Consider the following 121,896-nt stretch of genomic DNA (forward strand, 5'->3'; position numbering starts at 1 on the left):
ACAATTCTCATAGTCGTGAGACGATAAATATATTCAGCTAAATTCAGAAATCAATTGCCGAAATTGACGTGAATATTTCAGCCTTGAAATGTTATTATGAAATGGAAAATTATATATGAACAACTAATTTTTGGTAATGTAAAATAGAAAGCAGTAAGAATATTCTAGAACCTTGTTAAGGGTGTGGGCAGTGGCCCCACACAGATATGAATATAATTACATCCGATATACATGTATGTATATATATATATATATATATATATATATATATATATATATATATATATATATATGGGGTTTTTTTCTTGTCATGTAATCTTCGCCTCAAATCATGTAAATAAGGCCAAAGACCGTGATGATTTATAGCATCACGATTTTCAAGACAAGAACTCTTACAAGAATACCGCAATAAAAAAATGGTATGAGTTAAGTTATACCTTGCATACCCAATATATTACGACGCTTTCCGTGTAATGAGATTTTCTTTGATATATTACTTTTAAAGCAAAACAATATAATGCAGACCAAAAATGTTTAACAAATGTTTATTCATTTTACAGTTTTATTTTCAGGAACTATAAATCAGAGTGCAAAACACTATGGACTCTTATAGCGATATATAAAACACATTGAAACTACTTTACAACACGTGTACATCGAATATTATTTTTCTATACAAAGACACAAGCGTGAGTTCAAAACCCTTTGATATAAAAGGACAAAATCAATATTTACATTTTACAAGTAATGTAAATAAAACAGTCGCCATTGGCGTAGTTATATATTATAAAGTACAGTGCACTTTACCTATTATGTTTCTCTTCAGACGACGGTGTGATCGTCTTTCAAGGATTAAAAAAAAACATGAAAACCATAACTAGAATATGGACGATTCACCTCATTCGATTTTATATCATCTCGTTTTAAAGAAAATATTCCACATGGCAATGTGTAGTGAGGCAAAAATATACTTACATTTTATCGTTTTATCGTTTAATAAATAATAATGCCTTCTAGTGTACCACGTATATCAATGTCTGAATAAATAAGCACATCAAAAAGTGACTCGACATGTACATACTACTTGAATATTGGTATAACTTAATTCATAAGAATAAAAGAGAAGTTTTTATGTTGGTGATAGTAGGGAGTTTTTCGCACGGGGACAGCCCTTACAAGGACATAGTAAATGTATTGTGCCGGTCATGACAAAACCAAAATGTCTTCATATCAATTTGTTTGCGCTCCTTTTTTGCAGTGCGTAGCGTGTTAAATTATTTCCCTATGGAGAATAATAGAAAAATACGCCTTTTTTGACGGATTTGCTAAGATATCTCCCAAACGCGTCAACAAGGTGATCTATCAAAACAGAATAGAATAGAGCAGATTCTCACCTTGAACATGATATGATTTTCATTTAATTTTAGTCAAATTAAGTTCTGTCACTTTTGAGGTTTTTGGAACCTTTCTTGATGATTTTGGAAATCCATTTGTACATGAGCCAATGGACAAGTGCAGGAAACGAAACGTTTGGTGCGACTTCACATTGTTGTAAAAAAATATATACGTCACAATAGACCCTATCAAAAAAAGACATTTTGCAGAAAATGCTGTAGATTGCGAATACCTAAGAATTATTTTGATTGGATAAAAAAAACCTCTGTCACTTTTCACATTTGCAAAAGCTTTTGCAATAATTGGTCACTATAGTTTGGCGGGTTCAGCCGATGGCATTGTGTGTACACAGTACAAACGCATAGCTAGGCAACGCAACGCGTGAAGAATTTTGCACGTTTTCATTATTCGTACAGCGACGACTTGAGTGTATGTTGGATAGGACCGTACCATTTTTGACCGGGGGTGTGCCAATGAATGCAAGTGATCAAGAAGAGTTACAAAACTGAAGGGAGTGAGAAAACAAGGAAAGTGAGAGGGAAATTTATGAAAACAAGTAATGCGAGGAAAAATGACAAGAAAAGGAGAGAAAGGAGAAGAAGTGAAAACACGCAGCTGAGTGCGCTCACGATATGTAAGTTGAACACCCCTGCACCGCAATGTAGCAGCCCGCCACTATACACGTAGATTGCCTGCACGATGCGAAGACAGCGGCGCGTATTAGTGACTGTGCGTTAAACGTCCCATTTCTATGCCTTATAAAAGGAGCGTTTTTTGTACACAACAAATTGATATGTGTCGAAAATCTATGAATCAAAACAATTTCGTCCTGGACTCACGGACAAACGCACTATTTGAAAATTTTTGTCAGCTCCAAAACTTCAGAAGATCAGCCTGTCTGGTTCACCAATTTTCGACAAAGACCTTTCAGATGTTCATCGTGATATGATTTGCATTTTCGATACATACACCGTGCTGCTTCGTTTGTTCTGCATGGCGATGCGAAAACACGCTAATAACTATGTTGACGTCAATACACTGTACTCTATACAGAAGAAGTACAACACGTTGTGTCCACTTGTCCGCATGCGCTATATGAGGGCTCGAGGTGGTTTAAGTAACCAATCGCTCAATAAACCAGGGCCTTTGGCTTTCAACGCCCATTGTATGTACTATTTGCAAATCAGAATTTGTTTTCAGAGTTTTCAGCGTCAGAGTTTCTATAGGGCGCCCCTTCCAGAAAAGTGGTAAAGTATATCCCTTATCTCTTAACCAATATTTACACCACTTTACAGCACCCAGCCACTAGTCTGGCCCAGCGGCGCGTTTTTAGTTGACAAGACTGAGAACCGAAACCCGATCTAACATTCAGCGCTTGTTAGGCTCTTCTTTCCACAGAACAGAGGCATTTGGAATACCGATGAGAGACAGAAATTAGCACGATTTTTCAGCAGTGTCCAAGATCAATGGAATATGTTGTCTCTGTGAACATAGTCAAATGACTCAGCACACCTCTGAAGACTAAAAACAAAACTTCCAGTAATGACACCTGAGGACCTTGAAGAGGACTGAGAGTTTACAGAGAAGACTATTGAGTAATCACTGAAAGATCATCTGGCATATTGCCAGAGATCAATTATCAGTCAAGGTCAACTAAAGACTGAGGGAGGCCACTGGAAGAACTCCGAAAGACTGACAAATACCCAAACGAACTTTGAAACACTAATATGTCTTTTCTGGCTCAACTTAGACTAATCCTTCAGTAATCTGCCCAAGGTATTTCAATTTTATTCCAATGGTCTTTCAGATATCCAGCATGTAAACGAACAATCTTTCCGCTACCTGTCTACTGATTTTTGCTACTAATTAACCAATTAATACTTATTTTACCCGACGCTTGTCGATCATTGCTCAGTTGAAGATTTCACTCTATTAAAAATTCTCACTTATTACTACGTGCTATCTTGTTTGCCTGAGGAAAGAAAAACATGTAGAAATAATTTACATTGGTGCGGCACCTACATCATGCGCTCCCCGTATCGATACAATAGAATTCCTAACACAGTGTGACCCATTGACAAAGAGAATTTTTTCAGCTTAGGCCTTTAGGGTCTACATGGTCTGTGGCACCTAGTCGAAAGTAATCTTCATTCATATGAAGGCATTATGCGTCTTTTTACAGCGGCTTTCTTGCATTCCCCAAATTCTTGTCTATGATGAATTGTGAGAATTCTTTATGACAGGCCGCTTGCGGATTCCCGCGCGAGAGACACTGTTCTGACTTTACACAAAGTGACCGACTTAATCGAGAAACGACTTCTCCTTAGTTCAAGTTATCACACGTACTTGTCACGAGTTGATGTCACATTCGAGGGTTCTTGGTTCCTCAATTACCAGGCATATGCTTGTAGAGCAATGAAGTCGGCAATCACATGTGCCAAGAACAGACGGAGATTTAAGTAAGCTGACAAGGTTACTTAGATTTGCAACCAACAAGTGCCTTCACAATTGCTCGTAGATAGGCAAGATTTTGTCGAAGATATCTGAATCGGCTATAAAGGTGCATCTTGATGGTTCATTAATGGCGAACAAGTGCCTGCACTCGCTTCTCTAATGCCATCGACACTCCCGTATCCTTTATCATGTCTAAAGTTCCCACTCGAGTCGATATCAACTCCTGAATCAAGATGAACCTCGCATTTAAGCATCTGGGGAGAAAATAAAGCATGGTGATTTGAATGAATATCAGGCTTGAATAGAACCCATGACATTTGATGTAGGTTCAGGAATTAACAGCATGCCTTCAGCGGTTAAAACTGCATTTAATCTACTGAAAACCAACTTTGAATAACCTCGTCAATTTTGGGTAAAAATCCCCACCCCTAAAAATATAATAATAATGATATTGATAACTATGGTACATTTTTTATAAGAACAAGATAGAATGTAGTGTTCAAAATCAATATAATGTTGAAAAAATAATAAATAGGATTAGAAATAATAAATAAGTGAAATACGATTCCTCGCTATAATTTACCAAACTGCCATTTGTCATTTTTTCTTTATTAATGTCTTATAATATGTGGTAAATTCCATTCGTTCAATAGTTAAATTGTGCAAAGATTTTAAAGAGGATGTTTATTCAAGTTAATATGTCTATTAGGGGGAAGTAATTTTTAAATTCGTAACTATTTACGACTTCCGTTGTAGTCAAAGTTGCCAGTAAAACAGATTAGAGCTATTAAGAGGCATCCTAATGAAGACGGTGCAACTTAAATCTTTCGTGCTTAGGGGACCCCCTGTACCATGTGTACGATGTAGGCAGAGATTTATCGAGCACGCGACCCAAATCAGTCTAGCATTCAACTTTGCAAATTTCTATCAAAAGCAAAATAAAAATCACTATCCCTACAGGGGCATCAATATTGTTAAGTAGATCTAAAGTACTAAAAAAACAAATGCCCTTATCAAGCTGTATCAATGGTGCATGTGACTCTACAGTAGAGCAAAATTGTCACGTAGGCTTCCAAAACTACATACAAACCTTACACATATCATATACATGTACAACTACAGGCTAAACACATACATTTCCTTGCAAGATTATGGTTTAAGTTCAACATAACCACAATAATACCAAATAAATTCAAATTACTCCATGTACATTTTACGCATGTGTTCATTTCAAAACACTTTGTTACCAAATACACTACATTATAGTAAACATCTCAATGTTAGTTATACCATCGTGCTTGCCACATACACGGGTGTATCCGCTAGTAAAATATATAAAAAAGAGGTCTTAATGAGAATATTGGAGGATTCACCTTTTGCCCTTCACTTTCCTTTTGTCAGATCACCATTTGAAAAGACCTGAATTAGCGATAAGCTTTTTTTTATATAAGAACTGAAGTGTTTATATATGTATATATACATGAATACATATATAAGGGTTTACTTCATAAACTTTTTTTCAAGCGGATCTTATAATGGTGAAGAGCGATTGTATTAAATACGTACCTTCTTTCCTTCAGACCCGTGCAGAGGATTGGAGTCGTCCTGCATGTTTTCATGAGCTCTTGGATCGAGGCTCGTACCACATCCTGAGTCGGTTTGATCTTCATGCTGTTTAAACCAAACCATCACTAGATCTTTGATGTTAGTAGAAGATGAATTGACACTGGGGGCGTCCTTGATGAGTTGAAGATCAATGCCTGTATCCTGCTGAGGCCGAGAGAATTGTGTTTCATTCTCTTCATGTTTTTCTGAAAGATATGAAAGGAAAACCTCATTTGAAGGGGTTACATCATGTTAAACATTCATTAAAAACGGGTAATGCAAACAGGTTCACCCAACAAAAAATCCAATGCGAAGAACACCAAATATTTCATTAATATTGGAAATGAAATGAAAAAAAAGTTATGCCATCGCCCCTCCCCTTTTCCTCAGCAGCGCCATCACACCACCGTGACGGCCAACGGTTCATCAAAAGAACATACAATCGTCTTTTCCTCTACAACAACTTCGTCCGCGAACGATTTCGAAATTTCCATCTCGCCCATTTACTACTTTTGTTTAGTTTTCAGTTACACTACAGTACCACTTTGTCAAATGATATGTTCATGAACCAGACGTTCATTCGAAAAGGTAAAATACTAAGTATATAGTTAAATTACACCCACTTAAAATTAAAGTAAATGTTAATTAGACTATACCATGGGTGTCGATCACGGGGGGGATGGGGGGATATATCCCCCCAATATTTCAAGTGGGGGGGATGGCCTGTAGTATCATCCCCCCCAATAATTTAGAGTAGAAAAATTATAATGATGAAAAAATAAAAAGTTTGATCATGATGATTATAGTATGCCATCAATCAGTTCGTTTCCCTCGCAATTTGTGTATATTGTTATTAAATAAAACATTCTTTTTCAGGACTATTAAACAGATGGGTGGAGGTTCAAGATGAAAAAGAATGAAATGTTTATGTATCTGATATTTTTTAACACATGACATAAAAGTACCCCAACGAAAATCAACTTTTGTTCATAGGGTGTTCCATCCCACCAGTGGTGAATAAATTAATTTAAATAAATCATTAATTTAAAAGGGTGGAAAAATAAACGGGAGTAAAAGGGTGGCAAGATAAATCTCTAAGGAATGACGGTAAGCCCGATGGCGCACGAGAAGCCACACAGGTTGTAATTTGTGCTAGTCTTAATTGGCCCGAATCTGCATTTTATCATCATGCATTGCCAGTCAGGTTAGATTTAAGAGAGAAGTTGTATACACAGAGGCGTCGATCCTGGGGGGGGGAAGGGGGCGATCGCCATACCAATGAAAATATTGGGGGCAAACATATCGTTTTGCCCCCCACCCAATATTTCCGCATGTGCAACTAAAAATAAAATAAGATTGTAATGCTACACTGAAATCAGCAAGCGAGATTGAGGTACCAACTCGATTTTGATTTAAAATCGTGCTCAAAATGTCTGCTTTTTAGATTGGAATATAAACATTTTCAATTCTAAACCTCAAAAGAACTTTGATTTGCAATAATCTTTTGTTGGATAAATATCTTCCATTAAAGTGTCTTTTTCCAGATCAAAATTTTCAGCTCGTGCTCGCATCTATTGTTCTTCTAGATACCCATCTTAATCAGTGGTACCAAAAATGCTTAGAATATCAAGCTTTCAGGTCAGAATATAAAGAAATTTCAGCTCGCTCTCTAGTGAGATACATGTATCGACCCTCCTCATGAGTTACTACAAACAAACCTAAACAGGTACATTTTTCCTGTTTTCATGACATATTAAAAAAAATTAGCTCGCGCTTCGCGCTCGCATTGTTGGTGAAGGTGAGATATGTGTCTCTTTCTCATGAGTTATATATATATATATATTCATATATATATATATATATATATATATATATATATATATATATATATATAGGCCTATGTGTGTGGGGGTGTGTGTGTGAGTTTGTTCGTTTTTTGTGATCGAGCGCCTTTGGAACGTTGATTCATAATTTTGCCCCCCCCCCCATCTGAAAAATTGATCGAGGCCCCTGTGTATACATCATGCTCAATAAACAGATCACTATGTACATGGTCCAGTCAATTTTGTCATTTTTTTCTCGGTATGAATTTAGAATAGGCTTACTTGTAACACAAATTGAATTTTCAAAAAAATTATACAAGTATAGTACACTTCAACAATGAAGGAATTTCCAAGAACACCATGCATATCAACCACTCCCAAATGTCCTAAATTGTGATTTTGGTGGGGGTAATGTTGAATGTTGATCCCCATCCACAAGAACATTTGTGTCAATCATCCCCCCAACCAAGAATACCGATCGACACCCATGGACTATACAGTGCGTCCCAGAAAAAAGGGAAACCGGGATTCCCATGTCATTTTTCTCCAAAGGAAAAGGAATTATATTTCATTTACATCCTCATGCAATCCAATGATTCCTTAATATATTGATACATGTACATAATATAAGACAAACTCCTCGCACATTAATGAGCAAGACGAATTTGAAAGTTTAATGGCAAAATCGGGTTGCGCAGAAAAGTTGAACAACATTGGTTCGTAATACGACGACTATGCATATTCGATGAGTGTCTCATTATCATTTCTTTTGTACTCTTTGATAAAATTCTCTCATTGATCCCTGACATGAGAGTGGATTCAAATTCACATAATCATTTTCTGCTCAAATCCTTTTTGACATGCCTGAATATTTGTTGTTTGTAATTTGCCTTGCGCGAACGATTTGCTAAGATGTTGATCTCATAAAGATACATGTAAGATTCCACTTTTACTATCAATATCAATTTTGTGATAGAGATATATTTCATAATCGTGAAATTTGTCTCAGAAAACGTGTTTCTTTTTTTGTGGGACGCACTGTATAGTGGTCATCAGCCGAAAGTTAAATGTTAGACCAAACAGAATTACACCCACTGCTTGTAGAGCAATTAAAACACAACAACTTACCTGCCATGACGAGTCTAAACCTTTCTTTGCAAGTCTCAAGTCTGGATCTACCCGGTACCTTTTGACAGCAATTATTGACGATGAAGAAAACAAGGAGAGCCAGAGCAAATCCAAGAACAGAGCCCACAATAATGGGGACCGGTACAGAGCCATTTGACTTTGGCCTTTCTGCGGAAGTAATATCAAGAAAAATTATCCATCTTCAAAAGTAAAAAAATAGTCACAGTTGTTGCTTGGTAGACTTACTGGTAAACTTGGAATGGAATAAAAAAAAATAATAATTAGTCAGTTCTTGTATAGCGCATAATACATTATGAATAACGTCTCTATGCGCTTCCAAAGGACTTGGATATTATTACCCCGGCTTTATCTGGGCTGCTTAGGCGCTCAGGCATTCAAGGAATTTCTTCCTACCGGGTATCCATTCACCTCACCTGGGTTGAGTGCAGCACAATGTGGATAAATTTTTTGCTGAAGGAAAATACGCCATGGCTGGGATTCGAACCCACGACCCTCTGTTTAAAAGCCAGAAGACTAATCCACTGGGCCAAAACGCTCCACAAAATGGGTGGAAAACTTTGTGGGGAAAAAAGCCAATTGCACTATGGCTTTATCTCTCAGATGTTTGATTCTCTATTCCACCTTGTGTTTGTGATATATAACTTCCAAGTTTAATGTTCGAGATAATAATAATTATAGTAATACCAATAACAGCTCGTTGTTTTATACATGGGCATATCAGGACCACAGGTTCTCAAAGCCGTGATGTATACACATGCAGTCTTTTACACACATAGACACCCACACACACTTTAAACACACGCACACGCACACTGACCTACATTATGTCTGGCTAGTTGCTTAAATGACTTGTAAATCATTTTTGCTACACCAACTAGCGATATGATGTGGCTTAAACTAGTCTAGGTCCTACAACATGTGAAAATTTCCTGGTCAATGAAACCCTTCTAGTCTGTAAGCTGTAGTCAGTATTAATCTTCAACAAACTAGTGCCTGAAGTCTTGTCGTAAGACAAGTCGAGTAAATGTTACAATTACCCAGGTAAGCTTAAGTACTTCTGAATCCACCACTTTTTAGGCTTCATAATCAGATCAATACATGGAAATGATATCATTAGGGTGCAAATCACAGATGTTGTATAGCCCAAAGATTATTTAGTAATGCATCAATTTGCAATTACCTTTCTCAATACGGGTGTGAAAGTTCACCTAAGAATAAATAATGATTATGATAATAATGATAATAATGATGATAACAATAATGATAATGATAATCATCATAAAAGTATATTGTTCGGAAAGCCCTCGATTAGAGGTACACAAATCGTCAAAAACTTTCCTTTGAGAAAAGCTACCACTTCCACAATCGTAACATAGCCTTCTGCAGAGGAACTCACCCTTAACAGTGCAGATGCTTCTGCACGTCTTGGTCAGGACTTCATCACGTATGAGAACAACCATCTCATGGGATCCTATGGGTACATTACTTCCAACCGGAAAACCTCCTAGTGTCATATCCAATGCTACCCGGTGCTTATCCCCGTAATATATATACCCGGGAAGAGATTTTGTGATGTTGCTTTCTCCAATATTTGGATCGAAGGTATAAGTATTCCTGCCCGGGTCGGTGATTGCTGTATCTTCTAGATGTGGACAATTGACCGGGAGCTCAGCCACTATGGCGTTACAAAGAATTAAAATACCGGACATAAACGTGAGAGAACGTGACGTTTACAATCGTTATAAACTCATCGAATCTGACGTTTACAATCATCATAGATTCATCAATGTGGTCATGGTGGTCATTCAATTTGTTGGTTTACTTTAGATTCAAACGAGTTAAATTTTAGGTTTAAATAATAAAAATCTCCAACTTTACAACAAAAGCAGCACAGTCACCTTGCATGTCGCGAATCCTGTTGCTATGATTGAAATAAGTTTTCTCTCTGAGCCTCCCCAATATTGATAGTATTTCACATGACACAATAAAATGTCAGGGGATATTTCATCTTTTTTTTCTCTCAGTGTCAAAACAGTTCTCATTGTCCGCATATCTTTTTTTGTTTCAGGTTGGAGTCCTTCCCTTACATGGCACGGTACTATTACCTTGCTGATTACCTCAAAATAACAGAATATATTCTTGTGATCTTCAATTCGGAGTCACACGCTTTTGGGATTGAAAGTATGGGAGTGATTCCCATAATTACTGTAAAAGCTAGTGAACGCTTACTGTCATTAGCAAAAATATCTACTATGAGTTACTTACAAGCATTCTTTACGTAGAAGACACAGGTGGCTGTGTTACCAAAGGTATCCTTTGCAACGAGAGTCACATGTGTTTCGCCCGGTGGGATAATAGTTCCAGTAACACCTTCCATCAGGTCCATGTCTTTGGTGAAGTTGTACGATACCCCATCTGGGTCAGGGTTGTTGTCGTCATACGTGTAGGATTCCCCTTCTACCAGGCCACTGAAGAAGTTAGGTGATTCGGATGGGAGGGTAACGTTTGAACATGTCACAACTGGAGGTTCTGTGTCTGCGCCAGGTGAAGATATGGCAATTTTTAAATGACAACTTTCTTTAGATAAACGGGTCCGAATGCCTTTTATGTCATTCCATATCTATATTCATTCAACTACTTGAATTATAGTCTTAACCAATGGCTACGACGTACTGGTAAGATGCTTAAAAGCGAAACAAAAAGTGTTTCATACCTGATCCATTTTATTTTTCACATGATTTTTTCTTCAAAAGATCTAAAAAAAAATGAACTGTTTTACCTCTTCCTCATTACATACTTGCATATTTTCTACAATGGTGCATTGCATCATAAAACTGAGTCCCTCAAAAAGTTTTTACGAGACGCTTCTGCTAGTAACGTATGCTAGCTAGTAATTAAACTTACTGGAGCTACATTACTCTTAGATCACTCGCTTTTATATTTCGAAAAGTGACGATTGCAAAAAATAGACTATAAAATTCAATGAAAAAATAAAATTGTACAAGTACTGGAGAGCGTTTCATTATCAGACGTTTTATCCGATAAGTTCTGTATCATCCGACAGTTACCATAGCTACAGTGCTTCACAGCCAATCGGAATCGAATATAAACGTCAGATCAGTCAAGTTGTCCGAAGAAAAATGTTGATGAAATTCTCCAAAGTGTTTATTGCAATATCTAAAGCAATCATAGGCAGGGGAGCGAATTTGAAACTGGAGGGGGCACCTTTCCTTTCGAAAAGGGCACTATATTACACAAAGAAAAAAAAGAGACTTATGTATAGTGTTGTAATGAGCTTAACATTTTTAGGGGGCTTGATATCATGTTTCACCCTTCTCTCTTTACTTTTCCTTTTGTTCTTGGTCGTGAGAAATCTGGCTGGGGGGGGGCTAACGACCCCACCCCCATCTGTGCGCCACTCCTCTATTCCCATTCCCATGACTTATTAAAACTTAAGGCACGTGTGATTTTTCTTACAAGTCTTTTTTTTTCTTCATACGTAGTAACATATAAGAACTAGAACATTGTTTTCTTGTTTCAAAGGGGCACTTCTTAACACATAAAATGGGTCCTTCTAAGGTAAAAGGGGCGCAGAAGACGTTCGTGAGGGGCACTTTTTGGTTAAAAAGGGGCACTTATACGAGAAAGGGTACTTATGTAAGAAGTCAAAAAAGGCACTTGCTAACGGCATAAAACGGGTCCTTCTTCTAAATGAAAGAGGCACAGACCACGTTTGTGAGGGGCACTTTTCTTGGGTAAAAAGAGGCACTGATTCGAGAAAGGGCACTTACAAGAAGGCAAGGGGCACTTGCTCACATATAAAACGGTTCTTTCTCAGGTGAAAGGGGCACACAACACGTTCGAGAGGGTGCAGTTTTGGTAGATTGGTACTGATTCGAGGAATGGCACTTGCTATCACATAGATGGGAATTTTTGGCAAAAAATGGCACTTATACGAGAAAGGGCACCTGGTAACATCTAAAACGGTTCCTCCTCAGGTGAAACCCACAGTACAGGTTGGTGAGGTTGTATTTTGTTGCGTAAAATAGGACACTTTTTAGTGCTTCAAAAAGTGGGGGGATGTGCTGCTCCCAGGATCGTCGCCCCCGTACATAGGCATATGTTGCAGTAAAGGAATTGGTCAAAGGTCCATAACTACATCTATAACTGTTTGGCAGGAGAACTTACCACTTAAAACTTTGATGTAAAAGGAACAAACGGCTCTTTCTTCTTGGTTGTATTGCCAGAATTCATACCGGACTTCAGTGGTGGTTCCCTCTTCGAAGATATCTCCAGAGTGATGTGACTGTGAGCTGTTAATGCTGGCAAGATCTTCGCAAGGGGAAATGGCAAGTGGGGCTGGCCATGTAACGCTTGTGTTACCTCGAATTTCTGTGTACCGCGTTATATTTTCTGGACATACCGTGACTTGAGGTTTCTCACCTGTGCAAAGTTGAAGAGGTGATATTAGTGTATAATTGCTCCTTATATTTTGCATTCATGACTCCTCCAAATTTTCCTTGTATCAAGGACAATGAGGATGTGGATCCACTCATCGCGCATTCAGGTATTTCCTTAAAGAGACCAATAATCTTGCTTGTTCTTTACCAGGCGCGGATCCAGGAGGGGGCCGAGCCGGCCCCGGCCCCCCCCCCCCCCCTATTTTTTGACAACCTGCAGAAACATGTGTACTCTTTACCTTGATAGAAACTTCGAAAAACAGAAAGAAAAGTAAGAAAGAGGTATTTTACCAATGATGTGTAATTTACAGCCTCGTAACGACCGGCCCGACCCCGAAAGGAAACAAAAAAGGTGAGGGGAAGAATTGGAAAATAGACTTTATATAATTTTTTTCGATCGCGCTTCGCATTGCCTGTGTAATGAATCCCATTCAAGAGGATTAAATCACACTAATATATAACCAATATATATACAACATATCCAGTTCTGATATCAATTTGCACACAATTTTTTAGCTCGCACATCAAGCTTTCATTATTTTGTTTGATTTACACAAATTGTTAATGTGTATCAAAATGTTCAGCTCGCGCTGCGCGCTCGCATTGTTTGATAAGTGAGAAACATATGCTCTTTGGAAATTCTTACCAAAATTTGTCAAAATGCTCCTTTATCATGTCAGTATATAAAAAAAATTAGCTCATGCTTCGCGCTCGCATTTAAATTGTTTGAGACACACAGCTTGTTTATTTAAATAAAAACGCGCTTAGTCTGTTCATTTTTTTCAGGTCGGAATATCAGAAATTTTGAACTCGCGCTTCGCACTCTCATTATTTAATTGGTGATACTTGTATCCTCTTCATTAATCACTAAAAACAGTCCTAATTGAGTCAATGTTCACGTTACTATATGATAAAAATTTCGGCTCGCGCTTCGCGCTCGCATTGTTTAGTGGATACTTATCTTTGTTCATGATTATAAAAACTGCTCTGAATCTTCAGTTCTAAGGACATAAAATATCAAAGATTTTTAGCTCGCGCTTTGCGCTCGCATTATATATTAAGACCACATGAGATACCTTATATTGTTTATAGCAATAAAATCTAACATATACTTAAAACTTCAGTCTTTAGTTAGGACTACCCCCTGAAAAACCAACAACAAAAATAAGCCAGATTGTAGCGGCCAATCGACAAAAATGTTGATCACAATATTTTTCGGTCCCCCGCCCCCCCTATTGGCGAAAGCTGGATCCGCCCCTGTTTACAGCAAGGTATTTTAAATTTATGAATGAACAGAATAGATTCAAACAAGCATAACGCTAAAATTTCACAAAATCTGACTCCGAAAGAAGGGGCCTTTAAGTGTTCGAATCTTGTTTAATTTCACCGGTTATATGCACATAGACTCGTTTTTGAGCGTTTGTATCTCATCATGATTATGAAATATGTCAAATTTCAACTATAAATTAGAGATAAATTTCTTTTTACTGCAGCTTGAGCTTGTGTGATTACAAAACCATATTCTGATTTTATTCAAGGAAGACCTTGATTTATTTAGGTTTTAGTTTCGAGTGTCAACTTTCTGTAAGTATTGCACCATTGGGAGTCAGAAATGGTATATTTTCTCCCTTTTTCAACTCGTTTCCAACCACAAAATAATGTGCACTGGTGACTTTTATATAGTTTTTAGGAGTTTCGATTCTGATATTTTTCATGGATTCGGTTCTCTACTTCCTTTCGGCAAAATCGAATGCTAGGGAAAATGGCACCTGTGCAGATCTTACATGTGAATTTTAGGAGAGATGCGTGTTTTATGTATTCTGACTTACAGACGAGTGTGTCAACATCTTACCAATTTGGGGAATTTCATGAGCCACTTTCGATTTCATCCGGCTGGTGACATCCAAAATTATTAAAAACAAATTATTCCAATGTCTTTTTGATTGCAATTTCAATTGGATTTCATTGTAGTCTGATGAAATATAGAGGAGCATTTATTATGTTAGTCAAGAGACCCTTGGCAAGAGATACAACATACACCATTATCAACAAAATGAACAGTTGATTCATGGTTGCCATAACTTTTCTCTTTTTTTTCTTTTTCTTTGATTACTTACTGCTAACATTAAATGATTTTTTGTAAGGTACACACGACTTGCACGTCCCCCTGGCCTGGATCTGTAAAAAACGGTGATAAAGAAACTAAAATGAAAACATGGAAACGAATGGAAGACAGTTATATACGACAATGATAATGTTTTATCAATAATAATAATGATGAAAATAAAAATGATAATAATAATAGTATTAATGATAATAATTCTAATAGTACCTGTTTACAGTAACTTCAACAATAATTATAATAACCATGATAACGATGTTATACAACATGTATAGTGCTTAATGTGTAAAATGTTCCTAAGCGTTGCATGCTGTTACCCCGACCAATATGAAATGAATAGCCAATTTTATTATTGTATTGTAAGAAATTCGTTTGCATTTTGATACTTAATAAATGATCTGGAGAAATTTTTATTTTTGTATACCTTTATGACGTATGGTCCCGGTTCCAGGCATTCAAACACAATTTCTGTCTTATCCTGATTATTCTATGAAAAGGGGAGAGAGAAACAAAAAAGGAAAGGAAAAAGAGGTTGTAAGTGATAAGACAGGAATAAACAATATAACACAATTGAAATTCGAATCTATGATAGCAAGTTTAAATAGGTTTTTCCTTTCAATTCAAGTATTCATTAATAGTATACTTTCATTTCATTTCTATATATATCAAACATCGAAACAAAATTAAATTCGAAAGAGGTCCAAAGGTGTTGACTCGGCATTTTTTGTTGGACAGTTTTTCGCAACTCAGGTGCAAATCAAGTTGACCAACGTCATTATTTTGAAACACCCCCTTTTAATTCGACTTGCCAAGAAAATTATGTTTAGCCTTTGTCTCCCCCCCCCCTCTAAGCTTTACATTGGTACGTCATTTGTCTATTATATTTGTGATTAAGTTATGATAAATCATCGCTTAATCTCGGTTTCGATTTTTTTCTGGGACGCACTGTATATGACTAACATTAAGAAAGTAATACAATTTTGTAATCATCTATGAAGACATCTAATTGTTTAACTTTAAGGTATATTTTTGTTTTATGAGGACATCAAACAATATTTTACCTCAATATTGTTTTGATTACTGCCCCATTGTATATATGCTCAAGAAAACTACAACTCCCCGATGATTAAAAAGGAGAAGTTCACCCTTACAAAAAATTTAGTGTAAAAACAATAAAAGGACGAATGTTAGAGAAATAGCCATTAAAGATTAAGGTTGTTAGAATTTAAAGTTTTTTATTTGTGACGTCATAAATGCCCCATGTGTTGTGCAATATAAAATGCACATTGAATTAGTTTTTATTGCTTCGTGATAACATAATGTTTTGTTTTTATTAGCAGCAGGAATGGAATTATTTGTGTATGGATATACGCCATCAATTTCAAGCTTAATCGATCACTATGGCGGTCTCCTGTGTTCATTAAATAGAGTTTTCTTCTTTTTTTTACAATTATTAAAAATTAAGTTTATGCTCACGTTATTTGTATACATTATGTATTATAAACATATTGTTTGTATTATGGATTATTTTGTATATTGCATATTTTTGGTAGACACATTTAATATTGCGTATTATTCAAAATGCAATAATAAAATAAACAGATAAACAAACAATATACTGAAGTTACAATAAAACATAAAACAAAATGACAATTCATTGATTTTTTTTTTTACCCTACGATAATTTTATGTAGGAAAGCTGCTCGCATAATGACGTCACAAGCCAAGTAATTTTCTGATGAATTTTCCTCCAACCTTCGCAAATATTTTTTTATCTTTTTTGGTGCTATTACAATATACAATATATACAAAATACAATATTTTTGTCAGGGTGAACTTTACCTTTGAAGGGACGGTCCGGGCTCAAAATATTTATATCTTAATAAAAGGAGTAAAATTCACGGAGCAAAATGCTGAAAATTTCTTCAAAATCGGATAACAAAGTTATTGAATTTTAAAGTTCATCAATATCTTGTGAAAACAGTTAATGCACATTGTCATGAATATTCATTAGGTAGGCTGATGATGTCACATTCCCACTTTCCTTTACATGAAATCATAGTTGTTTCATTTCTTATACATGTGTAAACAGTATATCTCTATTATGATGAAAAAAAGTTACGGCAATAAATAACTAATGCACTTAATCAGTTGTCAATCCAATTGTTATAGTTCATAGTAGAAAAATTTTGAATAGACCTAATTTCATATAGTAAAATACTAAAGAACACGTGGGGTATGACATCTTCAACCCATCTAATAAATATCCATAAAGACATGCCTAGAACTCTTTCACCGGAGTAATGCAAATATTTGAAATTCAATACAACTTCGTTATTTGTTATCCGATTTTACTCTATTTATTGAGTTGATACATATATCCAGCCTTGACCATCCCTTTAAGTACACAGCCTTTGGTGTCCTTTGAAATCCTTTCAGTTAGACTCTAGCCAGAAAGTTATTTCTCCCCTTTTCCTCGGGTACGCCACATGAAGCTTCCAACAGAATAAGGAATCTACTAAAGGACGCAGAATCTTTGTAATTATTGAAAAATATAACAAAGATAATTGCATCTTCTACCTATTTGTATGTTTAAATTTAGAATACAAAATCAGACACCATGACACTATTTATCACAAACCATGAAATAAGCGTGTAATTCCTTGTACGTTCATTTATTGGGTTTATGTCTATTTATTTAGTAAATCTATTTTGTAAAATAACCAAAGTAAAATTCGAGTGCTCACCTGTATTATTTCATAGGAGAGAGCTTGATCTGATGATGTGTGGAGGGAAACATTATATTCGTCAATATCTTTCTTGTAATCAGCATGGTTATTCAAGATCATGGTAAAGTTGGCAGCAAATGGGGTACCGTGCCATGTAAGAAAAGGACTCCAACCTGAAACAAATATAGCAACATGGATTTTGTTAAATGGCAGGATATTACACATAGCTTAGACAAAACGAAGTTTATATTAATGAATCATATTTTTTTTCAAAGCATTTCGAAGTTTATTTTCGATAACGGTATAAATGTGTCTAAAGTGGTGCTCAAGATTTAGTGGTCCCCACCAAAAATAAAATTCTGCCATGTTTTAGACATTTCATTATGGAAGTCAGGTGATAAAATGTTACATTCAATTACGTTAGTTTTGTTGTCTACATTCAATACAAGGTGTAAAGAAGTGCATTTTAGGGCGGGGTTCAAGTTTATTTTTAGCATAACTATATATACACACATATATGTGTGTGTGTGTGTGTTTATATGTGTGTGCGTGACTGAGGGTGTGGATGTGTGAGGATGTGCGTGTTTGTACGAATATGCGTGCACAAAACTAGCTCTTCCAGGTAATATTCCGGCAAACTTTCGGCCACATTGACGGCCTACCTCAGGCCGGTTGTTAAGAGCACTGCATCAAAGAGGTCAGTATGTGACCAATCCTGACAAGGCATTATAAGTTCTCAGGTGTGCACTGGTATATCATTGTAATTTAAAACAGAATATTGAATCAATAAGATGATGTCGGTAAAATACATCGGCGATTTTATGTTTAGCCGATCACAAAACCTATGAGAAAATTGGCATTGATATCAAACTCGGGTTCAATTTCGACACCCTGAGTGTACATGATCTAATCAGTGGATAATGCATAGTGTTAAACAACTTCATATGGTTTGCATTTATATTAAATGGGTCTTCGTCCAGTTTCGTTTTCAAATCTTGTTTTGTTGGTACATTAACAGGTGCTATTTGCACCAAGTTCATAGCAGGCGCGCATGACCAAAAAGTAACGTCACCTTGAAAGCTATATAGGCCTGCTCTTTCTGAGCATGAATTCACATAAAGCAGTTGTAAATATAACTGTGTATGCACAAAAGCAAAACTACGATAGAATGTATTGCAGTTCAGTATTTGTTTACCATCTTGGGGGTTCTTATTTACACTATATGGTTTGGGGAAATATTTGTCCGTTTGCTAAACACGCAGACCTGCCTACACGGCGCTGTCCAAGGATAGGGGGCTAAATTGTTATCTTACCACGAACAAGGACGGTGCATACTAGTATTTACTTTGCCAGCGGACAGCGCCATAATGCCTTATATACGCCCTCGTTTTTAATACAAAGTTGTTTGCATTAATAGAGATCAGTGTTTTATTCCTGATAAAATTCCCTTTCATATGAGATACTCGATGGAGTCTCTTTTCTTATTGGAAGTCGATGGTAACTGTGCCCTTACTGGTAAGATGTAGAACGTAGCTGGAAAATATGACGACGAAGTTTATTTCTTTTCAGTCGCGACATTTCACAACTTATTCTAATGACGTAAACGATGTCTTCTCTTTGGACGGATGAAAACAATCAAAACTATGGTGATAAAATTCTTCAATCATTTTCAACAGTGTATTGTTTGTTCCTTACCCGAGCAATATAAGAATCGTTTTGTGAATCGTTAAATCTCTAGAGCTATATAATTTATCGATTATACAATTGCTTATGGTCATTCTGTTGAAATGCAAACCTATTGTGATCCAACAATGGTATTTCAAAAACAGATGAAACAAATATATTTTATAATCTTTGATATGAAAAAAATGGTATACTCAGCAAAGACTTTAGGGGCGTATTTTGACCCAAACATGTTGAGGGGACAGACATGGCGTGTGGTCGCCAACATCATTATAATCATTCCTTAAAATTTTCAATATGATTATTAATGGTTTTCTTGTTCATTTTCTCAATGCTGTCTAATAGGCCTTGTCGGATGTTTCATTCGACAAATGCTATTCTATCCGACAGTTACCACAGGAACAGTGCCTCACATCCCATCAAATTCTAGGATAGATCATATGTCTGCATTGTTAGTTTTAAATCATGTGGTTTACCTTCTTTCCGGTGACACATAGTTCGCATGTCGGATAATACAGCACCTATTATAATCAAATATAATACTATTATATCAAATATAATATCCCCTCTCTTCTTCCTAAAACACTGCAAAAACTCCGGTGTTGATTTAACACCAGCCCGGAATCTATATGTCCACACCAGAGAAGTATTCAAACAACGCCAGTTTGGAATCAAATCGATGCTGTTTTGATACTAATTGTTGTTGTACAAACACCTATCTGGTGTTAGACCAAACCGAAACTAATGTTGTTAAACCCTTCTCTGGTGTGGACATATATAGATTCCAGGCTGGTGTTAAATTAACACCAAAATTTTTACAGTGTGTAAACTCCATCCTGCAAAGCGAATTACGCATTAGTAATTATTGCAGTAAAATATACAAAGGGTAAGATTTACTTACACGGTCGAGTTCTGAACTTCTTTTTGACCCACGTCCTTTGATCCAAATCCGCTGTTGGTAAGCCTCGTACAGCGACTTCATATTCGAATCCAGGAACGAGCCCAATAAAGCCATCGTAGTAAAACAAACGCTGAAATTAACGCAGAAATTATTTTGAAAATGATGCATCTCTGTATGACGCAGAAAATGAAAACTGTAATAGACAGGAGGTATACTGTATATTTTTTTTATTGAAAAGGCTCTTTCGTGGGAACTTTGGCTACATGTCCGCCTAACAGTCATCGCATAATGCTTGTTATTGCCATTCAGACTATTTCTCACTAGCATTTTTTTCATGCGGACTTATACCTTCCATTTCAAAAAGGGTATTCAGTGTTATAAATGACAACTCCTATAGAATGTTATATATTACCATTAGGTAGGAACATCTCTATTGAACATATGAATTTTTAAAACAAGCATTACTCTTTTATGCAGGTTCCCTCATATTTCTTTGATTCCAAATCGCTGTATAATTTGATTTCGATAAATGATGCCATGTTGGGGCCATGTTTGATTTATATATTTATTATGTTGAATCCTCTGATATTATTATTGTTTTGTACTATGTTAAGTTTGTGAAATATGTAAAATAAAGTCAAATTCAGGTGAAATTCAAGTATTGAGCGATATACATTTGAACGAAACATATCAACTCACAGAGAAAGGGGCATTGAGGCCAACCAACTGGGACATCAGTGGTCAAAAGACTGCCACAGATGAATTTCAAAAGAAATCAGAAAAGAAGACTATGGGATCTTCACTAGTAAGGAACTGCGGGACGGTTATGAAAGTGGTGATCACAGCAATCACCAGGTAATTTCTTACATTTTTTACACGTTTATAAAAAAGTGGGGTTCGAGGCCCCCTCCCCCTACCCCCACCGCCGGTTCCGCGGCACTTGCTTCTAACCTTTCACCCACAAAGAACAGAGCTCCATTTCACAGACAGGCGTCAACCCTCCCAGTAAATGGACTTTATTCACGATTTATGATTCATCTTTTTCATATGTTATTGAATATCCCAAAACAATAAGGGGAATTCTGAAACCTCGTTTAATGCCATAAAGTATGTAATTCATTACCTAATAACAAAAGGTGTCGTTCAATTAAACGATAAGAATGTTTACATTAAAACATAAATCTTAGTAATTCCCACTTGACCTCTACTAATTTGTATGATCAATAATTTCTTGGCGATATATATATTTCTGTCGCTTCCGCCTTTGCTTGATCAATATTGTTTGTTCTGGTTAACACCATTATTTTATACGACAAATATTTCATTTCGCATATAAGTGTAGCAAAACAATCCCTCTTTTCAAGTGCTTCACTTCGAGTTTTATGCAGATAGAAAATCACAACGCTATGTTTTAAATTGAATCGATCTGAGTTCAATAGGAAAACGCGGGATACCATTACTACAAGACTACCGTGAAAGTGTAAATACGGTTTTTTATGTTTATCTATAATATATCATCTCCAACAATCATGGTGTTTGTTTATATGATATATATTAAAAAACTATTATTTGTTTTTATATTGATTCACATTTGTATTGCAAATGAAAGTTATTGATACATGAATTATTCACTGTATATACATATCTCATACCCTTAGTTGAATATACCAATCTTATCGCTGTGATATACAGAAGAAGATATTTTTTATGATATCCAAACGTGACAGTCAATGTATACATTAAATTATACAAAAATAATTCAAAATTTCAAGCTATGACTGATTTATAAAACATAAAGTGTGCTCATTTGTTGACATTTTCATTATCAACAGTCTAATTTCATTGACAACTTGCATCTGTTTTTTTTTCTATCCGTTGGAGTAAACAAAAAAAATATATCTATAAAATAATAATGATAATAATAACAATAATAGCTAGATTTATATAGCGCTTTTTGCCTAAAGATACAAAGCGCTTGCTCTTATTATCCCGGCCTTAGCTCGAGCTACCATCACCGGCGCTCAGTGCATGCAAGAAATTAATCCTACCGGGTACCCATTCACCTCACCTGGGTCGAGTGCAGCACAGTGTGGATAAATTTCTTGCTGAAATAAAACACGCCATGGCAATGATGCGAACCCACGACCCTCTGAAAGACGAGAGTCAGAACCACTAGACCACGAAATACAATAGTTGTGTCGGTGCATTCTGCACTGAGAGAAGAACTTACTTCTGTTTTCATAAATCGTATATACGTAATAATAGAAAAAATCTATTTCTTAGGTTTTCTCATATAATGCCATTCTAAAATATGATGGTTTCTTTTTTTCGATTTCCTCAAAATTGCATAAAGTCTATTTTCTACTTTTTGGTTTCGAAGTGCAAAAGATTATGATATAGCTACACAATTAACTGTTAACTCTAACATTCTTGCAATTTACGATTTACCAGACTGTCATAAAGATTCGTCTCCATAATCGTGATTATCAAAATGAATACGTCAGTCATCATCCCCAATATATCACCTTAAATCCAAACAGAGTATTTGCAGAGCAATTGTATTAGGTTATAAAATTTGCAACATAACATGCAGTACTTTCCAACAGGCAGTTGTGAAGGGCTTGCATTCGTGCATTCGACTGTACATTTTACAATTAAATACTAATACTGTACATTAAATAGGGTTACTTTACCGTTAGCCTGTTTAATACAGGTAAATTTGAATAGATTTGATATCATATCACACCATACCATAGGATAACTGATAATAATCATAAGACTACAAAGAATTTTATTTAAAACAGAATCCATGTTGTAAATGGAAAACATTTTAGAGTGTCATGTATTGAAATTTTTTCAAATGTCTGATCAAAGGTCTGTGAAAATCAAAGCCAAGTAAAATGAGCTCATAAATATAACCTACTTTAGTGAAGTATGTGTCATTTTGTTGTGTCTATTTACATTATACGCTATGCAATAAAATCGCTGAGATACTACCATGTTACAAAGATTACAACTAATAATTGTATTCATCCTCTTTAATATTTGTTTTTAATCTCTGTATTGCAGTGCCTTTTTGTGCAATAAAATATGAAATTACGTAAAGTATTAAATTATTACGTATAAAGAAAACAGACATGTCTGCAAAAGAGAGATTTTGACTCTAAATAGGTTGGGAACTTGCCCAGCTTTATTAACGTAAAGAGCATTTCTGTTAGTTTTATTCCACAGGGAAGTATATTTCATGAATAAATGAGAAGTAATGACGTAATGAAAGAAAATTCCTTCTGAAAAATGATTTTAAGAATATAATTTTATTGTTATTTGTATCATATGAAAAAAGGAACTATGATCTTTAAAGCCCCGGAGTTGCTCTGTATAACAGAGAAATTAAAACATTTCAAAACAATCCTTATTTTTTTCGTAAGAGATGCGTTCAAAATCTTCCGATGACTTTTTATGGGTCTATAGCATGTTCAGGGGGAACGAAATTTATTCAAACCACAAAGCGAGTGGGGAACGTTTTCCCTTCACGTATACTTTGGATCTGTTGTCCTCCTGTCTATAGTTCAATACCAACAAGAACACCCAACTTCCATTCTGGCTATGGGGGTGAGCATGGTAAGGGGGTTGCTTTGACATTTCACAATCTTCAAGCAAAGAACATCAGAAAACTGAAAACATTTGACTTAATTCTGAATGATTTCAGGTTTTCGAAAGCATTTTTATTTTGAAATAATTGTAAACTATTTGAAATATAGAGCATCTCTTAAGTATGAAATAGAGGTAAAATTAGAAGTAGGTATTCATGGTTATATGAAGGAAAAGCTGGGTAGAAAATACCCATAAATTTATTTCTTAATGTATTCAATAAATTAAGATATAATTCACATTCAAAAAGTTTTGAGTTAAAAAAAGTGTCGATTTAGTTCAGAGAACTCTATTTGACTCAGGTGGGTTCAATGAACTTGGTAGGTTTGAAGTATATCGAATATAAAGAATAGTTTCTGCAGGCACTTAAGATTGCTGCGTAAGATCCGCCATCTTAATCCGTGGTGATTATTCAAGCGCGCGTTCAACGTAAAGAAATCACTTATTGCATGAATTATTCATTATAGTAAGATATTTTGCGCCCTTGTAGTGGTCATTGTTTGATTCCCTATGAATTAATATTCTTATGTATAATTCTCCCATTTTCATTTCACGAACTGTCATTAATTCAAAATGGTATTAAAAGTTAATGCATGACGTTGTAGAAGTACTTGGGAGTTGAGCATAACTCTTTCGTACCGAAAACCATCTGTAAACCACACAAAAAAATGTGTATAAAGATGAAAGAGCACGGACACTGAGACCAATGTCCTTCTCTTCCCCTCTCTCGCTTTTCTCTTTCTCTCTCTCTCCCTCTCTCTTCCTATCATTTATTTTACTCATTTTCTTATATATCTCTAGCACACACACACACATTTATATCCTCACATACAGTCTCTCTCTACCAATCCCCTTCACGCTGTTCACCATCTCTTCCGACTTTTCCGTTTCTCCTTAATTCCCACAAGGCTCTTTCTGTTTTATTTTATCACGAGGTTTTAGCTCTTTTTACATTTTGTGTTACCTGGTTTATGTATGTATACCACCAAACAGGCAACCACTTTATTTATCAGTGAGGCACATATCGCCAAATATGCACAATAAAACAATCAAATGTATACCCATAGAGCTGTTAATAGCTCCATGGTATACCCTTAAGCGTTCTACGTTTTAGGTAGAGTCTGGCAAGAGGAAAAGAAAGTCAAATTAATGACCCTCTGATCATGCTGGTAAGACTTAACTTTGGCTCAACTCTATCAGATCCTTTCAATCGATAAGAACTTCAGCAAAAACCGATACAACTGTATAAATCATTAATATAACAAAAAATAGTCGGAAGAAAACTCACATTTGTGGCGTCGTCGTATTGTACGTTTCCTCGCCCGTACTCGTAAAGCACGCACCATTGTTTTCTGCCATGGGAGTCTCCATCCAGTCCCCGCAGTTCAATTTCAATAGCCTCTACTTTGCTTGCAGCTACAATGACGAATGGGTTAGAACAATACACATAGGGAAATCAAATGTCAGATGACGGTAGTCAACGGAGCAATCATTCGATTTGACAATGGAGCTAAATGTTTCGACCACAACTACACACGGTCATACAAACAATCGCTGAAGTTTATACAGTATAAAGATAAGGAAATTTAAAGAAACGAGGTATTCAGGAGATTTTTTTTTCTTGAAAGCCTCATTTTCTTGATATAGTCAATCATTCGTTGACACAGATGAACTATACCTATTGACGCATGCATTAAATGCAATCACTTCGCAACGCTTCCTGAAACGTAGAGAATATTTTGTCAAAAGCCCTCTGACAAAACAGCCTTTGTCGAAATTCGGTGAATCAATACAACGGCGTCGTCCTGTGCCAACCGCACAGAAACGTTGTTAGCCTAACAGAGCGCTAACAGTAAGCTCAGTCACATCTTCCGGATTGTTAAGTCAAAACATTTATGTCATGCATTGTTGTAACATTAGGCATCGCCGCCACATTACCGGTTGTAAAAGAGTGCACTGTTAGCGCCAACAACGTTTCTGTGCGGTCAGTACTGGACTCTGAGCAAACGACATATTTGCCAATTTTCATCCGGTCCGAGCCTTCTGACGATTTACTGTCCTTTCCACCAGCTTTCGATAAAAACCAATCAGTTATTGTGAGTTGACTTGCATTTTCAAAGGAATGGGTGCGTTGTAGAAAACGTTTGCGTAATGATTGCGAAGATTCCCAAGATACTCCTCAAGTTCGTTAAGTTATCATCGCATTATATATACTTCCCTTTCTCCCCTCTCTTAAATCTTTCATTGCGCTTTGGCACTCTGCGGAGTGGATTTGGCGCTTTATGATTTTCACCTATTCTCGATTTCAGTTATTTTTCATGATGTTTAGATGACAAAGCAACTATATAGATACAAAGCGAACCCAAGATTACTGCATGCGCTTCATTGTTATTTTTTTTCGAGGGCTTCCTGCTGACCACCTTGACCTCAGTGTAGAACCAAACTTCTAATCAATTTCCCCGCATTTTGCATGTTGCTTTTTTAATTCATGTTTAGGCTTCCTACACCACATGTACAGCAACATTTGTCTCCTTAACATATGGAGATAATATTAAAGGAATTGCATTTTAAGAATGATCATTTTTTTCTTTGGAGCTGAGCAGCTGATCGTATAAAAAGTAGTCTTACTCATTTACATTTACAGTGGATACGATTTCTCAGATAAGAGCATTTACCCTATCGTTAGTAGTGGAGGAATATTGTAAGTTTATAAAGACTGTATACTATAGTTCTGATACGAAATTACAATAGAATTATGCCATCGAGGTTAGCTATTTACTCACACATTTTTATTTATTCAATTTATTTCCTTTTATCTTTTATAATAATATAATATTATGGGGTATTTATATTGCGCTCCTATATTACCCGGCTATAAAGCTAGGCGTTCATAGCGCACACAGCTTTTTAAGGAATTACTTCCTACCGGTACCCATTTACCTCACCTGGGTTGAGTGCAGGAAAGTTTTTTGTATCAAGAAAGTATTTTGTATGAAAAATATGTATGAAATCATTATTATTGCAATATTCTTATTTGGCGGCTTCTAGATATGCGTCATATATTTAGTCTAACTTGGTAAGCACACCAGCTTTCAAATTTACTTACACGTATAGTCAAGTTTGAAGGTGATGTTTATCGCAATGTATGATAATCCATTGTTGGCATTGCAGCTGGACGGACAACGATCTGACTTCTGGCCTCGCTCCTCTCGTAGGGACCGATTACACTGGGTGAGATAGTATTCGACCTTCAGGCCATGGACGTTCCCCGGTATCTCATCATTTTTCTCGGTCCAATGATTGTGAGTACAACCTTCGGAGTCACCTACAACAAGGGTGAAAATCATTGATTGTACCGAAAATAGTCCATTGTATAACCAACCAAGATAAGTCATATTTATTTTTAAAAAATAACAATCATATAGTGGTGTTGGATAGTCAGGGAGTTCAAATGTTCTGAGGCCGATGATCTCAACGGCTATTTTTTTCGCTCATGTGTTAGGTTTGTCTCAAATATTTCGCTTCTCCAAGATGTGTGAGTTGTCGTTTGGGTGTGTGTGCGTGGGTGTGAGTGATGTGTGGGCGTGCGTTGGAACGTGTGTGAGTGGATGATTGAAAAGCGGGAGCTGGTATACGCATAATAAGGGTAGGGATGAAGAGTGAGAGATGAGGTAGGGTGTCGGGTAATGATGTTTCATTCTATCAGTACTATTTATAATGGTACACGACAATTGCTCCGGCGACAATTGCTCTGGGCGTCATTTCGTCTGAGATGTAGCGTTAGGGCAGGGGTCCACCCGCTATAGCCCTAAGGACTACATGACTAATGGTCCTTCTGACCAGCGGGCATACCCCTTAGGACAAGGGCTGCGAGAGGCTCGGCTGCATTAGAGCTAGGTTTAGGATGGGGTGTGAAGTTGATCACTACGTTAATATGTGGAATTTGCTGCGGAGCAATAACCATTTATAATACCAGTGCGTAGTATTCTGACAATTAAAAAACCTAGGTTTAACACTATGGACCCACACTAGAATTTTAAACCACACTTCTATCGAAATTCAGGCTACATAATATTTCTTCCATATTTTTTGTGCCAAGTATAATGTACCAATTAATTCGTTGAAATTCATACTTATTTTTAATTTTCGTGTTCTTCCCATTTCACTACTCAATCAATTTTTGATGACTTTTTTGCAGCAGGATAAGATTTTTTTAATTATTATTGAATAAGTGTTGTCTAAGTCAACCCAGGTTTAACTTAACCTCTATCAGAATACCACCCAATTATTTCACGACCAGTCAAAAGGTACACTCTTAAAACAAATCAGTCAAATTGACTAGACCAGTAGTCAGCTGGGAGCAACTGATATGGCAATCACTGATATTCACATTTCTGACATATATTCTAGTCAGAAATAACTCTTTTCTAGTAAAATATGACTAGAAAATAGTCAAATATGACTAGAATAACAGTTGCTCCCAGCTGACCCTATTTATCAGTCATTTTTGACTGATTTGTTTTTAGAGGGTATATATTTTAAATTTTCCAGGGGGAAAAAATTCTGATATACTGGGAACTAGTGACGAAAGCAATTTTGTCTAAGAAAATGCTTAGCCTTTACACAATGGTAGATGCATCACGGGGATTTAAGGTCATAAAGCATATTTTTACTCTGAAATTTGCTTAATTTTTTACTAAATATATTCGACGATTTTTGTTTAAGGTTTGGGATGGATTTGTTTTAAATTGACTCGAATCAATAAAGACAAATCTATATAAAATAAAAAATACCAATAAAAATTCATAACCATGAGAATGTCATCAAAAAAGGATTTCTATTCAATAACAGATGGCGTCGCTCATCCAATGGTAAGGAGTGATATTCTAATAATCATTTTCAAGCGAGTTGTGATGAATTGAATGCCAAAAGAACTAATAAACATTTGCGCAACATTCTGGCTTTATATAGCTAGACAACCGACCAGAGTTCAGACCTATCCAAAATTGATTTTTTATTACAATCAAGTGTTTGATTGATCTCATAATGAACATTATAACAGATAAACACAATGAATAGCATTAAATACAATACTACAAAACAAAACATATCAATAACATGTTGATAGCAAATATAATAGTAATAGCGCCTATAATAATGATGAACCTGTGGTGGAGAGATTTAAAACTTAACATTGATACAATTTACAGTGGAGAACATTTATAAACGACACAAAAATTCACCTTTTTTTAAATGGATATGAAGTTTTTCATTCTTTTTAGCAAGATAATTCTCAATTTTCTTTTATTTCCCAATGTATGTCTATAAAGCATTGAAGGTTAAAAATTACATCGGTAGATGAAATACAGGAAAGATAACATTAAGTCAGATATTTGCTAGATGGAACTCGAAACATATTTTTCCAAAGTTATTCAAGATAAAACTGGAGTCTTCTTTCACGTAAATTATTGCAAATGCTCTTGCAACAATCTGGCTACAATTCGTATTCACAAAAAAATATTCACCGTCTCTAAATTTTCTTTAGCCTAAAATCAAGAATTTGGCGAGTTCCAGTACTCAAAACGTTTGTCTGGAGCACAAGTGTACTGAAGAATATTGTACAAATATCTAGGTATTGTTCTAGTCTTAATAAGATCATTAATGATAGTCTTCACCACATCAGGATCTTCAAAATTTGAATTCTATATCCAATCACTAGGTAGGTTTTAGTTAAGAATGTATATTTCTTTTTTCATGAGAAATATCTACGCATTAAAGAATGACATTTATTTTATTTACTCACGTCTTCTGAAATCTTTCAGAGTACAGGTCACATTCTCCTGAGGGTTAATATTTCAAAAGAAAATACAAAATAGGACAAGTTATGTATAACAAAGCAAAATAAAAAGAAATACCTACAACACACGTACACACACTCACCCACACTAACATATATATTACTGCATGAAAACTATACAGTGCGTCCCACAAAAAAAAACGTTTTCAGAGATAGATTTCACAATTATTAGATATCTTTTTACTATAAATTTGATACTCATGCCAAGAATGGAAACTCATTTCTAATTTGAAACCAACAGGTTAGCAAGTTGTTCACGCATAGCAGCTTACAAAAAAATTGATACGAGACGTAACAGAAACGATTCGCGCAGAAACTTACGGTATTCCAGGAATCAGTGAGAGAATTAGCTTAACAAAGAATACAAAAGAAATGCTAATGGGCTATCGTCGAATGAGCACGGTTGTCGTATCACGAACCCATCTTGTCCATTTTTTTCTGCGCAACTTGATTTTGACATTTAAATTTCAAACTCGTCTCGCTCATTACTACGTGAAGTATTTGAAAAATATTAGGTATAAAAATGTAGAGAAATAATTAAATTGTATCATGATGCAATTAAAATATCAAAATTAATTTGCCCTTGAAGAAAGAATACGTGGGAATCCCGGTTTCCTTTTTTTTCTGGGACGCACTGTATAAACTGAATTGGTACATGTTTTAATTGTCTTTGTTTTTTTACCCTTATACACATGGATGCTGTGAAGAATTGGCCACATGAGACAGCAAGTGCATGAGGAAATACCCATTCAAACAAAAATGAAAAGGCCATGCACACATTCAAGGCTCATTGATTCTTTGTCATTTTTGCCTCTGAAAACGCTATTGTTTAGTCGTTGAAAAGGAACAAATCACATATTTACTTTAGTCTTCGTCTTCACGCGCACTATTGCTTTCTTTCATTTTAGAAATTCTGTTGGTATGCATCCGGTTTTGTTAAAGGGGGTACTCGAGGATTGTAAGATCCTAATGAATAAAGTTATACTAATGAGAAAAACACTGAAAATTTCATCTTAATTTGACAGAAAATAACCAAGTTATGGAACTTTGAAATTAAGCAATATTCTCGAAAACAGTTATATGCATGCCATCATGTATTTGCAAAAGGTGGGCTGATGATGTCATGTTCCCACTCTCATCAATCTCATTTAACGAGTCATAATCATTTCAGGGGCCCGTTGCAGAAAGAGTTGCGTTTAAACGCAAGTCAAAAAAATCAAGCGCAAGTTCCAAATGCGCGCTGTTGATTGGTTGAAAATCAAGTTGCGCATGATTTTTAGAGTTGCGATTGATTGCAACTCTTTCTGCAACGGGACCCTGATTGTGTGCACAATGTTTAAAAGTGAAAGTTCAAAATAAAAGTTATAAGTTATAAGAAGCGGCAGTCAATCATGATTTTACGTTACTAGAAGATAAAATGTGAAAAGAATTAATTTCATATGATCCAATGCAAAATAATATGGCCTATGTGGGGAGATATCATCAGATATTGCTTATTGCAGATTTATAAATACAAAAAAAATTGAGGTATGATTTAAAATTGCGTTTGTACTTGACTAATTCGGATGAATCTTTAACTATTTTGTTCATCTGATTTCACTATTTCTTTCATTTTGTCTATCCTCTACGTTTAAACCATCAACCTGAAATCCACCCCCCCCCCCCTTTTGGTTTGTCAAGATTAATATATATAATAATATCTAATTATTGCATTTTAACATTTTCATGTACCTTTGTGCGATATTCCCTACCTGGATGTGACGTATTCTTCTTTTTCCTGTCTCCCTCTCCCCCTTTTTTATCCTTTTTATCCCTTTTCTGTTTTTTGCTCTCTTGCTTCTTTCGCCTTTTCTATAGTTTTTCCATTCATCAATGCATCAAACTCCCACTTGCTTCATTCACTTTGGACAGCGTTGTTATGTAAATCGGTAATGCAAATCATTAATATATTTTTGTATTTCACCCTTTCATTTGGTGTCTGACCAGTATCCATAATTGATGCTTACCTTTTTTGTCTACGTAATATCTTGTTAACTTGTATTACTTATGATTAGATATGTTGTCCTTTTTTCAGATTCTGACTGACCTTTCTATTTTTCTCTTTCTGTCTTTGTCCCTCCTTCTCTCTCTCTCTCTCTATATCCCCATTGTGCTCTTTGCCACTCTCTCGTCTATTATGATCGCAATCTTGTCACTTTCTTCTCTGATTTTCTTTTCTTTTGTTACACATAATTCTTATAATATTTGTAATATCTGTAATTTATTGTTTACTTGTGGGTCCTTGTTTTTCTTCTCCTTCATTCCTTTTCCCCTCTTTCCTTTCTTTTGCTACATCACCTTCTCTATTCCGACCTTTTCGGTTGTTCAAAAACTAATATTTCATCGATTTTTCCCCATTCAGTTAATGGTTAAGTGGATCCATATTTTATATATATTACATTCGAAACTTAGACGGGAACTTAGACATCATAAAGTTTTATCCCAAAAAGAGTCAAAACAAACATTTTCTGCTGTGCATTAAACGCGAACAATGAGATCAATGTGGGAACAAAGAAAAGTCGATTTCGATTCGAACACTTTGTGTACCAGTTGGTTTGTCTTTACTGTTTCGAATATATTCACCATAATCTAGGTAGTATTGAACAGTCAGGGAGGGGCAGAGCAAGAGGAGACCTACTGTTCGTGGGATTTTTTTTCTTTCCATAGCATTTATCTCATCATTTTACATACATTTTAATATTTACATATAAAACAACAATTATAGTCAAATAATACATACAGAAGACGATAAAAAGATTTACCAGTATATAGTTTTGTTCATTTCTAGCGTGCTACGCAATTCTGATTTAAATAAGATTTTGGTGTCTATTGTCTACTTCTTGTAATTACCAAACAAAATTGATCTATACAGAGTCCAAAAGCTATGTTAATGATATCATTTAGTTCTTTGTGCTCGATATTTTTTATCAAAAGATCGACATCAATAATAACGTGTTTATTAAAGACTTTTTTTATCAACCAAATTAAATATGACCCAAAACTTTGATTCAATTTACATGTGATCAAAGCATATGTTATGTCCTCTTCTACGAGAAAAGTTACATGAAATATCAAATTTGACATTTTATGAGAATGATCTTATTCGTGGTTTTATTCATGTAAAGGTTTGTTATTAAGCCCTTCGCAAGTATGTTTACATGACATATCACTTGGATAAACATTGTTAAGATATGATTTATCTCGTGATGAGTATTGACTTAGCGATTGACGTATACCTGCGACTTTACGCGTGTGAAAATTTAATCTAGCTTCCTCATGTTTTCTAGATATATTCAGTGATTTTAAGCAGATAAGCATTTATTCTATTCATGTAATTTTCAATGTTTATGTATCTGAATATTTTGAGGGGATGGTGGACGTACTCCATCTCTTCTGTATGTTTGTTTCTCTCTTGTCATTTAGATTTTCATGAATTTCAATCTCAATTAGAGACAATTTACAATGTTCTTTATTATCTTTATAATTTGATATTTTATTAATACTTCTGTGACACTTGTCTTATTGATTGTATAATTTACTTATGATATTTATATTGTCATTATATAGTTGATTCGAAAAAGAGAATTTAAACATGATACAAAATACACATGAAATAATGATTGCAAATTTCTAGTAACTGAATTATAACCCCTGTATCTCGACCCACATTTCAAACTTTTGTCATCATAAAGATATCACCAAAAGGGGTTTACTTTACGCACTGGTGGATCCAGGGAGGGCACAGACTACCCGTGCCCCCCCCCCCTTGAGAGCCATAATCAAAGTTTGTAATGTTAATGTATCGCTTTTACCCAAGTGAGATTTTTATTTTTTTTCTTGTGGGGACGCGAAATGACCTCTGATTTTAGGGGAAAACTTTTTTTTCGCTTTTCAAATTTTCCCCGGACGAAATTTCCTCCGATCTTAGATGAAAACCTTTTTTGCCCCCCCCCCCCCCTTGTCACCCCTACCAAGCCCCCCACCCCCCCCCCCCCTCCCCCTCATGTTTTCTCTCTCTCATCCCATTCCCTCCCCCCAACCTTCTCTCTCGCTCTCTCTCTCTCTCTCTATCATTTTCTCACATCCCTTCCCTTTGTCACAGTATATGGATTAAACAGACAGGAAGGTCAGTAGAAATGCCCCCAAACAATGTTAAGCCAACACGACCCGTCTTCAAGTTATGATTAATAATCCTTAAGTTCATGGCTAAACGGATACTTCTTTATCATGTTGATATAGAGGGTATATTGGGGAGGGCCGGGGAGGAAATACAATGCAGGATCATGCTTTTTTCATCATTATTATTAATGGACGCGTTAAAGCTATTTTTCCAATTATGGCTTAGCTGTATAAATGGTAGTTAATTATCTACGTACTATTGATATGAAGAAAAATTCTGATTGCCACTGAAATCTGATAAATATTTTGACTGAATATGAAATTACTTTTCCTCGCACCCTCTTATTAGAGTAAATGCCTTCAAAACCTAGATTATCTAGAGGAAAATAAGTTTAGAAATAGTGAAATAAGAAGAAAAGAATACACTGCTCAATTTGTTCAATTTATTTTTTATAATTATGCAGAAACGAAAGACTAAAACAACATACACATATTATGCATAAAGTAATTAAACACATCTTACTTAAATGAAATATAAAGAAAGTTGAATTGAAAAAGCGGAGTTCAAAAGCACACACATTCTTATTCACATCGCTTGATCTTATTATATAAGACTGCATTCAGCATCATCTTGTTCAGAAACGTTTTGAATTAATTAGAAAGAAAGTGAGAATTACTTTACCCTTAATTCTGAGTTTACACGTGTAAACGAACAGTCTGATAAAGGTCCTGAATCACCGACGCAACACGCGTTTACCGGGTCTATTGAGTTGGACATTACAAAGAAGAGCAGTACAAATGTCAGATGCAGGTGCGTTGGAGCAACAAATGCTAGCCATGGCCGACACCCCGGCCGCCCGCGCCTCTCTGCCCTCCGATCCAAACCCCACTCCCAGCACCTGAAATTGTTAGCTGAGCAGCACATATCCGATTTCATTCATAATATTCTCATAAATGTTCAATCGAGTATGGAAAATGCATGAATGAAATATCACAACGCCGACTTGCTTCGACGGATGCCAATGAATGAAGTTCTGGTTCCCATGACCAGGTCGACAGAATGAATTAAGATTGAGCTATTGTCACAAAAGACAGCATATGAAAGGTCAACTCCTCAAGACATCAAATCTGCGATATCCTCGTCGATGCAAATAGAGACATTTTCTTGTATGAGTTAGTGAACCATAAAGAATGTGTCAACTGAGGAAGATAATTATATAACACGTAGCCTGCTCTCCTAGTTTGCTTTGGTTACTCTAGAAGAAAGCAGATCATTGCCTTCAAGTAAAACTAATAAAAAACTATGTGCATTCTCCGCAACGGCATCCTCCTATAATGTCAGTTTTTAGTTTACCACCAATCATAAATAGCTTTGTAAGTATAGCTGATGTCATTGAATAAAGGGGGAGGGTATCCGTGAAACGCGTGTGTATATAGTCATCGGTCTTGAACATGCTTCAATACACACGGCTATGAAAACGTGTGCATGTATACACAAAACAAATAAAACCCAAGAAAATAAAACACATGTGAATGAAGGAAAGCCCTTGCCGCTTTCTGAACTTTGTCCAGTATCATTGTGGTGGTCTGACTTGCAGCCTTTATAGACCAATTAAAGTTTGTGTAAATGCAAAGAATAGTCATTTTTGGTTTGAATTCTTTACAAGATTTGAAATTAAGGGTACCGCTACGTGATCGGTCTGAAAAAAGTCGGACGTAGTAGGGCTATGTGAATTATTTTCATAATTTTTTCTATTGGTTTATGCATGCAAATACAAAGCAATGAAATGAAATGTAATGTTTTGTCCTCGATTATCGAAAAAGGGCGAAAGTTTTCTCAACAATAAAATAGGAAATATCAACAAGAATCAATGAATCAAGAGAAGTAAATCGAAATTGAATGTATTTCTATATATTTATCATTTAAAATATTACCCAAATATTTTTGCTCATGAAATGTTTACCAAAATTGTGGATGTTTATGATATATATTCGATTCCCGGCAGAGACATTTTTTCGGCATCACCAAATTTCCAAAGGGTAGATAGCTCTGGGGAACCTTGATTTAAGCTACGCCTACCATTGTTCTCTTCGGTTACACTTCGTATTTCCGAAGCTTCGTAATTCCGAAGGTTCTTTATTCCGAAGGTTCGTAATTCCGAAACACGTAAATTGCCTATACCTCGATGTTCGTTAATCCGAAAACGAAAAAGGGTTCGTTAATCCGAACATTTGTGGCGTAATTCCGACGATTCGTTATTCCGAAGGTTCGATAATCCGAAAACGAAATAAGGTTCGTTGTTCCGAAGGTTCGTTAATCCGAAAACGAAATAAGGTTCGTTGTTCCGAAGGTTCGTTAATCCGAAAACGAAAAAAGGTTCGTTATTCCGAAGGTTCGTTGATCCGAAAACGAAATAAGGTTCGTTTTTCCGAAGGTTCGTTAATCCGAAAACGAAATAAGGTTCGTTTTTCCGAAGGTTCGTTAATCCGAAAACGAAATAAGGTTCGTTAATCCGAAAACAAAATAAGGTTCGTTTTTCCGAAGGTTCGTTAATCCGAAAACAAAATAAGGTTCGTTTTTCCGAAGGTTCGTTAATCCGAAAACGAAATAAGGTTCGTTAATCCGAAAACAAAATAAGGTTCGTTAATCCGAAAAATGAAAACCGGGAAAGCAGAGGCAGAGGCAAGGGGAGGGGGGCGGGGGACACTGTTGCCGTTCAATTATCATATGAGGATGGGAAGGCAAGGGCGGCCGAACGAATTTTCGTTGGGGGTAAAGCCAAAAAATGAAACTCATACGTCAAAATTGGGACTGTGGTGATATTTTCACCTTAAGATTATCATCTGCTTGAAGTCATTGTCTGTTTGATAGTGATTAAGTAGAGAATAACTTTTTTGAAGTGACTTCTTATTATGGCAAAATGTATATTTAGGCTTTATTTTCGGGAGAGAGTATAATGAGCGAGCGGCTTGGTAAAACAAATTCAAAGGTGAAGTTGTATAACGTTTTTTGTGGTCAGTTATTCTTAAAATGGCATTATTGCGAGGTGTTGCGAGCGTGAATCACAAGCTAAACTTTAGGTTATTTCAATAAAAAATGAAAATTAGTTTTTAAAAATCCGAGCAGATTTCTGCTGTCATTAAACATGTTAAAAAGATGTGCATCTAACTAAAGAATTAACACGAGCGCAAAACGCGAGCTTAAACATACTGACCAGAAAAGGAACCTGTTAAAGAAAGCATTTAGTGACCTCTTTAGGATGCATATTTCACCAATCGAATGAGAGTGCGAAGCGCAAGCTGAAATTTTTCAATATTCCAGCCTGAAAATTTAACTTAACTTGTATACTTTAAAAAGAGTATTTTATTTCGAAAAAACATGAAAAACGGCATATTCATTTTTGAAAGAGGAACTTTCCCATTTTGGAAAATATTAATTCCCCTGTTTTTTATTCCATTTTTGATGCCCCCTGCCTCCCTCCCGGCGGATCCAACTTTCGTCAAATAGAGGGGGGGGGATTTTTTTTTAGCCATATTTTCCTTGATCGGCAGTTTAAAGTTGATTTTTGTTTGTTTCTTTGAAAGGGTAGTCCTAACAGTCAATAATTAGCTTTATCCTTATAAAATAAAGTAAATACGTAATAACATGATAAACCCTTTTTAAATAATGCGAGCGCGAGCTATATTTTTGTTAATATGATGGGCAATATGTTTGTGATCTTCAAAGCGAGATGCCTATGTAACTAAATTTAGATAATAACTGCTAGCAAGAAGCGCGAACAGAATTTTTAAATATATAAGCTCTGATCTGATCTAAAGGGGACATTTTAAGAACTTTTTGCAGTTAGCCATGAAGACGATGCGTGTTTTAGCCAATGGCGGCGGAACGTTTTTTTTTTTTTTGGGGGGGGGGGCAAAGTAAAAAAAAGGGGCAAATAGGGGCAATTTGGTGCAAACGGATATTTAGGTTTCGTTTCTGCGAGCGTAGAGAGCAAGCGGTTTGGGGGAAAAAGTCAAATCTGAAGATGTAAAATTCACCTTTTTGGTCAATACTGTGAAAAGGGCATCCTTGTGAGATGTTGCGAGCGAATCACGTGCTCAAACTTTTGGAAATTTCATGTGGGCCTAGAATGATGATATTGATATAGATATCATTTACCCAGGGAAGCCACTTCAGTTCTGAAAACTATTCTCCCAGCTATTATTATTTTTTTTACAAGAATGCTATAGAATGTCCAGTTTTCAGGTTGGAAAATCGGAAAAATTTGGCTCACGTTTCTCGCTCGCATCAAGTATTGTTTATTGAGGAACTCATTCTATTCCTGGTTACAAAAAAGAAGTATGAAATGTCCAGTTTTCAGGTTGGAATATCACAAATTTTAAGCTTGCGGTTCGCGCTCTCCGTGAGATATATATTCTATTCATGAGTCACTAAATGCAGTCCTTAAAAGATTACTTTCTGAAGCCTGTTGCATAAAACTTTTTACCTGAGAAAACTCTGGTAAAAACTGAAAACTAAGGTTAGTCTGATTTCCGCCAATTACTTTAGCACAGGGCAAAAACTCCTGTAAAAACAACCTGAGTTTTCTCAGGTAAAAAGTTTTATGCAACGGGCCCCAGGTCAGTATATAGACAAATTACAACTCGCCCTCGCATTAATTCTTTAGAAAGATACACATCTTTCTCACGATTACAAAAATGCTCCGAATGCTCACTTCACGTCTTGTTACATGAAATGTCTACTAGTTTCAGCTTGCGATTCGCGCTTTCAACATCTCACAAGGATCATTTCTCGTATTATTTTCATTTTTATAACCAGCAGAATTAAGCTGTTATTAAAAATGACATCCCCTCCAATACAAATCCTATTATCTAGAGGTTGCTCGCACGCTTCCAACATACTTGATCCCCTGCATCTTTAATTAAACCATTTGCTTATAGGCAGCAATTGCTCAGATAAAATCGAAATTAGCCTATGCTTGATCAGGGCGCCATTCTTAATGAAATACATGCTTTGGCCCCAACACACATCATCGATCGTTATTACTATCATTGCATAATATCGTGTAATCTTGTAATGACAACATCGTTTTTGTTACCAAAATGAATTATTTTCATTTTCGGAAATACGAACCTTATTTAATTTTCGGATTAACGAACCTTATTTCGTTTTCGGATTAACGAACCTTATTTCGTTTTCGGATTAACGAACCTTCGGAATTACGAACCTTATTTCGTTTTCGGATTAACGAACCTTCGGAATTACGAACCTTATTTTGTTTTCGGATTAACGAACCTTCGGAATTACGAACCTTATTTTGTTTTCGGATTAACGAACCTTCGGAATTACGAACCTTATTTCGTTTTCGGATTAACGAACCTTCGGAATTACGAACCTTATTTCGTTTTCGGACTGACGAACCTTCGGAATTACGAACCTTATTTCGTTTTCGGATTGACGAACCTTCGGAATTACGAACCTTCGGAAATACGAACCTTCGGAATAACCGAACCTTCGGAATTACGAAGCTTCGGAATTACGAATGTATGCGGTTCTTGTTCTCTTCATCCATTTCTTTACAATATTTAAATAAAAAAGAGTTGCCAAAAAGCTGTTGTACATGTAAAGCTTTACACATGTGTATTTGTTCTCTCATACGTGTACTGTATCAAAGCAATAGCTTTGATCCAGCTGAGGCATGGCGGCTTGTCATTGTTCAAAACACACCTTCACCCGACAAAGGAAAATATAATTGGCATAGTGTCGAAAATCTGTCTATCTGACGGTCAATCGGATCGGCTCACCCTAGCCACTAACCCGTCTCTGTGGTCTAGTGGTTAAGGCACCGGCGTTCAAAGCTGGGGGCCCGGGTTCGATTCCCGGCAGAGACATTTTTTCGGCTTCACCAATTTTTCCAAAGGGTAGATAGCTCTGGGGAACCTTGATTTAAGCTACGCCTACCATTGTTCTCTTCATCCATTTCTTTACAATATTTAAATAAAAAATAGTTGCCAAAAAGCTGTTGTACATGTAAAGCTTTACACACACACACACACACACATATATATATATATATATATATATATATATATATACATCTATACATACACACGCATATCTATATACATATAGAAAGAACTCATTTACAAAAGGAGTTCGATCCATTTTTCATCAAATTTATTTTTTGTTTGTCTCAAAGTATAGATAAGTTGACATTCCCATTAAAAAGTTAATAAAAATGCCAAAGAAAATCACTTTTTTTTCAAAAGGGGTTAGATCCATTTCAGTTTGTTTGAAAAAGGGGCTAGATCCACAATGGTAATTTTTGGAGGAAAAAATATTTGAAAAATATGAAGACAGGCAGATTTCTTTTACATGTCCGGGTTTCATGACAATATAGTTTCGCATAAGAATATTGCAATATGGAAGAATACAAAAGCTTAATTTTCGCGGAATGCTCTAAAGTGGATCTAACCCCTTTTCCATCAAACTCTTCACATATATATATATATATATATATATAAACATTAAATTGGGCAGGATCCGACGATCCTTGTGCGAAAGTACAGAGAGTTGTGGTCCTGCATGGTCGGCGGGTCCAGCTCATAAAAAATGATTAATTATGTATTAAAACTTTATGGAGAAGGGTCGAATTGGGCTCAATAATTGATTTATTCAAAATAGAAACAAATTGCACCTAAGCATCTTTATCGCGTTCTAAATCCATTAAAAATGATTAAAACCAAGAATCATCCACATGATTTTTTCATTATTTAGTCCCTAGTCTTCAGCTAGTTTGACCTTTAAAGTGTATGTGTTTTATACTGTTAAAATTGTGACATCATACGCGTATATCGTCAAACATCCAGGGGTGGTATTCTGAAAATTGTCTTAACTTTTTTTGTAAGTCAGCAAGATAACAGCTCGCTAAAATTCTCTTAAATCGGTATTCTGAAAATTGCCTCATCTCTCTAAGAACGTCTCCTATTTTATCTCTGACACGCCCAATAATTCATCATTAACCAATTATTAAACTTGTTATATGCTTAAAGTCAACCTATAGAAGCGTCTCTTCTGAAAAAAATAATGAAGCGCATTGTTGATATGAGGCGTAATTTCCTTGCGCCCCGACTCTTATGCTGCGCTTGTGCATGCGCTTCTGTGCTAAAAAAATACACGTGGCTCTTCTCAAAGACATAATTTCTCTGAAAAGATTCATTGTCTCGAACACCAATTGTTAATTGCTGGAAAGTCTACCAATCCGTTGTTATAATGTATTTTGAATGTCTCCTTTTGTAAAACATTAAGTTCTTGCGGGATGCAGCAAGAAATAATTATCGCAGATGGACAAATATTTTTGTTTTATTTATTTTATTTTTATTTTTATTTATTCATTATCCAACACATGGGCTGGATAGCCCTCTTCAGCCTAACGGCTGTTCTTCTGAGGGGTCCAGATATATCGCATGCAACAATAAGTTTTTTTTATTCTTATGTTTTTATTGAACAAATCAAAACAAATCACAAACAATCTCAAGCCATCAACAGATTTACAAAATATTGTATCATGAAAAAAAGGGAAATAAAAAGAAAATAAAAAAAAGGCAGCCTTTTTATAAATTATCAAATTTTACATCAGCTCCAATCACTTGAAAAAAAGAAATCAAACTTGAATTATCTTGGAAAGCATTTACAAAATAGGCATGATAGGGGTGATCAAAATTGGAATCTCCATTCTTTGAAGTGACAAGAAAGTTTGTTATTTTTCTTAGCAATAGAATATTCAATGTCTTTGTTGGTTTTTACATAACATTTATAACCTTCAAAGTTAGGTGGTTTGCTCTGAAATTTACAAATGTAAACATAGTACTTGAGCAAAAGAAATAAATATGTAATAAATTTATCAGAAAGTAAACCAAACATTTTCTCAAATGCAGAGACAATTAACCTCTTATTAGTTTTCTGGGTGATAACCTTCAGAGTTTCCTCCCATATACATTTAATAGTGGGGCATTCAATAAAAATGTGAATATAGGTTTCAATAGCCCCTACCTCTCATAATTTTTTTTTATTTTGCAAGGAAGTTTACAGAACGCAAAGATAAGAGAATTTTCAGAATACCTTTTATCTATTTTCTTATCTTGCGCAAAGGGATATTTATGCGCCGTTTTTAACTTTACGCATTATTCTAGCTCTGACATCTTACGCGCTCAGCGAAAGCTCCAAGAAAATTTACAAGAAAAGATAAAGAATTTTCGGAATACGGATTTTATTGTAACTCTAAAGATACAAGAATATGACTATTTTCAGAATACAGCCCCAGGATATCAGCGTGCTTGTCTCAAAACAATCATCTACGCAAATTATACCACTTACATCTTTTGAATGGAAAAAAAAACATTTTCTTTCATGAATGTCACATCATTCTTTGTACATTGCCTTAACATGCAGAAATAACTATAGTATACCAAACTATTACAAACAATATGAACACATGAAACCTGAAAGAAATGTTATCAATGAAATAAATTTTTTGGTTACATCGATATTAGTATCAATGTTAATAAAACAAGCGAATTTGGTTTTATAATAAAAAGTGGTCCCACGAAATTGCTCCTGCGACGATTGCTCCGGTCTTATCTCAAAGGGCATAGGGTTAGAATAAGGATTGTAATAGAGTATTTGGTTCGCAATAATGCAAAGAAAAGGATTAAGGTTTATTTAGTTTTGGAAGTAAGATTTTATGTTTGACTTAAAGTGCAAATTTTCCATCAGAGCAGTTGTCGTCGGAGCAGTTGTCGCAAATGTCATGGAACCTAAAATGTAATATATACACACACACACACACATATATATATATATATATATATATATATATATATATATATATATATATATATATAATCTTTGCACGTTCTTTACGTATAATATACATTTATATAATCTTTGCCCTTTGTATTTGTCACAAATCATAAAATACAAAATATGTGTTGCATTTCAATTAAACAGAACATTAATAAATGTGTGTTACATAAACAAAAATACCGTAAATAAATTATGTAGTTCTGTATTTGAAAACAAAATTAACTTGTACCCCAGCCTTGCCGGCAAGAAGATCCCTAGACCTACTAAAGTGAAAACGAGTATTTATTTACCCGCAGGTCTATGGTTGCCCTGGCGGCACCGCTGGGGTAGGGCTATAGCGCAACAAAAAAGACGTTTTCATATGTTACATTCCCGAACGTATGACATTAACAGACGATAAAACAAACTCACAAAAGGCGATAGAAAGAAAGATAAATACAAAATACTAAACTACAGTGGTTAAAATTTATGCAATGGAAATATATTTATTTGTGTTTGCCATTTTACATGGTGTTTATTAACATGATTAATTTAGTTTGTTTTTCGTCTTTGCAATAACTTACTTAGTGACTTTATACGTTTCAAACTACATGAACAATGGAGAGTCTTTTGGAATTTGCAACGTAAAATGAATTGTTTACCTAGTAAAATAAGAATATTAGATGATGAAGTGGTTTGATTTCAAAATGGTTCAAATAATCCAAAAGTTTCACATTAAAGGAAATAACTAGGATTGAAATCAGTCTCATACGCAACGCGTTTCAAAAGGATACTATTTTAGGGCATGAAAAATAAATGATCCAATGTCTTTGGTGTCGCATTGGAAAAAGAGCATAATGCATTCGTTTTCTTTCCTGTTTTTTTTTTACGCAGCGCGTTCCAAAAGGATGCTATTTTGGGGCAAGCAAAAAAAAATGTTCCAATCTCTTGGGTCTCGCATTCAATTTGCAAAGAGTGCAAAATGCACCGTTTTTTTGTAAACGATTAATTTGTAGGTATTAAAGTATTCATAATTTTATAGTGTGTGATTCGAAGTCTGGTGTAAATAGTGATTCTTGATGGAAAAGTGAACAGTATTGAATTCCTGACTTTTCATGAATTGATTTGAGATTAAATATTAGATAAAATTCTTTTAATTTTGCCTCACGGCAGCTCTAAGTGATTTTAAGTTACAGTATGTTTATCACTTTCACTGAATTAAGATAAGACGAGGCAATGTTTATAGGACATTCTTAAAATTCTCGGAACCGCCATATCTTACTCTGTTGAAGATAGAACATGCTTTATATTTTTTTTCATTCCATTCTTTTCATTAAGTTCCGTTATACAATATGCAGTATGATACGTATATTTCTCTTAATAAATATAGTACTGTTTATAGTTTATGGTTGTTTTACTATGCAAAGCAATATTTACGTATATTTACATTTACAATACACAATGAGAACAAATTACAAATTCAAGTCATTTCAATTCATTTTTTTTTCATTTTCTTTTTTTTTAAGTATATAAAATTAGATATAAATGATTAACAAACAAACGTAAAAAAAACAATAAAAATTATTGGGAAACTGCATGAATAAAACAAGAGGCCTTGTACAATTATGGACCTATTACGTAATAGGTCCATGGTACAATTAAGAACAATTCCCACGATATTGTTATCATTGTAAGGAAAGAATAACAATCAAGCACCTGACGTGTACGTATATGACACAATATGATCTTAAAGGTGTTAACAAAATATATGTTGAAAACAACAATTTTGCAAAATAGGAATGACTTCACATAATTCAGATATAGAAACTTCTATTTTTTTTAGTTTAGTTTTAGTTAGTATACATGACGAGAGGATAATTTATTCAATATTTGAAGAGTGAAAATGCTGTTTGGAGCACTTAACTGCCTGAAATTGCTGGTGGGCAGGTGGGGGCAAGGGTCCTGATTGGGGGCGATCTCCCCCCCCCCCCCCTCCCTCACTCCTTTGAGCCACAACTGTGGCATTGTTACAATTTCATATCAGTGAAGGTACTGTTTTCCCAATGTCAATGATGATATAATCACTGGAACAGCAATAAACGGGTTTCGCCCATATTTTATTAATCGAACTCAAACCTGTTACTTTTGTCCATCTCATCATGATGGCCTTTTGTAGCGAAGGCGTTCATCAGGGTTCAGTTATGGGTCCACTTTGTTTTTCAAAGTACAGGACCCCTTGGAAGATGTATTACTTGGTAAGAAGCTATGTATGAAATATTAAACAGCATTTTACTGTCTAATGTAAGCGCCGCGGCTGTGGGGATAAGGCCTAGTAAAAAAAAAAACACGTCAATGCCTGAGAGGTCTACCTTGGAGACATGACATTTGCTCCTGCGACAATCATGACAATCGCTCCGCTCTTTATTTCGTCTAAGATGTAGGGTTAGGGTTACTCTTGCTGTAGGGATAGGGTTGGGATAAGGTTATAGGGTATAGTGCTAATAACAGGGCTGAGATTGGTTATTCATGGGGGCGTGGAATATTTGCAACGGAGCAATTGTCGCGATGGAACCACTGTACTAAACTACAGTCGTGATACCGGGGAGCGTGGTCGTTGCATTCTGTGACTCGCTGGAGTAAAGCCCAGAGTCATTATTTGCAATTCGGAGCCATTCTTCTGTGTACCATTTCTTCTGGTCAGTATATTGGACTGAAGACACCTCGCTAGGTGCATTCACAAGGTAGCCAAGGCCAATTCCATCCACTGGTCCGGGCAAGGAATACATCACCCCTTGATCTTCGGTCTGTGCACTGGTGGCTTCTGTTTCCACGCGGATGTGTTTCAAAGGAAGGAATATATATAAAAAATATATATATATATGGAAATGGGAATTGAACTCAAATGCAATATATTTTCAGAAGAAAAAATATCGGACAAGCAGATGAAAAAGTTTTCAAGAATATCGGACAAACCATAAGAAACTTATGAATCGGTAAAGTTTGAATATGTTTTGAATTTAAGAATATGAGATTACTTTACATTATCATACATGTCATAAGGAGACTTCAAATTTAGCAGCATTGTGTTGTAGACAATAGAGTTTGGACTACTTTTCCACGTACTACACCATACGAAATATATAAAAATTTTCAAAAATTGTGATATCAACTTATAGTTTCTTTCATAGAGACCTAAAACCAAAATGTTGTGCATGGCATGTGTTCTACAGTGCGTCCCAGAAAAACGAAACCGAGATTTAGCGATGATTTATCATAACTTAATCACAAATACAATAGACAAACATGACAAATAACCTATCATTGTACATTCAGGCATGAGTGAACAAAAACAATTTGAAGATGGGATACCAAAAAGTTATTTGGCGGGCTGTATCTGGGTTTAGAAAACAACAACACATTTTTAAAAAGAATGAGGAATACTCTTGGTAATATCAGATGAAAGAGGAGATTCTAAGCTTTACATTGGTAGGTCATTTGTCTATTGTATTTATGATTAAGTTATGATAAATCATCGCTAAATCTCGGTTTCGTTTAATCTGGGACGCACTGTATATTCATTACTATCTCAGGGCATTAGAAAGTATGGTACGGTAAATTACAAATCCCTGATAACGAAGTACACCTTCGATGGAAAGTTGTCCACATCACTTGTCATAATTCACTTTCCTATTTGCCAATTTGAAATCCACAAAGTCTCTTAAAGCAACATTTATGTTCTCATTACTTATCCGATTTGCAGGATAAATAAGTTAGATAAGTTAAGTGGTCATGTTTGGGAGTAAAAAGATTTTTTTTTCTTCTAGATCTGTTGATTTTGGGACATTATGCATGTTACGAAAGTAATCGATTAAGTTAGTACTCAATGTGCATGATAAAATAAAATTTTCATTAAAAGGTTTCAATGTTGGAACAGTTCAGGGGAGAAACCAGGGTAATTTCCCCCTTAAAGAGGAAAAGAATGATGTAAAAACAAAAATGTCTGTTAACCTTTTACTGTCTTCTGATTGGACTGGTTATGATGGTTCCTGTAGGCAACTTTGGCAATGCAGAATAGCAATATTAGAGTTGCAGCTCCACAGACGCCACTGATCACACTAACGACCACAGTTCTGAAGTTTTTTGAAGGTGAACCTACAACCTTTTCCGTTTCTGTCCGTTGTGTTAATATTCAAAGAAGGCAAAGACTGACATTAATCTTATTATTGAACGGACGTATTTTTTTCAAATTCAAATGAATGAAATTCTATACATTTAGATTCGTGTTCATCAGATTCATGGTATTTTCCTTAGCTTGTACTGTACAATGAAAGGTCGGTAGATTATTAAACGCCTCACTGCATGTATACTATAATTCATGTAGCACAAATAATCCTTACCAAATTTGTAGGGAACTTTCTGAAAATGCAAGTAACGCACGTTACCTCTAACAGTGTTCTTTAAGCCACGAATCGAAATACCTACACAATTATATTCTTTTTGCTTTACGAGATGAAATTGAACAAGAATAACTGCTATAATTGTATTACTATTTTACAAATGTTCTTCGTACATGGACGTTGAGTATGAATGTTGGTACTGCCATCAAGTTTGATTTCCTAGAATATTCCATGCTATATTACACTAAGCATGCTAAGGAAGAACCCATTACTAACATACGCGCTCCCTTTTTTTGTAAAAAATAAAGCGCATATTATTGCATCATATGGAATTAAAGAAGTGATTTCAAGAGCGGAATGCTGTTAGAAAACACTACAAATCTAAATTCTGATTTTAAATTTCCACAATCGTTGTTGTCGGCTTCAAATCGCATCCGATTCCAGGGCTCCTACACGATTTTGAATTAAAACTAGTTACATTTATACAGGAAGTCTCAAAATATTATTTGGGTATACGATCGTTTAAGCTTTCTCCAAAAATCGGATTGCTATGACTTCAAACTTTTGAAATAAGTCTGCTGTATATGAGCACTGCATGTAAAGGGAAAGTTTTGATAATACACTCCTCCCCTCTCCCATGTTTAATGATGGGGTGGCTCATTGGAGGAGTGAAAATCTTTTGTATTTGGTACGGGGCGAGCGTCACCTCGACCCACACCATTTTTGGTCCCCTGTTAGTTTGCATACTTATCTCAACCACTGGAATATGACGCTCCCACATAGATTGTATTGTGTTATTTATCGACTTTAAAGATAAGTATAATGCTATTTCTTATTTCAGCATGCTAGTTTGAAGCTGAGAGAATGCTTTCTTAATGAAAGAGTAAAGGAGTAAAAGTCCAATACTTGTTCATTTTCTTTTTACTTTTACTTTATTTTTTAAATTAACATTCAAGGTATTCATGGTATTATTAAGATATTCACTCATTGATAGGTTAGAGAGTGATCATGGTGATACGGCCTTAAAACATTTTACATTTAATAAATTAGGTGGTTCAAGAACCGCGGGTCTGGCCTGATTTCTCGATTAATAAAATATGCAATAAATATCTTTTGATACCTGGATGATCTTGTCCTTATCATCATCAAGATTTTTTACCAAGTATAAAAAAAGCAATTGAGGCAAATTTCAGGTTGAAGAAAACTTGATCTCTATAAGACACTTGACCCCATTATCCTCAACTCCACACAAGTTGTATTACCCAAGGATTTTTTTTAACAAGATTGATACAAAAATACAGAAACGAGAGCAATTTGAACAAAAATGACATTTTGACGCTTGCAATACTTTTGACCACATAATACCAAATGATCATTTGAACTAAGTGTGATTTGATGCAGAATTTAAAGAAAAAGAACAAGTTAAACAAAAACTTGAAAAGGGGATGGACATGACCACATATCATTTGACTTTTTGACCTCTAAATGACCTTTGACCCCATCATTCTAATAAGGTTTACATATAGTATTTCCCAAGAATCATATGTCCCAAGTATGAATATAATTGATACAAAAATAAAGAAATTAGAGTAAGTTGAACATAAACTTTCACACTTTTATAACAGACCAACAGACAAAAAGGAAACGTAATTACTTGCGCATCTAGGTAAATCACTAGAGAGATCGCCGTTCTTGAGACACGTGACTGTACTGTTCCCTGTCAAGTTATATCCATTCTTACAATTGTATGAACATGAAGTGCTGTAGAGGATCTGTTCTCCTTCTCCGCAATTATTAGTAGTGGTTGTGTTGTACAGGAAAGATGGAAACACTCTAGGCAATGGGCACGTGACCACTGCAAGAATGAAATTCATTATTTTTTTATGAATAACATGCAAGGATTTGTCAAAATAAGCAAGGTAACTGAACTTTTTTCATTTTATATTTTGTATTTTCTCTCTTATATTGTTCTTCCAGACAATATCTTATTGCTAATACAAAGGATGTATTAAAGGCCTGGTCCAAGTGGCCGACGGACACAAAACGTATTCATAATGGATACAGCGGACATGCAAAATTTCGGGGTGGCTCCATCTTTTTTGGGGGGGGCAAGATTATTTCCGTTTTACAACCTCTCTGCATCCGTAAGCACAGTGGGACCACGCCTTAACATCGTCAAACCAAGACCTTATTCTGCAGTCATTAAGGTCATAATACGCAATACCCGATGGCTGGAATATGACGCTTCCACATTGTAATTGTTTGTTGTGTGTGGGTGTGAGTTTGTTTGCTTTTCTGTATGTATTAGGTTGCTTAAGATATAGGGCCTTGCGAAATGGAAAATGCACAATTATTGGGCCTAGGAAATCATTAGTAACAATGGGGAATACATAATCATGTACAGTATAACACGAAAACTTTTTTCCAGCTTGTCATTCTCCTTAATGTTATAGTCCATTTAGAATAAAAAGCTTGTGGTTAATTTGTTGAAATAACTCGGAATTATTTCGATCTCTTTCTCATTGTCAGCCAACCGACAGTTAATTGCTAAAAAAATAATAGCAGAATATTCTTAATCGGTTACCTGTACAAGTAGGCAGAGAAGGAGAGAGTGCCGCGTTAGCACGACATGTAACCAAATTAGATCCAGTTAGATTATATCCCTCATGACATGAATACGAACAGGTATCTGTGTAATTGATAGACTGTGATCCATTGCATTGTGACGTCATCGCAGATAGTTGCGATGGAAGCTCAGGTATGGAACAGGATACAACTGGTGACAAAGAAGAAAGTTGGTATAGAGTTATGGGTGAAACCTGGATGGAAGATGTAATTACCTGAAGATATATTCGCATTTATATATTGGTATAAGGGGTCTTTTTTAGTTTTCTTTTAAAATCATATTTCATTTCCTCCTCATCATAATGTGAAAATAATGTATAACACAAAATCGTTTGCATAATTGTCTCAGAACTGATACATGGAACTATAAAATTATTTATTTTACATTTTCACGTTTGTTTTATTATATTCACAAAGGGAAAATATTTAATAGAATGTTCTAGAAGAGACTATGAATAAAATAATTAAAAAACGCAACAACAAATAAAACTTTTTAAAGATCACTAACTCAGCCACGCTTTATACACCCAACCCCCCCCCCCCCCCCCCCTATTTAAGTGAATGACAATATGATTCTCGATCGATGAATCCTTCCGCTCATGTAAGCACCACCTAGGTTTAAAAAGATTGGGTCTTTTTCAAGTGAATCACGATATGACTGTCGACATATGTATCCGCTTACGTTTATAAAGTTCGTGAAAAATGGTTTGCAAAACTTGGAAATAGTTACTACAGATAGATGAAAATAGACGTTAATCATGAAGAGCATATGGACTTCAGCATAGAAGATTTACTTGAAGATGTATTTCTAAATTGTTTCCTGATGAGCCAAAACACTCCCCTCCCCTACCAATACACCAAGACTATCACGATATCCTGCTCACACGCAGCAATGACTCACATGAAATGGCCGAGGATTTATTTTTTTTTCTTTTTTCAAGTGTAAAGAAATCATTATGAAAGGAAGTATAAAATGTAAGTCCTTAAAATGACCAAATTTATTAAAGCGAAATGCTGGAGCTGTCTGATATAAACCTTCGTTTGCATTGATTTATTTCACTTATGTTTTTACATGTATCCAGCTGACACAAACATAAAATCACTGACGAATTACCGTTACATTTGGGCACCGATTCAGATAGGCTTCCATCGTTGAGACAAGTGACACTCTCACTGCCAATCAAATCATATCCCTCTGAACATTCAAAAGTACACGTGGCATCGAAGTCAATAGAACTTCCTTCGTTGCAGTTTTCATTAAACACCGAAGACAGGTTAGGGTGGAATACATCAGGTAGATGACAAGTCACAACTGAAAATAACAGAGAAAGACCCTTAGTATGATGAAAAACATGATTGCAGATACTTTTAGTTATACAACAAATGTTTTTGCGTGTCCTCAAATTTTCAATGAAGTACCTTTTCTCTGCACAGTGGGTTTGCAAATTGTGCATGCTGCATGGCAGTGCATGAGTCCAAAGCTCTCGTGTGTCCATACATCGCGGACGGTCATTATGTCAAAAACTAGCCAATATTCTTAAAATCTGACATCATCAACGTAGAAAGCGACCTAAAATTAGCCTTAGACGTAAGTTTCTTTGGGAGTTCAGCATTTATGAAAATATTGACAAAAGATCGGCAAATTTGTCACCGTTAGCGCGCGTTCCTAATAAATCTGATATTCCCAACAAGCACCACGATATCATCATTTTGCAAGCAGATATCATTTTTTTTTAAATGTGAGTTTAATGTGATACTGACTGACTCTATAGCATTTTGCTTTCAATCTGATTTAAATATTTAACTTTTTGAGCTCGATTTGTTTGAATGCCCACTAAAACTTTGGTCCGCGAAGTTAGGTCACACTTTTTTCAGAACGGTTTTCCAGCACAGCGCGCATTCGTCGATCGTAATAGAATATCGAGATGGCGATACCGTCGAAACCTCTTGACCTACTTCACATTTTCGTTTATGATTTTATAGTTTACAATCTTGCCGTCAATGTGGTAAACTATTTTTTTAATTCGTTTTGTATAAATTATGAATATTTGGTGAACAAATTTAAGCCTCATGAATATTTATAAAATGTCCGCGAAGCTCAAAACGCAATTTTTTTCGCATATTTTAATTTTGTAAAAGTTGTATATTACCTTCGCATGTCGGCAGGAAATCAGAGAGCGAGGTGTTAGCTAGACATGTGACTGATTCAGATCCAATGCGATTATATCCGATATCACATGAATATGAACATGTTTCTGTGTAATTGATAGATTTTGATCCATTGCATTGTGACGTCATCGCCAACAGGTGTGCTGGAAGCTCAGGTATGGAACAGGATTCGACTAGTGACAAAAGAAGGGAGTTTGAGAGGTTAATGGAGAGACTTGTGTGGAAGATGCTCAACATTTGTACAAATTGACCTTTTATGAAGAGTCAGAGATAATTTTGGAAATAGAAATACTATAGGAAAAATATTGAAACAAATTACTGTAAACTAATAAAAGGGCGTCATTGATTGATTATTAATCAATTACCTTTACATGTTGGCAGTACTGCAGATAAGGTACCATTACTCTGACAACTGACACTCTCATTGCCAATCAAAGCATAACCCTCCGAACATTCAAAGGTACACAAGGTATTGAAGTCAATAGAGCCTCCTTGGCTGCAGTTTCCAAATTCTAAAAGCAGATTAGAGTCGAATACTTCAGGGAGAGGACAAATCACAACTGGAAATAATAGAGGGAGAGAGACAGGAATATCAAAAGTATGATAAAAAAAAGTTACAGAAACCCTAAGCTTACCAAAGATATGGTGTTAGCGAGCGTTGTTGTAATCAATGCAGTTTAACCATACTGATTCTCATTACAGGGGATCAATCAATAGCACGTATAATCCGTCGCAAATTTTCTCAAACCATGGAGATATTACACTTAAAACTAATTTGAATACGAATCCATAAGAAATTAATGCACTCTTGAAGTATTAATTGTTCTGCCCATGATCAAACGGTCTTACTGATGAAATCCTTGCAAATGAAAGCGATTTGGAATCCTTCAGAAATCTTCACAAGGAATTGAATACGATATAAGCTCGATATTTAGTATTTTATTCATTGTAATGCTTAGATGTTGATTCATGCATTTATAGATGCGATGTACATTATGTATGTTATATACATATTGTTAGACATGAATAAAACCAAACAAATCCAAACAAACCTCTTCTTTTTCTCACTTGACCAATATATTTTTATAAGGTGTTAAGCAATGTTACTCTACCTTGGCATGTTGGTAGGTCCGCTGAGAGGAGGGCATCTTCCCCGCAGGTCACCGTATCATTACCAATCAGATCAAAACCAACATCACATTCGAAGTAGCAGCTATCAGAATAGTTGGTGTATGTCCTCTCGTCACATGTAATATTAGGAGATATTAGCCCGTCTGAGAAACTTGGCAAATAGCACTGCAAAACTATGAAATTTTTAGCAAAGTGAGTTTGCTTCAAAGACGCTCTCTAGTATTACAAGCACAGCATTGATCTGTTGACATGGCCAGTTGAGCCTGGGGGTACTTAGATTTGGTTTGGACGGTGTGTGCAGCTAAAGGTTCAAAACCTATACCCATATTTACGGGAGATTTTGGCTAAAAAGGTACCAATTATTAAGGACTTATTAACATTTGACAAGAAAAAAAATGGTTATCACAAAAAATGGAGAATATGGACCCATGTTTAAGGCCAGTATCTAAAATATTGGGTCATGGACCCATGTTTAAGAACAGTATCTAAAAATATGGGCCATGTTTAGGGATTTTCCAGCATAAAACTATACCCCATGTTTAGGGATTTCTTCCAAAAAAGCGACCCATTCCACCAGCACATCCCCGTATGCCTTATTTCGTGAGTACCCCCCCCCCCCCGGGATGAGCCAGGTAGTTTTCGAATTCGTTCGAACCCGCAAACTTGAATGACCTTAAAACATAAGTAAAACGCAATTTATTTCTGATTCCGATATATTTGTACTTTTAACTCGTTCAAACTTCAATTGCTGTAAGGATAATTATAACGCAATTCATTTATTTTAGGATATCAGTATTAAGTTTATTTTTAGAGAACATTTACTTCATAAATGACAGAGGTTCCAACATTTTCATATTCATACTGTTTTCTATTATATTTTGAATTGATACACATTTTTATTAGATGCTATCCATTGATCATATATCAATTTGCAATGCCATTCTCTTATTTTCATCCTGGGGACAGGTACTGTCTAAATTATTTTAACAATATCAATGACAAGGAAATCAACGCTGGTAGGATATTTACTAATGTACATGTAAAAAGAAATTCACTCACTTCCACATTTAGGTAATTCACTGGACAGATCGCCGTTCTCGAGACACGTGACTGTACTGTTCCCGGTCAAGTTATATCCGACCTCACAATCATACAAACAAGAAGTATTGTAGAGGATCTGCTCTCCTTCCGTACAATTATTAGTAGTGGATGCGGTGTTCAGGAATAATGGAAACATTGTAGGTAATCTGCATGTGACCTCTGCAATAATGAAATTCATAATTGTTTGATGAATAAGCTGCAAAGATGTGTCGAAATAAAGCACGGTAACTGGGGGTTTGGTGGTTGTTGTTATTTTTTTATTTTTGTGTGCTTCCCGGGATGTGCTTTTATCCAGACAATCTCATGTTGATGCATAACAATTGTTATAATTATCATTCAATTTTTATTATCATTGTTATTTTTATCATCATTTTCATTATCGTCATAAGCCTAGATGCCGTAACCTGAGAACCTGAGACATCATTTTATTAAAATAATCACAAAATATAGTGAAGTGTTTCAGGACATTATTCATTTATAAGCATTAGATATTGACAACGTCATTCTCTTTAATTTTGAAAATATAAAGTTCATGATCTGGAACTCGAGAAAGGAATCGCTCTTTTCTACCTATACTCTAAAAACAAATCAGTCGTAAGTGACTAGTTAATATGGTCAGCTTTGTGCAACTGTTATTCTAGTCATATTTGACTATTTTCTAGTCGTATTTTACTAGAACAGAGTTATTTCTAACTAAAATATATGTCAGAAATGTGAATAGAATATCAGTTGCATCCAACTGACTACTTGTCTAGTCAATTAGACTGATTTGGATTCAAAACCCTCTTGACACAGTATGAAGTCTATAAATGTGAATTGCCAGTTTATGTAAGCATGGATTTTCATGATCATAAGAATTGTGTGAAGACTTCACACAGATGTCAAACACAACCTGAGTGATTGTAATCACACATGACCAAGATTATTTATACACAAATTGTTTTCAAATGCTGAGCCTTAATTGCAACAACACTGTACACATATACCATGGAGCTATTAACAGAGAATAGCTCCATGCATATACTATGCTGATATAATATTAATTTTGATTCATCAAATTTGAAACATCCTTACGCAACAAATGCAATACTTTAGAAGAATGTTTTCATATGGGGGTATTATATTTTAATTAAATGATGAAATGTTCTGTTTCGTAAAGTTCTTCATATAATGTTGTTAATAACCACATCTTAATCTGGACCTGACAAGGATATTTTATGACAATTATCTGCTTCTTTTGCCATATTTTAATTGTGTCGTATGCAGTTTAGGGGATGTGGCTGATTAGGTCGAATTCCCGTTGTCTTTGTATCTTTTTTGGCTATTAATGAATATATATATATATATATATATATAATATATATATATATATATATATATATATATATATATATATATATATATATATATATATATATATATATATGTATAAGCTGAATGCGGACTGTAGACCAGTACAACAATGATTGATGCTGATGAGTAGGCCTATTATCCTGTTTTCATTTTGTTAATTGCATATGTTGTTCTTTCCTTTGTGTTGTTTCATTATGTTTTATTAACGGAAATAAATTCAAACAGGATCAGGTGGAAGAGAAATAATCCCCCGACTGAAAAAAATCTGCCGAATTCAAATCAAGTTGACTTCAAACATAAATTCGATAGCGATTTCAATCACCTTGATTCTATATTAATTACATGACATCATTGAAAATGTTTTTTTACCCACTTCAGATGGCAGTTTTGATCTTTCAGTATTACTTCTTTCCTGAGAATCAAGGGCTATCCGAAACAAGTATTTCCTATTAATTTCTTGTCTATTGTCAACACTAAATATTACGAAACTCGCGATATCATGCCAAGGTTGACATTTAAGATTTGGTCTTATTATTATGAGCCTATTAAGAGTAAAACTTATAAGGCCTACATTTACTTCCAATCAAATTACGATTACAATTATACAGAACTCGAAAATAAATTTTGTAATCCCGCCATTACCATGGCAAAGTGGTTTTCAAAACATTGTGAAAATATGCCTTGCACATTTTTACCTCTGGACGTCTGTCATGTCTGTGTATGCCAAATTTCATGACATCGGTCATAAACAGAAGAAGTTGTTCGATCCGCAAAATTTTACACGAAGTTTATATCGAAAGATTTTCACCAAGGTTTTCCATTATGTACTCTTATCATGGCAAAAGATAAATGTTGCATTCCAGTTGGAAATAAACTATGCTCTGATAGGCGTGACACTCTGATCTTGATGATCTTGAGATCTCTGATCTTTTGATCTGATGTGATCAGAAACTGCCAGCTTACATATATATAAATTTCCACTATTCTGGACGCTTCTAGTATTGTCTTTAAACAGAACATTATCCTTCTTTCTAAAATAGTCCACTTCTGGAAGACTCCTGAATGACCTCAGTGAAATTAACAATGTTAACAACACAGCTGATCCTATTGTCAATTTCTATTGCGTAGCAATCTCTATTGTTTGTAAAACATTCCAAAGATAACTCCATTCATTAAATATGCATGCCTAACAAATCTTTACTGAGACATTCTTGAAAATTGTAAATCATTATATGCTATTAATATCCTTAAAGAGCAAATAACTAAATAAATGAACTTAATTGCTCTTACATTTCTACTTATATAAATATAACAATATAAATCAAATATGTAAGGCCTTCGATTGGAGGTTTGGTAAAATTATGATCCCCTCAGTGACGCAAATGCGACCATTTCCCTTCGGGAACCATGGTTTCAACCACCTCTCTGGCGGCCGTACATAATTTGTTTACTATACATGTATGTACGGTTGGGAAACTAACACATTATTACTGCTCAGGGTAATAAATCCCCCCTCCCGTCGTATATTTTATTCGGCTGCTTGTTATTTCTATGATGAAAATTTCAATATGTAATAATATAGTCCCTGTGCCTGAGTGATAGTAATAAAGAAGAATTTTAACATTACCTCTTTCAGGAGTTTCAGTTACAGGAGCGGTGTTTGAACAGGTACAGGGTTGTCCAGGTTCGCAATTTACCATGTTTACTGAAATTCAAATTGTTTATAGTGAGAGATTTTAGAACATATACACAACGCTAGAAAGTGAGACAGCATTGGTTTTTTTATTTCATAAACGTATGTAACTTCAACCGAGGACTTGTGTGTCAGTAGAATATGACATTTTGATACCAATGGTACGTCCTCGGTCAGAGAAGTTTGCAGGGTGGGGATTTGTGTGTGGGTGGGCGACGATGTGTGTGTGTATTGTCCTCTGTTTCCACGAAGGTTATGTGCTGACACATAACTGCTCTGGTACTATGTATTTCATCGACAGTGACATGTTTACAGCCTATGGACGCCTAAAAGTGCAACCAAGATATTCAAGGTCAAGTCCATCCCAGGAAAATGCTGACGAATAAATACTATACATTTAGGAAAATCAAACTAGCATAGTGCTGAAAATTTCATCAAAGTCGGGTGTAAAACAAGAAACTTATGACATTTTAGAGTTTCGGTTATTTTTCACAAAACAGTGATATGCACAACTAGGTGAGTCAGTCGATGATGACCATCACTCACTATTTCTTTAGTTTTTTTTTAATGTTTGAATTATATAATATTTCATGTGTTATATATTTGACAATAAGGACCAACTTGACTGAACCATGTAATATTAAACAATGCTAATTCCACATGTTCAGTGAGGAAGTAATCGTTGTATCACTTGACAATGAGGAGAAAATTATATTGTTTCATGTAATAAAATACAAAAGAAACAATGAGTGGATGATGTCATAGTCTCCTCATTTGCCTACTAGCCAGGATGTGCATATAACAGTTTTGTGAAATTAAGCGAAACTTTAAAATGTCATAGCTTTCTACATCCGATTTTGATGAAATTTTTAGTGTTATGCTAGTCACTAGTTGGCTTTTTCTCGTTTTATTCAAATCAACTTTTTGTTTGGGTGGACTTGTCCTTTCAGTTTTTCAGATATCCGTAATGTCTACATCTGTTTAATAGAAAAGATGAGAAGGTCTCGAAAAATTGAGATCTCGCCATGTCTACATCTCGTTGGAGAAATGATCAGCTAATATTATCTCGGATCTAATCATGTCTACATCATGTAGAAGAGATGATAATTGATGACAAGATCTTGGATCCCTCCAAGATTATAAGACTTTCAGATTTCTAAGACTTCCGCGTCCCCCTTTCCCCCTCTGCCTATGAATGCCTTACCTTGACAAAAATTGGATTTATGTACACCAGAGCGGAGAAAAACTCCTGATTATCGAATAGTAATTACTATTACGATATCAAATCAAATACACTCTAAGAACACTGAGTAACATTTTACCCAATATTGGGTAAAAAGGGAACATGCATGTTTGCCGGGGTTTTTTTACCCCATAATGGGCTATGTCAACGCAACATTTCGTAAAATTTACAACATATATCTTTTTACTCAACCAAAATGCTGTGCATCATCATCACGGGGCCGGCTAAAATAGCCCCTGCAATGATCGGGCTATTTTGGTGCTGCTTTTATCAGCACTAGACCAGCGCAATCGTATAAAAGCAGCGTAAAAAGTCGTGCCGATCTGCTACATTTACTGAACGCTTGTGGTGCGGACTTTTTTACTGTGGGCCTGCGTAGGACCAAAAACCCATGAGTTAGGCTACTGGAAACGGTGTTAAACTACTGCAGCACAATGTGGATTAAGTTATCGTTCAAGGAATGATATTATGCAGCAATTATGAAAAAGTATAAATAGGCCCAATCATGACTGATACATCACAAATGGTGAGGGTTTACCACTCACGAGAATTTATACTTGTCGTGATTCCTCCATCATACCTGCCAGTTGGCAATGTCCAAATTGTAATCGGGTTTCCTGGTTCTACATTTGGCTCCTGCTCATAATCACCTAGGACGATGGATGCATTATAAACACGCTGTAGACAAAATGAAAAAAAAATCATATTCAAGTAAAGAAAAATACATCATAATACAAAGTTAACGATTATCAAATAAAATAAGACGAACGAAAAAAAAGAGTTGTGGTCATATAAATTGGCATGGTCCTCCCCCACCACTCATTTATTTACTTTCATGTATGGGTGCATCACATATAGAGATGATGATTATGCCAATCTTATGCCACCTAAAGCCCCAGTCACACATAGACACGGATCGTTACGGATCAACACGGCAATACCGGCATGATCCGGGGAGGTCCGGGATAGTTTGCCCCGGATGACTGTAAACAAGGCATCAACACGGCAGCTTCACACAGATCTACACGGACCGTGCCGGCAGAGCACGTCGTCAACACGGACCAACACGTCAGCAACACGGACCTACACGTCAGCTTCACGGACCAACACGTCAGCTACACGAAGCTACACGGACCAACACGTCAGCTACACGGACCATCCCGGATTGCCTATCTACCCGGCAGTCCACGGATGACGCCGGATGTTTTGACAGTCAAAAACTGCCGTGTTGGCCTCCCGGACGTTCAAGGACCAACACGGGCCACCACGGACCACCAAGGATGCCCAAGGCAGCAACACGGATCTCTCCCCGGACCATCGCTGATCAGATCCGTGGTCGTCCGGGTCTTTATGTGACTGGGGCTTAATGCAGAAGTTGCAAACTTTGGTGTTTTGTTTTCTATCCTAAAATTGGCGAAGGTTACAAGCTTGGCGATGGTAAAGGCCCCATTCAGGGTTTCAACAGAAATTTGAAAACAGAATTCCATGAATTTTCCATGACTTTTCCATGACTAAATTGCTACATTCCGTGACTTCCTTTTTGGCACGGTTTCCAAAGTCAGACACGTCATGATGGCCTCCACCTCCCCTCACAGCAATCCGTTCCAATCCAATCCTTACTCATGGCATAAACATCTATTATAGTATATGGGCTGTTTCTGACCAGGGTACAATTTTCGTTGCACAAACACCCATAATTTAAAATTATCTTGAACAAAATTCCATGACCTTTCCAAATTCCCTGACTTTTCCCTGACTTTCCATGACCACAATTTTTCCAGGATTTTCCGTAAATGTGGGAACCCTGCCCATTATTCCCAATCACGGGAATTTTGGTATTAAACACCATGACGGTATAGGCAAATATATCCTAATTTCTGAGTTTCCTGATTTTGTTTCCGCCGACCTTTGCACAGAAAAAAAACTCTACCATAATCGGAACGATCATGACTGTGTTACAACTTCTTCATAAAAATATTACGCTGCAAAAGTGCGTGCAAACAAAGAAAAGTAAAAAAAAGTTAATGTATTAAGTTTGCTTACACCTTCAGTGTTACAACTTCTTCATACATTAGCCAAACCAAGCGAAACACGGAAACCGGGGAATTTCATCCCACCCCACCCCCCCCCCCCCCCTCCAGGCACACGCGTATTTTTTGTTTAATAAACGTTTACAAAATAACCACCTGTGATTCCCCCCCACACACACACACACAAACACATATTCGAACTCGTTCAACAGCCCCTGTATAGATACCCACCCTGCTATAAATTCCAGATCGAATAAGCATCTGAGCCAGAAAATCTGTTTCAGAACACTAGATCTATTTATTTCTGCTGCCCGTTCTGTTGGTAAATCAGTTTTACTAACAATGACTTTTGCATAAATATAGCCAAAAAAATTCTTTATACAAAATGGCCAATCTTTAGATACCTCTATTAGACTATTGCATTCAAATTGTTACATTAAACTAAAACTGCTAATCCTAGAATCAGAGGATATAACAATCATATCCAGGGGCCCGTTTCATAAAGAGTTCCAATTCTTGTATTTTTGTAACTTTGCAATTATAGCAACTACCAAGGTAATCTTGATTTTGATTGACCGCTGGGCCTCGACGCTGGGCCTTTTTTCCATGGTAGTTGCCATAATGGCAAAGTATAATAGTCATGATAGTTCTAATTCTTTATGAAACGGGGCCGTGGTTTAACATTTCTTTTGGACGTCACAATAGGCAATATGTCTGATTTAATGAATGGGATGGCATGCATATTGACAACGAGTTTGTTCCAGAATGTTGTTCGTAAGTTACGAGCGACTTTACGAACGGCTGGTAACCATTTCTCAGGAAATCTACACCAATCAAAATTTCATGCGCATAAAATACCTTTAAGAAAACATCGCCAGTTCTTCGTATAGACTTATTAATAGTTTTATGAAACACCCACCAAGTTCTAATACCATGAATACGCTTTACTTAAAAAAAAATATTTGTCACACATTAACAGTTTTCTGAAACACCCACCAGGTTCTAATATGCTTTACTTAAAAAATATTAGGGTGCAAAAGTGCATGCAAACAAAGAAAAGTACAAAAAAACGTTAATGTATTAAGTTTGCTTACACCTTCAGCAGCTCCAATGTGTAATGTCAACCCCCAACACTCTATCGGAGTACCCCTTTTATTTATAGATGGACTGGTTGTTCCGACTTTGATTGTCACATCAGCATCTGTGAATATACACTCAGCAAAACAAGTTCTTGGACACTTATAAAAGTTAAAATATTCCATACAGATATTCGATTAAAGGCAAATTATTGTATGTCAACATGACCAGACAATGCTCCTCTTCCAGTATGACATGAAATTTTCATGTGAACAGTCATGCATGGGTGGTTAAATGCTTTAAACAATAGCAATGTCAGTAAAAGAAAATTGCAAGAAATGGATCAGTCAGTGCATGGCTGGTTACAGGCATTAAACAATAGCAATGTCAGTAAAAGAAACTTACAAGAAAACGATCAGCCATTCTTTCAGTTGTGAAAGTTTATGTGGCATCAATATCCATTTAACGATGAAAGCAAAGTTAAAGTCAAATACCACTCTAAAAGTGAAGAGAAAGTTATCCACCTTGGATGCATCACTATTCCACTGGAATTTTCAGTCAAAGTTAGTCGATTAAAACATGTCCAATTTCAGTATCTTGGCATAAGCAAAAGAAAATTCAATATCTCGTTTGTCCATCCTGGCTCTGAATGAGTGCAGCACATCGATGTTACATGCTTGTCACAAGTCAGCGAATTTGCTCTGGGGTGATGTTGTCCCATTCTTCCCGGAGATAACGCCGGACATCTCTAAGAGTGTCTCCTGGTTGAATTCTTTGATTGATCAATTTTCCTAGCTGATCCCACAAATGTTCAATCGGGTTCATGTCTGGTGAACAAGCGGGCCATGGATCCAAGAGCTGAACATTGTGGTCATCCAAAAATCTTGGACAATGTTCGCTCGATGGGGGTGCGCATTGTCATCCATGCATGCCATGAGAAGAAATTGTTCGGATCAGCTAGGAAAATCGGTCAATCAAAGAATTCAACCAGGAGACACTCTTCAAGATGTCCGGCGTTATCTCCGGGAAGAATGGGACATCACCCCAGAGCAAATTCGCCGACTTGTGACAAGCATGCGACGTCGATGTGCTGCACACATTCAGAGCCAGGGTGGACAAACGAGATATTGAATTTTCTTTTGCTTATGCCAAGATACTGGAATTTGACATTTGTTTCATCGATAAACTTTGATTTAAAATTCTAGTGGAAAAGTGATGCATCCAAGGTGGATAACTTTCTCTTCTCTTTTAGAGTGGTATTTGACTTAAAGTTTGCTTTTATCGTTTGATGGATATTTATGCCACATAAACTTTCACAACTGAAAGAATGGCTGATCGTTTTCTTGCAATTTTCTTTTACTGACATTGCTATTGTTTAAAGCATTTAACCACCCATGCATGACTGTTCACATGAAAATTTCATGTCATACTGGAAGAGGAATATTGTCTGGTCATGTTGACATACAATAATTTGCCTTTAATCAAATATCTATTTTTTAACTTTTATAAGTGTCTAAGAACTTTTTTTGCTGAGTGTAGAATAAAGAAAGCAGAAACTATCATGTTTACCAAAGCCAAATTTCTTTTTTTTTTCTTACTTATTTTTTTAGCTCTTCCATAGGCGGATCCATGTGGCCGAAGCGACAGCCTAACCTCCCCCCATACCCCCAGGCGGCGTAAAAAGGAAAAATAATGGGAGACAAAGAAAGAAGATGAGTAATGAAAGTGAATGTCATATGATTGGAAAAAGACCAACCGTTTCATGACGAAAAAATTGCTCGCGCTTCGCGCTCGCATTGCCTCTACATTTAGATAATAATCTTCCTAAGATGTTAACATGAGGCTTTAAATATTCCATTTTAAGGTCAATATGCAAAGAATATTGTCTGCTCGCGTTTTGAGTTTTCGTTGCTTTGTTAAAGCATACGTACTCTCTTCATGATAGACACTCCCTAAACTATTTGCAGCTCGCGCATGAACTCGCATTAATCACTTTTTAAAAGAGCTTAGATTGTCCGGTTTGTAGGTCTGAAGCGGAAAAATGGAGAGTGAGATCCATATCCTATTTACAATTTGCCTACATGTTGAAGAGTGCATAAAAATCATTTTTATTATTGGGTCTATGGCTCCGATAGGCCTTTTCGATTGGGGGTTTTGAAGCCCTAATTACCAAAAAATATTGGTACCAATTATCGACGTCCGGCGACCATGAGTTATAGTAGAGTTCCTCATTCTCCTTAATCAAATTTTTACCAGCTTTCATCAATAGGGGGACAAACAATATTTTTATTCATGTTTTCCCCGTCGTGGAAGGGGGAAAAGGGGGTCATCAAGTTGAATATATTCCCCAATCTCAATAGATAGATGAATGAATAGATAAATTAATTAATTAATAAATAACAATTAATTCGATTAAAATAATAATTATATGAATGAAGAAGACATACCTGTAATTACAGACTATTGTGGTAGTAAAGTCGGATGCCTACCGTATCTTATCTCTTTCTTAACGAAAGTGGCAAAAATGCAAAATGAAAACATCGGTTGCCATCATCAGACTCGAGTTCATCACATGAGTAAGACACAGGGGAGTGAGTACATAAAACAATATTATTAGCAAATCTTCAGACTCTGTCTCTATTCACTCTCTATGACTTATGATTTTTGTCACCCTTCATCCTTCAAATCATTTGCTAATGCTAGTATTGTCTAACGCTTATCATCCTTTCTTTTCGGTCATCCGTATTCATCCTCCATCCCTTCAATTTCATCCTTTTCGTTTGCACTCATCGCCTATTTATTTTCGTCACACTGCTTATTATTAACTGCCTAACGTTACACCCTACTTCGCTAAACTTCATCTTGAAAACACTTATTATATTGTTGTCAGTGAGGTGGAAGATTTTTCAACGTTCTCACCTTACATCCTTCAATTTTTATTCTATGATTTTTCATCACCATCGCCATCATCCTATTATTTTATTCATTATCCAGCCTTTTTTCTCACCTATCCTGCAGCTACAGCTCATTTTGATATTAGAAATAGAATCTTATTCTTAATCTTATTGATTATTGGTTTTGTTGTTGTAAATATTGTGTTTCTTCCTACTTCGTTGAATTTCTTTCATCTGTTCTGATAAATTTGTTGAATTTATGATATGACCATGGCTTCCTGTATTCTAAGTGATATGAATATGGATAGTTTTACTCGGAATGGTGAAAAACAAATTGCAGTTACCCTACCACACCCACTATTTGAGAATCTTCAGAATCTAGCCATCCTTGCTTCAACCCAGAAAGGGGGCATCAACCCACAACGTGTGTCAGTTCTAACACAAGGGGTTGATAGCAAAGGGATTGCAAAGAATACCATCGAAACTTACAAAAAACTCGTTAATGGGAAGCGAGGCAAACAGAAGAAATTAACCATCACTTTCTTCGGAGCAACTAGCAAGTTACAAGTAAGAGGAAAGCAGACACAGCTGATTCCAGAGCTGTTATCAAAAATCATTAACATGGATGCTTCTGATCTTCAAGTGGACATGACTGATGTGAAATCAACTCTAGAAGAGATTAAAAGGAGACTCGACCTGCTCTCCAAAATGACTCCCATGAAGCGCAATGGGTGCGACTGCAAAAGAAAAGGAAAGGCTACATGTACATGTCCAGTTTGCGAAACTCATGCCTGTACAGAGACTATTCTTTGTGCCTCCTGCAACAGATGGCTACATTTTGAATGCACAATCTTGTCTCGACAAGACTTGACCCATCTTCTAGGTATGGATGATATTGATTTCATCTGTCCAGATTGCAGATTCCAGGAAGATATACATATGAAGCTGTCTACACCATCTCATGAAAGTCAGGTTTCTCAAGAAGAAAACTGTGCTATTTGCAATACACCAAATTCAGAAAACTCTGTTGAATGTCAAGATTGCTGCAAGTGGTTTCACCTTCATTGCCTCCCTACCAGAGCAGTTAATGACGACTCGATTATCTGCTCCTCCTGTAGTATTGTGAATCCTCCAACCTTGAGCATGGAGACTCCAGAGGTTTTGGAAGAAAAATCTTGTACTCCTGACCCAGTTCCTACTGCTGACCAGTCCCCCTCCATCATTTCTCCAGTAGAGCAGTTAGAGCCAGAAGGGGGAAAATTACTCAAGAAGAGAAATAATGTCAATCAAAGTCAAGACTCTTTGGATTCTACAGGTCCCTGCACTCATTGTTTCAAAATGAAGAAAGAAAAGGATCGATTGAGAGAAGACCTCAAAGTTCAGAGATCACTTACTAGCCTGACCATTAGCGAAAATGAGAGTCTTCACAGGCAGATGGGGGAGTCTACCAGAGAAATCAAGCAGTTACAAGATCTGCGTTTTAATGATCAGAATCTACTTAAACAGAAAGATCACTACATTCATAAATTAGAGAAGGCTGTAAAGGATCGGGATGATACAGTGTATGACTTACAACTTCAACTCGACTTCATATATGCACAGTGCCTTCAACAAGGAGTTGGTCTTATGATGAATGAGAATCCTCCCCTGCAACATACTTCAAAGTCAACTTCTAGAGTCAGAAATGAGCCTAAATGTCAGATGAAAAGGAACACATCTAATACAAGAGATAGAATACCCACCAGGAACTCATTTTCTCCTTTGATTGATGAATGCTTCTTACCTGTCGATACCAGCTCAGACAATGCTTCTAACTATGATACTAGTATTCAGGCACAACCTCCGTTCAGTGTGAAAAAGAAACACCCAGAATTCATCATAAGGAAACCAAACCATCCATATGTCAGCAAAGGAATGAATCATGATAATAACATGAAGAGTCAAAACTCCAAGTTTCACTCAAATGAAAGAAGGCAAAGTGCTGTCAACTATAATGATCAATGGCCAGCCCAAACAAGTTATGTAACATCAAAAACTGAACGAGATACAGCAAGAGAGATTAACGACATGCCGACACAGTTTGTATCTTATGCAGACAAGGTTAAAGATGGTCAAGAGCAGAGTTACTCTCGTCATGATACCAATGATTCAGATCTACCTCAGAGAAGAAGAAATAGCAACAGCCAATACCACACCTCTAGAATCAGGGTACTAATGTATAATTCGTTTTTCATACCCGTTCAGCGTACAGCGAAAACGGAAATCAGTACGTGGTCCGGTCTTTGAAAACAGAAAACGAAATCACAGCGTGGAAATAAAACGTGCTGTGATTTCGTTTTTGTTGATCAAAAACAGAATATTGAAATCAGAAACGCTTTTGGGCTCTCTCTGATTTCTCATTTTATATTTGTGTTTTAAAGTATCAAAAACAAAACCAGAACACGATTTTCGCTCTGTGACTTGTGTTTTCATGCATCAAAAACAAAATCAGAACACGCTTTCTGCTCTGTGATTCCGTTTGGAAAAACACAAACAGCGAAGACGAAATCAGAGACTCCCTTTTCCACTTCCTGCACCGTGATTTCGTTTTTTGTACAACCTACAGGCATATCGAAATACCATTTCCGCTCGTCTCTAAGCCGAATTCTCCTTCCTTCATGTATATTAAAGAGCGCCCTCTACAAACCGGCAGGAAGTTGGTTGGATATTCGATGTTCGATATTCAAACTGTGAAGTTGGCTTGATATTCAGGTTCGATATTCAAACGCGTGTGAAGTTGGACCAATATTCAACATTCGGCATTAAAAAATTAAGGAAAACCCGACAGCCTTGCCAGGGTAAACTTGGACAACTCGACTCGGGCAACAAGATAAACACCAGCTTGACCCGGCGCATGCACATTAAGGGGCTCAAATTAACATTTCAAATTATACGGAACTAGCAGCAATTACCCATGGCAGCACAGGGGGTAGGAGTCATTTTTCTTTTATCAAAGTGTGTGGGGGGAGGGGAGGGGGTGACATTCTTGTATGTACAGCTAGACTGCCTATTTACACTGAAAGCCGAGCAGTTTATTGATGAAATATATTTAGACAACTGATTTATAGCAGACTTCTCTTTCAATATAGATAGGAGGTTCAATTAAGTTAAGCATCTTGGGTTGAACTGGAGGAAGAACTTCAATAATCATTACAGAGTGAAATCCAAATCTAACTATAAAATGGAAAAATGTATTAGAACACGGTGTATTCAGTAAGCAGTCAAGAGGCAATTATTGTGATATAGAAATGTTATGATTACATGTATTGGGTCGGAAATAAATATGTAAGTATATTGCACATGTACCTTACAATGCACATTAGACTGCAGTTGTTTGTAATTTTTAAATTAAAGGTTGCTCAAGTATGGCAGGATGTCGAAAAGAAGTGAGAGTGAGAGAAAGGGGGGGGGGTGATAAAATGAGTGAGACAAATTACAGTGGTGGGAAAAATGAGTCAGACAGACAGTGAGGAAAATGAGAGACAGAGAATGGGAAAAATTAGAGACAGAGGGGAAAATGAAAGAGACCCACACGGGGAAAATGAATGAGAGAGATAGTGGGGAAAATTAGAGAGACAGTGGGAAAATCAGAGATGGAGAGATGAAGAGAGAGATAGAGAAATTAAAGAATACAAAAGAGCGAGATAGAGAGAGAGAGAGAGAGAAAAGGTTTTAGATGTTAATTGTGATAAAAAGATAAGATTTGTATGGCTTACATGGGCATTTTAATTTTTTTTTAGAGGTTTTAGATATCTTTTTTTTACTGGTGGATCAAATAGTTATGCATTGAAATAATTGATAAAAATCTTAGAAAGTACACTGTAAATGTAGTATGGAATTATTGTGTCTTTTAAAAGTTATATGGGCATCTTCACTGATTATAATTTCATTCAAATAAATAACAATATTGATACGTGTATGTTAGATTATGTCTTTTTTCATAAAAATATCATGTTAATTAAAGGCAAGATATGCTACAACAGTATACAGATGAAAAGATCATATTTGAGATGGCATAATGCATAAGGTCCCGTATGTCTGTTATACACGGTATTGGCTGTTGAAGCGATAAACCATTTTTACACTGTATTATTCATATCTACATTTTTAATAAACATCTACATATGTACAACAGAGTTTTGTAGAATACATGTCAAACAAAATATGTGTAGCAAAAAAAATGCCAGTGTTGCCAATTTGCAGAAGAAAATCTGATCAAATTTGCCTTTAAATAAAAGGGTTAATAGCAAATCTATTTAAGACAATTTTAATTTTGGGTTTTGGAACTTAGCACTAGCTGAGTTGATTATCTGACTCAACCAAACAATTTCATCATAATGTTGAAATTTAGATTTACTGCGGCATCAATCATTCAATATAAATATTACATTTTACGTCAAAATACTAACCATGCACTGTTCAACTGTGTACAACAGAGCACTGGCACAGTTTGATTTTGGAGCGTTGAGTAGCAGGTAGCCCAATCTGTTAAAATATAGGATTAAAAATCTGTTAAAATATAGGATTACCTACAATGCCATACTTTATCACTAGCATCAACACTATCAAAAGGGGATACAAAAGTGAAACATGCGGTAATGTCTAAAGTTAACAGAGAGAGCAAGTGGGTGTCTAAACAAAAAAAACTTCGGTGTTAAAAAATCTATGGAAATGATCAATGCAACAGAAAATGTTACTGAATCTCAATGGCAGAACATGGAAAGTAGTGAAAAGGGTTCTGAAGAGTGTTATATTAGAGAACAAACATGAGAAATGGTCTGACCGTATATCTTCTCTCGCTAAACAAGGCAATCTTTTACAATTGTTAGAGGAGGAAGAGAGTGACCTCACATGGAAAGGGATCATGTATGGTCTCCCAAAAGGTCTCTTAAGTTTTGCAACCCGGGCAGCAATCGACTGTCTCCCAACTCCAGAAAACTTGAAATTGTGGGGCAAGAAACTTAATGAAGCATGTAGCTTGTGTAGATGTAGAGGTTCACTTGTGCATATTCTAAATTCCTGCCCGATAGCCCTTGATCAGGGCCGGTTTACGTATAGACACAACAGCATATTGCGTCATATTGTAAATGAACTGAAAAGAATAGCAGAAGAAAACATGATTCCCGTGACAATATTTGCAGATCTTCCCGGTTTTAGAGTGGGTGGGGGAACGATTCCCCCTAACATTATGCCGACAACTGAAAAGCCGGACTTGGTACTATTCTTCAGAGATATACCAAAAGTAGTGATGGCTGAGCTCACAGTACCATTTGAGCCCAATATCCCAAGAGCTAGAGTGAGGAAACTAGAACGATATGCACAGCTGAATGAGGATATTAGGGCAGCCAATTGTGAAACACAGTTGATTTGTTTTGAAGTTGGAAGTCGAGGTATTATTACTAAAGAAAACAAACAACAGATTAAGAAAATTTTCCGCCTTGTAAATAGTAGAATATGTAAGGACACCTTTCGCAAGATAAGTAAACTAGCTCTTGTGGGGTCATACGTGATCTTCAATGCTAGGGCAGAGCCGCAATGGACAGACATGACTCTTTTAGACTGATAAATCACATTGCATGGGAAGGCTTCTCTCTTTCTCCACTCACCTTTCCACTCTTCCATCTCTCTTTCTCTCAACCCTCTTTTTATCTTTCTCTCCCTCTCCCTTTTTTTCTTCTCACCTCTCTCCTTCTCTCACTTTCCCTCTCACTCCCTCTCTTTCTCTCTCCCTCTCTCTCTCTCCCTCTACTATTTCCCTTCTCATCCATCCATGCTATCTTGTCAGCTCATCTAGTCGTCTGGATGTATAAGTAATTGGGGGATTTTTGTAAAGAAGTAAATATGCCAGTAATGCAATATCTCATTCACAAAACTTCGTATTGCACTCCCTTCTTCTCATTCCTCTTTTTCTTCTTTTTCCTAAGTTCTCCTTTTCTGCCTTCTCCTTTTATCCTGTTTCCCCCCTTCTTTCAATTCGTCACACTTTTTCCACCTCTTATTTCCCTTCATACAGTTCACTCTTTCTATCTCCCCTCTATCCTCTCTTCATTTCAGTTGTAAGGGAGTGTGCTTGATCTATTTCATTTTTTTTCCTGCAATCACCATGTATAATCGTTTCATGTAAATTTGATTGTGATATGTTATATATTGTGTATCTGTATTTTTTTATTAGTCCTGTACTTCGTCCTAAAAAAACGAGTAACCTGGACTTATTTTCATTGTTTGTAACTTCCCTTTGTTTTGTTTTGAATAAAGGTGATATTAAAAAAAATATCATCCGTTTAATGAAACTGGGCAGAAACATTAGATGTAGCTCACCCCAGCAAATCCCCAGTCAACACTTGTTTTCAAAAAGCCAAGTCAGAATAGGGTTAACCTCTTTGTGACAACTGCCCACATTTTGTACGGTAACCACTGAGGACATCGGCCGATTACGGTATGTTGTTTACGTTTCAGCAGCGCTACACATGCATATATACATGCAGCCAGCGCATGAGTGTAAGTACGTACCGTATACCGTGCTTTGTATTTCGCTGACCCGAGAGAGGTAAAAGGGACTGGGAATACTTCGAAGCTATACTCAGGGCTGCGAAAAGGAATGCCAAAAAGTTACGAATTGTAAAAAAACTTTAAATAATGCGACCAAAATACCACGAACAACCCCCCTCATGACAATCTGTGAACAATTTAACCATGTTTAGAAAAATTCCAGCTCGATTGAGTGGAAAACCACGGAGAAAAGCTGCTTCAAACAAACGGAAGGACACACAAGATTAGCCAAATTATAGTAAGGATAAAGGGCTTTTTAGAGCATTTTTTTTAGTCAAAAAAGGTATTTTTTTCAAGGGGCCCCCAGGGATATCCCGACGGCCTAGCCAGGGTAACCACCTATCCTTACTTGCAGAACTCGACTCGGGCAACAAGATAAGCACCAACTTGACCTGGTGCTGCATGCACATTTAGGGGGCTCATATTAACAAAATTAAAGGGAATAAAGGGCTATTTAGAGCTTTTTTTAATTAAAAAAGGTATTTTTTCAAGGGGCCGACAGGGATATCTCGACCTCCTAGTCAGGGTAACCACCTATCTTAACTTGTAGAACTTGATAAACTTGGATGTTATATCTCCTTGTATTTTTTTCAGACGCTTCTGACGAAGTCTTGATAAAGACGAAATCTAAAGCTAAGAATGGTGTCCTGCGTCATCTTTTGAGTTGGCCTCATCTCATTATGTTCGATACTCACACCTCAAGAGCGTTTGGTACAAGTAAACTTGTCATCAAACCTTACAGTATTTTTTTATGATATCATTTGAAGCGGATATGGGTTCTTACCACTGCTGGTCTCCTTGAACAGGTCGAATGTAATCTTGATTGCACGTCCACAAACAGTGGTGCACTGGTCCTCTAGATTCCGGGTGCAATTCCGTGTCTGGAACACCGAAGCTGCCAGGTTACTAGCTGTTGCAATCTTTGAGCCTATAGACGTGGTGCATTCACCTACTGTTAAAGCGAACAACAATAATAATGAGACTTGTAAAGCGCCAATTGCACTCTGTAAAGGGTTCAAGGCGCATAAAGAGCTAAGAGTTAAATAGCAAAGTTTTTAGAAGATTTTTGAAAGTTTCGACAGAGGTCCATTTTTTATGTCTTCACGAAGGCTATTTCACAATGTGGGGCTACCTTCAATAATGTTTAAGCACACGTCAATAACTAAGATATTGGTTCAATCACAGAGAGGCTATAAAGCCAGGGGCGTCGCTGGACCTTTTCCAGAAGCCGGGTGTGTAGGGGCCCTTTCTTTCGTCATACCGCAGGGCCAGTTATAACTTTCATCAATTTGAAGGACGGAAAATATTTTCAATGATATTTTCCCCGATCCGCCACCTAAATCTAACTTTATTTATTTGGGGGGATTTGTCCTAACTAAAGACAGAAGTTTTAAGTAAATATATATAAATCTTAATTGTTACAAAAGGTAAGGCTTCTCATTAGGTCTGACTATATAACATGCGAGCGCGGAGCGCGAGCTAATTTTTTATTATTATTATTATTTAGACCTTCGATTATTTCCAGCAATGGGTGCTTTTGTTAAAAATTACTCAACAACTTTAAAAGTACTTTTCTTCTTTTGGGATATTTAAATGCCTAGAACTGTTTCACCAGAATAATGCATTTTTTTTAATTCAATAACTTCGTTATTTTGTTATACGATTTAAATAAATTTTCTGCATTTTAATCAGAGTCTGTGAATTTTATTCTGTGACAGCTGTATGTATTGAGATATACATATCTCGAGCCTGGAGCATCCCTTTAAGTTTTACTATTCTGTGTGCAAAAAAGTTGAACATTTTCGTTCATTTTTTGTTTACTTTTTCTTTATTTGCTCCCCCCTAAAGGTTACGCCCGGGACACGTGCCCCCTTGCCCTTCCCTAGATACGCCACTGCAATGAACACGCTATAAAGGTATTTGTTGCACTTCTACATTGAATGCATTAGCATGTCGTTAGCGGGCTTATTGCTGTTTTTGTGGATTAAATGAAAACCACAATTCCAAAGAAATAATCGAGATATCAATTTGGTGCTTGTCTCATTAAATATAAAACCACCACAGGTGCGGCAGAGCGAATTTAAAGAGGGAGGCACAGGGGGGGAGGCACCACTTCTTTCGGAAAGGGCACTATCTTAACCATGGTCATATGCAGATTTCTTTTCGCTGGGGGAAGCACGCATAGAAAACTCGAAAGCAAGGGAGCGAGCGACCAAGCTTATCAGTGAGGCACTTTTGGATTTTGTTAAATGAAATTAATGAATTTTGTGCATGCTTTTGTTGAATTCTGCGAAAATCTGCAGGTGGGTTTTCTAAATTTCGAGGTGGTAACTACCCCCCCCCCCCCCCCACCCCCCCCCCCCCCGCTGCGTACGGCCATGATCTTGAAACAAAGAAAATATTACTTATCTACCCCCACTTACATGTCTCATGAAACCTAAGGCACGTACAATTATTTTTATATTCATTATGCACTTAAAGAAGGAAGCAGAACGGCGCTAAATAAAGAAAACCGGGCGCTCGTCGGGCATGAAAAGAATAGTTTTTTAGGACAACTTATCTGATATAAGGAACAGGCACCTATAAGAAGGCAAATGGGCACTTGCTAACGGCATAAATAGGATCCTTCTCTGGTGAAAATGGTACAAAACAGGTTCATGGGGCACTTTTCATAGGTAAAAGGGGGCACTGATACGAGAAAGGGCAACTATGAAAAGGCAAAGGGGCACTTGCTAACGGCATAAATACGATGCTTCCCAGGTGAAAGGGGCAAAGGACATAATCGTAAGGGGCACTTTCCTTGGTTAAAAGGGGGCACTGATCCGAAAAAGGGTACTTACAAGAAGGCAAGGGAGCACTGCTCACAGAGGACACTTGGTAACACCTCCAACGGGTCCTCCTCGGATGAAAGGGGCCCAGTACACGTTCGTGAGAGGGCATTTTTCTTGAGTAAAAAGGGCACTTTTCAGTGATTCAAAAAGTGGGGTGCGGTGCCCCCCCCCCCCGATCAACGCCCATTAACCACCATGTCACTGATCCGAGAAAGGGTACTTACAAGAAGGCAAGGGAGCACTGCTCAGACACTGGTCCTTTACAGGTGATGAAAGGGGCACAGAGCACGTTTGTGAGGGGGAATTTTTTGGTAAAATTTGGCACTGATACGAAATATGGCACTTGTTCACACATAAAAAGGGCACAGAACACGTCAGGGGAATTTGTTTTGGGGGGATTGCAGTTATATGAGAGAGGACACTTGGTAACACCTACAACGGGTCCTCCTCGGATGAAAGGGGCCCAGTACACGTTCGTGAGAGGGCATATTATAAGAAATAAGGCACATATTATACAATACAATAATGTACTCTCTCTCCTCTCTAGGCGCTTAGTCACCAAGATCGTTTCTTCTTCTTCCTCTTATTCTTAATTTTTTTTTCTTTTCTTATCGAGAAATACTATTCTTATAAAACAAGAAAGAGAGAAAGAGAATATACATTTGCAAATACTCACCGGAATGAAAAAGCTGTTTCTTAATTTTACATGACACGTTTCTCTGGTTGTCCGTCTGAAAGAATGAATTTAATCAAGATGGTGTTGAAAACATGTTGGCAGAAGGTTTTATTTTATTTATTTATTTAGAATCAGCAGAATCTGTCATATTCATGACAGACCACCTAATAACAACACATGAGGGAGACAAACACAAAGCTCAATGCCTTGTGCTGTGCAAAACACACGACGAATCGTAACGCTACTGGGCAATATTATAAATATAACTCCCCCTTTCTTTCCATTCCTCTGTCTGACCCCTCTCTCTCCTATTTACTCTATACTTTTATCTGTTCTATTCTGTTCGTCCTTCCTTTTATTTCTCTTCTCCTCTTCCTCTTCTTAAACGTCAAGTCCACCCCAGAAATGTATTTATTTGAATAAATAGAGAAGAATTAAACTGGCATAACACTGAAAATTTCACTAAAATTGGATGTAAAATATAAGAAAGTTATGACGTTTTGAAGTTTGGCTATTTTTCACAACATAAATATATTCACAATTTTGCCTCGTGCAAATGAGAGAATCGATGATGTCCTTCACTCACTATTTCTCTTTTTTATTGTTTGAATTATGCAATATTTCGATTTTTACAGATTTGACAATAAGGACCAACTTTACTGAACCATAAAATGTTAAAACTATGGTAATTCCACATATTCAGGGAGAAATAAAAATTTGTTTCACAGGACAATGGGGAGAAAATTAGAATATTTCACATTTCATGTAATAAAATACAAAAGAAATAGTGAGTGAGTGATGTCAGTCAGTTCCCTCATTTGCATACCAACCAGGATGTGCATAATTATGACTGTTTTGTGAAATAAAGCAAAGCTTTACAATGCCATAACTTTCTTGTCCTACATCCGATTTTGATGAAATTTTCAATGTTATGCTTGTTGGATTTTTCTCTTCTTATTCAAATCAACTTTTTTGGGGGTGGAATTGTCCTTTAATCTTTTTTCTACTTCATTTCCTTCATCATCTTCCTCCTATCTCCCCCCCCCCCTCCTATTCTTCTTCTACTCATTCTTTTTTTTCTTCTTTCTCCCCTTTTTCTTTTTATTCACATTCCTTTCCACCTTTTCCTCCTCTTAAATTACTTTTAATCTTGGATATTTCAAATTTGTATACGGAAAGATTGTATTGCAGTATCAATGAGTCAAGCAATTTTAACAATATAAATATTACCAAGGTTAGACACTGCACACATTTTAATAATATATTGTATATCCAAGTGCAGTTCAGTATTTTTTACTGCGGTGCATGACCTAATAAATACCATATCATAAAAGCTACTGAAATCCTTCAATTTGCTTGGCTGATTGGAAATTTCTTTATAGATATTGTGCCTTTGCATGGTAGTAGTAAAGCAAGTCTTTAAAAAATTTGACCCATAATTGAGGGCCATGGGAACGATTTTTTTATTTTCTTGTGGTCCTCAAATTTGACAAGGAAGCAAAAAAGGTGGGTTTAACTGCAAAATGATCATTTTGGTTGCGGGAAATCTGACAAGCAAACAAAAAAAAAGTCTCATTACAAAATAGCGGTCAATTTAAAGGATTTCACTACAACATATAGGCCAATTTTGCTTACATTTCTCCAAACATCTACCAGAATTGAGGGGGTGCTACCTATGGAGAATAATACACGCAGCACCCCCAAGGGAAATGTTGGAGGTAATTTGTACCCTGCTTCCCCGGGGGGCACTTCCATTCACGAGTGGATACCATGCGCGACCATGGGGTCTCGAAAAGCACCCTAAACACGTAATTTCCAAATTCTGAAAATGCACCCCTTAACAAGTATTGGCGTGTGAAACCCTACCCTTAACAAGTATTGGAAATAAAACGATACTCTTGGCAAATATTCCCTGAAATGAACCCCTAAACAAGTATAGGAATGTTTTATTGTTACGGGTCCTTCGGTCATCGGCTTTACCTTATTTTGTTTAGTACGACCCCAGCTTCTACATCTCGCGCAAATCGGACTCTAAACACGAAGTGTTGGGGCAAAAAGGACATCCTTTATAAAACATTTTAATTTTATTTTATCATCCCCGCAAATTCGACCCTAAACACGTAATTTTCCTAGCGAAATAGATACCCTTTTTTCATTATTTTTGTGTTTTTGACACCCTTATCACGTTACGTACGTAACGTGCCCTATCGTAAAAAAGACATCCTTTTTACGTGTTTTTTTGGTCGCGCATGGTATCCACTCGTCAATGTAAGTGCCCCCCCCCCCCCCGGGCCTGCTTCCCAAGGTAAATTGACGAGAAGAGATCAATAAAAGGGCCCTACCTCTGAGTTTGACGTGACAGAGCATGTAGTCGGCACTCTTAGTCCTGACACAGAATGCGCTGGGCAAAGGAACCAACCCAAGAAGAGTAATAATACACAGAGAGAGTTTGGTGACACGATCGGCACAGGAGTTAATCTCATCTCGGTCGATCGTCTGGGATTCCTTCCCGCCATAACTCCGGCGGCGACTCTTGCAGCACACGCTCCCCGTCCAAGCACATTGATTGCGCCTCGGTGTGATGAGGAAATCACAGAAATATGCATATGATTTGGTCGTGGATGAAACACAACTCTATCATAAAATGCTCTCACAGTCATGTTCCTGATCTCCACTTGGTAATAAAAGAAATCTATGAAAATTATTTTTATATAGACCTACCAGCATGTACGTATATCGGGCCTGTAATATACCAAATGCATATCATTTCCTTGATCATGTAAACCTTCCTTTTGATTCTATTTTAAGTTTTGATAAAAACCTTTCACCCGAAATTCGGAATATGATATTTATCACATTTAGAATAGCCTACGTGCATTCCATTTCGTCAGTGATTTTATAGCTCAAACCTCAAATCGCGCGGCGTACGAAGTTTGGATGTTTTTCAGACGCTCATAACATTGCGCTTTGAAAGAAATCAGATCAATTATTTCTACCAATAAAATAGCTAGAAAACACAGCCCGCCTATTTCGTCAGTGATTTTACGAACCAGCTCAAACCTATAATCGCGTACGAAGTTAGGATGTTTTTCAGACGCTCATAACATCGCCCTTTGAAAGAAATCAGATCAATTATTTCTACCAATTTAAGGGCTTTCCACATTTGAAGTAAAATGCATGTCATTTCCACAAAACTTTGCTCATAGATACTTTAGCACCTGAATATTCCAAATATGCAAAAATGAACATGGGTCCATGCTTAATTTTTTTGCTGGGGAGCTTCAAATTTTACCCAAATGGATGTTCTCAAGAATAGCATTAATGATAAACTGAGTTTGTCGAGTGATAAACTAGCTAAGTTTATCTGAGATAAACAGAGTTTTCTTTAGAAAAAATGTTTATCTGCCAGAAAAGCAGAGTTATTTAAACCTTATAATACGAGTAGGCATATAGGAGCACATAGATCCCAAAGGCAGCTAGATAGGGAACTCTTTTCGCACGTTTTAATTTTTCATAGGTTTTGTACATGAGCCAAGATGGCTGCCGTGGCAAATTTAACGGTCGGATTAGGAGGGTAATTGTTTTATTCAAGAAACGGCGTCAAAATCTCAAATTACGCAAAATATATATCTATGATTGGCTAAAATGCCAAGTTTTCATTCATACTACTTACATGACTTATGCATTAAACATGTTTTCCTTCCCCCAAAATTTCCCACGACACCTATGCGAAGTGTCGTTCTTTTGGACTCTGCGAACATCAAGTTTCTGAAACGAAACAGCTAGACTTATCTTGTGTTTACAGAATTAACATTCGAATCATTATTTCTTAGTGAGCTTCATTGGAGCAGAAAATCTTGCAGGCAATATCGAGATTAATGACATTCCACACGAATAAAAGTAAGTTAAATTTATTCTTCGTGTTTTGATCTCACTGGCAATATAAACGTAAACTTCCAACAATATTCCAATTTCATTCCAAAGAAAAAAATTAATGTGTGATTGACATATTTTTGTGGGAAAAATAACATAGTTTGTCGTGGATCTAGATCCAAAGTAAGCATGTAGCCCTATTTCAGTTTTATTGTCAATTATCATGGGTAGATGTGAACCTGTTTCCGACCTCTGATCGATCTATTAGTAGGCCTATTCAAATTTAGTACAACGTAGGGACAGTGGTCAAAGCGGGATACGGCCTTCGGATACCACCGCGGTGCACCGGTGCTATATAGCCGGTTGACGAGATTGCCAATGTATAGTCATGGGGTAAGGAAATATTGGGGACGGACTAGGCCCAAAATTCAAGCTTGAAGTTTAGGCATAAAAATAGGCCTAAAAAGTCCGTCCACGTTATTTTATTTTCATATGAATAAGCATAATTCTAAATAAAATCATTTTGGAAATTTTTCTAACAGAATAATCAGTGTTGAAATAGACTTGATTTAGGTTGGCTTTTCAAATTAAATGTCTAGATATAGATCAATAAAGATATAGGTCTAGATCTATGCCTAAATCAAGTCTCTATGTACAGGATGCCCTGTAGAGGATGGGGTAGTATTCCGAAAACGTTCTTATCACTTTCATTTACTTAAATCAAATGTAATGTGGTTCTTTAGCAAATACTAGGCCCCAGCAGACCGAGTCCTGATTCGGCTATAGAGCTGCAGCCATATGGGAATCATTTTATTTTTCAGGTATGCTTGTCTGCGAAACATTATAGAGATAATGCAGTTTTTGGTCCAGATCATCCTTTTTTCTAGTTCGGAATATTAATTGGCCCAATAAATGGGCACCTGGACATTTTAAAAATCTTATTTAAAAAGAGTAATTTTGTTTATTGCCCCTAAAACTGTAAAATATTAATTGCAGATCCCATTGGACCAAATTCTTAGCCGTTCACGCCCAGTCAGAAGTGCAATCTTGTGGACCATGCAGATCAGCAAGGATGAGATCTTACAATCTAATGAGGAACAGGATATCTGAATTGAAAACTTGCAAGGTATGCTTGTTTTAATGATATTCAGGCTGTATTTAAGTTCACCACCCCCCCCCCCCCCCGAATATCAGACCACTTTAAACTCATTAATTCTGACACTTTTACTCATTTCTTCCCCTGTTCCTGCAGCCAGATTTTTTGGAGCATATCCTATTTTTAATTATTTTTAATTCTTATACATTAACAAAGGTTTGGATAAAAGAAATCCTGCTTTTGTCCACTTGGTCCACAAGTAGGGTATTTTTTGACGCTAATAGACTAGACTATGGGATGTTTTTGCTCCGCCACGCACGACGGACATGCAGTATAAACGTATTGTAAATGCCTGTTAAAACTACAGAGGGAGCTGCCTAGGAGGTCTTTGTCGAAAAATTGGTGAATCGGAAGAGCAGTTTCGTCTCATCTTCGGAGCTGACGAAAAATTGCAAGTAAAAAAAAAAGTCGTTTGTCCATATTTCGGGACGAAACTGCTGTTTTGATTCAACGAGGTTTCAACAAGGACTTCTTGGTTGCTCGTTGTCCTGAAGGGCATTAGACAATGCATTTTCTATTTTTTATGTTCTTGAAAGCATTCTGTGCGCCCAAAACTCCCTTATGTCACTTTTTGAACTGTCATCATAATCGTCGACATCATCATTTATCATTTCCACACCCCGACCACAACTACCCTCACAATAGCATTATTTAGAAATGAAATTCTCTTTGACATTAAAGCAAAATCTCCACCAATTACACAAGGACAATTATGATCTCGTAACACGTCTTTATTATTACATACAGTACATTGTTGCGTTGACAGCAATCATAAACAATATTTCTTATAATAAATAACCGATAGAGTTCATATTACATAATATACACGTACATCTGAGCAGCAATCGAATACAATGAAAGAAGAAAAAAGCCAATATACCTGGAATGAGTCATTTAGATAGAAAGTTCACATAAAATCCTATTAGAATAATGCCACCTTTTCCCCTCTATTTCGGTTCAATAGTTATGAATAATATAGTTGAAACCGTAAAAGGATTCGACAAAAATTACTCAAGGCCACCGCACACCTAACGATTGGTCTGCGACCAGATTTTGGAATAAAACATTGTAGAATTTGATGCTGATATTGAGACATGGAATATCTTACAGTATAATGTTCTAAATCAGCGTGCGAGTACCCATGATGTTCATTCAAAGATTAAATCTGTGACTGCTATCATCCTTTACATAAAAAAGTGAATTCAATGTTTAGTCGTAATGACGTCATACCAATCGTACGACTGGCCACGATTTGAAACTAATTTGGCCTTTACTCAAAAATAAAGGTTTGCAATCATCCAAAATTGTCATATCAATAGTCTTTCAGTTCATTTGAACCTCAAATAAGGAAATAATTTTTCTTTCACATTTTCAGAAAATTTCAAGGAATGCTACCTGTAGCTAAAACATAAACAAGTGGAATGCCTCTGGCCGTCTCACCTGCATCACGCGGTTCAATATAGCAGCAGTGCTGACTATGAATACTACTCTAACTCGCACAAGATGTTCAGTGATACATGGTTACTCTTATGTCCAAGTTTAATGAACTAGACCACTTTTTATGAACTAGACCAATAAACTTACAGAGATATGATGGTTATTCAACAAAAAACCCCAACATGGCCAAAGTTCATTGACCTTACATGACCTTTGACCTTGATCATGTGACCTGAAACTCGCACAGGATGTTCAGTGATACTTGATTACTCTTATGTACAAGTTTCATGAATCAGATCCATAAACATTGTTATGATGGTAATTCAACAGATACACCCAATTCGGCCAAAGTTCATTGACCTTTGACCTTAGTCATGTGACCTGAAATGAGCACAGGATGTTCAGTGATACTTGATTACTCTAATGTCCAAGTTCAATGAACTAGACCAATAAACTTTCAAAGTTATGATGGTAATTCAACAGATACCCCGATTCGGCCAAAGTTCATTGACCCTAAATGACCTTTGACCTTAATCCTGAGACCTGAAACTTGCACAAAATGTTCAGTGATGCTTGATTACTATTATGTCCAAGTTTCATTAATCAGATCCATAAACTTTCAAAGTTATGATGGGAATTCAACAGATATCCCCAATTCGGCCAAAGTTCATTGACCCTAAATGACCTTTGACCTTGGTCATGTGACGTGAAACTCATGCAGGATGTTCAGTGATACTTGATTAACCTTATGTCCAAGTTTCATGAACTAGGTCCATATATTTTCTAAGTTATGATGACATTTCAAAAACTTAACCTCAGGTTAAGATTTCGATGTTGATTCCTCCAACATGGTCTAAGTTCATTGACCCTAAATGACCTTTGACCTTGGTCATGTGACATGAAACTCAAATAGGATGTTCAGTAATACTTGATTAACCTTATGGCCAAGTTTTATGAACTAGGTCCATATACTTTCTAAGTTATGACATCATTTCAAAAACTTAACCTCAGGTTAAGATTTGATGTTGACGCCGCCGCCGCCGCCGCCGCCGTCGGAAAAGCGGCGCCTATAGTCTCACTTTGCTTCGCAGGTGAGACAAAAATAGTGGGGGGTTTTTAACCTTCTAAAAGAGTATATTGACTAAAGGATGGATTTAATTATACCTTTACATTTTTAAAAATGACAAATTAATACCTAGCATATTGGCTATATCATTAATTTCTATAAGGTAATACAAAAAAATGAGTACATTTTTTCAGCAAATACCGAGAGTAATGCAATTTATTTGCACTTCATTACCATTTATGTATCCCACGTAATAACTATCCACAAAACGAATACACTGTACAACAAATACTATGAGTGACACACAAACACACTGGAAATTGTGTAAATAGAATATGAAACTATATCCAGGTCAATGTATACTACTATTTTTCATGTTTCGCTTGATTCCAAAGCAAATGGTATTGATTCACGAGAAACTAGACATTGTGGGGGAAAACAAAGTTATGATCAGGAGGTTTGAAAGAAAAATAATAAATACAAGTTCGAAAGAAATACGAAAGAATAGTTGTGGTCATTTAAAATGTGAAATCGTGAAGACTATTTAACTTCAAGTTGGATAGATTTTCAAAAGTGGGAGGGACAACTCTCTGTTTATCAGGAGTTTATAGTTCTCTCCTGTAGACAATTCTACCTCGGGCAATACACTATATAAGGAACCTAGATAAGTATGTCCTAAAACAAAAATAAGATTCTCAGTAAAACTTTAAAACGAGATGGCATTTTCTGTATTAGAACAAATGGGGTAGTCCCCATAACATAACATTGACGATATACATTTAGCCCAGGCTGCCTGAAAATTCAAATACAGACAGTATGTACATGAACTTGAAGTGATCACAACCATTTAAAAGTCATACTTTTCTCGTTTTTTTTCTGTGTGCTCTTGTTTAATATTTAGCAAAATACGTATTTCCCTGACCTTGCATTCCAGAGTGGTATCTTGGTACACATACCGGGTACTTAATAATTATCAAATTAAATTCTTAAACAAGGTTTTAGATAAAATTTCACAAAATGCAAACTCGGCAAGGTAAACACTTTTTTGTTTAGAACCAAAGTAGACAGACCTTTTCCAACATGTCAATTTGAAAACAAAAATCCATTAACTTTAGCACTTCCACATCTTCCATCAAATTTCCATCCCTAATATGGATATTTAGATCTGTTTAAACAGCATACTGAAATAAGGAAATGAAAACTTAAAACGCAATAAAATACACATTAAAAAATTAGGAGTTTGGATTGGTGTTTCCAATACAATAAAAATAAAAATGCAATGCACGCCTTTCAAGAAAACAGTCTCTATTGGCTATAAAGGTGTATTTGAGGACTGGGGGGCATGATGCCAACCCTTCCCCCCTTCTGATCTCGGCCGCCGTTCGTGCGATCGCGCCAAATTTGGCGCGCACATTCTTTTTATTTAAAAAAATCTGAAAATAATTATTTATTATGATTAAAATATGCATATTTTACACCTAATATCACTTCAAATTTTCTCCTTTTTTTCCAGATGTCATCTTTGTACTCTGATTTAAAGGTTTTCACAAGGAAAAATTGCGAAAGCCAAGAAAAGGGCCATTTTGCGACATTATCTTTTCGCGTTTCGGAAATATCGCGCGGAGTGTTGAGGGGGGCATCATGATCCCCCCCCCCCCCCGTCGTTTTCAGGTTAACATGCTTTCATTCTTGATCCTATACTTCTTTGACTTTGAATTTTGGAGATGGGCCTCTTTCTTCGAAAATGATTTATGTCACTAATTTCACATTTGGTTCCAGAATATGAATGATTTTGAACAAACTGCCATTTTAAATGATAAAGAGGTGCATTTATATTTCATTCCTTGGTTCTTAAATTTTACCTTGAAAAAAATTCCTCCTTGTTTTTAAACTTCATGTTAAGAATCATTTTAAGCCAGAAACCTATACGTATTTGAACAGATAAAGCAGCAGGGTACAATGCATGAATTATCAGTTTTCAACCATTCACAAAAAACAATAATTATTCTATTTCTTCTTCCATAGCTGTAGTTAAGGTTTTGATCCCTTTTTTAATAATAACTTTAATTGCAAATGGACCTACCTTAAAATAAATTATGTATTAACAAGTCATGTAGGCAGTCTGTTATAAAATTCTACCACACATGACATCCATACATTTAAATGTCTCACAACTGACACATCACCATCACAGTAATTCACGTCGTTAAAGTACATCCCTCAAAAAAAAAGGAAACCGGGATTGCCGAGTCTTTTTTCTGCAAATGCAAATGTTTTGATATTTCATTTACATCTTCATAAAATTTGGTTATCCCTCTATATTTCGGTACCTAATATGAGACAAGCAATTAACACATTAATGAGCAATACTAGTTTGAATTTTAATGTCAAAATCAGGTGGCGCAGAAAAATTTTACAAGATTGGTTCGTGATACCATAAACATGCTTATTCGACGGTTGGCTTATCAGCATTTCTTATGTATTCTAATTTCTATGTTAAGTTTCTCTCACTGATCCCTGAATTTATGAGAGTGGATTCAGAGTGTCACTCTTTCTGCAAAAGTCATTTGTGATATACTTCAATATTTATTGTTTGTAATATATCATGTGTGAACAATTTATTGAGCTGTTGGTCTTTATGAGATTCCACCCTTCGCATTGTATCAAATTTATAGTAAAAACATATTTAATAATTGTGAAATCTATCTCTCAAAACGGGATCGATTGTTTTGTGGGACACATACCAGCATTTTTTTCTACAACATCACATAAAAGTACTGTTCCATAAAATCATACACAAGTAAATAGAAAAAATGCTCAGCAACAATATTAATGCACATAATTTGTTTTGCCCTTGTTTTATCACTTCAACATTTTATACTTTTTATATGAATACTTTTCATCCCTGCTGGCCATTTTTACAAAAACTGTATAGCGTTTTCAATATATACATTACCTTCATGTGTTTTTTTTTCATATACGGAATACAGCACAATCAGGGAAAACTTTAACTTCATCATGCTTTTCACTCGGTTCAATGTCAACTGAGTTAGCCATACACATCTAAAGTTAATACATTAATTGGCTAATGATATGGAATGCAAAAAAGGAAATACTTCTTTAATTAATAAATAAGAAAGAAAGAAAAAAGAAAGAAAGGAAGGAAGAAAGAAAGAAAGAAAGAAAGAAAGAAAAAGAAGAAAAAAGAAAGAAAGAAAGAAAGAAAGAAAGAAAGAAAAAAGAAAGAAGAAAGAAAGAAAGAAAAAGATATCTCTTCAATCTACTACAATAGGGTTAATCATTTTGTTAATATTTACATCATCATGTCACTATTGTAAATAATTCCGTAATAAAAACAGTTTCAAAATAAGGCTTCAAACTTTCTCTTTAATACTACAACTTAACAATTTTCATACAAATAAGATGAACATTTGTGACGTACATCATGTAAATATATATTATATATTCATATAAATAACCCAGAAGAATTTCAAAAGGAGTATTAATAATAAAATGAGAAACAAAATAATCTATTTTAAAATTGCACTGTTCTTCAGCACCTCTACCAGAATATAATGAATAAAATAATTATTCCACAGATAAATGTAATTATGACATTTCACCATACCTTGAATTTAAGCCCCAACAATGCTGCAGATGATTTCCTTGCACAAGGAAATATAATTATATTATATACATGTATACCTACAAATGATACAAAAAATGATACTTAAATTCATATGCTATATCTATATGTCAAATACTGTTAAGGTAGTGCAGTAAAGCAGGTTATGCAGAGATTTTCCTTTTATCAGAAAAGTCAGAAGAAAATGAATGAAGAGGGGCCAAAAAGGGTTGCTTTGTCTATCATGAAATGTGCAAAATATTATGCAAATAGATGCTAATTAATAGTAGACTATTACCTGTAGTAGGATTTTCAATTCATTAGCCCAAATGGAACACCGTTCCAGGGCAACCTAGTTGGTTAAACCAGGAAATATAATTGATATCTATAAAGATCTCAATATTTCCCTGTTTAGGTTACATGAATATTGTCCTTGCAGGGTATTTAAAACGACAATTTACAAAGGAAAGGCAGTTGACAGATATATAAATTGTAAAAAACAACAGCCATTACAATAAAAACAATAGCTGTGCTTTATCAATTTTCAAATTATCATTATGATCATCACAAAAGAATACAGTACATGTGAAATAATGGAGGAATTGTAATTTGTATCTGTATCATACTAGTATGACATAATTAATAAGACCCCCTGTTATTTTGATATTTTGAAGAGATTTGCAGATCCACTATTAAAAGGGGGGATTATACTCATTTCATATCTTGTATACATAATACACGTACATTAACTCTTTTTCCAAATAATGTACATCTTTATACCACATATCAAAAAAAAACATAGCCTCTGCTATTAACACACCCCTAAGTTTTCCCTCTAAAAGGACACTGTTTGTGTGTTTTTTTCTTCAGTATAGATGATCCTCACATGTTAAACTATATCAAAACTAAAAAAAGATGGGCAATTCCAGAAAATGATCAACCTTTTTGTACGTCCAACCCCATTTTTCTCTCATGTCCTTCACTTCATAAACTGGCTAAGTCATGGACCTTTGAGAACAATACAGACTGTCAAAAAGAACAAGAAAGCAGTGACAGAAAATTTCATGAAGGTCTCACATATAGGGGGTCGGACATATATATTTTATGGAATTGCTGACAGATTTAGTTGATGCAAACAACTCACAAGGAAATGCCTCCAGGTTTGATACAGAAACCAATGCAAGGAACAAATCTGAAGCTGAGGCCATCAAAAGTAATCTGCTTTTTTTTTATTGGTAAAAAGCCTGCTCCAACATGCCATAATAAACTTCTGCAAAAAAACGCACCAAAATTTTCACCATAAAATCAATGGAAAGTAAGGAAAAAAAAGAGGATTCTGGATGAATTAGTTGCCACATTCTGTATTCATGGGGTTATAACCCTAAGACTGGGGGCTGAAAATAAGTAATTAGAGTACAATTCACCAAGCAAATCAATGAAAATTCAATCAAAATCTAATAACAAAGAATTTTAAATTTTAGGAACATGCATGCCACTATGAATATTCAGTAGGTGGTCTGATGTCAAAATCACGTCCCCACTTTCATTTTTCTGATGTTATTACATAAAATCACAATCATTTAAGTTACTGGTACATGTGAGTATCATATGTCTCCCTTGTGGTAACAATGATTATCTTGCACATTACTCCCATTTTGTTTTTCATTCCAGGAGGAAACAAGTTGAAGAAATATAATTATTTAATATAATGAAATACAAAAGAATAAGTGGATACTACTACATACGACATCAGTCTGATCATAAATTCATAAGGACATGAATACAACTGTTTCACCAAGAAAATGCAATACTTTAAATGTCATTTATAACCTTGTTATTCCTTGTCCAATTTTGATGAATTTTTCAGTGTTTTTGTTCATCGATTTGACATTATCTGATCAAATCATATCATTTTCACCCTCAAATTCCATTTAAACCAACTAAATTCTTATAATATCACAATATCAAACAATGCAGGGAAACAAATTTGCAGTGGCTCGTGAAACTTTTTGCCCCCAAAATGTTCTTTTGGGCCCTGGAAACTCATAAACGAGCCCTGGAAAATCCTCACTAATCACGGTGTTAAAGCTTATCCATGTTGCAGATTTAGGCAGTAATTTTTCTTTTTTTTAAATACCTGATACAAATTCTCTGGACAAACTACTCCCTTAGTTCAAGGTAATATATTGAATAATGCATGTTCATTAATACAGATGCACATTTATGCATGTTCACTCAACAAGGATGTATCAAGTTACATGTAGAACTAAAAATAAATTAAAAAAGCAGGATGAGTATTTTCTTATTCAAGGAATGAAATTAAGAAGTATTGCTTTTGACTTTAATAAAAGGGGGGTGTTTCCAATTGAATTACATGTTCACTAAACAGGGATGCAAGTTACATGTAGAAAAAGCAGAATAAACATTTTCTTTAGAAAAGTTTGTTTTTCAAGGAATGAAATTAAGAATATTACACATACTTTTGACTGAAAAGAGGGGTGTTCCCAGTTGAATTGCATTTTCACTAAAAAGGGATGCAAGTTACATGTAGAAGTTAGAACTAACAAAACAGGATGAGCATTTTCTTAACAAAAGTCTGTTTTTCAAGGAATGAAATTAAGAAGTATTTCTTTTGACTGAAAAAGGGTTTTTTCCAATTGAATTGAATGTTCACTATTTGACACTAAATAGGGATGCAAGTTACATGTAGAACTAACAAAGAAGCAGGATTAGCCTTTTTCAAACAAAAGTATATTTTTCAAGGAATGAAATTAAGAAGTATGACCTTTGAATGAAGAGGGGTTTTTCCCCATTTGAATCAACAAGGGGGGATTCCTCATGTCATATATGAACAAGACTTTATACTTCAAAGAAAACAAATGACCATGACAAGCAAGCATAGTTAGAAAAGTCTCCTTTTACATTCACAACTTGACAGTTTGCAGGTAATTGCACGAAAGCCAAGATTGTCATGTGACAAGTAGCAAGAATCCATACCTATCATGTACTACAGATTTCTATGAATCTACAATATGTTTGTGGTATTTCCGCAACCATTTTCAAAAGGGAAAACCATCATCAGCAGGAAACTGATTGTATGAAAGCAAAACAATATCATAGTAGGATGGTGAAAGTTTGAACGAAATAAGACAGGGAATAGAAAGTTGTGGACATTTGAAAATGGGATTACTAAAAATTTATACAAAACAGTCAACCATAGAAACTCTCATGGTTGACATTGATACTGAATGAATTTGTTATCATGAAAAGTTTTGTGAAACAAGGCCCTCATCATTAGAAAAGAGTCATCATCCCCTGACCACTCTTGAAATCCTTTTAAAGAAAGCCTAGTCTCTTTCTGATTAGAGTATTTGGCAGTTCATAGAGATGTTTTTGGATAATCTTTAAAAAAAATATACTGTGATACAAGTCAAGTGGCACAAATGAAATCCAATTCAGACCTATTTAGGATCAACAATCATATTCAAATTAATGGACAAGAATACTTATGACACGATACCGGATAGAACAGATGAATGTAACAATGGCATGGTGATAGCTAGTCTGGAAGCAGAGACCTTGATTGAAACATTTATCAACAAGTGGGTCTTCACACAAAGACTAGCATTATAAAACCTGCCGGGGTGAAAGGGCATTGGGTACACAAGATACTGTAGGCTTTATATTCAGACCCCTTACCTCGAGTGAAGGGTTTGCAAAGCAGAACTAAAACAAGACATTCTTTCTTTTTTAATCTTATCCTTAAGTCAATAACAAAGTTTACCCTGTTTAGGCTAATAACAATCTATGCGCATAAAAAGTTGCTCGTTCTATCATAGTCAAGTGATTATCTAACGGCACTACCTATTAAAGGGTAACATAATACTCATCTTATTTTCTTACAGGCAGAAGAAAAATAACAATATTTTTCTGGCAATGATACCTACAATTAGCAAAAGGGTATTACAGCTTTTTTTCTCTTTGATTTCAATATTGGAAAAAAATTATCCATAGAATGGCTACTCAATCTAGTATAATAGCCTACTTGTATTAACAGAGGGCTGGATTATACCTGGACAATATTTTAAACGTCATCAAATATATTCTTAGGTTTCGTATTAGAGCTGAAGTTTGGTCCACGCCTAGGGGGTCCTACTCTGCCATTGCTTGCCTTACCTCTGGAATACTCATCGAGCTGATCCACAAACTGGGAGGCATTTTCCTCGTTATAATCCACTGGTTCTTCATCCCTCATGATCTCAACTTTGTCTTCAGCTCGGTTTTTGTGTCTTGTGAATTTAGCTGTGTGTGACAGAGGGCAGAAGGTACAGGTTAATACGAATTCATTCCTGACTTCAACACAAGGTTCATTCACAATGTTATAAAAACAAATGCTCACTTCAGTTTTCAGCTGTGTTTTTTTTTGTCTACAGAATTTTGCTGTGTGTAAAAGAGGGCACGAGGCACAAATTAATAAGTTTGTTTCCAACTTTTACACAAGGCTCATTCACAATGTATTAAAACAAAATGCTCTATATTGTGACATTGTTTTGTATACAGCCCTGTTGTGTTTTGTGAATATTGCCATGTGTGAAAGAGGGCAGAAGGCATGAAGGATTGATTTTATTTTAAAATCCAACACTAGGCTCATTCACAATGTGCATTGTAAATGTATCAATGCCTAATGCTCTGTATTGTGAAATTGTTTTGTCTACAGCTTTGTTGTGTCTTGTGAAGTTAGCTGTGTGTGAAAGAGGGTAGAAGGCATGGGTTAATAAGAGTTCATACCTAACTTCAATAGAAGGCTCATTCACAATGAAAAAAAAATGCTCACTTCAGTTTTCAGGTGTGTTTATATGTCTTGTGAATTTAGCAGTGTGTGAAAGAGGGGGGGGGGGGACATAAATAAGAGTTTATTTTCATCTTCTCCACAAGGCTCTTTCATATTGTATCACAACCAAATGCTACGTATTATGATCTCAACTAATATTCAGCTCTTTGTTTTTTAACAAGAACATAAATTTGAAAGAGGGGACAGGTATATATAGAAAATATTCAGTTGGATGGCAATGTAAGATTAATGCCAAAAGATGAACATTAGTATTGAGTACTTCTTTTTTTGGCATTGAAACGTCACATGTCACATACACTCTTTAAAAAGAAATCATCATCCACCCCCTCCCCCCCCCCCGCCCAAAAAAAAAACACTCAGATTCTACATGTATTACATGTATAAATGATTATATTGAGCATCAAAAGTCATTTAAAGTTCTGCAATAGACAGAGTATGAAACTTCATTCCAGCTAAGTACATAACATAAGGTGGTTCACGAACCAGGAGTCTATGATTTTCCATCAATAATAATAATAATAGCTGGATTTATAAAGCGCTTTTTGCCTGAGGATACAAAGCGCTACTATCATTACCCCCGCTTTAGCTCAGGCTTACTTTCACCGGTGCTCAGTGCATTCAAGGATATAATCTTTAATCTTGCCGGGTACTCATTCACCTCACCTGGGTCGAGTGCAGCACATTATGGATAAATTTCTTACTGTCTTTCCAAAACGGGCCTACATGTACATTCTATAGAAGAGAAAGAGCAAAGGTATGGGCTGCGGGGAACAATGGGTGCCAACTCAGCCCCGTCATAAAAATAGGTGCCAAGTTGTACAAAGGGGTATGAATCGATCATGGACTGGATTACTATTTTGTTGACAAATTTTTGTATTGCATGCAAATGTAATTGCAATGTTTTCTACTAAAACTTCTATCGGTTAGTCATATAGTATTTTATTTTTAATATTACCATACTTGGTTTTTTACCCCAAGGAAATAATTCAACAATTTCTAAGATGTGGTGGGAACCATGTTCACGATTGAATTTAGCTGTTTCTTGCTGCGTACAATTCTGATTGGTTCCTAGTCAAGTATACTGAGCATAACCCATTTGCAACACTGGTTTTGATAGGCCATTTCATTCAGCAATTAATCGCTACCCTTAGTGAAACGGAGCCCTGACCTTTGATTGTTGCATGATCGATTCATACCCTACTGGACAACTCAGCACCTAATTTTTGGCGGGGCTAAGTTGTCCATAGTGCAAAATTGACCTGGACCCTAAGCTGTGTACATACATGTATATATCTCTAATCAATCTATCATGCTTCATCAAAACGCCTAATTCACTACTCGATACAATCTAAAATCAGCTAAGAACCAAAAAGATACCAACCTTTTGTCGATGACGAGCTGTAATTGCTGTGTCCCGTGTCACTGTCCGTCCCTGATCCCCCTCGGTTATTGAAGCGGCGGCTATTGCGGTTTGCTTCGGCGTTGTCTTGTAAATTGAACTTTGAAAAGGTTTTCTTCCTCTCCTCGCTGTGGGCAGCTCGCTCCCTCTTTCTTTTCTCTATGCAAGTTCAGAATCAGAATCAGGCAGCTCGTATCATTTCAAACAGCCAGAAAATATGATCAGATGTCAACACTGTTCATAGAGCTTCGCCTGGTATCCGTCCGCAATTGTTCACATGTCCATATATAACCCGACACCACAACCCTTTAGTGGTTTTCTCCGGTCAAACAATCCCACAAAAACACTATGCTCTACAACAGACCCTTTTCGCATACAAATTCTTAAAATGAACTCCAAGAAAGGTGAAGTTTCACTGGTCTCAGTATCTGCAATAGTCTCTATAGCAACATCCATTCATGTTCTTCGTTGCAAGTATTCAAATACAAGCTAAAAACAAATTTATTTTCTTGTATTACAATTCTGCTATCACTACTACCGCTACTACTTCTACTTATGATGATAATATATGTGAGCATCGGAATCGATAGACTAGCTTAGCTGGGGTAATATAGGAGTGTCTTCAGCACCTAACAAGGTGGAAATGTGCACTTTAAAAATACGCTATATTATAATTGTTCTTGATCTTGTTTATAGTTACTATAAATATAATCTTAGCTAATCTAAGAATAAAAAAGTCCATTGAAATTATATAACAGGAAACCTTGCTTGGACCTGCCCACAACTTAAAGAAAGTCTTGAACTCAAAAGTACATGTAAGCAATGTTGAGAGGACTTTAAATTTGCAAATCAATAACCTTGATGCCAGATAATCATCAACAGCTTTACACCATATCACCACTACTCTTTGAACTGAAGGCAGAGCTGCCAACCTAAACAATACTGCAGACTTTTGCAAAAGGAAGCAAGTGAAACATTGGTCAAATTTGAGTCACTGCTGTTTCTGAAACACCCTTTGAATGTTGCACGTTCAGGCAAAATTTGGGAAAGAAATGATCGTTCTATGGAAAGATATTGAAGAAAATATGCTGTTAAATTGCATTGTCGCGTATGTACAAGGCGAACACACATTGCTCATTTACAACAAATGATGCTGTTGTAACTTGCTTCCTTTGGCCAAAGTACAGAAGAATAACTTTTCAGTATTTTACAAGCTGAAATCAGTATTTGGGTGAAGATATCATTTCTTCAAAGATATGACATCAGACAACACATAAAACTGAAACTTAAGGAAACAGTATTTTACATGAAACAAACAGTATTCTTTTCATTTTTCAGTAATGACTGCTGAAAATCAGTACCAGATGGCAGCTCTCTTACGGTAATCTACAGAGATATTTACATGTATCCTAAACTCACCTCTTTTCATTAGCTCCCTCCCCTCATCTACCAGATCTTTGGTCATGTCATCATCACCCACAAACTGCTGGAAGCCAAGGCAAGACAGACACCGGCTGCCAAGGTCAAAGTAAGTAGCTAGGCAGAGTAAAGCAACCAGGATTGGGTAGTAGATGTAGAAGCCAGATGCCATGAAGGGGAGCACGTCGATGTGACGCCCCATGATCTGGGAGATATGAACAAGATGAAGATGAGGGATCGAGCGTCTTGATTCATGATCCATATAGTACAACATGCAAAACACAAAGAAATACTAAGACAGACCAAGAGACTAAGAAACAAACATATACAATTATAATGAAAATGTCAAAGCAAAAACAAATACAATTATAATGAAGATGTCAAAGCAAAAACAAATACAAGTCCCAATGTCTTTGTCTATTGATAATCTACAGAAATCTGTTCAAATCTGTGCTACAGAAATCTGTTCAAGGTAGGAGAAATTTGACACATGCTGTGCACATAATTTGTTCTAAAAAATGCTTTGACTTATTTCAATAATATTATGCAACTTTAATATAACATTCAATACAAATGTTTCGAAGCACAGCATACTTTGACGACCCCAAATTTCACAAAGTTGCCGATCGGGCGCTTTTTATCATTTCTACGTATACCTCACCTGGCTAGTGTTCCACAAGACCTTTTGAGAATTACAAATGACTTTACAAATGACTGGTGCATGTTCTCAGGTGCTCAGTCAGCTACATGGGGATGACACAAGTCAGGGTCACCAGTCTTGCATACAGTCATTCTACAAACAGCTTTATGAAACACCCACCTGGGTCCAGTGTGGCTAATGTAGATCAATGACTTGCCAAAGGACATAGTGCCAAGGCAGAAACCAATCCCTGAACCTTTTGATCTACAGTCTGGAGACATTATCCTCAAGTATGAGATAATCCCAGATTATTGACTGGCAGCTTGGTGTAAACTCACCAGAGTATAAGATGTCTCAACCAGATCTTCCTGCCCAGTCACATGATCATCAAGATGGATCATACCCAAGAAATTCAGACAAAGAGGAGGAGTCAACCGGCACAACATCCTGACAAAGAAAAGAAAGAAACATGGATAACAATAAACAAACTTTCATCTTTTCACACTCAATTTTGTTTTGATCTTGTTAGCTTTTGCATACTGGTTTCTGCAGGATTCTTCAGACAAGAGCTTACTCGCCTAATAGTAGACCGGCCAAAACGATTTTTTATACTTTGGACGGCAAAATTTGTTAATGCTTGCTAATGCTTGGCATCCCAGCTAAAAGTTTTGCAAAAATGCCCAGGAATAGCGTACGGCCGGATGCCAAGCGCAATTTTGCGTGAAAGTGTCATTTTTAGCGTAAAATCTGAAAGACTGTCGAAAATCACGCATTTTGATATTTTGACGGATTATCATCATATTTTTTTATTATCTTTGATATGAAATTATTTTTATTCAGAATTTCAAATTATAAGTCTACTAAATATGCATTTCAAATCTGAATATTACACACACATATATGGCACAGGGAAACATAAAACAGCGATTTCCTCGAAATAAAAGTTTGTGAAAACTATCAATAGTTTGAAGTTTTTTTACGCAACATAAATTCTTCGATTTAAATGCGTTTATCCATCGAATGTATAGTAAATGTCCTAGTGCCACAAATATCAAAAGAATTTTCAAGTAAGATGGTAGATATCTCATTTTATGTTATCCGAAAGGAGACAATGTGCATTTTACCAGGTGCGCATTTTGAAAGAAAAATTGAAAATACCGTACATTATGTACATAATTACATGTATAAGTACATACTAAAGCGAGTTTTTATTTACATGTAAAAGTCCATAATAAAGCGAGTTTTTAATTGGATAGCACAATATGTCAATTCCTTGCATCCCAGCTAAAAGTCTTGCAAAAATACTGAGGAATAGCGTACGGGCGGATGCCAAGTGCACTTTTGCGTGAAAGTGTCATTTTTAGCGTAAAATCTGAAAGACTGTCGAAAATCACGCATTTTGATATTTTGACGGATTATCATCATATTTTTGATTATCTTTGATATGAAATTATTTTTATTCAGAATTTCAAATTATAAGTCTACTAAATATGCATTTCAAATCTGAATATTACACACACATATATGGCACAGGGAAACATAAAACAGCGATTTCCTCGAAATAAAAGTTTGTGAAAACTATCAATAGTTTGAAGTTTTTTTACGCAACATAAATTCTTCGATTTAAATGCGTTTATCCATCGAATGTATAGTAAATGTCCTAGTGCCACAAATATTAAAAGAATTTTCAAGTAAGATGGTATATATCTCATTTTATGTTATCCGAAAGGAGACAATGTGCATTTTACCAGGTGCGCATTTTGAAAGAAAAATTGAAAATACCGTACATTATGTACATAATTACATGTATAAGTACATACTAAAGCGAGTTTTTATTTACATGTAAAAGTCCATAATAAAGCGAGTTTTTAATTGGATAGTACAATATGTCAATTCCTTGCATCCCAGCTAAAAGTCTTGCAAAAATACTGAGGAATAGCGTACGGGCGGATGCCAAGTGCACTTTTGCGTGAAAGTGTCATTTTTAGCGTAAAATCTGAAAGACTGTCGAAAATCACGCATTTTGATATTTTGACGGATTATCATATTTTTGATTATCTTTGATATGAAATTGTTTTTATTCAGAGTTTCAAATTATAAGTCTACTAAATATGCATTTCAAATTTGAATATTACACACACATATATGGCAATATGACACAAAAAATCGTGATTTACCACGTACCCCGGCCTGGCGCGGCCCTGTGGCCGGGCTGACTGCACTGTACGTACGAACGTGTATTATGTTATAATACGTTACACCTCTACAGTACATGGCGTGGACGACGCAAGTAACTTTTGAACGGTATGTAAACCCCTCTTTAAAATTTTGAAGTTTAATCTTAAATTTTAATCTCTTATTTATTTACTTTCATAAGCACTTTAAATAGCCTTAGGTTTAGGAATCATACGAGAATGAGTCACTGTCAGGTTTAAATCATATTTGTAACAAATTCTACAAGCATACAAGTTGCAATAATTCATGGTGTAGATCTAACTTGACTCGAGTAGGTCTAGATCTACTGCTGATTAACTGAATAGTATACGTCCACGGTCCACCGTACCGCTGACCGGCAGGCACATGCGAGAGCCCGACGCCCCGAGCGCTATATAGGCGTTCGGGTTGTCGTAGTTAACATACACCGTAAACAGCACAGATATTGGCTTGGCCCTATCATCTAGTTTACTAGTTAGATCTAGTACTACTTTACTTATTTAATAGCATAACAAAACTAGTACCACTGTACCAGTCTACTACTACTAGAGTAGTAGTAGATCTACTATTATTAGATGTAACTATAGACTATATAGACAGTGAGTAGTGAAGTTGCAAAGTTAATTTAATTTGATTTTGACTGTTACAAAATAAATTCGAATTCAAAGTTCCCCCAAAGTTCAAACACGATCTTATTAAATTAGGTTATAATTGGGATTTTGGAATATCAACAATGTGCAATAACAAGTGCGTTTAAGCCAGCCCACAAGATATTTGTGGTAAATTCGACAAACTTTTTCTTGATCTCTAGTTAGAAAGTGCTGCATTTCGTTTAAAAGTGGTTACACGACATTTGTAAACTTATGATTGGGATCAGCCTCGAAAGGCCAATGGCCTACTGCTCAATCCCACAACCATTATCTCAATTTATTATGACAATCTCTATCAAATGCTTCATTATTTATGGAAGTATGTACTCGCCTCATACGATTTTCGGTTTATATATCTATATTATGTTTATATATCTACAGATAGTCTTTGTATGTTTTTCAACAATATTTGTGGAAATAAATGAACTGAACTTAATTAAAATCAGTTAATACTAAGTCTTAGTTTAATAAATTGAAAACGCATGAATAATTAAATTAATTTATAAATAAGTGAATGAATATATGAAGAGTTTCATCGCAAAACGCATTAAGCGCAATTTTTGACATTTCTCAAGTAAGGACTCCATCGGATAATACAAAATAATATATTTCAAATGAAACATTGCTCATTATATAAAGGATTTTTTTGCAGTTATGATTAAAAGTATTACAAATTTTCTTATTATTTTCTTTATATTTCAGCAGCTTAAATCTGAAATATCTCAAATCAACCAAAATGGATATATTGCGTTCTGCAATGAAACTCTACATATGCATTATACTTTTGTCGTTTTGTTTCTGTTTCAGAACAAGGCAATACAGAGTTACAGAGTACTAGACTACTAGTAGTAGTGAGACGACTATAGTGACAATATGCCACAGGTATTTTGATTTTCTTTTTTTTCCGTCTTCTTTTCCCTCTTGATACTATTAATACATGGATAACTTTGCTTCTTATACACACGGTAGCCCGAGCATGTTTTACTTTTAGATGCAGAACATTTTTTCTACCAATATAAATGTGTTGATGGAGGGAAGGGGGCAGCCTTTCGGGAATTGCCCACTTTCTTTCATCACGTACTTACATGCATGCTTGGTCTTTGAATGAAGTATCAACTTCAATCAGTAAACTTAAGCATCCCCCATTTTTTGACCAGAGCATTAAAATATTACATGTGTATCCTTCCCAGTGGTTTATTTATGGCCTAATTAAGGGGAGCACATGGATTCCCAATGGATGGGGTGCAGGGGAAAGCCCCCTAGAAGCTAAGAGCTTTTAGTTTTTAGCAATTTTAACAACAGATTCTTGGGCCGCCATATAATGTCACTTTTAGTAAACACTGTTGGGGGGTGCCCCCTTGCCCCCACCATTTACTATGCCGTAAATTCAACATCCATCCATGTAAACTCAGATCATGCCGTGCATTTTGGCTTCAATTTACTATACACTTCGAGTTTGACCCCAGTATATTACTCTTTCTTTTCTTAGCATCCAAGACCAAAGAAATCACGGAAGCGATTTCAACAACAAACCCTTTTTCACTTTGGTCTAGCACAATCTAGTGTCGGTGTTAAACGAGCGAGAGCGTGTTCAGGAGGTGAAGGTGCGTTTTGAAGCTAAAATCATTTTGCTAGAGGGCAAGTTCAAGGTTATTTCTAGGCTGGCGAAAGTTAATTTTTGAACAAAATTGACGTTAGAAAATGCAAAACTATTCTTGTCCCATGTGTAAAGATGGATAATGATTATTGCAGATAATAAGAATGGATGATTTTTTATATTTGATTTAAATGAAGAAACTGTATAATAAATAGCATTTAAATACACAGGTCTAGAAATTGAAGTTGTGGAAAATGTGTTTATCGTCCTGATGTCATGTCCCCTGTGTAACGCCTGCAAAATAGCCTAACTTACCCTTTATAATATTTGAAGTAAGATGAATTAATAACCATCCGAAATACACTAACGCTTTATTATACTTACAAAGTTACTTTAACAATGTGAGCTTGTTGAATTTTATCATTAATTGTGGACATTTATCTAATCCATCCATATATGATCTACCAATCAATTGTACAGATGCAACATTGACATGTGCTCTAAGAGTTTCTGCTTTGGAGTTGAATCGGAGAAATACAGAATACCAAATTTTCAAACAACGCTTGCTGCAAAACATGGATGCCGTCAACATGGTCCTACGACGGGATGTGCCGGGCGATGGAAACTGCTTTTACTACTGTGTACTGGATCAAATGGGTCGACCTGGGATGGAATGTGGACCTAAGCGCAGAACGGCTTCAAACTTGAGAGCGGATGTCGTATCCTTTCTAGCTAACGTGGTTAGTGCGATTGTGTCAGTAGCAATTCAGATTTATCTTCTTTTTTTTTATAAATAACGACAAATCGGGGCTTAATTTTCATTACTGCTTCTCTTCTAACATTTTAATGATTGTTTACAATGAGAGTATGTTGAAGCAGTGGTAACAATAGAACAACATGAAAGGACTGATTTTTGGTGTGTGTGGTGCCGCGTGTGCATAACTTAAAGCCATAATATTGTTTTGGTGGATTTGAATGACTTTCCATCAATCCTTGGAAAATTGCAGCATTTTCACTCCAGACATTAGTAAACAACCTAAAACCTAACCATGATTAATTTAAAAGGCATTTTAAAGTGAAATTAAATATGGCCCCACTAGAGAGAGCTATGTACATAACTCTATGGTAGATTTTTTGGAGCATCCCGAAAATGTAAATTTTATGCAATTTTCTATAACAATTTATGGTTTCAGACAAAAAGATCCACATGGCTTTTATAGCTCGTACAACTCGATAAATAAAACCCCTTAATTTTCAACCATAACCCCAAACTATACTTCGTATTAAAAAAAAATAATAAGAAATATCTACCCCTGATAGAGAAACACAGTGTGAACTTGTAAAATTGGAAGGTGCATCATTTTAGTAGGCCTACATGTACCTAACCTATACAGTATACATTTCCACAGGTTTTTAATTCTCTGGATCAAATTAGGAATTAATTTCCGATTTCCTTATGCATACATCACCTGTACTTGAGGTGTCATTGTTGTTGCTTCTATTTCTTTCAGGATGAAAATGACCCACTAAAACCTCATGTCACCGAAAGGTTTTTGTCTGAATCGAAGAAGGATGGGATTTGGGCTGACCACGTTATCATCCAGGCAATGGCGAGAATGCTCCACAGGGACATATGGGTGGTTACCAGTAGTAAGTCCATGACTGAAAGGGGGAACCTCATCGAGAAGATTCAAAGTGGATACCAAGGACAAGGAGACCCAATGCTTTTGGGTCATCTTGGCCAACTTCATTATTGGAGTTTAGGTAAGTGTTTATTTTGTAGTGTGCAAAGACTTGGAACATACAAAGGGTTTAAGGTGGCCTAAAGGCCCTAAAGCGACAATAAATTCAGAAGCACCAAACATCAAACAAGATTAGATTAAAAGCATTGGACAGAGATGCCACTTTTCAGGAAACTTTTAATAATAATAATAATAAAAAAATAAATAAATAATAATGTTTAAAAAAATAAAAAAAAAAAATAAAATAATAATAATAATAATGATAATAATAATCATCATAATAATACATGTGACTTTTAATGCGCCAAACCCAAACATATATTTTTTTTTTTAAATTAATCTGTTTCGCCAACAGAACCAAAGTTGATGCCAGTGAGTGCAAATAACTCTCCACCACCATTTCCGTCATCTGTGACCACACCACCAGCTCCGCCATCTCCGCCACATGTGACCACACCACCAGCTCCGCCATCTCCGCCACCTGTGACCACACCACCAGCTCCGCCATCTCCGATCCCACCACCAGCTCCGCCATCTCCGATCCCACCACCAGTTCCGCAATCTCCGCCACCTGTGACCACACCACCAGCTCCGCCATCTCCGATCCCACCACCAGCTCCGCCATCTCCGCCACCTGTGACCACACCATCAGCTCCGCCATCTCCGATCACACCACCAGCTCCGCCATCTCCGCCACCTGTTACTACACAACCAGCCCCGCCACGTCCACCGCATGTGACCCCACTACCCGCTCCGTTTGAAAATGACATTGGTTTGTTCATCAGCAAAAGAAGGGTAAGTTCATCGAAAATACTGCTTAATTTATTTGAAGGATAAAGAGACTTATGCTCAAGGATTGCAGGATACCTGCACCTTGCGCAAATAGCTATTGAAATGTCCGAAAATATGCGCGGTGGAAAGGGAGCATTTGTTGTGATTTATAGAAAAAGGACTGGTTGCGTTTTGCAAGCATTTATCTTATTTTTGACAATTTCGATTTCTTTCTTTTTTTCTTTTTCTTTTTTTGTTTAACGTGGGTAATGAGGAGGACTGTAGCTAACATGAATCCGAAAATCATTAATTTTGATAAGGTAAATTTCAGTGGACATCACTCTAAGAATTGTAATGTTTTATTTCGATGCTCAGTATTATGAAGTTACATGACATTTTATATATCCATGTCAGGCTAAAGATGTCTATAATTGCACATAATTTTCTTTGTACATCTTACGGGGGAAATTGTTTCACTTGCTATTTTCATTTCTTTTTTGCTTCTTGCAGCTAGATGGTAATACTCAAGTTCGGCTCCTTCGCAATATTTGGGTGCCAGGAAAACATCATCCTTTTCCACTGGACAATAAGCGAAACCTGAAATTTCAGCATCAGTGGCTCCAGCGTTGGCCTTGGCTTGCATATAGCGCGTCGAATAATGGTGCATTTTGCAAACATTGTGTGTTGTTAGCGCCAGATAATGTTCGAGGTCAGCGACTCCGAAAGTTAGTGACGGAGCCTTACACCAATTGGAAGAATGCTCTTGAGCACTTCGGAGCTCACGAACAAAATGAGTACCATAAGACATGTGTGGAAAGTGCATGTCGCTTACTGAAAATAGCTGACGAGAAGGAGACATCAATAATACATCAAGTGGACAAATCAGCAAAACAAAAAGTGGAAGAAAATCGCAAAAAGATTCGCCCCATCATAGACACCGTAGTATTATGTGGAAGACAAGGACTTGCCCTCAGAGGGCACCGAGATTCTGGCCTGATAAGTACAGACGAAGAACCATTGGCGAATGAAGGTAATTTTAGAGCTCTCCTCCGTTATCGGGTGCAGGCTGGTGACCAGAGTTTGAAGACGCACCTGGAACAGTGTAATAAAAATTCTTCGTACCTTAGTCCATGGATCCAAAACGAGATAGTAAACTGCTGTAACACCTACATCCGAGACAAAATTGTAAAACGGATAAATGCTGCCCAGTGCTTCTCCGTATTGGCAGACGAAACTACTGACGTGTCAAGCGTGGAACAGTTTTCCCTGTGTGCGAGATACGTTGACGAAAAGATGTGCGTTCGTGAAGACTTTTTGCAATTCGTACCTGTGTATAACCTTACAGGAAAGAATCTTGCAAATGTACTGACGGAGAGTCTGGAAGGGTATGGGATCAACCTCCAATACCTCCGTGGTCAAGGTTATGACGGGGCAGCAGCCATGAGTGGGAGATTTAAAGGTGTACAGAGTCACATTTCAAAAGAGTACCCCAATGCCCCATATGTGCATTGTGCGGCACACAGTCTTAACCTCGCGGTGTCGGGGTCATGTAATGAACGTCCGATAAAAAACTGTATGGGAACAATAGAAAGTGTTTACAGCTTTCTTAATACTGCCAAGCGTCAAGCTGTACTGAAAAAGTGTAGAAACAATGAAAGCAGGGTCTCCTAAACAACGTGTGGAGAAACTTAAACAACTGTGCCACACAAGATGGATAGCCAGACATGATTCGGTACTAACATTTTTAGAGTTGCTTCTTCCAGTAGTAGATTCACTGGAGTCTATTTCAGAGTGGGAAGACAGAGTCTCCGCTACAAATGCTTCCCAACTTCTTTGCGCTATTAGGCATTCAGAGTTTATACTATCACTTCACGTAATTGCAGAAGTCTTTTCAAAGAGCCTGCCCCTTTGCAGAGACTTACAGAAAGAAGCGACTGATCTTGCTGCTGCGATGTCATCCGCACAAATACTAGTAAAAGCTCTAGTGGAGATGCGAAGCAAAGCAGACATAGACTTTAACGACATATTTCTACGGGCTACCAAGACATGTGATGCCATCGGAGTGACTATCAATCTTCCGAGACTTGCAGGAAGACAAGCACAATGATGTAACGTACAAACAAACTCACCAGAAGAGTTCTTCCGAATTGCTGTCTTCCTACCATTTGTGGACCATTTCCTAAGCGAACTAAATAGCAGGTTCTTAAGTCACAAGACCCTCCTTACAAGCTTCATGTGCTTGTTGCCGTCAGAAGAATCTCTGAAGGTTTCTGCGAGGCCATCACGCGAACAGTTTACTCAGTTAGAAACTCTTGTAGACAAGTATTCATTTGATGTTGGCACTCACCATCTTGCGGCTAAAGGAGAACTAGAAATATGGTACCATGTAGTCTCACATTTAGAGAATAAACCCAAAAATGCACTGGAAGCACTCATTCGATGTGATCCCATTGACTTGCCCTCTATACATACCCTGCTCAAACTTCTTGCAACCCTCCCTGTCTCAACAAGCTCCAGTGAAAGGTATGCTTTTCATTTTAATTCAATAATTCTTAATTTGTATTATATGTCTGTCTTTAATTTGAAGGGATAGGCCATAGGGTATCTTTTGCGAGCACAAGTTACGTTTATCAGAAAAAGAGAGCTTGCATTTCCAAGGTATCAAATAACGGGAATTTAACTGTGCCACCAGCCTTTCGTTTTTGTCCCACGGCACTGTTTAAAAGATGCACATTTGTAAAGAGTGTCATAGCCGTTAAAAAAAATGAAAAAAAGGAATGATTTATTTCGAGTTTTTACTTTGGAATAGTCATGATTTCATCTTTTGACATGGTTTGTAGGTTTGATGAGTTTTTTGGATATCAAATAATTGGTCTGAATTGCTACGATGTAATTGAACATCATGGTCTTCATTCTTCAAAAAGAAAACAATAACATACTCGCAATTTAAACATTCTGCTCTTTAAGATATTCTAACTGTCGAAATGACATTTGTTTTTAAATAAAAGCTAATACTTCGGTTTGCGTGCTCATGATATAAAAACATGGAACGAGAAGTTACATGATAAACATTAAACTATTAATGTAAGCAGTATTATGCCTATGTAGTTAAAGTGAATGAATGCACGTTTCTTTTATTTTTCTTTTGCAGATCATTTTCAACAATGAAAAGAATAAAAACATATCTCAGGAATACTATGGGTCAAGATCGCCTTAACGGCTTAGCATTGCTTAACATCCATCGTGAGATCTCCATCAATACCGATGAGATATTAAGTCGGCTTGCCGAAGAGGCATCAAGACGAATTAACTTGAGAATCTAGAGTAAGTATTTCATAATCATTGTTTTCATTAATTTGTTTGCATACATTTTTTGTTTTGCGTGCTTGTCTCACCGGAGGTCGGTCTGGTCAAGGAGTTATCGGGCAAGCGCCTGATAACTCCTTGGTCTGGTTACGGACAGTTCCCCTACCCAATAATGTATATGACAGCAATAATGAACAGAATCTCATGTTTCCGACGAAAAACACAGAAAAAATTTCCGCTCGCTTCGCTCGCTCCATTTTATTATACCTTTTATTTCCGCATGTCGCCGACATGATCACGGTATCGCCATTAACAAGGCCATACATGATTATCATGATGTATACTTATGAATACAAGTGAACCAAGACAAAGACATACGTTTTCTTACAAAATATGTTTCACCAATATGAAAACCAAAATGACGGAAAACGCTAAAATGTCGGTTAGCTCGCTCCGCTCGCTCGTAATAATTTATGAAATTCCATAAGTATCTAGTCTCCTGTTCAAGGCCGTATTATGAGTGTTACGAATAGAAGGACATGTAGCATCGACTAATACTTGATTTACTAACAAACTATTGACAAGAAATGTATGTTTTGACTGGAAAACGCGAAAATTTCGGCTCGCTCACTCCGCTCGCTCGTAATCATTTATGAAATTTCTTAAGTTTCTAGTCTCTGGATCAAGGCCATATCATGAGACTTACGAGCAGAAGGACATGTATCATCAACTAATATGTAATCATTACCAACAAGCTATTGAGAAGAATTGTATGTTTTGACGGAAAAACGCAAACATTTAAAAAAGATTTTTAAAAAAATCAGCTCGAAACCCCCCCCCCTTTCAAAAATCCTGCGTACGCGCCTGGTCCAGAGCCTCTGTTCACAGCATGGACATCAGGTGATTATAACAACTTGTATTTATATCATATCACTAAATACATTATAAAATAGCTGGGGCTCCTAAAATTCAGAATTTTTCATCATTTACTTTTATTCAACAGTTACTGCAACAGCCATTTTAAATAGGGAAAGTTGTCAGATCTGACAACTTGTCTGACAACAAACGTTGATGAAATACTTTCAGAAAAAAAATGTTGGGCTTTCAGCCGACATGCAACTATAATAAAAGACATGACCCCACATTTTTTCTGATTTCCATAAAGTAGGAAAAGTGGGCAACAAAAGCAAATTCTATTTTCAAGAAATTCCTTCAACATGAAATTTACCCACATTTTTGCTGCACTCAACCCAGGGGAGGATTTCATCAACATTTTCGTCCGACAAGTTGTCAGATCTGACATCTTTCCTTAATTTTGATTGGCTGAGAGTCACTGTTTCTATGGTAACTGTCGGATAAAACCGGACTTGTCGGATAAAACATCCAACAAGTCCTTTCATGAAACGCTCCCCAGGTGAGGTAAATGGGTAGCCGCTACGAAGAAATTTCTCAAATACTTGCGCACCTTTACGGGCAGCGCAGTGAAACCCGGGGTAGCAATAGCAGCGCTTTGTATCCTCAGGCAAAAAGCTCTTTATGAATCAAGCTATTACTACTATTATTTTTAGTATAAATTATTATTTGCATAAACTTACATTCCACAGAAGAGAAGACTACTCTCATCGGTCTGGTGATGGGATGCAAGATGGTAGAAATTAAACACACGAACCTTGAAGACTGTGTAGTAGGAGCACACACACAGATACGCTATGATGAGGATGCACAGAACCTTGGGTAGTGACAGAAATATTTTCATCAGATCATGACATAAAATTGAGGAAATATAGTTCCTGACTGGAGGCTGGTTGCTTATACTGTTATTTCAAATTAAATTTGTTAATGTACCCAAAAGCAATTTTAGGGGTCATTTTCAGTGCTGGTTTGCCCCTTGCCCTGTCTCAAAGTTATATGTGATGGCACCGAATATGCTGATGTTGTTATGCTACAAGCCAATGAATTTAAAGGACAAGGGACAAGTCCATCTAAACAAAAGTTTGGATTGAATAGAGGGAGGAAAATCCAACTAGCATAACACTGAAAATTTCATCAAAATCGGATGTAAAATAGGAAGGTTATGACATTTCAAAGATTCGCTTAATTTCACAATACATGCACATCCTGGTCAGTATACAAATGAGGGGACTGATGATGTCACCCACTCACTATTTCTTTTGTATTTCATTACATGAAATATGAAATATTTCAATTTCGTCCTCATTGTCATGTGAAGAAAAGATTTAGTCCTCCCGAACATAAGGATTACCATTTTCTTAACACAATGTGGTTAAGTCAAGTTGGTCATTATTGCCAAAATCTGAAAACAAAAAACAAAAGAAATAGTGATTGGAGGACATCATCGAACTCCCTCATTTGCATATCACTGAGTTATGCACAGAACTGTTTTGTGAAAAATAAGCAAAACTTTAAAATGTCATAACTCCCTTATTTTACATCCAATTTTGATGAAATTTTCTGTGTTGTGCTCATTTGGTTTTTTCTCTATTTATTCAAATAAATAGTTTTCTTGGATGAACTTGACCTTTAAGCAAGAAAATTGAGAAACCCCGCAGGCAAATCTTCTTTCTTTTGTGCCATTTTGTACATTTAATGTTTAAATTCATTTAAAAGGCATAATGAAATTAATAGGATAAAACCTGTTTAAATGTTTCATTTACTTTCATGTACTGCACCGATTTTTTTTTTAAAAATAAAATCATGGCTGACAGAAACAGTTAGAAACCAGTGTGTTTGACCATACCTTCTCTGTATTACATGGTTTGCATAGTCATAGGATACACTATAAACACAATAAACTTGATTAAAACTAAAAAATTATATCTGATAATTATGATCACTATACCTGAGCCCACTTCTCTTCTCCTTTTTTTAGCATACTCACCTCAATACAGAGGAAGTTGTAGTTTTCGTTGGCCTTGTCGACAAAGATGGCAAAGAGTGAGAGAACTGGACTTATGCTGAAGAAGGTCATCTCAGACCAGATGACCATGAGAGAGAAGAGAGCCAAGACCACGGATATCACCTTCAGGGCTGTCGGCAGGAACCAAACTCGCCAGTACCACTCTATCGTAGGGGTGCAGACAAACTGCTCCAGGGAGTTGAACTCGGGGTCAAAAGTGTGATGGAATTGTCTGCGATTTCAAAAAAATGGAAAAGGATTTTGTTTAAAGGAGATTCATATCAAGTGTTTTGTTTTCAGAATAACAATTGGGTTTGGAATATATGCTCCATGGAGTTGAACTCGGGGTCAAAAGTGTGATGGAATTGTCTGTGATTTCAAAAACAATAATGGAAAAGGATTTTGTTTAAAGGAAATTCATATCAAGTGTTTTGTTTTCAGAATAACAATTGGGTTTGGAATATATGAAGCTGCTATTCCAATGGAGCTTTTCAGGATCATGGAACATAGGGATTCTAGTAAATAAAAAACAAGAAAATGACAATCAAATTGTGGTTTCAAGCATGTTCAGCAACCCCCCCCCTCCCCCTTCCATCTTTGAAAATTGTTCCCTGGTGGCCCAAGTTTTTACCAACATGAATTTGAACTTTTAATGGTATAGATTGTATGCTTATTTAGCAATTGAAATGATTCCAACACATTTTTTTTCTTTGCAACAAACTATCAAATTTATCAAACATATATCTTTAATTTTGCAGGAAAACAAAACCCAATACAGTATGACATAATTCCTATAGTTCTGTAGTCAGTAGACCATGAATATTGCCTACAGTACCTCTCATATTTAGACAAGTTTCAGAAATGTCCTAATAATCATTAAATCAAGTCCTTATATAAAGGTAGAGCAAGCAAGCTGGCCAGCTGTTATCTGAGCAAAGTTACGGGTTGTAAATGAATTCTAATGGACATTAACAATTTGAGTTTCCCATATAAACAAAAATTCATGTAAGGTCTTACGTTGTGTTTCCTTTTTCATTTCGTTGTAAATCTTCTAAAAAGAATGCCTTCCTGACAAGGACTTTCCATTGAGTGTCTGCCCGATGTTTGGCTTGCATGGCAAATATCACTTTACTGTGAAGACGTACCAACTCCTTCTCCGATGGTGGCTATAAGATTTCCAAGCAAATATACAATACATGATATTATTAAGGCAGCACCACTAAAAACTGCAAGTACATAAACTACCAGCATAGGTCTAGAAGTATTCCAAGACTGAATTAATAGAAAATCTACATGATTCAAATAGAGAAAGATGGGGAAAAATTTTTCTGCTGCACCATCTTACTAATTCATCTTAAACCCAATATGAGAGCATGAATGGAGTTGTTAACCTGAATTATAATTTCCATTTAGTTTTTTTTTTCCTTCTTTCCATTTTGAAATGTTTGAAATGCTGCATTATGTTTTATCATGCATTATCTGCATTATAACTGGGCCTTCTGCAAACCAGTGTACAGTATTCACACTTAATTCACACCAATAATGAAGCTACCTTAATGAAAGAAAAGGCTTACCACCAAATTCATCGATTCATTTATAAATTCTGTTAACTCTTTGTCTTAAACTAAGGACTGTTATGTTCAAAGGAAAAGTGGCCATGATCAGACACTGGGTATTTGATTTGAATATCATAATAATAATAATAATATATGGTATTTATATTGCGCACATATCCACCTTGTTAGGTGCTCAAGGCGCTCCTATATTACCCAGCTAAGCTAGGCGTTCATAACGCACACAGCTTCTTGAAGAATAACTTCCTACCGGTACACATTTACCTCACCAGGGTTGAGTGCAGCACATTGTGGATCAGTTTCTTGCTGAAGGAAATTATGCCACGGCTGGGATTCGAACCCACGACCCTCTGTTTCAAAGTCCGGAGACTAATCCACTGGGCCACAACACTCCACATATATAAAAACAATTTATAAAACACCTGTATATATTCTTGTTCATGCAGAGTGTTTCTGTTGGTTGTCCATGTTGCCCGTATCAGGGAAAAAAATTATCGGCAGACCATAGAATGTAAAGGTCCCCCTCCACCACCACCCAGACAGCTTTGTTACCAATTTAGCCTGCTTCGTTCAACTCAGATAAGCAGCAGAAATACTGCCTAAGTGCTGTAACCATATCAAGTTGTGCACTGGACAACATGCATACTTCTTTTTCCTTCTTTTAAACCAGTTTTCACATGATTTGAGAAGTACATGTAAATCACCATCAGTTATTCTAATATGGTTAGCCATACAAGCTTTGGATATACTGTATTGTATTGGGTTTGATAACAAAGCGTTACTTCAGCTGAAACGAGGTGTACCTGGATGCGTTGGTCACCGTATTCCTGGAAGTCGTCTAAATGCTTGGTGAGTGATTCCTGGAAGTCGTCAGGGCACTTGGAGACCACCGTGTTCACACATTTTCTGAGGGGATGGTTGTACCGGACGGCATCAGAAGCTCTGCGGATATCCTGGTGACAAGGAAAAATTAAAGCCCGTGCCAATAGATGTTCTTATCATAGATCAGAAAAAAGAATGCTTCCATTTTGCAACTCTTACTGTATTTGGGAGGCCACCTGTCATTTCATGTGGTGTAGGGGTCTAGTATTTCAGGGCCGTCTTAAAAAGAGTTGCGATTGATCCAATCAATCACAACTATGGACGGCCAGCAACGTCAACATGTAAATTGCATGTTTGCTCAAAAAAATTTCTAGATATGAATGTATATCCATAAATTCATTGATTTCTGGACAGTTCGGTGTGATCTCCTTTGTTTACAAAGGACATTTGCACATTTCCTGTAGAAAAAATTATGATACTGGATTTCCAAAGAGTTACGATTGATTTGATCAATCGTAACTCTTTGTAAGACGGGGCCCTGACTTCCATCTAGTCTGGTGTTCAAATCCCATTGAACCAGGCTTACTTTGGTATAGCATCCATCTGCAATTTATCTTCCCTCCACCAAGGTGTATAATGGTGGACCATAAAGCACATGAAGAAAGCCTAGTAAATAGGTTTAAATAGTTGTGTTGGAATACTCCCTGCGGAGTGGAGAAACTGCATATACATAGTGCACAGGCATTTCTAAATACAATAAGGTGCATTTGTAAAAAAATAGAGGTGCTGTTTCTGATTTATTAGGCAGTATACAAGCAGAGTATATTTATATAATATTACCAATAACTTGGTCTATACCTTGAAAGATATACATTCTGTTTATTAACATTTATCAAAAAGCTATGTTCTATTCATTATTAGGGAGTAGTTTTCACTCATGACGCACAGCAGATTTAATAACATATAAAATGTTATGTAAAAGCCCTTCGTGACAATGAACAACCAGGAAGCTTTTGTTGAAAATTGGTGGATCAAAACAACAGTTTCGTCCTGGACTCTATGGATAACAAACAACTCAATTGCAAGTTTTCGTCAGCTGTGAAACTTAGGACGAAACTGCTGTTCTGGTTCACACGACCTCCCTCCTGTCATTGTCACTTGATGGACATTTTCAATAGAAATACTGTGTTCTTGTGCGCCATGGAGCCAAAGCTCCCTAAATTGTCTTCCTACTGGAATTCAGCATCTGTACACGTTACAAAATAGGTGATTTCAAGTCCGATATTGGTGGTGGTGATGGAAGCAGAGTTTGGATTGTGTTTCCTACATGTAGCTCCAAAAGCATTTTCAAATAAGCCAGATCACAATATTGACAGCTCAATTCCCAGCGAGTGACTTTTCAAGACCACCTACATTTTATGTTTGGTGTTCTACACATGTAATGATTGACCCAACACCAACACCAAAAGGTCAATACTGGACTTGAAATCACCCATTACACAATATAAACAAGTGGAATGCCTCTGGCCGTCTCACCTGCATCACGCGGTTCAATATAGCAGCAGTGCTGACTTTGAATACTACTCTAACTCGCACAAGATGTTCAGTGATACATGGTTACTCTTATGTCCACTTTTTATGAACTAGACCAATAAACTTAGAGATATGATGGTTATTCAACAAAAAACCCCAACATGGCCAAAGTTCATTGACCTTACATGACCTTTGACCTTGATCATGTGACCTGAAACTCGAACAGGATGTTCAGTGATACTTGATTACTCTTATGTACAAGTTTCATGAATCAGATCCATAAACTTTCAAAGTTATGATGGTAATTCAACAGATACACCCAATCCGGCCAAAGTTCATTGACCTTTGACCTTGGTCATGTGACCTGAAACGCGCACAGGATGTTCAGTGATACTTGATTACTCTAATGTCCAAGTTTAATGAACTAGACCAATAAACTTTCAAAGTTATGATGGTAATTCAACAGATACCCCCGATTCGGCCAAAGTTCATTGACCTTACATGACCTTTGACCTTGATCATGTGACCTGAAACTCGAACAGGATGTTTAGTGATACTTGATTACTCTTATGTCCAAGTTTCATGAATCAGATCCATAAACTTTCAAAGTTATGATGGGAATTCAACAGATATCCCCAATTCGGCCAAAGTTCATTGACCCTAAATGACCTTTGACCTTAGTCATGTGATGTGAAACTCATGCAGGATGTTCAGTGATACTTGATTAACCTTATGTCCAAGTTTCATGAACTAGGTCCATATATTTTCTAAGTTATGATGACATTTCAAAAACTTAACCTCAGGTTAAGAATTTGATGTTGATTCCTCCAACATGGTCTAAGTTCATTGACCCTAAATGACCTTTGACCTTGGTCATGTGACATGAAACTCTAATAGGATGTTTAGTAATACTTGATTAACCTTATGGTCAAGTTTCATGAACTAGGTCCATATACTTTCTAAGTTATGATGTCATTTCAAAAACTTAATCTCAGGTTAAGATTTGATGTTGACGCCGCCGCCGTCGGAAAAGCGGCGCCTATAGTCTCACTCTGCTATGCAGGTGAGACAAAAAAACTGAAAACGGGTGGTGGCCACAAAGTTCTCTTGTTGAATGTCCAATTGTGGTACTTGGTCTGTACAGGGATTCAAACCTACATGGTTTATCTGAAAATCTCAAAAAAATACATTCAAAGGCAACATAGTCTAAACCAGTCTTTGGCTGGAATCCTGCTGAGCATATTTCATAGAAACTTCCCCGCACTCCCAAATCACTGATATTTCATTTACTCCAAAATGATCCATCCTTTTTTTACATATATTCTATTCGCAGCTCTTTATAATGACCTTTCACTTTTCTTGCTGTTTCCTCTATCTACTTTGTATGTGCTTTTACTGATAATCATGACGGAAACAAATAAACTTTAGGGAGAGGATTACATGTACATGTACATGTAGTAATGAAAAAATTTGTTGGATTCTTTACGGAAGATGCAGCCCTGGCTTTTATTAAGGTGGCCTAAAGGTGTGACTATATGTGGCAAAAATATACGCTCCAGAATTGGCAAAGAGAATTTACATGTACTCTGTGAACACCAACCCTCAGTCCTGCATTTTCCTGTGTCAAATGTTAACTACAGGTAAAGAAATAAAGTTTGGGAAATAATCATCATACCACTTTCCAACTATCTGATATGGTTTACTAATTATTTCCAAATCTGTGCTTTGTTGTCCAGAAATATTTTAGGAACATGACACTGACATGTTGTCTTGACTTCAAAGTGATTCTCATCTGAGATTAATGAGCTTCTGAGTATCAAAATACTCACCCACTTAATTGGAGCTCGGGTTTGGCCGCCACGCAGATGAGAAGAACACCAAATATGAGGAGATAACTGCCATACCAGATGGCGTTCTGTACCATGATGGTTTTCAGTTTGCCTGCAACTGTAAAATCACCAGCTTGTGTGTAGGATTTCATGAATGGCATGATGAGCCTTTGAAAGACAACAATATTAATAATGACAATAAGTATAGGGAAAAAATCATAGCAATAATAACAGGTGTGAGTGATCACAAATAAAAAGAGCTGAAAAAGCTGAAAAATGTTGAAAAAAGCTGAAATTGGAAAAGCTCCAATACTTTTGGACAGAGGAAATCTAAAATATGCTTTTCTTTAATGACTTAAATCAGCGAAATACAGCTGAAGTCTCACACCTCTGCAATACTAATGAATAAACAATGAGAGTGGCTCGACCAATTATCTTTCACTGATAAATACACTTACGATAATCTACATATTTCTGCATAATGATTTTCAGTCTTGTATAATAAATGAAAAATAATTATGGTAATCGGTATAAAAAAACATTTGTAATTGAATTAAAAAAGAACAAAAAGATAAATTATGGATATGAATAGGAATGAATTTATGATACATTTGGTCATAAATAATAATAAGTACTTTCTTGCTTCACTGTTGGCTCATCATGGTTGGCAAGACTCTAGTTGAATTCATATTTACACCAGCCACTGTATACATGTGCCTTTAAAAAGCACCAGATGTTACCGTTTACCTTTCTCATGCCTAACTTTGTATGTGTTGAGATCAATGGTTGTGTGTTATTTGGTAAAATCAATCAAAATAATTGACATTTGGAACATACTGATTTCCCAAATCAACAACTACATGTACAAGGGAGAAAAAGAACTAGCACCCTGGAGAACTTAATTCACCAAATCTCTAGAGCAGGGGTTCTCAAACTACGGCCCGCGGGCCAGATCCGGCCCGTGGAGTTTTTTAATCCGGCCCGCGAGACTCTGCTGGGTTTTTTTTAATCATTTTTAAGTCACAAAATGAAACATAACTCAATATGATATAACATTGTGTATCCATGTAGACCTAACTGTAATGAAAGTAATGGCAGTCAAATTAATTTGACTTTTAAACAAAGTTTAGTGGAGTCTTTTCTGTCTGTTTGATATACTTTCTTATCAGATGACCAGCACTGTTCTCGCCATGTTTGGTGCGAAAGTGCATTTTCCACAATGAATATTTTAAAGATCTAACTCATACTTGACAGGGGCCGCTGAGCGGTTTTCAAAGTGGGGGTGGGCTGGTCATGCAAAAAATCACAATCATATGGTCATTTTTACGTTTTTGTACATGGTTTTGGAAAAAAAGTGGGGGGGGCTACCGCGGCCCGTTTGGCCAGTGAACATTTGCACCACTGCCTTCGGCTGGCAATTACACCTTTTGTGCCAAGGTTCAAGCAACTTTTTGCTGACAGACTGTCACTTTTTCCCATACTGAAAGTGACTAGGAGACTGACATCATTGTTAGAGTCTACAACAGACATACTCTATCATTCATTCTACTACAAAATATATTGATACTTCAGTTCAAGACATTATCTGTCTCCCCAATACCAGGTGTATAGGTATAATCTAGATTCCTTTTAACAAAGTACATGTACTACAATTTTGTTATCATTAATATTGATTCTCGCTGTATTTTGATATCTTTTCTAATTTTGCCTGCGTTCCATATGAAACTGTTATAAATTTGTTGGATTAAATGCTCCCAAAATAAGGGCCAGATTGCACGAGAGAGCATCTAGGACCCCGACCACGAGGGTCTTTGCGCTTCACACACATTTTTTATCTAAGTATCCACTTCACCCTGGCCATTTCAGGTTTACTTGGAGTCTCATCTGGGCCTGCATTTGGCCCTTCAAAGAAAACATTTGACCTCTATGGATTTCCTTTTTTTAATCTGATGAACATCTAGACAATCCACAATGTTCAGCAAAATATTTAATGTTCAGCAAAATATGAAATGGGATCTCTGAGGACTGGTGCCTGAAATTGAGGAATGGGCATTAAGGGCAAGAACAGGTTGGTAAATAGGCTGAAAACTATGCTTAGAAACTGCTGGCAAGGTATGAAGAGGGGGTCTTTATACATGATTGCCATGACCACCCCCCCCCCCTAAAACCAGACTAGCCCCTGTATATTCTTTTATTTCTTATATATTTCTAAGCAATATAAAAACAATGCTCTGCACATGACAGAGGACACTAAACCAGGAGCTGTGTGGAATATACATGTAGATAAGTGAAATACAAAATGGAATTCATTGTCGCTTTGATTTTGGGTTTTACAAAACTCATTTAATACAAGGATGTTACTAGTAGTCTTCCGGTCTTTTCAACTAAAATGCACTTTCTTTAAAAATAAGACATTTTTCTTGAAATGTCTAGTCATTTTGATTTATTGGAAATGAGCATTTATTCATACATGTAAGATCTAATAATACTTCAGACCTGCATCCCACACCGTGTTTTGTGTACGTGACAACAACCAGCAAATATAGCACTTCCCGGTATCAATACCAAACTATGACACCGAAAGGGTAAAGGTAATCTGTTTCTTAATCTACCGTGGCCTCTCAGTTTCTTTATTTTGATAAACCAACGAACTCCCAAACTTCCAGCATGATTCTCATATTTTGACAACTTTTTCTTTGACACGCAAATAATTCAGACCTTTGTTCATTTTCAATTGATTTCATCTCGACGTGTACCTTTATACAGTTTATCATTGGACTACACTACATGTACATGTACATGCACGTTTTGGAAATGGGTTGTTAAAGATTACATCTGTACCATAATATCAACAAATTTCAACAAAATAACAAGACTTAAAGGGGAAGTTCACCCTGAATACAAATAGCAGAAGAAATGATAAAAATATTGGTGAAGGTTTGAGGAAAATCTGTTAAAGATAATTACAAGTTTTGGATTTGTGACGTCATGAATGTTTAATTTGTAATATAAAATGCATGGATTTCCTTTTTTAAGAATTCCTGTTGACTTATTTTTGTTTTTGTTTCATGATCGGATGTGAAATGATTTGTCTACTGATACAAAACAGGTACAGTAAAAAACATTTTCAGTCTTTCTGAGAAAATGACATTTCATAGATTTTTTATATAAGAATGCTGCTCACATACGACGTCACAAATCCAAAAATTAACATTGTGATAACTTTCTTAATCTTTAACGGATTTTCATCAAAACTTCACCAATTTTTTTTTTTCTATTTTTACAACAAACTTTTCTTCAGGGTGAACTTCCCTTTTAAATTCCTCAATTTGAATAGAATATACAATGTAAGACCTGACTTGTATTGGATCCTACCCTGTGTGTCTTGTCTTCTAATTAATTAAAAGTCAACAAATCAGGTACAATGTTCATTCTACAATTATACTCATACTGATGTGTACTTTATAATTTCATGCATTCTTTGTATCCAAGTGATGACTCATACTAATCCAACAAAAGATTTGACCTTGTTCTAACCTTCAGCATTACCATTCCATTGCTCAACTACTCAATGCCATTCATATGATCATCACTGCCAGGACTTCTCAACTCATCTCAATTTGTCTGCTCATCCTCTACTCAATGCAACTTGAACTTCTATTCTAATCTCATCCAAGTCATAAATCTCACCCTGTTTTAATCCTATCTAGGCCGGGGTATTTGGGAGACTACTAGGGGCCAGGGTGGCTTGCAGAGCCCCCCCCCCCCCCCTGATTCAGAGAGAGGGGATGGCATGTACAGCCATCCCCTTACTTTTCAAGACAGAAACAGTATTTTCTAATTATCAAATGATTATTATACCACTGCAGGTCTACTGTCGATTTGTTGATTCATATAAAAACAGAGCTTGAATTTATTTGCATCATTGTGCCATTTCCACATTGTTTTTAGGTTCATATTTTTTAACATAATGGCTTTAAAATCATTTCATGGCACCATTATTTCAGATAATCATCATCCCAAGTTTTTTTATATTCTCAACTCATCTCTAACTAATGAGCAAATGAGTTTTCATTGAACAATTTTTGACAGTTTAATCCTTGTTTTTTCCCCTTTCATTATTGACACCCTTACTAAAATCTACTTTGCACATTGTATTAAATGACTGAAGCAACTTTTTCAAGACTCTCTCACGTTAGCTCGCCACTATTCTCCCCTTATTCCACATCCCTTGAAAAGCATTTTTGGACATCATTCTGACTTCCAACTACCGGTACTAAAATTTGCATACTCACTTCGCTCGCTCGCATTAGGATATTAACTGTAATTCAGTAGTTTATAGCATGCAACAAAACCTTTATATAGCCATAAAAAAAATTCAAATAGGCTGTTAATAGTCATCACCAAAAGAAATAGATGGTAATACTGTTCAAGGTTACATACCCCAGGATAATTGCACACTTGAAAGATGTTTTTGGAACACCATTCTGTTTTCCAACTACAAAAAACTTGCTTGCTCGCTTCACTCACTCAAATATTAAATTATAAACTGCATTTAGTACCATAGTTTATGTCACAACAAAATCATTGCAATACAGCCATTGAAAAACACAATTGTGATAGGCCTTTAACTGAAAGATGGTAGTATTATACGGTTTGTATACACCCATGTTTTGGGTGCCCCCAAACTTTTAACATTTCAGGTCAATATACATGTATTGCTATCATCCCCCACCCCCCCAACTCGGACCGGATTTCCACCTGTGATTTACTTTGGCTCTGTACACAAAATTATGTTTAGCAATTTTGGGTCCGACATGCACTAAATACCAAATGCTGCATAATTTCAAAACCGCATACCCGGTTGGCACAAATTACATGTAGATCTAAAAGATGCAGGAGACTTAAAAAAATCACGGAACATCACAGCGAGAGCTTTTTCGCATTGAAAAAAATATTGCACGAAAAGTTGAGGTGGGCCTCTGAAGCCCCCCCCCCCCCGTAATCTAAATAAGGTCAAGTCCTTTGAAAGACTTCATCTAATATCACGAAAGATAATTCAAACTCTTTTTTCTTTGGCGTAGATCACATTCATACCTACAACTCCACCACTAAACAGTCCTATATACATGTATACATGTACATGGTAAAACGTGAAGCTACATCATATAGCATTTTATCAACAAGCATCTCTGAGCCCTACAGCGCTATTATTGCTCACGTCTTTTTAGTGTTGCCCGCAGACTTTGATGACTATCTTTCATAAGACCAGTATTCCGTTTCATAAAGACTTGTTATAATAACAAATGGACCCATTTCTATATCAAGCTTTACTATTGCCAATCAAAATGGAATGAATTCAGTAGCTTCAAACTCTATATTGCAAATTTGTTATTATAACAAGTTTTATGAAATGGGGCCCAAAACAGGCCACTTACCATGTCAGCACAAAGGTGGTCCAATAAACAATCTTCCAGATGATGGGGAGTATGTCTTCAGGGACATAGCTCCATGGTTTCTTGCACTGTTCTTCCGCCAAGCTCCTTCTATCCCTAAGTGCACCCTCTCCCCCCGTCCCATTAATTACGGATTCATTCAGCAAAAGATGAGTGGTACCTGGAAGGCCATCGGTGTGGCCAACCTGAGTCAACTTTGCATGAAGGTCTGTTGTGGGGATCTGTTCGAGGGGCGGTGATGCGTGGGTCGCCAGCGGTGATTCCGCATCTTTCATACACTGTAAATAAAATGTCTGAAATACACAACAGAAGAAAATTAATTGAGACACTTGTAACAGCTCTGTGTGCACCATTCAAGCCCGATGGTGAACATGGCTGTACTACCAAGAGGGCTGGGACTCATGAGGTGGATGGGAAGTATTCATCTTCCTAATTGTGCTGCCATTGTTACTGACATTATGAAGGGTTTTTTATGCTGGATGAGGAAAGAGAGCACTCAAATCTGTTGACCATTGTTCTCATATGACCTGACTGCATCAGTGTGCATTACAGACTTACTCAAAACATCAAACGAGACTGTAATTGCTGAACAAATTGAATGCAGATAGCAGAAATATTCTTTGAAAAAAACATCACAGAATCATGAATTTTTATAAATATGGATTCTGTCTATTGGGGTGTTGCAAGAAAATATTTGTGATCAATTGCAAATATTCTGTTGCAAATTTGCAACTGATAGATCAATGTTAGCTGTAGCAAATCAGATTAAACTTCTTGTTTCACGAAGCAAATTAGCAATCAATCACTAATTTGCAATTGACTGCAAGACATATGATTGATTTAGGGACCAAAAATTGACTTGCAATTGATTGCAAGCTTCTTGCAACACCCCATATGAGTCTCCAAGCAGATCCAGCCGGATTAGACGCAATAGAGGACCGACCATTGTGCAATGTGCACAAACAATATGGGCTGTGAAATGTTGTGTCAAACCCAGGTGAACCCACCATTGGACTGCCACAGTGCACATCGTTACATTCGACTCACCGTTGTAACATCAAGAGGCAACATGAAGACGATGATGAGAGAGAAATACCACGAGATGAAGGTTGCCAAGGTAACGGCGGGATGCTGCTTACGCCAATCTCCATATTTGTGCAGGAGGTAGGCCGCAAGGACGAACACACACAAGATCTCTGTCACAAGAGGGCCAACGCTCATTGTGTCTCCTAGTACTGTTCTTCCAATACCCTACCAACTTCACTGATGAATGCATCAAATACAATATATGATGGATTGAGTCAAGTTGTGATTACTACCAACTCACGGATGATCTTGGTTGCGTCATATTTTTCACTTGATTGCTCGATTTGCTCTATTGAATCCGATCAGGTATGTAGAAGTTGCAGCCATTACAAATTGAACTTCTGTTCTCCTGATATGAAGACCTGTTCTCCTGATATGAAGACCTGTTCTAACTTCTGTAGTACTTCCTCGCTGATTCATACAGCTCTTTTACTGTAAATAAAAAAAAAGAATAATAAAATCAGGGAACAGTCAAAAGTAGACTATATCCAAGAAATGCAGGCATTCGGTCAAAGTTTGGCATAGATCTACATTGTATAGTTGGGGTCAAAAATTTACATCCACCAGGCATAAAAACTATTTGTTTCAGTTTTCTCAACTTTTCGCATGCTTGCCATTTTGTATATTTTCAATTTTGTGGACAATGATTTTATCAATTTAGTGAAATATATCACTCAATTACAACCTGGATGGTGCAGATAGACTGAAAAATTCACCAATCTGCTGTTTTCACTAAAAAAGGTTGACCTCAACTAGTGCTGGGCAATATTCCAATATATTTTATCAATATTCTGTGATATTAAAGGAAAATTCCATCGTACAGGGACTCATGTTTTAAGTTCGGATAAAACAGGGAAGTGAAGTTAGGCAACAGCCGAAGTCACTGTTTTTCCCCTTTTAAGTTTATTTTTCCCCGTTTTGGTGCATTTCAGGCCAAAACAGAATAATTATTAGGGCCAAACGTTAGGCCTATGTTTATGTAGGCCTAGGCCTAGCCCTGTTTGGTTTTAACTTTTGCCTTTTGGTACAGTCATGACAGTTCATTTTTAAAATCGATGAGCCCCCCCCCCCCCCTCCCCGTCTGGGGATTTTGCATTTTTAATCCCCTAATCTAATGGAGGCTGCACGATAGCGAACAGTCTGGGCATTATCGTGATTTTGGGAACCACTGTTCACTTCATACAGCAGCGTTTATTCAGTCACACGCATGGTTCCTTATTTGAATCTTTCCACCTCCAGCTCCATTCACTTTGTACACAAGTGCGCGTACACAAATCTACGAGTGGTTCCCAAAACCACGATTTGGCCACAGTCTGTGTACGAGGTGAAAAGAAATAGAATAAAAATGTTTTAAAAACTCCTCAAAACAGACGGCTGCCAGATGTCTGGCACCAGCGGTGCCGTTCGAGCATACACACGCCCACCCGCCCGCGCCCGCCCAGGCGATGGCCGGCGCCGCACGATCTTTGCCGGGGCCTCCCGATGCCCGAAATTCGAAAATATTAAGGTTCATTCAAAATGCGTAACCACTATTCAAAATGCAAATAATTTCATTCCATGGCGATAAATGCAGGTTGGTGTCCGTATAATTGGGCATTAATACTTACTTCCAGTTCCACATCAGGAACGTTCACAGATTGCGTCGAAGTAGGCCTAATGCCATGGTTTTACATAATTTTTGCGATTGTGAGTCATCTGTCATCGTCCATTGATTCCACGTCAAAAAAAAAACAAGCCGCGCAGGGCGCCAGCTCGTGATCAGTCTTATACATGTACAGGTGTTTGTTTTCTTCTGGATGTGATATTCGTTCATCTGAGATATTCAGACACTGTCCGTCTTAAAACAAAAGGAAAATCAAATGAAATACTGCAAAGAAATTAAAGAATGGTGCTGTTTTTAGACAATATTTTCATATATCTCTCAGAGAGTCAACCGAACTAGTTCTTTGAATATTCTGTTTGTTTGTTTTTGGAGGGGGTTTATAGAAAAGAAAAAGACCTTTTCTTTGATTTTCATGTTTCTTATGGTTTCCTCAGCTGAGGGCTATCAAAAAATGTAATTTCTTGAGAATGAGGAAAACATAAAATTGGGAGGGGTACAAATCGATGGCACAAAGAAAAATCTTATAAAGAGTGACTGATGGGGAGGCTCATTAGGCAGAAATCATATAAAAGTCCTGGCTTATTACAAGATTCCGTATTGGAGGACTCTGAGCCTGGTGGGGAGCAGGTGAGGGTTAAAATATTTCAGAAAAGAGGGGGCACCAAAAATGCGGGCTTATTAGATGAAAA

At 36.3% G+C, this 121,896-nt stretch overlaps 5 protein-coding genes across 5 annotated transcripts; 2 read left to right on the top strand and 3 right to left on the bottom strand.

Annotated features, from left to right (window-relative positions):
- Positions 1–2,846: 2,846 nt before the first annotated feature.
- Positions 2,847–35,344, bottom strand: LOC121424025. Its single transcript, XM_041619598.1, has 14 exons — positions 34,670–35,344; positions 29,776–29,812; positions 27,079–27,297; positions 25,261–25,388; positions 20,322–20,451; positions 17,756–17,910; positions 15,433–15,495; positions 15,004–15,064; positions 12,615–12,869; positions 10,692–10,961; positions 9,823–10,101; positions 8,406–8,573; positions 5,416–5,660; positions 2,847–4,103 (listed from the first exon to the last, which is right to left on the bottom strand). Exons 1-14 carry the CDS (start codon positions 34,922–34,924, stop codon positions 3,948–3,950), a joined length of 2,421 nt encoding a protein of 806 aa, XP_041475532.1. The 5' UTR covers positions 34,925–35,344; the 3' UTR covers positions 2,847–3,947.
- Positions 35,345–44,361: 9,017 nt separating this feature from the next.
- Positions 44,362–74,690, bottom strand: LOC121423923 (P-selectin-like). Its single transcript, XM_041619472.1, has 14 exons — positions 74,641–74,690; positions 71,918–72,085; positions 61,669–61,775; positions 59,090–59,222; positions 57,236–57,313; positions 54,214–54,414; positions 53,136–53,327; positions 52,389–52,583; positions 52,005–52,196; positions 50,969–51,166; positions 49,814–50,005; positions 48,884–49,084; positions 46,841–47,002; positions 44,362–45,653 (listed from the first exon to the last, which is right to left on the bottom strand). The coding sequence occupies exons 5-14, from the start codon at positions 57,306–57,308 to the stop codon at positions 45,412–45,414; spliced, it is 1,848 nt and encodes a 615-aa protein (XP_041475406.1). The 5' UTR covers positions 57,309–57,313; positions 59,090–59,222; positions 61,669–61,775; positions 71,918–72,085; positions 74,641–74,690; the 3' UTR covers positions 44,362–45,411.
- A 13,275-nt stretch (positions 74,691–87,965) lies between these two features.
- Positions 87,966–121,318, bottom strand: LOC121424271 (G-protein coupled receptor-associated protein LMBRD2-like). The gene is made up of 12 exons (XM_041619899.1): positions 121,212–121,318; positions 119,566–120,036; positions 118,501–118,811; positions 113,067–113,230; positions 109,682–109,872; positions 108,322–108,470; positions 107,287–107,536; positions 105,983–106,116; positions 94,446–94,554; positions 93,468–93,672; positions 92,031–92,207; positions 87,966–90,099 (listed from the first exon to the last, which is right to left on the bottom strand). Exons 2-12 carry the CDS (start codon positions 119,737–119,739, stop codon positions 89,882–89,884), a joined length of 2,082 nt encoding a protein of 693 aa, XP_041475833.1. The 5' UTR covers positions 119,740–120,036; positions 121,212–121,318; the 3' UTR covers positions 87,966–89,881.
- On the top strand, positions 97,490–100,415 carry LOC121423924. Its single transcript, XM_041619473.1, has 2 exons — positions 97,490–99,308; positions 100,080–100,415. The coding sequence occupies exons 1-2, from the start codon at positions 99,144–99,146 to the stop codon at positions 100,392–100,394; spliced, it is 480 nt and encodes a 159-aa protein (XP_041475407.1). The 5' UTR covers positions 97,490–99,143; the 3' UTR covers positions 100,395–100,415.
- On the top strand, positions 100,676–101,245 carry LOC121423925 (vegetative cell wall protein gp1-like). Its single transcript, XM_041619474.1, has one exon. It carries the CDS (start codon positions 100,677–100,679, stop codon positions 101,145–101,147), a length of 471 nt encoding a protein of 156 aa, XP_041475408.1. The 5' UTR covers position 100,676; the 3' UTR covers positions 101,148–101,245.
- Positions 121,319–121,896: the final 578 nt, after the last annotated feature.

Source organism: Lytechinus variegatus, chromosome 11 (assembly GCF_018143015.1).
Source record: "Lytechinus variegatus isolate NC3 chromosome 11, Lvar_3.0, whole genome shotgun sequence".
Lineage (NCBI taxonomy): Eukaryota > Metazoa > Echinodermata > Echinoidea > Temnopleuroida > Toxopneustidae > Lytechinus > Lytechinus variegatus.

Bases quoted from the DNA above. Each gene is read 5' to 3' on its own strand.
- LOC121423923 (XM_041619472.1), bottom strand. From the start codon at position 57,308: ATGGTAAATTGCGAACCTGGACAACCCTGTACCTGTTCAAACACCGCT. The intron at 51,167-52,004 runs GTAATATACAAC...TGTTATTTTCAG, and splicing joins TTTCCTGCCGACATGCGAAG to TTGTGACTTGTCATCTACCT. The intron at 49,085-49,813 runs GTAACCGATTAA...TCATTCTTGCAG, and splicing joins TTCTCTGCCTACTTGTACAG to TGGTCACGTGCCCATTGCCT.
- LOC121423924 (XM_041619473.1), top strand. From the start codon at position 99,144: ATGGATGCCGTCAACATGGTCCTACGACGGGATGTGCCGGGCGATGGA. The intron at 99,309-100,079 runs GTTAGTGCGATT...TATTTCTTTCAG, and splicing joins TATCCTTTCTAGCTAACGTG to GATGAAAATGACCCACTAAA.
- LOC121424271 (XM_041619899.1), bottom strand. From the start codon at position 119,739: ATGAGCGTTGGCCCTCTTGTGACAGAGATCTTGTGTGTGTTCGTCCTT. The intron at 109,873-113,066 runs GTGGGTGAGTAT...ATCTATGATAAG, and splicing joins CAAACCCGAGCTCCAATTAA to AACATCTATTGGCACGGGCT. The intron at 106,117-107,286 runs GTGAGTATGCTA...TCACTACCCAAG, and splicing joins ACAACTTCCTCTGTATTGAG to GTTCTGTGCATCCTCATCAT.
- LOC121424025 (XM_041619598.1), bottom strand. From the start codon at position 34,924: ATGAAATCGGATATGTGCTGCTCAGCTAACAATTTCAGGTGCTGGGAG. The intron at 27,298-29,775 runs GTGAGTAAATAA...CCCTTGTTGTAG, and splicing joins TCTGAAAGATTTCAGAAGAC to GTGACTCCGAAGGTTGTACT. The intron at 8,574-9,822 runs GTGAGTTCCTCT...TTACTTCCGCAG, and splicing joins AAGCATCTGCACTGTTAAGG to AAAGGCCAAAGTCAAATGGC.
- LOC121423925 (XM_041619474.1), top strand. From the start codon at position 100,677: ATGCCAGTGAGTGCAAATAACTCTCCACCACCATTTCCGTCATCTGTG.